The sequence below is a fragment of the Aegilops tauschii genome, chromosome 6 (genome assembly GCF_002575655.3).
Source record: "Aegilops tauschii subsp. strangulata cultivar AL8/78 chromosome 6, Aet v6.0, whole genome shotgun sequence".
In the NCBI taxonomy this organism is placed as follows: domain Eukaryota; kingdom Viridiplantae; phylum Streptophyta; class Magnoliopsida; order Poales; family Poaceae; genus Aegilops; species Aegilops tauschii.
The window spans coordinates 252,786,585-252,930,763 of record NC_053040.3 but is presented as its reverse complement, the minus strand read 5'-3'; positions in this window follow the sequence as shown (position 1 = coordinate 252,930,763).

Genomic DNA, 144,179 nt, shown 5'->3' with positions numbered 1-144,179 from the left:
TAAATCTAGGGTTTCAAAAAAATAAACCGAACGTTTTTTTAAAAAACCGGCACGGCGGCGGCGGCGGCTGCGGTTATACCTCCGGTGAGGTATTTCGGCGGGCTCCGGCGGGTTCGGGAGAGGGCGGCGAGGGCGGCGGGGCTCGGGCGGCGTCGGGGGCGGCGAGGGGCGACGAGGGCGGCGGCGTACGGGGCTTCCCGAGGCGGCGGCGTCGGGCTCCTGCTCCGGCGGGTCCTCTCGGCGGCGGGGCGGCTTCGGGTCGGGGCGGGGGTGAGGAGAGGGGTGGCGGGGAAGTATTTAAGGAGGGGGGTGTTGCCTTGGGGAAGGGGCAAGGGGCGGCGGCGACGAGCGGGACTCGGGGCGGCGGCGGTCTCCGTCTCGGTCTCCAGGAGGGAGACGAGGCGCGGGGCCGGGCTGGGCCGTCGGCTGGGTTTCGGCCCAGTCGGCGCGCTTCGCGATTTTTTTATAAAATAATTTTGCCGAACCTAAAAAAAATCATAGAAAAATAAATAAAAATCCAAAAATGCCAAAACAAAATTTCACAGTCTAATTAAAATAATTAGAACGAGATGAACATTTTCTTGGCCCAAAAATGCAGTTTTGAAAACGTGCAATTTTTCTAATGCAATTAAAATTGCAATTAAAATCTGAATAGAATCAAATATTTGATTTTAATATTTTTCCTCCAATATTTCAATTATTTTGGAGAAGTCATATTTTCTCCTCTCATTTATTTTAATATGAAATATTTTTCGGAGAGAAAAAGAATTAAAACCAAAAATCCTCGTTTCATTATTTGATAAAAAAATCAAATATGAGAACCGGGAAAATCCCCAACTCTCTCCGAGGGTACTTGAGTTGCTTAGGATTTTAGAGGGTTTGCCAAAAAGCAATAAAATATGCTATGCAATGATGATCTAATGTATAACATTCCAAATTGAAAATTTGGGATGTTACAATCTGGGTGATTATAAAGATGCTCTACAGGTGTCTCCGAAGGTGTTTGTTGGGTTGGCATAGATCGAGATTAGGATTTGTCACTCCGTGTATTGGAGAGGTATCTCTGGGCCCTCTCGGTAATGATCATCACCATAAGCCTTGCAAGCAATGTGACTAATGAGTTAGTTACAGGATGACGCATTACGGAACGAGTAAAGAGACTTGCCGGTAACGAGATTGAACTAGGTATGATGATACCGACGATCGAATCTCGGGCAAGTAACATACCAATGACAAAGGGAAACAACATATGTTGTTATGCAGTTTGACCGATAAAGATCTTCGTAGAATATGTAGGAACCAATATGAGCATCCAGGTTCCGCTATTGGTTATTGGCCGGAGATGAGTCTCGGTCATGTCTACATAGTTCTCAAACCCGTAGGGTCCGCACGCTTAACGTTCGATGACGATCAGTATTATAAGTTTATGTGTTTTGATGTACCAAAGGTAGTTTGGAGTCCTGGTTGTGATCATGGATATTACGAGGAGTCTCGAAATGGTCGAGACATGAAGATTGATATACTGGAAGGTTAGGTTTGGACACCGGAATGGTTTCAGAAGAGTTCGGGCATATACCGGAGTACCAGCGAGGTTACCAGAACCCCTCTGGGGTTTAATGGGCCTACATGGCTTTAGTGGGAGAGAGAGGAGGCGGCCAAGAGGTGGGGGCGCGCTCCCCCAAGCCCAATCCGAATTGGGAGGGGGGCTGCCCCCCCTTTCCTTCCTCTCTTCTTCCCCTTCCCCCCCTCCTATTAGGACTAGGAAAGGGGGAACCTACTCCTAGTGGGAGTAGGAATCCCCCCTTTGGGGCGCACCATGAGGGCCGGCCGGCCCCTCCTCCCCTCCTTTATACACGGGGGAGGGGGGCACCCCATAGACACACAAGTTGATTCTTAGCCGTGTGCGGTGCCCCGTCCACATATTTACACCACGGTCATATTGTCGCAGTGCTTAGGTGAAGCCCTGCGTCGGTAACTTCATCATCACCGTCACCACGCTGTCATGCTGACGAAACTCTCCCTCGACCTCAGCTGGATCTAGAGTTCGTGGGACGTCACCGAGCTGAACGTGTGCAGATCGCGGAGGTGCCATGTGTTCGGTACTTGGATCGGTTGGATCGCGAAGACGTTCGACTACATCAACCGCGTTACTAAACGCTTCCGCTTTCGGTCTACGAGGGTATGTGGACACACTCTCCCCGCTCGTTGCTATGCATCTCCTAGATAGATCTTGCGTGATCGTAGGAATTTTTTTGAAATACCGCGTTCCCCAATAGTGGCATCCGAGCCAGGTTTATGCGTAGATGTTATATGCATGAGTAGGACACAAAGAGTTGTGGGCGATAATAGTCATACTGCTTACCAGCATGTCATACTTTGATTCGGCGGTATTGTTGGATGAAGCAGCCCAGACCGACATTACATGACCGCATTCATGAGACTGGTTCTATCGTCGTGCTTCGCACACAGTTGGCTAGTGGGTGTCTCTTTCTCCAACTTTAGTTGAATCAAGTGTGACTACGCCTGGTCCTTGTTGAAGGTTAAAACAACACACTTGCCGAAAAATCGTTGTGGTTTTGATGTGTAGGTAAGAACGGTTCTTGCTAAGCCCGTAGCAGCCACGTAAAACTTGAAACAACAAAGTAGAGGACGTCTAACTTGTTTTTGTAGGGCTTGCTGTGATGTGATATGGTCAAGACATGATGATATATAAATTGTTGTATGAGATGATCATGTTTTGTAACTTTTATCGGCAACTGGCAGGAGCCATATGGTTGTCGCTTTATTGTATGAAATGCAATCGTCATGTAATTGCTTTACTTTATCACTATGCGGTAGCGATAGTCGTAGAAGCAATAGTTGGCGAGACGACAACGATGCTTCGATGGAGATCAAGGTGTCAAGCTGGTGATGATGGTGATCATGACGGTGCTTTGGAGATGGAGATCAAAGGCACAAGATGATTATGGCCATATCATATCACTTATATTGATTGCATGTGATGTTTATCCTTTATGCATCTTATTTTGCTTAGTTCGGCGGTAGCATTATAAGATGATCTCTCACTAAATTTCAAGGTATAAGTGTTCTCACTGAGTATGCACCGTTGATACAGTTCGTCGTGCTGAGACACCACGTGATGATCGGGTGTGATAAGCTCTATGTTCACATACAACGGGTGCAAGCCAGTTTTGCACACGCAGAATACTTGGGTTAAACTTGACGATCCTAGCATATGCAGATATGGCCTCGGAACACTGAGACCGAAAGGTCGAGCGTGAATCATATAGTAGATATGATCAACATAGTGATGTTCACCATTGAAAACTACTCCATCTCACGTGATGATCGGACATGGTTTAGTTGGTATGGATCACGTGATCACTTAGATGATTAGAGAGATGTCTATCTAAGTGAGATTTCCTAAGTAATATGATTAATTGAACTTTAATTTATCATGAACTTAGTACCTGACAGTAGTTTGCATGTCAATGTTGTTGTAGATAAATAAATGGCCCGTGCTGTTGTTCCATTGAATTTTAATGCGTTCCTGGAGAAAAATAAGTTGAAAGATGATAGTAGCAATGATGCGGACTTGGTCCGTGATCTGAGGATTATCCTCATTGCTGCACAGAAGAATTATGTCCTTGATGCACCGCTAGGTGACAGACCTATTGCAGGAGCAGATGCACACGTTATGAACGTTTTACAAAGCTCGGTATGATGACTACTTAATAGTTTAGTGCACCATGCTTTACGGGTTAGAACCGGGACTTCAAAAACGTTTTGAATGCCACGGAGCATATAAGATGTTCTAAGAGTTGAAATTGGTATTTCATACTCATGTCTATGTCAAGAGGTATGATACCTCTGACAGTACTTTGCCTACAAGATGGAGGAGAATAGCTCAACCAGTGAGCATGTGCTCAGATTGTCTGGGTACTACAATTGCTTTAATCAAGTGGGAGTTAATCTTCCACATAAGATAGTAATTGACAAAGTTCTCTAGTCACTATCACCAAGTTACTACAACTTAGTGATAAACTATAATATGCAAGGGATGACGAAAGTAATTCCCAAGCTCTTCGCGATGCTGAAATCGGCAAAGGTAGAAATAAGGAAATAGCATCAAGTGTTGATGGTTAACCAGACCACTAGTTTCAAGATAAAGGGAAAGGGAAAGAAAGGGAAACTTCAAAAGGAATGACAAGAAAGTTGCCACTCCCATGAAGAAGCCCAAAGTAGACCCAAGCCTAAAACTGAGTGCTTCTACTGCAAAGGAAATGGTCACTGGAAGTGGAACTGCCCTAGATACTTGGCGGATAAGAAGGATGGCAAAGTGAACAAAAGTATATTTGATATACATGTTATTGATGTATACTTTACTAGTGTTTATAGCAACCCCTCAGTATTTGATACTGGTTTAGTTGCTAAGAGTAGTAACTCGAAACGGGAGTTGCAAAATAAACAGAGACTAGTTAAGGGCGAGGTGATGATGTGAGTTGGAATTGATTCCAAGGTTGATAAGATCACCATCGCACACTCCCTTTACCTTCGGGATTAGTGTTGAACCTAAAATAAATGTTATTTGGTGTTTGCGTTGAGCATAAATATGATTGGATCATGTTTATTGCAATACAATTATTCATTTAAGTCAAAGAATAATTGTTGTTCTATTTAGATGAATAAAACCTTCTATGGTCATACACTCAATATAAATGGTTTATTGAATCTCGATTGTAGTGATACACATATTCATAATATTGAAACCAAAAGATGCAAAGTTAATAATGATAGTGCAACTTATTTGTGGCACTGCCGTTTAGGTCATATTGGTGTAAAGCGCATGAAGAAACTCCATGCTGATGGGCTTTTGGAATCACTTGATTATGAATCACTTGATGCTTGCGATCCATGCCTCATGGGCAAGATGACTAAGACTCCGTTCTCCGGAACAACGGAGAGAGCAACAGACTTGTTGGAAATAATACATACTGATGTGTGCGGTCCAATAAGTGTTGAGGCTCGCGGCGGGTATCATTTATTTCTGACCTTCACAGATGATTTGAGAAGATATGGGTATATCCACTTGATGAAACAGAAGTCTGAAACATTTGAGAAGTTCAAAATATTTTAGAGTGAAGTGGAAAATCATCGTAACAAGAACATAAAGTTTCTACGATCTGATCGCGGAGACGAATATTTGAGTTACGAGTTTGGTCTTCATTTGAAACAATGTGGAATAGTTTCGCAACTCATGCCACCTGGAACACCACATCGTAATGGTGTGTCCGAACGTCATAACCGTACTTTATTAGATATGGTGCAATCTATGATGTCTCTTACCGAATTACCACTATCGTTTTGGGGTTATGCGTTAGAGACAGCTGCATTCACGTTAAATAGGGCACCAGATAACTCCGTTGAGACAACACCATATGAACTGTGGTTTGGCAAGAAACCTAAGCTATCGTTTCATAAAGTTTGGGGTGGCGATGCTTATGTGAAAAAAATTCAACCTGATAATCTCGAACCCAAATCGGACAAGTGCGACTTCATAGGATACCCAAAATAAAATATTGGGTACACCTTCTATCACAGATCCGAAGGCAAGAAATTCATTGCTAAGAATGGATCCTTTCTAGAGAAGGAGTTTCTCTCGAAAGAAGTGAGTGGGAGGAAAGTAGAACTTGATGAGGTAATTGTACCTGCTCCCGAATTGGAAAGAAGTTCATCATAGAAATCAGTTCTAGTGATGCCTACACCAATTAGTGAGGAAGTTAATGATGATGATCATGAAACTTCAGATCAAGTTACTACCGAACCTCGTAGGTCAGCCAGAGTAAGGTCCGCACCAGAGTGGTACGGTAATCGTGTTCTGGAGGTCATGTTACTTGACCATGACGAACCTATGAACTATGGGAAGTGATGATGAGCCCAGATTCCGCGAAATGGCTTGAGGCCATGAAATCTGAGATGGGATCCATGTATGAGAACAAAGTGTGGACTTTGATTGACTTGCTCGATGATCGGTGAGCCATTGAGAATAAATGGATCTTCTAGAGGAAGACGGACGCTGATGGTAGTGTTACTATCCACAAAGCTCAACTTGTCGTGAAAGGTTTTTGACAAGTTCAAGGTGTTGACTACGATGAGATTTTCTCACTCATACCGATGCTTAAGTCTGTCCGAATCATGTTAGCAATTGCCGCATTTTATGAAATCTGGCAAATGGATACCAAAATTGCACTCCTTAATGGATTTATTAAAGAAGAGTTGTATATGATGCAACCAGAAGGTTTTGTCAATCCTAAAGGTGCTAATAAAATGTGTAATCCCCAGCGATCCATCTATGGACTGGTGCAAGCATCTCGGAGTTGGAATATACGCTTTGATAAGTTGATCAAAGAATATACTTTTATACAGACTTGCGGTGAAGCCTGTATTTACAAGAAAGTGAGTGGGAGTACTACAACCTTTCTGATAAGTATATGTGAATGACATATTGTTGATCGGAAATGATGTAGAATTTTCTGGAATGCATAAAGGAGTGTTTAAAAGGAGTTTTTCAAAGAAAGACCTCGGTGAAGCTGCTTACATATTGGGCATCAAGATCTATAGAGATAGATCAAGACGCTTGATAAGATTTTTCAATGAGTACATACCTTGACAAGATTTTTGAAGTTGTTCAAGATGGAACAGTCAAAGAAGGAGTTCTTGCCTGTATTGCAAGGTGTAAATTTGGGTAAGACTCAAAACACGAGCACGGCAGAAAATACAAAGAGAATGAAAGTCATTCCCTATGCCTCAGCCATAGGTTCTATAAAGTATGCTATGATGTGTACCAAACCTTTTGTGTAACTTGCCATGAGTTTGGCAAGGGGGTACGATATTGATGCACGAGTGGATCACTTGACAACGGTCAAAATTATCCTTAGAATACTAAGGATATATTTCTCGGTTATGGAGGTGATAAAGAGTTCGTCGTAAAGTGTTACGCCGATGCAAGCTTTTACACCGATCCGGATGACTCTGAGTCTCAATCCGGATACATATTTAAAGTGGGAGCAATTAGCTAGAGTAGCTCCATGCAGAGCATTGTAGACATAGAAAATTTGCAAAATACATATGGCTCTAAATGTGACATACCCATTGACTAAGCTTCTCTCACAAGCAAAACATGATCACACCTTAGTACTCTTTGGGTGTTAATCACATAGCAAAGTGAACTACATTATTGACTCTAGTAAAACCCTTTGGGTATTAGTCACATGGGGATGTGAACTATTACATGGTGATGTGAAATATTGGTGTTAAATCACATGGCGATGTGAACTAGATTATTGACTCTAGTGCAAGTGGGAGACTGAAGGAAATATGCCCTAGAGGCAATAATAAAGTTGTTATTTATATTTCCTTATATCATGATAAATGTTTATTATTCATGCTAGAATTGTATTAACCGGAAACTTAGTACATGTGTGAATACATAGACAAAACAGAGTGTCCTTAGTATGTCTCTACTTGACTAGCTCGTTAATCAAAGATGGTTATGTTTCCTAACCATAGACATGTGTTGTCATTTGATGAATGGGATCACATCATTAGAGAATGATGTGATGGACAAGACCCATCCGTTAGCTTAGCATTATGATCGTTGAGTTTTATTGCTATTGCTTTCTTCATGACTTATACGTGTTCCTCTAACTATGAGATTATGCAACCCGAATACTGGAGGAACACCTTGTGTGCTATCAAATATCACAACGTAACTGGGTGATTATAAAGATGCTCTACTGGTGTCTCCGAAGGTGTTTGTTGGGTTGGTATAAATTAGGATTAGGATTTGTCACTCCGTGTATCGAAGAGGTATCTTTGGGCCCTCTCGGTAATGATCATCACTATAAGCCTTGCAAGCAATGTGACTAATGAGTTGGTTATGGAATGATGCATTACAGAACGAGTAAAGAGACTTGCCGGTAATGAGATTGAACTAAGTATGATGATATCGACAATCGAATCTCGGGCAAGTAACATACCGATGACAAAGGGAAACAACGTATGTTGTTATGCGGTTCGACCGATAAAGATCTTCTTAGAATATGTAGGTACCAATATGAGCATCCAGGTTCCGTTGTTGGTTATTGGCCGGAGATGAGTCTCGGTCATGTCTACATAGTTCTCGAACCCGTAGGGTCCGCACGCTTAACGTACGATGACGAACGATATTATGAGTTTATGAGTTTTGATGTACCGAAGGTAGTTCAGAGTCCCAGATGTGATCATGGACATGACGAGGAGTCTTGAAATGGTCGAGGCATGAAGATTGATATATTGGAAGGTTATGTTTGGACACCGAAATGGCTTCGGATGAGTTCGGGCATATACCGGAGTACCGGGGGGTTACCGGAACCCCCGAGGGCTTAATGGGCCTACGTGGGCTTTAGTGGGAGAGAGAGGAGGCGGCCAAGAGGTGGGGGCACACCCCCCAAGCCCAATCCGAATTGGGAGGGGGGCTGGTGATACGTCTCCAACGTATCTATAATTTTTTATTGTTCCATGCTATTATATTATCTGTTTTGGATGTTTATGGGATTTATTAAACACTTTTATATTATTTTTGGGACTAACCTATTAAACCAGAGCCGAGTGCCAGTTTCTGTTTTTTCCCTTGTTTCAGTGTTTCGCAGAAAAGGAATATCAAACAGAGTCCAAACGGAATGAAACCTTCGGGAGCGTGATTTTTGGAACGAACGTGAACCAGGAGACTTGGAGTTGAAGTCAGGGAAGCTTCGAGGTGGCCACGAGGCAGGGAGGCGCGCTTGCCCCCCTGGGCGCGCCCCCACCCTCGTGGCTCCCCTGACCGACTTCTTTTGCCTATATATATATATATTCATATACCCTAAAAACTTCGGGGAACGGAATAGATCGGGAGTTCCGCCGCCGCAAGCCTCTGTAGCCACCAAAAACCAATCGGGACCCTGTTCCGGCACCCTGCCAGAGGGGGGATCGCTCGCCGGTGGCCATCTTCATCATCCCGGTGCTCTCCATGATGATGAGGGAGTAGTTCACCCTCGGGGTTGAGGGTATGTACCAGTAGCTATGTGTTTGATCTCTCTCTCTCTCTCTCTCTCTCTCTCTCTCTCTCGTGTTCTTGAGGTGATACGATCTTGATGTATCGCGAGCTTTGCTATTATAGTTGGATCTTATGATGTTTCTCCCCCTCTACTCTCTTGTAATGGGTTGAGTTTTCCCTTTGAAGTTATCTTATCGGATCGAGTCTTTAAGGATTTGAGAACACTTGATGTATGTCTTGCATGTGCGTATCTATGGTGACAATGGGATATCACGTGATTCACTTGATGTATGTTTTGGTGATCAACTTGCGGGTTCCGTGACCTCGTGAACTTATGCATAAGGGTTGGCACACGTTTTCGTCTTGACTCTCCAGTAGAAACTTTGGGGCACTCTTTGAAGTTCTTTGTGTTGGTTGAATAGATGAATCTGAGATTGTGTGATGCATATCGTATAATCATACCCACGGATACTTGAGGTGACAATGGAGTATCTACGTGACATTAGGGTTTTGGTTGATTTGTGTCTTAAGGTGTTATTCTAGTACGAACTCTATGATAGATTGAACGGAAAGAATAGCTTCGTGTTATTTTACTACGGACACTTGAATATATCAATCAGAAAGGATAACATTGAGGTGGTTTCGTACCCTACCATAATCTCTTCGTTCGTTCTCCGCTATTAGTGACTTTGGAGTGACTCTTTGTTGCATGTTGAGGGATAGTTATATGATCCAATTATGTTATTATTGTTGAGAGAACTTGCACTAGTGAAAGTATGAACCCTAGGCCTTGTTTCCTAGCATTGCAATAGCATTTACGCTCACTTTTATCATTAGTTACCTTTCTCTTTTTATATTTTCAGATTACAAAAACCTTTATCTACCATCCATATTGCACTTGTATCACCATCTCTTCGCCGAACTAGTCCACATATACAATTTACCATTGTATTGGGTGTGTTGGGGACACAAGAGACTCTTTGTTATTTGGTTGCAGGGTTGTTTGAGAGAGACCATCTTCATCCTACGCCTCCCACGGATTGATAAACCTTAGGTCATCCACTTGAGGGAAATTTGCTACTGTCCTACAAACCTCTGCACTTGGAGGCCCAACAACGTCTACAAGAAGAAGGTTGTGTAGTAGACATCAAGCTCTTTTCTGGCGCCGTTGCCGGGGAGGTTAGTGCTTGAAGGTATATCTTTAGATCTTGCAATTGAATCTTTTTGTTTCTTGTTTTATCACTAGTTTAGTTTATAAAAGAAAACTACACAAAAAATGGAATTGAGTTTGTCTCATACGCTTCATATTTTTAATATCTTTCGTGAGAATGATGGAAAGGAAAATTGTGCTCAAGTGCTAGGAGAAGAAATCTATAAAATGTTTGGCACTAGATCTTTGAATGATGAGCATGATTGCAATGTTGTTAGTATGAACTCTTTGAATATCCATAGTACTAATGATGATTGCACTAGTCATGATGAAAATGTCTCTTATAAGCATGTCAATTTTTGTGGAATGCATAGAGTTTGCAAGTACACACCAAATAGGGAAGATAGATTTTGCAAGAGGCATAAGTATTTAGAAACTAAATGGTTACAAGAAAGGCTAGATGTTAGTGCTGAAAATTTAAAATATCTTCACCATAGTTGTGAACTTTGCAACGAACATGGTCATTTAAATCTCCGATGCAAATTGTTTCATGATAGAATTGTGTCCAAAAATTGTGATGATTTGATTTCCCTTGCACATCATAATGAACTTAGTTTGCTTTTGGGTTATGAAGAAATGAAACGTGCAACTGAGGGTATTCCAAAATTTAACCTTGATAAATTCCTTGATATTGATCTAGAGGAAATTTATATGTATTGTGCGGTGAATTGCATTGAAAATCGCTATATTGCCAATTACATAAAGAAAAGAAAGCAAATAGAAGATGAAGAGAATACTAATGAAAGGGAAGAGACTTCCCAATATCCTCCTATTATTTCTTATGATCAATCAGGTAACGAGGAGGAGCCTTCTATTCAACCAATGTCATTAATAAGGAGCTCAAAAAAGAGGGTTAAACCCACACACGATGTGAAGAAGAAAAAGAAAAGACGGAGAAGCAAAGGTAGAAAGGTATACCTCCCAAATGATGTTGCTCCTACTACTCATTGTGATGATGATAATTGCTATACTATTGGTGCTATCCATACTTTTAATTGATTATGCTTATGATATGAAGAGGCCCAAGCTTGGGGATGCTATGTTTGATGAGAATGACAAGTTTGAGAATATATTTGCTGCAATTAATGTTTGTCCCAAGCTTGGGGATGCTATGTTTTATGAAGATGATATTTTTAGCCTTCCAAGTTTTGATGAGCAAATTTATTATGATGATAGCATGCCTCCTATTTATGATGATTATTGTGATGAAACTTATGCTAGAAAAAGTGATTATATTTATAAAACTTGTCATGATTATGATTACCCTTTTTCTGAAAATTACTCTTTTAATGTGGAAACAATTTATAGTATTCGAGTCTCTTATGATACTCCCACTATTCCGAATGAGAAGAAATTTGATTATGTGGAGAGTAATAAAATTTCTATGCTTGTGGATCATGAAAAGAATGCTTTAGGTGCTGGTTATATTGTTGAATTCACTCATGATGCTACTGAAAATTATTATAAGGGAGGAACATATGCTTGTAGGAATTGCAATAATATCAACTTTCCTCTCTATGTGTTTAAAGTTTTAAAGTTATGCTTGTTTTGCCTTCCTATGCTAGTTGATTATTGTTCCCATAAGTTTTTGCTCAGAAAATCCCTATGCATAGGAAGTGGGTAAGACTTAAATGTGCTAGTCATATTCTTCATGATGCTCTCTTTATGTTTCAACTCTTATCTTTTAGGTGAGCATCATTGAAATCATCATGCCTAGCTAGGGGCGTTAAACGATAGTGCTTGTTGGGAGACAACCCAATATTTACCCCCACTGTTTTTGTGTGTTAAAATGATTAAGCTACTGTAGTAATCATGTTTTATAGCTTTTGTTTCAATAAAGTGCCAAGTAGAACCTTTGGGAAGACTTGGGTGGAAGTTAATGTGATCTTGCTGTAAAAAACAGAAACTTTGCGCTCACGAGTTTAGCTGTCATTTTTTTTACAGAAGAGTGATTTTAAGTTGATTCTTTTTGCAGATGATTAATAGAAAAATTCCTCAGGCCCACAATTTATTTCAGAATTTTTGGAGTTCCAGAACTATACGTTTGATACAGATTACTACAGACTGTTCTGTTTTTGACAGATTCTGTTTTTCGTGTGTTGTTTGCTTATTTTGATGAATCCATGGCTAGTATCGGAGGTTATGAACCATAGAGAAGTTGGAATACAGTAGGTTTAACACCAATATAAATAAAGAATGAGTTCATTACAGTACCTTATGATGGTGATTTGCTTTGTTATACTAACGGAGCTTATGAGTTTTCTGTTGAGTTTTGTGTTGTGAAGTTTTCAAGTTTTGGGTAAAGATTCGATGGACTATGGAATAAGGAGTGGCAAGAGCCTAAGCTTGGGGATGCCCAAGGCACCCCAAGGTAATATTCAAGGACAACCAAGATCCTAAGCTTGGGGATGCCCCGGATGGCATCCCCTCTTTCATCTTCGTTCATCGGTAACTTTACTTGGAGCTATATTTTTATTCACCACATGATATGTGTTTTGCTTGGGGTGTCATTTTATTTTGTTAATATTTGCTTGCTGTAATTTAGAATAATGTTTTACATCTCTATTTTCAATAAAAATATCAAGGATAGCCTTTACCATGCTTATTTTGCAAGTATACATGTTGCTGTTTCAAAACAGAAAGTTTACCGCTGTTGCGAAAATTCCCTAGAAAGGTCAGAATGTGGTAAAATGTTGAAACCATTTGCATAATAATCTCTGATAAATTTACTACATTGGTAATTTTATTTCATAATTTTTGGAGCTAGGGAAGTATGGATCTTTCTGCATTCTTTACAGACTGTCCTGTTTAGGCAGATTGCTGTTATGTTTGCATTGTTTGCATATGTTTGCTTCTTTAATGATTCTATTTGAGGATAGGACTATTAAATATGCAGAGGCATTTAGTATGCAATGTTGAATAATAATTTTAGTGATTTGCTACAGTAGAGTATGATAAGGTTTTTGCATTGGTTTATACTAACTTATCTCACGAGTCCTTGTTGAGTCTTGTGTGGATGAAGCTTTTGAGATTTAGGGAGACCGTGATATGAGAGGAATTAAGGAGACATAAAAGCTCAAGCTTGGGGATGCCCAAGGCATCCCAAGATAATATTTCAAGAAGTCTCAAGCGTCTAAGCTTGGGGTTGCCCCGGTTGGCATCCCACCTTCTTCGACAACTATCGGTTAGTATCGGTTGATCCTAAGTTTTTGCTTCTTCACATGATGTTTGCTATTCTTAGATGTCATTTTATTTTCTTTTGTTTTGCTTGCTGTTTGAATAAAATACCAAGATCTGAAATTCTTAAATGTTAAGAGAGTCTTCACATAGTTGCATAATTATTCGACTACTCATTGATCTTCACTTATATCTTTTGGAGTAGTTTGTCATTTGCTCTAGTGCTTCACTTATATCCTTTTAGAGCACGGTGGTGGTTTTATCTTGAAGAAATGGATGAACTCTCATGATTCACTTATATTATTTTGAGAGTCTTAAACAGCATGGTAATTTGCTTGGGTTATAAAACTAGTCCTAATATGATGGGCATCCAAGAGGGATATAATAAAAACTTTCATATAAAGTGCATTGAATATTATGAGAAGTATGATTCCTTATGATTGTTTTGAGATATGAAGATGGTGATATTAGAGTCATGCTAGTTGAGTAGTTGTGAATTTGAGAGATACTTGTGTTAAAGTTTGTGATTCCCGTAGCATGCACATATGGTGAACCGTTATGTGATGAAGTCGGAGCATGATTTATTTATTGATTGTCTTCCTTATGAGTGGCGGTCGGGGACGAGCGATAGTCTTTTCCTACCAATCTATCCCCCTAGGAGCATGCGCATAGTACTTTGTTTCGATAACTAATAGATTTTTGCAACAAGTATGTGAGTTCTTTATGACTAATGTTGAGTCCATGGATTATACGCACTCTCACCGTTCCACCATTGCTAGCCTCTCTAATACCGTGCAACTTTCACCGGTATCATACACCCACCATTTACCTTCCTCACAATAGCCACCATACCTACCTATTATGGCATTTCCATAGCCATTCCGAGATATATTGCCATGCAGCTTACCACCGTTCCGTTTACTATGACACGCTTATCATTGTCATATTGCTTTGCATGATCATGTAGTTGACATCGTATTTGTGGCAAAGCCACCATTCATAATTCTTTCATACATGTCACTCTTGATTCATTGCACATCCTAGTACAACGCCGGAGGCATTCATATAGAGTCATATCTTGTTCTAAGTATCGAGTTGTAATTCTTGAGTTGTAAGTAAATACAAGTGTGATGGTCATCATTATTAGAGCATTGTCCCAGTGAGGAAAGGATGATGGAGACTATGATTCCCCCACAAGTCGGGATGAGACTCCGGACGAAAATAATAATAATAATAATAAAAGAGGCCCAAAAAAAGGAGGCCATAAAAAAGAGAAGGCCCAAAAAAACAAAAACAAAATGAGAGAAAAAGAGAGAAGGGCAATGCTACTATCCTTTTACCACACTTGTGCTTCAAAGTAGCACCGTGATCTTCATGATAGAAAGTCTCCTATGTTGTCACTTTCATATACTAGTGGGAATCTTTCATTATAGAACTTGGCTTGTATATTCCAATGATGGGCTTCCTCAAAATGCCCTAGGTCTTCGTGAGCAAGCGAGTTGGATGCACACCCACTTAGTTTCTTTTGTTGAGCTTTCATACACTTATAGCTCTAGTGCATCCGTTGCATGGCAATCCCTACTCACTCGCATTGATATCTAACGATGGGCATCTCCATAGCCCGTTGATACGCCTAGTTGATGTGAGACTATCTTCTCCTTTTTGTCTTCTCCACAACCACCATTCTATTCCACCTATAGTGCTATGTCCATGGCTCACGCTCATGTATTGCATGAAAGTTGAAAAAGTTTGAGAACATCAAAAGTACGAAACAATTGCTTGGCTTGTCATCGGGGTTGTGCATGATTTTAATATTTTGTGTGATGAAGATAGAGCATAGCCAGACTATTTTTGTAGGGATAGCTTGCTTTGGCCATGTTATTTTGAGAAGACATGATTGCTTTGTTAGTATGCTTGAAGTATTATTGTTTTCATGTCAATATTAAACTTTTGTCTTGAATCATATGGATCTGAATATTCTTGCACAATAAAGAAGATTACATTGATAAATATGTTAGGTAGCATTCCACATCAAAAATTCTATTTTTATCATTTACCTACTCGAGGACGAGAAGGAATTAAGCTTCGGGATGCTTGATACGTCTCCAACGTATCTATAATTTTTGATTGTTCCATGCTATTATATTATCTGTTTTGGATGTTTATGGGCATTATTAAACACTTTTATATTATTTTTGGGACTAACCTATTAACCCAGAGCCCAGTGTCAGTTTCTGTTTTCCCCTTGTTTCAGTGTTTCGCACAAAAGGAATATCAAACAGAGTCCAAACGGAATGAAACCTTCGGGAGCGTGATTTTTGGAACGAACGTGATCCAGGAGACTTGGAGTTGAAGTCAGGGAAGCTTCGAGGTGGCCACGAGGCAGGGAGGCGCACCTGCCCCCTGGGCACGCCCCCCACCCTCGTGGTCCCCTCGTGGCTCCCCTGACCGACTTTTTTCGCCTATATATATCCATATACCCTAAAAACTTCGGGGAACAAAATAGATCGGGAGTTCCGTCGCCGCAAGCCTCTGTAGCCACCAAAAACCAATCGGGGCCCTGTTCCGGCACCCTGCCGCAGGGGGGATCCCTCACCGGTGGCCAGCTTCATCATCCCGGCGCTCTCCATGACGAGGAGGGAGTAGTTCACCCTCGGTGCCGAGGGTATGTACCAGTAGCTATGTGTTTGATCTCTCTCTCTCTCTCGTGTTCTTGAGGTGATACGATCTTGATGTATCGCGAGCTTTGCTATTATAGTTGGATCTTATGATGTTTCTCCCCCTCTACTCTCTTGTAATGGATTGAGTTTTCCCTTTGAAGTTATCTTATCGGATCGAGTCTTTAAGGATTTGAGAACACTTGATGTATGTCTTGCATGTGCGTATCTGTGGTGATAATGGGATATCACGTGATTCACTTGATGTATGTTTTGGTGATCAACTTGCGGGTTCCGTGACCTCGTGAACTTATGCATAGTGGTTGGCACACATTTTCGTCTTGACTCTCCGGTAGAAACTTTGGGGTACTCTTTGAAGTTCTTTGTGTTGGTTGAATAGATGAATCTGAGATTGTGTGAGGCATATCGTATAATCATACCCACAGATACTTGAGGTGACAATGGAGTATCTAGGTGACATTAGGGATTTGGTTGATTTGTGTCTTAAGGTGTTATTCTATTATGAACTCTATGATAGATTGAACGGAAAGAATAGCTTCGTGTTATTTTACTACGGACTCTTGAATAGATCGATCAGAAAGGATAACTTTGAGGTGGTTTCGTACCCTACCATAATCTCTTCGTTCGTTCTCCGCTATTAGTGACTTTGGAGTGACTCTTTGTTGCATGTTGAGGGATAGTTATATGATCCAATTATGTTATTATTGTTGAGAGAACTTGCACTAGTGAAAGTATGAAACCTAGGCCTTGTTTCCTAGCATTGCAATACCGTTTACGCTCACTTTTATCATTAGTTACCTTTCTGTTTTTATATTTTCAGATTACAAAAACCTTTATCTACCATCCATATTGCACTTGTATCACCATCTCTTCGCCGAACTAGTGCACCTATACAATTTACCATTAATTGGGTGTGTTGGGGACACAAGAGATCTTTGTTATTTGGTTGCAGGGTTGTTTGAGAGAGACCATCTTCATCCTACGCCTCCCACGGATTGATAAACCTTAGGTCATCCACTTGAGGGATATTTGCTACTGTCCTACAAACCTCTGCACTTGGAGGCCCAACAACGTCTACAAGAAGAAGGTTCTGTAGTAGACATCAGCCGGCCCCCCTTTCCTTCCTCTCCTCTTCCCCTTCCTTCCCCCTCCTATTAGGACTAGGAAAGAGGGGAAACCTACTCCTAGTGGGAGTAGGAATCCCCCTTGGGGGCGAACCATGAGGGCCGGCCGACCCCCTCCTCCCCTCCTTTATATACGGGGGAGGGGGCACCCCATTGACACACAAGTTGATTCTTAGCCGTGTGCGGTGCCCCCCTCCACATATTTCCACCTCGGTCATATTGTTGCGGTGCTTAGGTGAAGCCCATTGTCGGTAACTTCATCATCACCGTCACTATGCCGTCGTGCTGACGAAACTCTCCCTCGACCTCAGCTGGATCTAGAGTTCGTGGGACGTCACTGAGCTAAACGTGTGCAGATCGCGGACGTGGCGTGCGTTCGGTAATTGGATCGGTTGGATCGTGAAGACGTTCGACTACATCAACCGCGTTACTAAACGCTTCCGCCTTCGGTCTACGAGGGTACGTGGACACACTCTCCCCGGTCGTTGCTATGCATCTCCTAGACAGACCTTGCGTGATCGTAGGATTTTTTTTGAAATACTGCGTTCCCCAACAGTGAGGTGGGTTACTCCTCCGAGGCGATGTGTAGGATATTTGGTTTCCCCCTATGTGCCAACTCACCGTTTGTCCTACAATTGCCTCTTCATCTCTCAAATATGCACATTGTGGCATTCAATGAGCAAGCTGACTTGACCCATGCCGCCGCCTCTGAGAATGCTTCCAAATCCATGTTGGCAGAATATTTCAAGGCCAACTAGGACCACCCGTGGGCTAGGCATATATTGTACAAGGATTTCCCTGGAAGCTTTACATGGCAGAAGGGACCGAAGTATTGGAAGCTGCGGGAGGAGCGTTATCAAATAGGTTGAATCGTGTCTGCCAATCCTGCTGAGGGGGAGCAATACTATCTGCGTGTGTTGCTAAACCATGTTGGGCAAGACATCCTTCGAGGACCTGATCACCGTGGACGGAAGGCTATGTGGGAGCTTTCGAGAGGCTACTGAGATGTTGGGACTCATCGAGGCAGACAACATGCTCGACGATTGTCTTACTGAGGCAGAGCAGTGGGCAATGTCGTGTTCGCTTAGGAGGCTCTTCGCTACAATCTTGGTGCATTGTGAGCCAGGCGACGTGTGTGGTTTATGGGATAGGCACTTGGAGCCTATGTCTGATGACTATCATCGATCACACACGTGCCGGAATGAGGTGGAGCAGATGGGTGTTGCTTGACATTAGGGGTATGTTGCAGTCCATGGGCAAAGACATAGTTGATTTCGATCTTCCGAGCATCGACGACACGTTCGACCCAACCGGGGGCGAGGCTAGAGAGGTGATCGTGGAATCCACCGTCGAGTTTGACGTGAACGACACTAAATTGGCATCATCGCGGAAGTTCAAGCAGAGGGTTGCGTACGATGAGATACTAGCGGTAGGTGACCACGATGATGGGGGTGTATTCTTTGTTGATGGGCCTGGGGGGGGGGGGGGGGGGTAAAGGGAAGACCTTCTTATACAGGGCGCTCGCCATGGTTTGGAGCGAGGGAAATATCGCTATCGCTACTGCAACGTCGGGCGTCGCCGCTTCTATCATGCGTGGAGGCAAGACTGCCCACCTGAGGTTCAAGATCCCGTTGAGCTGTGAAGATGGTGCCTCATGCTGCCTCACCAAGCAGTGTGGGACCGCCAAGCTACTAAGGATGGCCTCATTGATACTATGGGATGAGGCCACCATGACTAAGCCACAGGCGGTCGAGGCACTGGACAACAACATGCACGACATCATGGGAAGACGGGACCGACCCTTTGGAGGAAAGACAATAGTTTTTGGCGAAGACTTCAGGCACGTGCTTCCGGTCGTCAGGAGGGGGTCCCAGGGTCAGATAGTCGATGCAACCCTTCAAAGTTCTCATCTTTGGAAGGGTATGTGCCAGCTAAGGCTCGTCACCAACATGAGGGCTCATAATGACACATGGTTTGCAGATTACTTTCTAAGGGTTAGCAATGGCACCGTGGAAGCTGACAATCAAGGCAACATATGACTCCGTGATGATACTTGTGTGCCTTATACAGGTGAAGTGGACAACCTGGAGAAGTTGATTGACCATGTATTTCCTAGTCTAGATGACAACATGTTTGATCCGAATTACATGACTTCTCGCGCAATCCTCTTCACCACGAATGACAACGTCGACAAGATAATCATACGCATGATAGAGCGTTTTCAGGGAGAAGAAGTGATCTACCATATGGCTACTACGCTCCCGAGTTCCTGAACGGATTGAATCCCAACGGTCTACCTCCGCATGCACTCAAGCTGAAGCTGAACTTCCCTGTCATACTTCTGAGGAACATTGATCCGGCTAACAGGCTGTGTAACGGACCAGGCTTGTGGTCTGTGGTTTCGAGAGGAACGCCATTGACGCAGAAATCATGATTGGACAACACGCGGGTAGGAGGGTCTTTCCTTCCTCGAAAACCCCTATGCCCGTCTGACAACGACATGTGTGACGCCCCCGATTCGATCGTACACTAATCATACACACAAATGTGTACGATCAAGATTAGGGACTCACAGGAAGATATCACAACACAACTCTAGACACAAATTAAAGAAACACAAGCTTTATATTACAAGCCAGGGGCCTCGAGGGCTCGAATATATAAGCTCAAATACAAACGAGTCAGCGGAAGCAACAATATCTGAGTGCAGACATAAGTTAAACAAGATTGCCTTAAGAAGGCTAGCACAAAAGCAACAACTACCGAAGAGGCAAGGGCTCCTACCTAGGAGCCTCCTAACTACTCCTGGTCGTCAGCGGCCTCCGTGCAGTAGTAGGCTCCGTTGGGGTAGTGGTAGTCGTCGGCGGTAGCATCTGGCTCCTGGGCTTCCACCATCTGGTCGCATCATCCGAGAAGAATGGAAAGAGGTGGAATAAGAGGAGCAAAGCAACCATGAGTACTCATCCAAATTACTCGCAAGCAAGGATCTACACTACATATGCAATGGTATCAAAGGAAAGGGGCTGTATATGTGGATTATACAGCAGAATGCCAGAATAGAGGGGAAAACCTAGCCTATGGAAGACTAGCATCTTCTTGTAGCCACCATCTTGCAGCATTTAGAAGAGTACAAAATAGCATTTTATAATTAGCAAGCATGTTGTAGCATTAACGCCCAGAGATCCTTTCTCGACTCTGTGAGAAAGCAATCCCGGGCCATCATATCCATTCCACATCTCAGTATCCAGTTCTAGTTGTAAAGATCGGAATACAACTCCAAGTCGTCCTGTTACCGTGGACACGGATATTCAAATAGATTAACTTCCCTGCAGGGGTGCACCACATTACCCCACACACTCGATCGCTTTGGCCAGACACACTTTCATGGGTCATGCCCGACCTAGGAAGATCAACACGACGCAGTCCTACCTAGGCTCAACAGAGAGGCCAGGACGCAAGTCTAAATCCGAAGCGTGCATGTGTCTTGGGCCCATCACCCTTTGCACTCCTACACGTTGCGAGGTTGGCCGGTGAGCACACATGGCAGCCTCCATTACAAAGGAGGGTGCTTTACGTGGTCCAACCCTGTGTGCGCCGCTCAGTCGCTGACGTCTGGAAAGCTCCGGCTAAAACTACAACATCGAGTGCCCATAATTGTTCCCACGGGGTGGTTAGTGCGTATAGGCCAGTGGACAACTCAGATCAAATACCCAATATCGTTAGTGGCTTGGGAGCGCTCGGTAACAAGCAGAGACACACGGTCATGTGACCCGTCGCTCCGTCTCATGAATTTACGGCAAGGGCTCGGAATGCCCAGCCGTGCCACGTAGAAATCTTGTGGGCACCCTCCAGGTCAACCCGACTACACATCAACTCACGGGTACCCCTCACGGCCGACCCGACTTCAGTAACATGGTTCTGTGGTAAAGTCAAAGTAACCGTGTATCGAAAATAGCAAGGGGAAACCCAAGGAATCACCCTCGATGGATTCCCACTCAATGTAACCGCCAAGGTGGACTTAGAGGAATCACCCTTGATGGTCACTCGAGGGATTGGACGACAGGGTCGTTATCGGGAGTGATGAAGGAGGAATCACCCTCGAAGACCACGACCGATTAGCTACACTACAGAGTTAGAAGTGCTATATGAGGTATCACCGTTAGCACTCGATAGTACCTCCGTAGAGTCGTACAACTAAGGGGGGTGTTACGTGATGTGTCAGGCTCTGGACGTCAATCACATTGAGCGAGTCATCGAACATAAAGCGAGGGTAACTGGGACAAGGTGAGGGGTCACTGGTGGATCACTAACCAACCTATGCCAAGCAGTTTAGGATAAGCAGGTAAGGTACAAGAGCAGGTTACAAAAGCAGGCTATGCATCCGATTAGGAGCAATCAAGTACAGTCGCTAAATCAAATGCAAACGAGAGAATGGAATGGGCGATATAGGAATGATCAAGGGGGTTTGCTTTCCTGGAAGCTCTACGATCTCGGGGTCTATCAGCGAGGAAGGAGGGGGAGAAACAATAAATAACAGGCATACAAAGAAACAGAAAGCATGGCATGATCGTAAGCAGTGCTAGGGGTGTTCTAACGCGGTACTAGACATTGCAGACGGAGAGGGAAAACATCCGGGAAAATATTCCCGGTGTTAGGCATTTTCCGGACAGATGAAAGAGAGGGGATGGTTCCAAGTTCGCTATGCTAGAGGCATGTGACAAGAATGTGGATAGCATATTCGGATTCGTCATATTTTTCTGAGCAACTTTCATATATAAAATATTTTCATCTGACTTACGGATTATTTTACATGATTTTTCAAAGTTTAAATGATTTTCTAAAAATTTACAGGATCTATTTTAATTCGAAAATATACTAAGTGTAATTGCTATGGGTACACATAGAGTGTACCCAGTGATGTGTAATTGTGGATAATAGTGGGGCCCCACTGTCGAGTCAGCGGCTGACTGGGTCAGCCCTATCCAAAACAACAGTGCCCGGGGCCCCACTTGTAATTGATAGGGGGTTTAAGGCGGGAATAATTTAACCGGGGTTAACTAGTGGGGGGTCGACCCATGTGTCAGTAGCACATTAGGTTAGCTAGTTAGGCTGTAGTTAGTTAGACCGAGGTTAATTAAGGGGTGGGTCCTGCGGGGCAGTGTCTCTGGGCGGGATTAGCTTAGTGCCAATGACGCCAGCTCAGCGGCGCTGGAGGGCTGCCGCCGCCAAGCCAGAATGCGGCGGAGGGGCCCGAGCCACGCCGAAAAATCACCTACAGGGCTTCATTTGGAGTGTGAGGCGGCGCGTTCGAACACCCGCTCAATGCCGCGCCCGATGGCAGTGGTGGCCTGATCGGAGGCGGCCTGTAGCGACGACAGTGACCACCAAGGCGGACGCCGGTGTCGGTGTCAAAACCGGCCGATCTCGGGTAGGGGGTCCCGAACTGTGCGTTTGAGGATCGAAGGTAACAGGAGACAAAGGGGACATGATGTTTACCCAGGTTCGGACCCTCTTAATGGAGGTAAAACCCTACTTCCTGCTTGATTGACTTTGATGAGTATAGGGGTTACAAGAGTTGATCTACCTCGAGATCGTAGTGGCTAACCCTAGATGTCTAGCCTATATGAATTCTGATTGCCTCTCCAGACTAAACCCTCCAGTTTATATAGACACTGAAGGGGCCTAGGGCTGTACAGAGTTAGTTTACAGAAGAAGGAAACTATACATCTGGCACCAATCTTGCCATCCACGCAAAGGAGAGTCCCATCCGCACATGGGGAAAGGCCTTCTACCTTGTATCTTCACGACCCATCAGTCCGGCCCATAACACACGGGCCGGACACCCGAGGACCCCTTAATCCAGGACTCCCTCAGTAGCCCCCGAACTTGCCTTCAATGATGAGTAGTATCCAGATTATGTATTCGGCTTGGCAAGGCGGGTTCTTCATTATACTTCGGACCAATGACAGTCTGGCCGTGACCTCAGTGTTTCTGCCTTTATGCTTCCTCCCTGTTGTCACTTTGATTTCCGCATGCTGAGTGAATACGAACAGTCCATGCTTTTCACAAATAATCCCCTCACCATGCTCGGATGGCATCTATATAAGGAGATGTAGATCCCCTAATGCCATCTCACATCACGCAAAAGGAAAACTGCCAAGTTTAGCCACGAACAAAGCCTTCCATCATGGCCAGTGCCCTAGGCTCCTTTTCGCGCCCCCATGGACCTCAAGAGGGTGATTGGCAGAGTTACTCCGTGCCTCATCTTCAGTTGAGCCAACTCCAGACGCATGGTTACCTTCCCCTCGCGGATCTAGTCTCCGTTCGAGCGGGATTGGCCTTAATCGGTAACGACGTGATGGCTGAGAACTTCCCCAATCCCAATAAGGAGGAGAGGGTGTGCTTCGTCCCATTCCTGTTGCGGGGCCTAGGATTTCCAATCCATCCCTTTCTCAGGGGGTTGTTGGAATTTTACGGCATCCAACTGCACAACCTTACCCTAGGTTCGATTCTGCACATCTCAGGCTTCGTCGCCCTCTGTGAGCTATTCTTAGGCATCGAGGCCCATTTTGAACTATGGAGAAAGTTCTTTTGCCTCGTTCCCCGCCATCGAGGAGGTTCCATATTTGTAGGGGGCGGTGCCGAAGTATGGCGTATAGCTGGATCCAGATACCTCATAGGAACTCCCAAAGAGGTATACCCGCAGTGGTCTTCGGAATGGTTCTATATGGACGACGTTCCGTTGCCGGACCCAGTTTGGCGCGGCCTCCCTGAATTTTCCAGTGCTCCTTTAAAGAAGTGCCTCAACTGGCGTCCCTGAAGTCCCAAGGAAGAGGACAGCGCGGAGATAAAGAGGTTGGTTAGCAAGGTCAGGTTGTTAGCCCATACCGAGCTCTCGATAGTTGAGGTCATGGCTATTGCAATAAAGAGGTGTGTCTAGCCTCTCCAATCCAGAGTAACTCCCTTATGGTGTTACAACAGAGAAGACAACGCGTCCCATTACAGACGGAAGGGTCCGAATACCCCAGCCAAACTGGCCACAATCTTGGCCGATCTGTATAAGGGGGAGCAAGAAGATTTTCTCCAGTTAAACTACCGGGAGGGCTATTCCATGTACAACCCTATTGAATGGGTAAGATTTTGATCGTCTGTGTTATCTTATTGCCGTCACAGACACTAATCAAATTTGCCCTTTATTGCCACAAATAGTCGTGGAGGAAGATGACCAAGGACGTCCACTGTCATGCTCCCCAGCCAGATGATCATAACCATGATAAAGACCCTGGCTTTTGCAAGGATCCGGACATATATATAGAGTTCGATGACGGGGTATTTTATCAGGCGAGTTTTGACGGCTCAGAAGTGGCTATCACCGCCGACTACCCCCGCCTCTATCCCTTCTGCATCATGAGTATTTGGAGGGCTCTTGAAAGGAAACCCTTATTTGTACTTTTGCTATTTATACTGATCCGGATTTTAATAGGATCGGTGCTCAGGGGACCGTACCTCCTCCGGGGCAGCCCCCACATTAGGTAGTCATTCAAAGCGAAGGGGACCGGGAGCGCTGCAGAAACCTCACCACCTTCTAAGAGGTACGTCCGCTTTAATACATGCCTGGGTATGAGTTCGGATTGTTCAATGTCTCCTTTATTCTTGATGTCAGGAGAAACACACGGTAGACGGTGGGCAAACGCCCTGTTTGCCGAATGTCGGCCAATGCGGCGCCGAACTCGCCAGTTAGGACGGGAGCCGATGCGACGCCCGTTCCACCGCCTCATGAGGATTCAGACGATGTATCTATCACTAATTCCAAAGTGTAGAGCGTGATGAATCACCGTCGATTGAAAGAGGGCATGCGCGCTCCGGCCTTTTCTGAGCAGGAATTTACCGCACTCAGTTTGGTGGTTGCGTACATCTGAGCGGCTTGAGACGGACTCGCTGGAGTCATTCAGCTGTTCTCAAAGGACATACAGGTAAAAGTTTATGCAATTTAAATAGTCATATACCAGTAGCCCCTGAGACATGAAGCGGTAAAGCAAAACCGATTTAAGGATCGTTACTATATGCAAGTTCTGAAAGAAAAGAACACCGCACTAGCCCAGGAGCTGGAAACAAACCAGACGCGACTGAATGCTATCACCGCCGAACTGGCGGAAATGAAAAAGAACGTAATGAGCACATATGGGGAGAAAAATCACGAAGAGGAAAAAACAAGCAATCCGAAGAGATAGAGAGCTTAAGGGCTCAGTTATCGGCTGTGTAGAAAGAAAATGAAAAACTGAAGGGCGACATGTTCGGTATGTCTTTCCTTTTTATGTGCAAAACCACCCTAGGTGCTTATGTTTAGTCCATAGTTCGGAATATCATGACTCTGTTGCCGCAGGCCTGTTGACTGGGTGACCGGAGGAAGAAGTATCTAGATTCCAAGGCAACGTGCTGAAGGAACTGTCCATGGTACATGCTCGGGCCCGGAGAGCCATGAAAAGTATGGTGAAGGTTTTATGGCCATCCGATACCCCTCCAGAAAGTATGGAGGGCCTGGCAGACCTGTTCAAAGGTGCCCGGCGCCGGTTCAAGCTATGGAAGACATCCGCCTGCCGTGAAGGCGCGCGAGAAGCCTGGGCCATGGTGAAGACACGTTTCACCAAACTGGATCCAAATCATATGGCCCGAGTGGGACCACAGGGACCAGATGGGAAAGAAATTCCAGTGAATTTGGTGTATGACCAAGTAATGGTAGCTGCGAAGTACTCGCAGGAAAACTGTAGATTAGACAGTCTTATAGATGGAATAGATAAGGAATAGGTTTATGATTATAATGTATTAATCAACCTGTACCTTTATCTGAACATGTAAAAAGTTTGTCATCGCAGGCTTTTGGCTTTAACCTCCGAACCCGGAAAATGATGGAGTGTTTCTGGATACTACTCGAAGTGAAAAGAATCATTCACTATGTCCGGAAACCATGAAACCCAATCATTGTGCTCGAATAGACAAAAGATTTTAGTTCAGGATGTATGTTACATTAAATATGTAAGAAACGTCTGCCAAGGAAAATAGTTCCGTTAAGGGTTCCTTGGGTTGGCATGCTGTGATTATGCGTGCCGGGGCGTTGGTCCACAATGCGGAAAGAGTGTCCCGCTGTGTGAGAGTAGTTACAATAGTGTAACAATCTATCATTTTGATTGCCGACCAATTATTCTCTTAAGAACGCTAGCTTTCGGCTTCACCCGTCTGAGGTACAAGTCCGGATGACCTGGTTGTAGCAATCGCAGAGGTGCTCCCTTTACGCCCTAGCCGAACAATCGGGAACGTAGGGCGTAAGCACAGGAGCAAGGCAACCCAGCTTGGCAAAAACTTAAGTCATAGAGGTGCATATAATGGCAAAAAAGATGTATATGAGCGAACGACACATATATTGTGAGCTCCAGGCTCGGAATAATAATAAGCTTCGGTGAAAGAAGCCCCCAGTTTATGGTGGGGTGTATACATTTAAGGATGTGTATCCCTCCAGTGTTCGGCTTATCCGAACACGTGTTGGAAATCGTACAAAAACGAGAAAACAAGAAATGAAGAGGAGAAAAAGGAACGAAAAAGAAGTATGGCCGAACTTATGCGTAGAATCTTCGGAGCCGAGCAGCGTTCCATGGATTTGGCTCGAGGCGATTATCCAATGCATTACGAAGGCGGTAGGCTCCTCCTGTGAGAACTTCATCTATAATGAAGGGACCCTCCCACTTTGGTTTGAGCTTGTCCTTCTTCTTCTCTGGGAGGCGTAAAACGAGTTCATCGACATTATAAGTTTTGGCCCGCACTTCTCTGCTTTGGTATCTCCGAGCCTGTTGTTGATAGAATGCGGAACGGGCATTCGCAACATCACGCTCCTCCACTAGGCCATCTAGGTCGTCCTGCCGATCAAGCTCGGGTTCTATCTCTTCATAAATACGCACGAGAGGTGAGTCATGAATAATGTCACAGGGCAAGACAACCTCTATGTCGTAAACCATGAAGAAGGGGGTGTATCCGGTCGTGCGATTCGGCGTGGTCTGCAGTCCCCAGAGTACGGAATCAAGTTCCTCGACCTAGTGTTTATCTCACTCCCGTAGGGATCACACTAGTCTAGGTTTAATGCCGCTCATCATCGGGCCATTAGCCCGTTTGACCTGACCGTTTGTTTGAGGGTGGTATACGAAGGCATAATTGAACTTAATGCCCAGGTTAGCACACCAGTTTTTCACCTCACCGGCTATAAAGTTAGAGCCATTGTAAGTAATGATGCTGTGTGGGACACCATAACGATGTACAAACACTACAAAAAAAGACACATCCGTGACATTTTGGGCCGAACGAATTTTTTTCTGTCATACTTATGACACTTCTATGACGATAATTGTGAAAAAACCCGGTATCATCATAGATGTGGTGGGCTCCTACTTCTATGACAAAAAATCATGACAGAAAATGGCTTTTCGTCCTGGGCGGGCCAGAGACGCAGCTGCATGACATTCTTTGGGCCGTCCATGACGGAAAAAACCGTGGTAGAAGCGAGGGCGAGGAAAATATCGGGGTGTTCCCGGTTACGGTGGGTGGTCGGGGCCAAGCGATGCGCGTTTCTCTCGTACACGCACGCGCGTGGGTGCGAGGCGTTGGGCTCTAACTGAACCCGAGCGAGGCGTTGGGCTCTAACTGAACCCGAGTGATTGCACTACAGGCTACGCGTTACTGAACCCGACCGATCGATCGATGGTTGTTAACTGAACACGATCGAGCGATTCCTTCGCTACTGCTGCTAACTGAAGCCGATCGATGCTACCTTTGGATGAACAGTGAGTGTTGCTGGGGGGTTTGGATGAACAGTTCCCGGTGGGGGTGGATGAACAAGACCCCGTGGTGTTGCCTCTGGATGAACAGGACCCCGATCGATCGAGCCGGTTGGGGCTGGATGAACAGGACCCCATGGAGGGCTGGATGAACAAGACCACCCCGTGGAGGGCTGGATGAACAGTAGATGGTGGAGGGCTGGATGAACAGTAGCCCGTGGAGGGGTGGTTGAACAGGAGCCCGTGGAGAGGGCTGGTTGAATAGTAGCCGGTGGAGTAGCGCGCGGTGGAGGCTGGATGAATAGGAGCCCGTGGATGAACAGTCGCAGGTGGAGGCTGGAGGAGGTCGACGGTGGATGAACAGTAGCCCGTGGAGGCTGGAGGGGGTCGACGGTGGAGATAAACAGTATCCCGTGGAGTCCCGTTTTGCGGTACGCCACACCCCTCCCGATGAACAGGACCCCCGTTTCGACCGTAGCGCTCTCACACAAGTCCGTTTCCTCTGTTTTGCGGTACGCCACACCCCTCCCGATCAACAGGACCCCGTCTCGACCGTAGGAGGTTTGTTTCCTCCATTTTGCGGTACGCCAGACCCCTCCCGATGAACAGGATCCTGTTTCGAAAGTGGCCGGTCGAACACAAGGCCGTTTCCTCCGTTCTGCGGTACGCCAGGCCTCGTTTCCATCGGCTCTTCCGTCCAAGCCCTCCCGATGAACACGATGACGCATTCCGTTCCGACCCAGCCGGTTGGCTCCCCATGAACACGACAACGACGCTGTTTCTCCGTTCCGAGCCAGCCATGTACACTAGCCCTGGCCGTACGTATGCGCGAGTAGGCGTTCGAGACCCCGCCCATATGTAACTACGTGGCCATATTTTCTTTCTTACACACTGGCCGCTGTACGTACGTGTACATGCTACGTGCGCGCCTCTACTACGACACGTGCGCGCCTCTACACCGACCAGTATGTACATACGCGTTCGCGACCAGAATGACAATGCTACGTACGCTTCGATCAGGTGGGTCCCGACAGTCAGGCACTTCCTTGCGTGTGAAGATGTAGCTGGTGGGTCCCAGCAGTCAGGGGGGCGAATCTTTTTTTCCCGAACGCACTTCCTTGCGTGTGAAGATGTAGCTGGTGGGTCCCAGCAGTCAGGGGGAAAGTTTTTTTCATGAAATGCGGTGGCCCGTCCGGTGGGTCCCCGCTGTCAGGTGGAGGAATAATTATTTTGCGCGTAATAAGGAGGCAGTTCCTTGCTGCGGCCGTGGACCCAGCTGTCAGCCTCTCCGCGTACAGTCCACGTCCGATGGAAGCCGTTCCTTGACCACGTTGACCACGCCGCGCCGAGAACACCAAGGCGGTGGACGATGGCGAGGCCAAGGAAGGGGACGACGCGGAGTCGGGGAAGACGCGGCAGTGGATGCCCACGCGTAGAGGAGTATGAGGGCTCACTGGTTCGCTGTGGTGTGAGGCTGCCGTCGCCGCAGAATAACAGGGGGTGTGGGTGAGTAGAGGGATGGCCTGGCCAGCGGTGGGAGTAGTAGGGGGCGGTGAGGCCTCCGCGGCATCGCAGCCGGCCACGTGAGGCAGGAGCACGAGGCATGACCGGCGCTGGTTTGGGCGGCTGGAGCAAGAAGACCAGAGGTTGAAGAAGCACTACGGCCGTTGGATGGACATCGTACGGTCACTGGAGCTAGAATTGTGCATATTGACTAAGTCGATAAAGCCCTCCATCCCCGTCAACTTAGTAGGCCCACAAGTCAGCCTGCCACTATACTGGGTCCCAGCTAGCAGGGGGAGTATTCATTTTTTTGTGCGTAATAAGGAGGCACTTCCTTGCGTGCGAAGATATAGCTGGTGGGTCCGAGCTGTCAGCGGCGGTAACTTTTTTTCGAAAAATACAGAGGCCCTTTCGGTGGGTCCCAGATGTCAGGTGGAGGAATCATTATTTTGCGCGTAATAAGGAGGCATTTCCTTGCGTGCGGCCGTGGACCCAGCTGTCAGCCTCTCCATGTACAGTCCACTTCAGATGCATGTCGGTCATTGACCACGTTAACCAGACCGCGCCAAGAGCACCAGGGCGGTGGATGATGTCGAGGCCCAGGAAGGGACAACATGGAGCCAGGGAAGACTCGACAGTTGTTTCCCACACGGAGGGGAGTACGACTGTACGAGGGTTTACTGGTTCGTCTGCCGTCGCCGGAGAATAACAGCGGGTGTGGGTGAGTAGAGGGATGGCTGGGCCAGCGAAGGGAGTATGGTGGGCCGGTGAGGCCTACGGGGCAGCACAACCGGCCGCGGGGAGGAGGGAGCAGGCAGTCCCGCCGGTGCTTGTTTGAGTGGCTGGAGTACGAAGAGCAGAGATTGAAGAAGCACGACGGCCATTGGATGGACATCCAATAGTCACTGCTTGTGCGTCAACCTTTTTTTAGGAAAGCCTCAAATCTGTGGAAAACAGCATACAGCCCATCTGCCATTATTTCTAATAATTTATAGCCCATTTGCTAATTCTTCAGGTTTTTTTTGGAGCCCGTATTCTTTTTGTTAGCATTATAGCCCATATTATGGCCACGGTTAAAAAATTATACGAAATTTTGCATATTTCGGTGCGGTCCGAACTGTTTTTAATCCCGAAATTTTGAGTGACATTCAAACTGATTTAAAAAATAAATGTATATCAATATAAAATCCAACAAATTGTCCACGCATAAAAATCAATGCAATTTAAAATCTCGAAATGAAAAAAAGAAATTTGAAACTAATTGCCGGTTTGATGTGTTTTAAAAATGTACAACCCATTTCTCATTATTGATAGGCCATTTTCTCTGCCAGCCGAATGAAGCTCTCCTCGTCTTGAAAGATTTGTAGCCCAACAGGCCTGACAAAGTGAGTTACTTGGCAAATCACAAAAAAACTGGGCTGTGGCCGTGGACCCAGCTGCGGCCATGGACCCAGCTGTCAGCCTCTCCATGTACAATACTCTTCCGATGGAAGTCGGTCGTTGACCACATTGACCACGCTGCGCCGAGAGCACCAAGGCGGTGGATGACGGCGAGGCCTAGGAAGGGGACGACGCGGAGCCGGAGAAGACGCGGCAGTGGATGCCCACGCGGAGAGGAGTACAAGGGTTCACTGGTTCGGCTGCGGTGTGAGGCTGCCGTAGCCGCAGAATAACAGGGGATGTGGGTAGTGGAGGGATGGCCTGGCCAGTGGTGGGAGTAGTATGGGGGCGGTGAGGCCTCCGCGGTAGCACAGCCGGCCACGGGAGGCAGGAGCAGGTGGCACGACCGGCGCTGCTATTGGCGGCTGGAGCAAGAAGACCAGAGGTTGAAGAAGCACTATGGCCGTTGGATGGACATCGTATGGTCACTGGCGCTAGAATCATTCATATTGACTAAGTTGACAAAGCCCTCCGTCCCCATCAACTTAGTAGGCCCACAAGTCAGCCACCCACTATGGTGGGTCCCAGCTAGCACGGGGTATTCATTTTTTTGCGTATAAGGAGGCACTTCCTTGCGTGCAAAGATATAGCTGGTGGGTCCGACCTGTCAGCGGGGGGAACGTTTTTTTCACGAAATACAGAAGCCCTTTCCGTGGGTCCTAGCTGTCAGGTGGAGGAATCATTATTTTGCGCGTAATAAGGAGGCATTTCCTTGCTTGCGGCCGTGGACCCTGCTGTCAGCCTCTCCATGTACAGTCCACTTCCGATGGATGTTGTTCATTGACCACGTTAACCAGACCACGCCAAGAGCACTAGGGCGGTGGACGACGGCGAGGCCTAGGAAGGGAACGACACGGAGCTAGGGAAGACTCGACAGTTGTTTCCCACGCGGAGGAGTACGAGGATTTACTGGTTCGTCTGCCGTCCCCAGAGAATAACAGCAGGTGTGGCTGAGTAGAGGGATGGCTAGGCCAGCGATGGGAGTACGGTGGGGCGGTGAGGCCTGCGCGGCAGCATAGCCGGCCGTGGGAGGAGGGAGCAGGCAGTCCCGCCGACGCTTGTTTGAGCGGCTGGAGCAGGAAGAGCAGAGATTGAAGAAGCACGACAGCCGTTGGATGGACATCCAATAGTCACTGCTCTTGTGTGCATTATTTCTAATAATGTACATTCCCATTTGCTAATTCTTAAGAATTTTTTTGGAGCCCATCTTCTTTTTGTTAGCATTACACCCCATATTGTGGCCACGGTTAAAAAGTATACAAAATTTTGCATATTTCGATGCGGTCAACTGTTTTTAATCCCGAAATATCGATTCACATTCAAACTATTTTGAAAAATAATTTATATAAATATAAAATCCAAATAATTGTCCACGCATAAAAATCAATGGAATTTAAAATCTTGTAACGAAAAAATTGAAACTAATTCCCGGTTTGATGTGTTTTAAAAACGTACAACCCATTTCTGGGCAAACCGAATGAAACTCTCCTCATCTTGAAAGATTTGCAGCCCAGCAGGGCTGATAAAGCAAGTAGGCCTCGTTTGGGTATTTGTTTTAAAAAATAGAACTGGGCTAGCCATTTTCAGCAAGAAAAAAACACAACTGGGCTCGTGCAGTGGTAAACATAAATAGAACCCTGGCTAGACGGGCCACAGCCCCCGCACAACCCCGTTGTTACCCTGATCCGTTGCTAAAACTAGTATAAATAACGACTGCTTGTTCCTCAAAACAAATTGCGCGACCTGCTGGGTCCCTAGTGTCAGCCGCTCGTAGTGTAATTCTCTCGTTTATTGACTACGTTGACAATGTCGTGAGCCCCAGATGTCCAACCATTAGGATGAACCATATTTTTGGGCTTGTAATATAGAGGCACTTGCTTGCATACTGCCATGACGCTGGTGGGTCCCTACTGTTATCCTCTCCACGTACAGTCATCTCCTTGTTCCTCTCGGTTGTTGACGACGTTGACAATGCAAGAGGGCGGCGCACCGCGCACGGCGAGCGAACCAAGGCCGCAAGGCGGAGGGCGACGGCGAGGCCTCGGACGGAACGAATAGGAGCCGTGGAAGATGCGCCGGTCTAGTCGCAGGCGGAGGGGAGTATGAGGGTTGATTGGTTCCGGTGCGGGTGCGTGTTGGGGCTGACGTCGCCGGAGAATAACAGGACGTGTGGGGGAATAGAGGGAGGGACTGGCCAATGTTGGAGGGTACATACGGCAGGGCGGCAGAGGTGCAACAAGCCATGGGAGGCGGGAGCAGGCGGAGCCGACGGGGTGGTTTGGTTGGCTGGCTGGAGGAAGAAGACAAGTGATAGAAGATACACGACAGATGTTGGATGTCAATCCAACGGCTGGTAGGCAGAATCGTTTGTTGACTGGCTAGTAAGTCGACACCACCTTGGATAGGCTATTTCCTCGCGGGTCCGAAATGTCAGAATCCAAATCTGTCACGGTCATGCAACCTTTCCTATGAAAATTTACAGCCCATTTGATGTGCTAGTTCGAAATAAGTTTGTGGGTGCTGGTGGGGGCTAATCACTTGGCTTCTGTAAAGCACAGTGAGCTCAAGCAGCCGGCGAGAGTGATGTTATTTCCCTTGGTTGGGATTTGTTAGTTGTTACAATATTTCACTCTAAATTAAACGACTGGCAAGCCATTTGCCTTGCTTCAAAGAAAATATGACAGTCACAGCCGATTTGAAAAGGGCAAGAACATCTAACTCCAGCTTACAAACTATACAAAAGCACGAGGGTTAATTGTTCATCAGGTTTACAAAAAAACCCAGGTTGAAAAGGGCAACAACATCTAACTCCAGCACTGTTTTCGGCAGTCACAGTCAAATGGATCGGTCAGGTCCATAGAATGAACATCCTGGGTCGTAAAATTTACTGGATTATGACCACAATATATTGTAAATAGAAGCCCGGCACGTTCAGAAGCTCTTTTGCCCACCTGAAACTCCTTTTTTTGCTCTTCCACATACCCATCCGTCAAAACCATGCTGCTGATAAACTTAAGCCTGATGGACAATAGTAACCTTGCATTCAGCAGGAAGAATGTGACAAATCTAGTGTTTGCACGGTTGGCTACATATCGTTCTAGCGTTATTGTCTTCAATCGAATCTCATGAGAAGTGAGAAAATCCCGATGCTTACGAATCCACCGATTGGTTATAGCTTTCTTACCCCGTCCCGTTGCCTAAATAGACATGAAGATTGAAAACAGTTAAGGTCTAAAAAAAGAGCGTCGAAAGAGCAACAGCTGAACGGTTAATTCTAGTACACTATATGCGGGCTTCCAATGTGCGTGAAATTATCACCTTTATATACAACTTCTCCAGACATGGAAAACATTGCAGCAAGCCAATAATCTTGTTCAGATCAAAACTATTCATTTGGATATATAAGATCTTGACAGAATCCAGCACCATTGATAGGCCATCCATGGAGAAACTCTTCATTGAGCATAGAACATAATATTAGTACAAAATGTGTACTCCAAGATGACATATAACTTATGCGCAGAAATTTAAAATGCAGCTTATGGTTACAAGTGTAGATGATAATATAAAGTACCTGAAGAACTGTGGAGCCGAACACCATATTGAAATGAGCACAGAGATCATGTATTACACCCAGGGTCTCCAGTTTAGGCGCAGAGAGGACGGTTATTTGCAACGGTGAATGACTAGAATCAAGGATCAACCTTTGAAGTGAAGGGGCATCTTGGATGATGAGCTGCCTTCCATCAAAATAAATTCCAATTCTTACAGGGTTAGGCGACTTTATTTGGATACAACCGATTCTAACTGTGAAAACAAGTACCAAGCACTCCAGGGCAGGGCAACTGGAGTGGATGATGCTGTGCAATGAGGCCTCCGATATACGAACCCGCACAAGTGGAAGTTTCTTGAGAAATGGGAGTCGAAGGTTTAGTACCAGATTGTCTGGTAGGTCGCACAGCACAAAGGTGGCGGTGTGGAGAGAGGAGGAAAACCGCGAGATGGACATCGGTGCTGAGGGCATAGGTAGATGGTGTTCAGTATCTGGTAGGTGATTTCCAGGGGAATAGTAGAACGCAAGCAGCTGTAGTGCTGTAAATTTAGGGGATTTCAGCCAGGCGTCCACCATGCAGGGCATGGTATGCTTGCTCAAGTAGCATGACGGGATGCAGAGGCTTTGAACGGAGCCCTGGTGGGAGGAGATGATGGCTCTGGGGATTTCAAAATCATTGAAGAGAGATAGCCGACGACAGTCGAGATTAAGGGGCATGGCGCGCCATAGAGGGCGCCACTGAATTGAGAGGACTTGGGTGCGGCAGCAATCCTTGGTGGGGAGAAGCGAGATGATCTCCCCAAGGACGACGTCCGGGAGATCGCCGATGAGGTCCACCCGAGATTCTACGAGTTCCTCGGATCCGGTGGGGGCGGGGTCGCCGCTTCTCCCCGCACTGCCGAGTGCGGGATCTACAATAGGCATCGCCGCTGGCGGGAGCCTCATCTTCTTGGCGCTGGGTCAGCCGACTCCATTTTCCACGAGGGCGTCGCATCGCGCTCACGGATTTGAGCAGAGTAACGAATGACGAGCCTAGTTGTAGTGCGAGTGAAGAAGAAGGGGAGCTGGGGTTTTTCTGTAGTAATGAGAAAGAAGGGGAGCTGGGGTTTTCTGTAGGAGTGAGATGAGGAATTTGGGGGTACGAGTGGATCGAGCTGACGTGAGGTGGGTGGGAGTGAGGAGGAAGAAGAACACCCAGGTTTTTTGGGGGGCGGTGTCGCCTCTCATTCAGTAAATATATGGACTTCTGGCTCCTCCTAGGTCATCGAAACGTCTCCCTCTACTAAATGCCGTTATACTTTTGTTCACCGACATGTGGGCCATGCAGCGCGCGGGCCCAAATGCCATCCACCAAATTTGAAGGCAGTATGCAGGCAGAGAGTCACCCCAGTCGTAGCGCGGCAGTAATGAGCCATCGTGTCACAAAACCCCACCTCCCCGCAGTCTAAGTTTGACGGACGAAGCAACCATCATTTCACTCTTCGCTGAATCCCCTTCTCCCTCACCGTCTTCAAGAAAAGCAACACTCGCATCTTCCACTGTTCTTCTCTCCCAACGAAGGGAAGGTAAGCGGATCCGTGATGTTGGTATATTTTCATTCAGAGAAAAAAAAAGAACTTTTGCAAAGCAGTAACCGATCCTCACTCCCTTTTTTGTTTCAATGTCATTGCAATTGTGTTTTCCTTTCAGTGGTCTCCTAGTATTCGTCAGTTTCATGATGGACCAAGGAGAACCAGGCAAAGATCTGTCGATATTGGAGCAGACGCAGGAGGCTGATCCCCATGAGACAAAGAGCTCCAAGAAGATTGAGGCAGCCACCAAGCCGACCCCAGATACGCTCACGGCCACTACTGAGATGGTCCATGCCCCGTGTGAGGTTACAACCCCCGTGGCACTGCAGGAGCAGTTTTCCCCCTTCGAGGATGTGTCCCCCCGCTGAGCTGCCCAAGGTGATTTTCTTCTTTGCCCATCTCGATTGTGGTTTTTCATCTAAGTATGTGGTGATGAATAATGCAAAATTTTATTAGCTTCGATGCCATGCTATACATAGTGGTTTAAATAACTTGTGTTTCTTATACTGGAAAGTAATTCAGAATTTGTTTCTGTTTCAATTAGAGCCTTGATGCAGACAAGGATTGCGTGGTTGTACATGTCACTCGCTATGAGGCGGATGACCTGAATATACGCACTGGGAAAACAGAGTTTTTAGGCTGTTGGATCCTGGAAGCCATTTGCGCTTATACCAATGAAGAGTTGTATTCCAGCCTCACTGTTGTCAGGCGTGTTGTCCTGGGTGTACTGAAGCACAAGAAGTTCAAAGCTACTCCTTCATTTGTGAGGCATACTGTTCTTGTCAAGCTTACGCAGGAAGATGACGTGGCATGCCTCCACAGACAAGTTTATGAGTGGCAAGGCCACAAGGTTGTCTTCATGAAGGTTCACAGGATTGAGCTGCTACCGGACGTCCTCGACGATGTTCATGGCAAGGTCCGTCTTGTGTCCAGCCCAAATTAGATCGAGGCATGAAATAGTTGCCCCAGCTAGTGTTTAATAGTAGTTTGGATTGTGTCTAATTATCCGATCCTTGCCTGTTATCGAGCCCTCTGGGGCTAGTACTCTGTTTGAATCCGTCTATGGGAACTGCTGCTACTTTTGTGTGCCCGTGAATCATGTGAGAACAATCATAATTGTTGCCGAAACAGATGCGTCCTCACTATTTTTTTCATGAATATGGCATGGTAAGACATAAGTTGTCACGGTTTATCATACGAGCAGTGTGTGTTTTGATGAAATAGAGTACTCGTTCCAGAACTGTGTGTCGACGTATACATAAGTACTTGTAAACACTGTTGGTGCTACCCCACTTGTAAGTAGTTGTGCAAAACACGGCACATTGGCTCAGCTCGCGTCAACACTAGGCTATCGACCAGCTACCAATCAACAATCTCCTGTCTGACATATAAGCAACTATGTATCTTGTTACAGTGGTTCATGCAGTTAACTGAGGCCACAATGTAAATTCCAAACGTTCACACGGTAGTCCAGCGTTCATGTGGAACACTCACATTAAACTCGGCTTCATAAAAAACTTGAAAAGCATAAGTTAAGCAATTTATACATCTCAATGATTCATAGAACATAACAAACATATACTAGTTCACAGCAAAAGACAAAGTTGTGAGAAGGTTTACAAATCAGGAAAAAACAAGCAAGGCTTCTCTGAGCAAAGGGCCTCCCGGCAGGCTTAAATTTCCTGGAGTTCACTCTAGTTTTTTCTTGTTGCCACCATCCAGGGTTAGGTTCTCTCATTCCAGAATAACCAATTATAATTGTGTTCTCAACTGGAATGCTGGACAGAACCATGTAGTGTACTGACCAGCTGAAAGTCTTGTGCATTCCACTAAATTTAAGTACCACTATTTGCAGAAATAAGCAGACCACAATACCTCTTGTCCGCGCACCTGTCCAAAACACCGCCGTGCAGCAGTGCCAGCAAGTCCTCAGTCCATGGATGAACTGGAAGAAAGTGCAATCTGGATTAGGATGCAGTTGTTTTCGCTCGTCCCTACACTGCAATCAGGAACCAAAACGTACGAATCAACTTCTTTTATATTGCGTTGGTCATTCTACCTAGTAACTACCAATGTAGGAATACCTAGAAGACGGGTGGTTAGACGATGACAACGAGGGATAGCCATCTCATTTTGGGCAGTTCTACTAAAACTGAGGTGTGTGCTTTTGATTGCGTGGATAGAAACGATACGGAGACAGACATCCCGAAACGATATGGAGACAGACATCCCTGTTTGCGCAAATACGAAATACGGTTATTTAAACAGTGACAGATATTTGCAGTGGCGTATGATTAACACCAGCATCTATTGTGTTATAATTGGCACTAGATTGGCAGTATGAAAGTGTCCTTAAGTAAGTAGCATCACATCACATCAACACTGCCACTAGATTAACATGCAGAACAATAGCATTAGTATTACTGTCATGTGAGTAGCACATGGTCAGTAAATGTGCAAACAAATTTGTGCAGTTCCACTGGGATGAAGCAATGTTAGCGGTGTGAGATTTAAGTGTAACTGCAAAAACACAATTCATGGGAAATAAAGCAAGACGGAAGCACTTCATAAAATGGTGGTGGCATTGCTTCAATTTATCGATGGCACTAGCCATTACTTATAGTGACATTAGGTGGCATTGCTTAATGCTTCATGTGATTTTACATTAACGGTAGCGATATGGGCGTAGGGACAGCAGGGGCATAAAGTGGTGAGGCAGATGTGGTTGCTAAGAGCGGCAAACACTCAAGTAGCATGTCTGCATTTGTCCCATTTTTTATCTCCTCGGCGACATTTTCCTATGTGAGCATAGGAAATCTAGACCTGCTCATTCTCATTTGCGTTGTCCCCCAACACCCGTCACTTTATTTCCTTTTTCAACCAAGAGATAGGTCCACTTCCCCCACCCTTCACCATCCACCATGCATTCTTCGTCTTTTCAACCAAGAGACTGGTTGGGTAACCAGTATCTACTACTTTCCCCCGTTTCCTCATAGAACCAAGTCCTAGATTCATGCTACAGCTTTCCCAATTTCTTCCCTGTTTGAACCAACTCTTAGAGTCGACTGTATGAACTAGCTTTACCTCTAATAATAGTAAAAGTCTAGGTGGCTTTGGAACAGCGGACGGAAGTAGAAAAAGATCCACACGAAGCCAAGTGGGGAGCTGGGGCAGTAGAGCAAGGCAGGTTTCAAAGGAATATATACCTGAGGGTCGTCGGCATGTGGCAAAGATGGCTTTGGGAGGCCGTATGTTGGCCACAATACCGCAGGGAGGAAGAAGGGGACGGAGGCCCTCCCGAGCCGGTGCTCTCTCGGAGAGAACGGCACGGCCACCGATCAGGACACGCGGGCAGCCGTTGGTCTCCTCCCTCGCCGCCGACGACAGCTTGAACGATGCACCTACACCCCTGCCCTGGTCGAGGTTGTCCGGCCGGATTTGTGACCAGTTGTGAGCTGAGAGATAGTGTGGCCACCTATGTCTTGCTTAGATCTGGAGAGCATGAGAGAGTGAACGAGAGGAACCCTAGTAAAGCAAGCGCTAAGGCTCCTGCTTATATATATAGTGGAGTGATTTTGTTGTACCAGCTTTAAAAAAATGCGCTCCTACGTCTACCCGCGAGTGGGTGTGAGAGAACTAGTGCGTGCGTGCACCGCTTCTCTTCATGAGAGTACAATATACTATGCCCAAAGAACGTTCTCCACAAGAGTAATAGTATCACTGTGCGACGTGTGAGCTAAAATAAAATGTGCGCGACGTCTTTTGTTTTTTAGAAGTTCTGAGGGTAGGGTGTGAAGAGCACATATGTGTGTGACGTCTACCTGTAGATAGACGGTGGGTGCTAGAGGACTCGGTAGAGTCGTGACTCATGAAGGTACGTGTACGTGAGAGAGAGGGGGCACGTATCAATGCAATGCATGTGTCCGTAAATCATTATCCGACAAACGTTCGCCACAAGCCTTTTCCTAAAAACGCCGTAAGAACCGTTAGATCGGCATCCGACAGTGTCCGTTTTGCCATGTCATTGAACAGAACAACCACTCCTCCTACACACAAATCTTCCACGTGAGTGTTAGCAACTACCGTATGCTCCCTCCGTTCCAAAATGCAGTGCATATAGCTTTATTTAAAATTTGAACCTCACAAACTTTTACCGAATTTTCGTGTACCAAATTGCACATGTAGAATACCCTGCATATATCATTTCATTCATCTTCGAGAGGTAACTATAAAGATGGGGGAGGAGTCTACAAAGAAATACCATCCTATCACCTGCAGCAATTTCAACCATCCTTTGGTGTGGAGGAATATCATAGGAACTCTATATGATATGATTTTTACAAGATTTTTTCCTTTAGAGCCAATTGGTTCATAGGAATAGATTCATATACTCCACATTTCAAAGGAAATAAACATGATATCATTTCTATAGCTTTAGAGCCACCTGGTTCATATGAATGAATTCCTATACTCCCATAATTTCAGAGGAAAATAAACATTAGCGTATATTCAATAGAAAAGTTCCTATGATATGAACCAAATTACATCTCTTTTCTAATCCCTCCTCATAGGAATTGAGATACATGTCATCTCTAGATTCAATAGAAAAGTTCCTATGGTGTGAACCAAATGACATCTCTTTTCCAATCCCTATTCATAGGAATTGAGATACTTCGGTGCCCATCTTTTGCTATATGAAGTCTTTCGCCCTGGAAAAAATAAGGAGGAAGCTTTCGGGACGAAGTGCCGCCGTCTCGAGGCGGAACCTGGCGAAACCAATCTAGGGCTCCGGCGGAGCTGTTCTGCCGGGGAAACATCCCTCCAGGAGGGGGAAATCATCACCATCGTCATCACGATCCTCTCATCGGGAGGGGGTCAATCTCCATCAACATCTTCACCAGCACCATCTCATCTCAAACCCTAGTTCATCTCTTGTATCCAATCTTTGTCTCAACACCTCAGATTGGTACCTATGGGTTGCTAGTAGTGTTGATTACTACTTGTAGTTGATGCTATTTGGTTTATTTAGTGGAAGATCATATGTTCGGATCCTTTATGCATATTAATACCCCTCTGATTATGAACATGAATATGATTTGTGAGTGGTTACGTTTGTTCCTGAGGACATGGGAGAAGTCTTGCTATAAGTAGTCATGTGAATTTGGTATTCGTTCGATATTTTGATGAGATGTATGTTGTCTTTCCTCTAGTGGTGTTATGTGAACGTCGACTACATGACACTTCACCATTATTTGATCCTAGGGGAAGGCATTGGGAAGTAATAAGTAGATGATGGGTTGCTAGAGTGACAAAAGCTTAAACCCTAGTTTATTCGTTGCTTCGTAAAGGGCTGATTTGGATCCATATGTTTCATGCTATGGTTAGGTTTACCTTAATTCTTCTTTCGTAGTTGCGGATGCTTGTGAAAGGGGTTAATCATAAGTGGGATGCTTGTCCAAGGAAGGGCAGTAACCAAGCACGGGTCCACCCACATATCAAATTATCAAAGTAACGAACGTGAATCATATGAGCATGATGAAAACTAGCTTGACAATAATTCCCATGTGTCCTCGGGAGCGTTTTCCTTTATATAAGAGTTTGTCCAGGCTTGTCCTTTGCTACAAAAAGGATTGGGCCACCTTGCTGCACCTTGTTTACTTTTGTTACTTGTTACCCGTTACAAATTACCTTATCACAAAACTATCTGTTACCGATAATTACAGTGCTTGCAGAAAATACCTTACTGAAAACCGCTTGTCATTTCCTTCTGCTCCTCGCTGGGTTCGACACTCTTACTTATCGAAAGGACTATGATGGATCCCCTATACTTGTGGGTCATCAAGACTGTTTTCTAGCGCCGTTGCCGGGGAGTGAAGCGCCTTTGGTAAGGAAAAATTTATATAGTGTGTTGAAATTTACTATTACTTGTTACTATGGAAAGTAATCCTTTGAGGGGCTTGTTCGGGGTATCTTCACCCCGACCAGTAGAGCAAAGAGTTGCTCGTCAACCTACTGAACCTACTGAAATTTTTTACTTTGAAATTCCTTCGGGTATGATAGAGAAACTACTAGCTAATCCTTTTACAGGAGATGGAACATTGCATCCCGATTTGCACCTAATCTATGTGGATGAAATTTGTGGATTATTTAAGCTTGTAGGTATGCCCGAGGATGTTATCAAGAAGAAGGTCTTCCCTTTATCTTTGAAGGGAAAGGCATTGACATGGTTTAGGCTATGTGATGATATTGGATCATGGAACTACAACCGATTGTAATTGGAATTTCATCAGAAGTTTTATCCTATGCATCTGGTTCATCATGATCGTAATTATATATATAATTTCTGGCCTCGCGAAGGAGAAAGTATCGCTCAAGCTTGGGGGAGGCTTAAGTCAATGTTATATTCATGCCCCAATCATGAGCTCTCAAGAGAAATTATTATTAAAAAAATTATGCTCGGCTTTCTCTCAATAATCGCTCCATGCTCGATACTTCTTGTACTGGTTCTTTTATGATGAAGACTATTGAATTCAGATGGGATTTTTGGAAAGAATTAAATGCAACTCTGAAGATTGGGAACTCGACGAAGGTAAGGAGTCAGGTATAACACCTAAGTTTGATTGTGTTAAATCTTTTATGGATACCGATGTTTTCCATGAATTTAGCTCTAAATATGGACTTGACTCTGAGGTAGTAGCTTCTTTCTGTGAATCCTTTGCTACTCATGTTGATATCCCCAGGGAGAAGTGGTTTAAATATCATCCTCCCATTGAAGTAAATGTAGTTGAACCTATTAAAGTTGAAGAAAAGACTATCACTTATAATGTTGATCCTATTGTTCCTACCGCTTATATTGAGAAACCACCTTTCCCTGCTAGAATAAAGGATCATGCTAAAGCTTCAACTGTGGTTCGTAAGAGTAATACTAGAACATCTACACCCCCTGAGCAAATTAAAGTTGAACCTACTATTGCTATGGTTAAAGATCTCTTGGTCGACAATATTGATGGGCATGTTATTTACTTCTGTGATGAAGCTGCTAGAATTGCTAGACCCGATACTAAAAATAAACATAGACCTGTTGTAGGCATGCCTGTTATTTCTGTTAAAATAGGAGATCATTGTTATCATGGCTTATGTGATATGGGTGCTAGTGCGAGTGCAATACCTCATTCTTTATACGAAGAAATTATGCATGATATTGCACCTGCTGAGTTAGAAGGTATTGATGTTACAATTAAGCTTGCCAATAGAGATACTATTTCACCAGTTGGGATTGTTAGATATGTTGAAGTCTTGTGTGGGTAAGTTAAATATCCTACTGATTTTCTTGTTCTTGGTTCCCCACAAGATGACTTTTGTCCCATTATATTTGGTAGACCCTTCTTGAATACTGTTAATGCTAAGATTGCAAAAAGGATGTTGTTACTATTGGTTTAGGGGATATGTCTCATGATTTTAATTTTGCTAAATTTCATAGACAACCCCATGATAAAGAACTGCCTAGTAAAGATGAAATTATTGGTCTTCCTTCTATGGCCGTGCCTCCTAATGATCCTTTAGAACAATATTTGCTAGACCATGAAAATGATATGTTTATGAATGAACGAATGGAAATAGATGAAGTATTCTTTAAACAGGGACCTATTTTGAAACACAACTTTCCTGTTGAAATTCTAGGGAATCCTCCTCCACCCAAGGGCGATCCCATGTTTGAGCTTAAACCATTACCGGATACTCTTAAATATGCTTATCTTGATGAAAATAAGATATATCCTGTTATTATTAGTGCTAACCTTTCAGAGAAGGAAGAAGAAAATTATTGAAAACTCTAAAGAAGCACCGTGCTGCTATTGGATATACTCTTCATGATCTTAAGGGCATTAGTCCCACTCTATGCCGGCACAAAATAAAATTGGAAAAAGACGCTAAACCGGTTGTTGATCACCAACAACGGTTAAATCCTAAGATGAAAGAAGTGGTAAGAAAAGAAATACTAAAGCTTCTGGAGGCAGGTATAATTTATCCTGTTGCTGATAGTCAGTGGGTAAGTCATGTCCATTGTGTCCCTAAGAAGGGAGGTATTACTGTTGTTCCTAATGATAAAGATGAATTGATCCCACAAAGAATTGTTACAGGTTATAGAATGGTAATTGATTTTCGCAAACTAAATAAAGCTACTAAAAATGATCATTACCATTTACCTTTTATTGATCAAATGCTAGAAACATTATCTAAACATACACATTTTTTCTTTCTAGACGGTTATTCTGGTTTCTCTCAAATACCTGTGTCAAAAGAGGATCAAGAAAAGACCACTTTTACTTGGCCTTTTGGTACCTTTGCTTATAGACGTATGCCTTTTGGTTTATGTAATGCACCTGCTACCTTTCAAAGATGTATGACTGCTATATTCTCTGACTTTTGTGAAAAGATTGTTGAGGTTTTCATGGATGATTTCTCCGTATATGGAACTTCTTTTGATGATAGCTTAAGCAACCTTGATCGAGTTTTGCAGAGATGTGAAGAAACTAATGTTGTCTTGAATTGGGAGAAGTACCACTTTATGGTTAATGAAGGTATTGTCTTGGGGTATAAAATTTCTGAAAGAGGTATTGAAGTTGATAAAGCTAAAGTTGATGCTATTGAAAAGATGTTGTGTCCTAAGGACATTAAAGGTATAGGAAGTTTCCTTGGTCATGCCGGTTTTTATAGGAGGTTCATCAAAGACTTCTCAAAAATTTCTAGGCCTCTGACTAATCTCTTACAAAAAGATGTTCCTTTTGTCTTTGATGATGATTGTGTAGAAGCATTTGAAATACTTAAGAAAGCCTTGATTTCTGCACCTATTGTTCAACCACTTGATTGGAATTTACCCTTTGAAATTATGTGTGATGCTAGTGATTATGCTATAGGTGCTGTTCTAGGACAAAGAGTTGATAAGAAATTAAATGTTATCCAATATGCTAGTAAAACTCTAGACAGTGCCCAGAGAAATTATGCTACTACTGAAAAAGAATTTTTAACAGTTGTATTTGCTTGTGATAAGTTCAGACCTTACATTGTTGATTCTAAAGTAACTGTTCACACCGATCATGCTGCTATTAAATATCTTATGGAAAAGAAAGATGCTAAACCTAGACTTATTAGATGGGTTCTCCTACTACAAGAATTTGATTTACATATTATTAATAGAAAGGGAGCTGAGAACCCCATTGCAGACAACTTGTCTAGGTTAGAGAATGTTCTTGATGACCCACTACCTATTGATGATAGCTTTCCTGATGAACAATTAGCTATCATTAATGCTTCTCGTACTGCTCCATGGTATGCTGATTATGCTAATTACATTGTTGCTAAATTTATACCACCTAGTTTCACATACCAGCAAAAGAAAAACTTTTTCTATGATTTAAGACATTACTTCTGGGATGACCCACACCTTTATAAAGAAGGAGTAGATGGTGTTATTAGACATTGTGTACCTGAGCATGAACAGGAACAAATCCTATGCAAGTGTCACTCAGAGGCTTATGGAGGACACCACGCTGGAGATAGAACTGCACATGAGGTATTGCAATCCGGTTTTTATTGGCCTACTCTTTTCAAGGACGCCTGTAAGTTTGTCTTGTCTTGTGATGAATGTCAAAGAATTGGTAATATTAGTAGACGTCAAGAAATGCCTATGAACTATTCACTTGTTATTGAACCATTTGATGTTTGGGGCTTTGATTATATGGGGCCGTTTCCTTCCTCTAATGGGTATACACATATCTTAGTTGATGTTGATTACGTTACTAAGTGGGTAGAAGCTATTCCAACTAGTAGTGCTGATCATAACACCTCTATTAAGATGCTTAAAGAAGGTATTTTTCCGAGGTTTGGAGTCCCTAGATACTTAATGACTGATGGTGGTTCACATTTTATTCATGGTGCTTTTCATAAAATGCTTGCTAAGTATGATGTTAATCATAGAATTGAATCTCCATACCATCCACAATCTAGTGGTCAAGTAGAACTAAGTAATAGGGAAATTAAATTAATCTGGCAAAAGACTGTTAATAGATCTAGAAAGAATTGGTCCAAAAAACTTGATGATGCATTATGGGCCTATAGAACAGCATATAAAAATCCTATGGGTATGTCTCCATATAAAATGGTTTATGGAAAAGCATGTCACTTACCCCTCGAACTAGAACATAAGGCATATTAGGCCATTAAAGAGCTCAATTATGATTTCAAACTTGCCGGTGAGAAGAGACTATTTGACATTAGCTCACCTGATGAATGGAGAACCCAGGCCTATGAGAATGCCAAACTGTTTAAAGAAAAAGTTAAAAGATGGCATGACAAAAGGATACAAAAGCGTGAGTTTAATGTAGGTGATTATGTTTTGCTATACAACTCTCGTTTAAGATTTTTTGCAGGAAAACTCCTCTCTAAATGGGAAGATCCTTACGTTATCGAGGAGGTCTATCGTTCCGGTGCCATAAAAATTAACAACTTCGAAGGCACAAATCCGAAGGTGGTGAACGGTCAAAGAATCAAACATTATATCTCAGGTAATCCAATAAATGTTGAAACTAATGTTATTGAAACCGTAACCCCGGAGGAATACATAAGGGACACTTTCCAGAACGTTTCAAACTCCGAAAAGGAATAGGTATGTGGTACGGTAAGTAAACCGACTCCAAAACACTTCTAATAGCAATTTTTCTCCGTTTTGGAATATATAAGAAAATAGGAAAATAAGAAGTAGTCTGAAAGGGACACGAGGCATCCACGAAGGTGGAGGGCGTGCCCTACCCCCCCAGGTGCGCCCCTGCCTCGTGGGCACCTCGTGTGCTCTCCGGACTCTGTTTTCTTGCACAATACTTCTTTTGTCCGGTAAAAATTTATTATATAATCTCCCGAAGGTTTTGACCCTCGTATCACGCAAATATCCTCTGTTTTTGTTTCGAGCTGTTTTCCGCCAGAGTTGTCAAGGCCAGGCATCATGTCGTCCCCCTCCTCCAATAATGAGGGCAATGATGCTTGGCTAATGAAGATAGAGCTGAAGAGAGAAGAACCCGGGGAGATCAACAAGGATGTTAGGATCAAGAAGGCCATGGAGGATCAAGCTCCGGCAGTAGAATAGGAAGACATCCTTCAACCTCATTACAATCTTCTTACCCCTACTGAAATTGAAGCTTTCAAGATGATTGAAATAGTTCGGGTGCAGAACGAGTATCTTACTCGTGAAAATATTCTGTTGCAAGAGCATATCACTGCACTCAAGGGCATTATTCGTAAGTTGGAGCACCTCCTACGCTCGATGTTGGATGACAATCCTACGTCATCAACAGCTCCATCATCACCACCTCCGAAGAAAGAGACATAAATACATGGGTATGGGCACTCCCCTTGGCAACTGCCAAGCTTGGGGGAAGTGCCCCAGTATCGTATCACCATCACACTTCTATCTTTACCATTTTTATTAGTTCGATCCTTTTGGTAATATCTTGATCTAGTAGAATAAAGTTTTAGTATGATTTAGTTTTGAGTTTTGCTTTATGATCCTTCTATGTAATCAAGTCCGTGAGCTATATATAATAAAGATTAGTTTTGGGTCAAGGGCTTTGCTATCTTGCTATGATCTCGAGGGAATAAAAGAAAGAATAAAAAGAAACAAAAAGATCATATTGATCTTATGGAGAGTAATGACTTCACATATAAAGAGTATGATGAATAAAAGTTGTTGAGAGTTGACAAACATAGTTTTGGTCATTGTTGCAATTAATAGGAAGTAATAAAGAAAAAGAGGTTTTCACATATAAATATACTATCTTGGACATCTTTTATGATTGTGAGCACTCATTCAAATATGACATGATAAAAAATTGTTGTTGGACAAGGAAGACAACGTAATGGGTTATGTTTTCTTATATCCGAAATAAAGTATATTGTCATGGATCATCCAACATGTTGGGCTTGCCTTTCCTCCTCATGCTAGCCAAATTCCTTGCACCAAGTAGAGATACTACTTGTGCTTCTGAATATCCTTAAACCCAGTTTTGCCATGAGTGTCCACCATACCTACCTATGGATTGAGTATGATCCTTCAAGTAAGTTGTCATTGTTGCATGCAATAAAAATTGCTCTCTAAATATGTATGATCTATTAGTGTGGAGAAAATAAGCTTTATACGATCTTGTGATATGGAAGCAATAAAAGCGACGGACTACATAATAAAGGTCCCTATCACAAGTGGCAATATAAAGTGACGTTCTTTCGCATTAAGATTTTGTGCATCCAACCATAAAAGCACATGACAACTTCTGCTTCCCTCTGCGAAGGGCCTATCTTTTATTTTTGTCTTATGTCTTATGCAAGAGTCGCGGTGATCTTCACCTTTCCTTTTTACACTTTATCCTTTGGCAAGCACATTGTGTTGGAAAGATCCTGATATATATATCCAATTGGATGTAAGTTATCATAAATTATTATTGTTGACATTACCCTTGAGGTAAAAGGTTGGGAGGCAACACTATAAGCCCCTATCTTTCTCTGTGTCCGATTAAACTCCATACCCATAAGTATTGCGTGAGTGTTAGCAATTGTGAAAGACTAAATGATAGTTGAGTATGTGGACTTGCTGAAAAGCTCTTATATGAATCTTGCCAATGTTATGATAAATTGCAATTGCTTCAATGACCGAGATCATAGTTTGTTAGTTTTCAATGAAGTTTCTGATTCATACTTGACATTGTGAATAGATTGTTACTTTAGCATAAGAAATCATATGACAATATATATATATATATATATATATATATATACATATATATATATATATGTTGTTATAAGAATGATCATGATGCCCTCATGTCCGTATTTTATTTTATCGACACCTCTATCTCTAAACATGTGGACATATTTTTCGTTATCGGCTTCCGCTTGAGGACAAGCGAGGTCTGAGCTTGGGGGAGTTGATACGTCCATTTTGCATCATGCTTTTATATCGATATTTATTGCATTATGGGTTGTTATTACACATTATGTCACAATACTTATGCCTATTCTCTCTTATTTTACAGGGTTTACATGAAGAGGGAGAATGCCGGCAGCTGGAATTCCAGGCTGGTAAAGGGCAAATATTAGAGACCTATTCTACACAACTCCAAAAGTCCTGAAATTCCATGAAAGGCAATTTTGGAATATATTAAAAATATTGGGTGAAGAAAGCACCAGAGGGGGGGGCCACACCCTGTCCAAGAGGGTATGGGGCGCGCCCTACCCCCTGGGCGCGCCCCCTGCCTCTTGGGCCCCTGGCAAGCCTCCGGTGCCCATCTTTTGCTATATGAAGTCTTTCTCCCTGGAAAAAATACGGAGGACGCTTTCGGGACGAAGCGCCGCCATCTCGAGGCGGAACCAGGCGAAACCAATGTAGGGCTCCGGCGGAGCTGTTCTGTCGGGGAAACATCCCTCCGGGAGGGGGAAATCATCACCATCGTCATCACCATCGATCCTCTGAATGGGAGGCGGTCAATCTCCATCAACATCTTCACCAGCACCATCTCATCTCAAACCCTAGTTCATCTCTTGTATCCAGTCTTTGTCTCAAAACCCCAGATTGTAACCTATGGGTTGCTAGTAGTGTTGATTACTACTTGTAGTTGATGCTAGTTGGTTTATTTGGTGGAAGATCATATGTTCAGATCCTTTATGCATATTAATACCCCTCTAATTATGAATATGAATATGGTTTCTGAGTAGTTACATTTGTTCCTGAGGACATGGGAGAAGTCTTGCTATAAGTAGTCATGTGAATTTGGTATTCGTTTGATATTTTGATGAGATGTATGTTGTCTTTCCTCTAGTGGTGTTATGTCAACGTCGACTACATGACACTTCACCATTATTTGATCCTAGGGGAAGGCATTGGGAAGTAATAAGTAGATGATGGGTTGCTAGAGTGACAGAAGCTTAAACCCTAGTTTATGCGTTGCTTCGTAAGGGGCTGATTTGGATCCATATGTTTCATGCTATGGTTAGGTTTACCTTAATTCTTCTTTCGTAGTTGCGGATGCTTGTGAGAGGGGTTAATCATAAGTGGGATGCTTTTCCAACGAAGGGCAGTACCCAAGCACCGGTCCACCCACATATCAAATTATCAAAGTAACGAACGTGAATCATATGAGCATGATGAAAACTAGCTTGATGATAATTCACATGTGTCCTCGGGAGCGTTTTCCTTTATATAAGAGTTTGTCCAGGCTTGCCCTTTGCTATAAAAAGGATTGGGCCACCTTGTTGCACCTTGTTTACTTTTGTTACTTGTTACCCGTTACAAATTACCTTATCACAAAACTATTTGTTACCGATAATTTCAGTGCTTGCAGAGAATACCTTATTGAAAACCGCTTGTCGTTTCCTTTTGCACCTCGTTGGGTTTGACACTCTTACTTATCGAAAGGACTCTGATAGATCCCCTATACTTGTGTGTCATTAGAGACATCTGCCGGATACATATTTTCGGAGTGTTCGAGGCTGATGCGAAGGTGATGTTTAGCGATTGTCGGGGCTGCCTTTGGCTTAACGGCCAAGCGGACGCCCACGGTGAAACCGCCAAGCTGGAGGACCTTTCCTGGAGCTAGGGCCCTTCTAGAGGTGATGCTTTCATTAATGACAAGGCGATCCATCGATCCTTCCTTCGATGACACGAAGGAACTCTCAATGAAAGCACCAATGTCGGTGTCAAAACTGGCCGACCTCGGGTAGGGGGTCCCGAACTGTGCGTTTGAGGATCGAAGGTAACAGGAGACAAAGGGGACACGATGTTTACCCAGGTCCAGGCCCTCTTAATGGAGGTAAAACCTACTTCCTGCTTGATTGAATTTGATGAGTATAGGGGTTACAAGAGTTGATCTACCTCGAGATCGTAGTGGCTAACCCTAGATGTCTAGCATATATGAATTCTGATTGCCTCTACAGACTAAACCCTCCGGTTTATATACACACCGGAGGGGCCTAGGGTTGTACAGAGTCGGTTTACAGAAGAAGGAAACTATACATCTAGACACCAATCTTGTCATCCACGCAAAGGAGAGTCCCATCCGGACACGGGGAAAGGCCTTCTACCTTGTATCTTCACGGCCCATCAGTCCGGCCCATAACACACGGGCTGGAGACCCGAGGACCCCTTAATCCAGGACTCCCTCAGCCGGAGTCCGGGCTGACGGTTAGGGCGATGCGGGGCATAGGGAGGCTGGCAAAGGGGCTCAACGGGGCCATGGGGGAGCTAGGAGCACGCGGGGGTCGCCGGTGTTGTAGCGCCCAAGATGCGATTATATCCCAATCACATGATGAATTCATGATTGGGGCAGAACCGCATTTCAAGCGCCTAGCAAGGTGGATATCATTACAACATACCATGTACCGAATAGATGAGAATACAAGATAAAGGCTTACACTCGCCACAAGCTACAACATCAATACAATAGTTCATCAATACATAGCAATCATCATACAGAAGAGCAGGATCCGACTACGGATGAAATAAAACGAAAAAGAAGAACGACATCCACCCTGCTAATCCCAGGCTCCACGACCCGGAACCTATCCCTTGATCGAAGAAGAAGAAGCAGAAGAACTCCAAACCAATCAAGCATCGCTCTCACGTCATGACATCGCATTACCTGTACCTGCAACTGTTGTTGTAGTAATCTGTGAGCCACGAGGACTCAGCAATCCCATTACCATGGGTATCAAGACTAGCAAAGCTTAATGGGTATGGAATGGATAAGTGGTGAGGTTGCAGCAGCACTAAGCATTGTATGGTGGCTAACTTACGAGTACAAGAATAAGATGAGAAACCACACAAACGGTTGCAAACTAGTAATGATCAATAAGTGATTCTGAACTACTTATGTTCAAACATAACCCCACCGTGTTCTCTTCTCGACCTTATCTGAAAAGAGATGGGCATGGTTACACACGCGGTTGGTGTATTTTAATTCGAATATGGTGTCAAGTTCTCTACAACCGGATATTAAAAACTCCCATCTGCCAGATAACCGCGAGCACGACTCTCGAAAGTTTAAACCCTGCAGGGGTGTCCCAACTTAGCCCATGACAAGCTCACGATCCGCGGAGACAATCCTCCATAGCAGGACATCCGATCAAACTCGGGATCCCGGTGCACAAGACATTTCGACAATGGTAAAACAAAACCAGCAAGACTACCCGGTGCGTCGATACCCCGATAGGAGCCGCGCGTATCTCGTTCTCAGGATAACACCATCTATGCAAAGTGGACGATATCGAAAATACCATCGAGTTGCCCCGAGGTGGCACCGCCGACTGCTAGGTAGGTGGACCAACACTCATGTGGAGCACTGGCCCGGGGGGTTGACTAAGAGACGTCAGGGGCGGCAGGTCCCTATGCAAGTTTTAGTTGTTATTAGGCAAATGGTAAAACCAATGTTGGGCCTTGCTGGAAGAGTTTTATTCAAAGCGAACTGTCAAGAGGGGCCTATAAACCCTCACCATGTTAGGGACGCAAAATAAAGGAACATAACACCGGTATGACGGAAACTAAGGCGGCAAGAGTGGAACAAAACATTGAGCAAAAGGCCAAGCCTTCCACCCTTTGCCAAGTACATAGATGCATTAATTAGATAAGAGATATTGTGATATCCCATAATATCCATATCCCAACATGGAACAACCTGCAACTAGCAACGCTATAAGAGGGGCTGAGCAAAGCAGTAACATAGCCAAACAACGGTTTGCTAGGATGGTGAAAAAGGTTAGAGGCTGTCATGGCAATTTGGGAGGCTTGATAAACAAGTGGTGGGTAGCGCGACATAGCGATAGCATCGAGATAACTAGCAAAACAAAGATAGTAGTAGTATCCAGGGTAATGGTCATCTTGCCTGAAATCTCGCTAGGAAGAAGACCGGATCCATGAAGAAGATGGACGGGCGTAGCCGAACGAATCCTCACAATCGCAATGTTACCGGAGCTATCGAGAAGAAGCACAACCGAAAAGAAGCAAAAAACATGGTAAACAACCATCACATGAGCATGGCATGATGCACAATCAAGTATGATGCATGTCCAGTTTAATGAGCCATGGCATGGCAAAGTGCAACACACAATACTACAAGTTATGTGGAGCTCAATATGCAAAGAGTTGCATATCGACGAAACACCACATTTGAATATTTAGTTCACTGTCTATGCTACCCATCAATATTAAATGTTGCTTAACATGGCAAGAGGTGGAGCAAAATAAAACTACCTATCTAGGCAAGTTTAAATGAGGCCGGAAACAACAAACAACAATTCCGGTAAATCCCCACATGCATATTTCGAATTTGCTACTGTTCTGTCCAAAACCATATTTTATTGTTGTTAAACAGGAAAATAAAGTGCACCATGTTAATCTATGCATTTTTCCACCCCATTTACATATAAACATTTAATTCGGAGCTACGGTTAATTGGTTATTAAATAAATCATTTTAGCATGGCATTTGAGCAAAGTTAATCAAACAGCATTTTAAACGTTGTAACATAGATGAAAGTGGCATGTTATGAAACTAGATGAAATTCTAATCATTTTACATATTTAAATCATTTTAATCCAATGCACGGTTATGGAGTTATTATATGCATGATCTAGAGGGACTTTTCTACAAAACTGTAAATCCTGGGATAATTAGCAAATCGTCCAGAAATGAAAAAAACGTCCACGGGCTGAAACTTGAACTGGCCCAACAGGAACAGGTGCTGGGGGCAGCTCACCATGGGCTGAGGTCCAGTTGGTGGAGGCAGGCTGAGCGAGGCCGCTAGGCAAGGGCGCGGTCAACGCGCTCGGGAGCGATGTCCCGCATCGCTGCAGGCGCGCGAGGTCGCAGCGAGCAGGGGAAGTAGAGGATGCAGCGGCACGGCGGAACTTGGGGGCGGCGGCGCTTGGCGCGATGTAGGGCTCCGGTGGCGCGGTCAACGGGCAGGAGAGACCGGATCTACCAGGTGGGGGAAGAGGTCCACGCGGTGAGGCTGTTCAGAGGCTCAGGTGGCCGGAGGAAGCGGGTCCGAGCGGCGAGATCCTGGACAGACTCCGTCCATGGCGTTGGATGCCATAACGAGAAAAGGACAGAGAGAGCGGGAGCTTAGCGAGGGAAGAGAAGAAAGGGAGCAAGGGAAAATTGTTGGAACCGAGGATCGACGGATGATCAGACAAGAACACGAGGAGACATTTGCCCGGCGACAAACGCCCGCGGCGACGGATGCCCCGCCGGTGACGAACGCAATTTTCTCTCTTGTATTCCACTCGGCTCAGTCATATAAGCAGTACACGGTATGGTTATATAGGCGGAGCAGGCACGCACGCCGCGCTCCACTCCTGTCACGCACGCCCACTACGCACGCCCACACGCCCCCCCCCCCCGCCCACTGCGCATGCATGATCTGCATGCCCGCGCGCATAGTGCGCAACACTACACGCACTAACGGCCAGCTCCAAAAGATTGACTGGATCCCTGCTACTTCCACTCAACTGGACGCGGCCACAGACCGGCCTCCGGCTTCAGCCTAGACACCCATACGCGACACACACGCACCCACCTACGTGCCATGCACACACAAATGGCTTATTGCCAACACTCTCCCCCTAAGCCAGGACCTCACCATCGTCGGAGTTGTTGCAGCTTCCGTCGTTGTCGTCGTCACGAGCGTGACCCAGCCCGCGGACCCGACCTGGCGCAACAACGTTGGTCGCACCGTGCTCCATCACGACTCCGGCGACACACACCGAGATCCTCCTCCACCGGCGACACACGCCTGACGTCCCTCGGAGCCCCGCACGTCCCGCGCGTACCCGACGCGCCCAACCGCCCCAGTGCGTCCCGCACGTCCCGCGCGCACCTGACGCGCCCGACGAGCCCGACCACACCAGTGCGTCCCGCACGTCCTGCGCGCATCTGACGCGCCCGACGAGCCCGACTGCACCAGCCACTCACCGCGCGCCGCCTTCGCGTCCGCCATGGCAGCCGCCAGTGACAGACGTCGGAAGGATGTAGCCGAACACGAGCACGGACTCGAGCACAACGGCGACATACGCCTCCTCCGAATGTCAACCGCATGCTCGTACGCGCGCCCGCGGTCCCGATGCGCCCGACGCATCTAGTGCGCACCCATAACACGCACCGGTTGCGTCCGGCTCGCCGCCGCGGCTTATTGCCCTGCACCGCCGCGGCCTCCATGTCGCCATGCAGTGCCTCCACGCCGCCACGCCGTGCTGCGCCACCGCGCCACCACGCAGCGCCTCGGCGGCGTCCGCGGTCGCCGCACGTACGACGTCACCGCCCGCGGCCTCCGCCACGTGCCATGACAGCCACAGCGCCGCCCACCTCCATGGGCCCACACACGGCCCGGAGCTCCGTCGTGCAGCTGCTGGCGAGCGCCGCCATCGCCGCCATGCCTCCCGCATGGCAAGCACGGCCAAGACACCAAGATCATGATACCAATTGTTGGAACCGAGGATCGACGGACGATCAGATAAGAACACGAGGAGACATTTGCCCGGCGACAAACGCCCGCGGCGACGGATGCCCCGCCGGCGACGAACGCCTTTTTCTCTCTTGTATTCCACTCGGCTCAGTCATATAAGCAGTACACGGTATGGTTATATAGGCGGAGCAGGCACGCACGCCGCGCTCCACTCCTGTCAAGCACGCCCACTACGCACGCCCACACGCCCCCCACTGCGCATGCATGATCTGCATGGCCGCGCGCATAGTGCGCAACACTACACGCACTAACGGCCAGCTCCAAAAGATTGACTGGATCCCCGCTACTCCCGCTCAACTGGACGCGGCCACAGACCGGCCTCCGGCTTCAGCCTAGACACCCATACGCGACATACACGCACCGACCTACGTGCCATGCACACACAAATGGCTTATTGCCAACACTCTCCCCCTAAGCCATGACCTCTCCATCGTCGGAGTTGTTGCAGCTTCCGTCGTTGTCGTCGTCACGAGCGTGACCCAGCCCGCGGACCCGACCTGGCGCCACGACGCCGGTCGCACCGTGCTCCATCATGACTCCGGCGACACACGCCGAGCTCCTCCTCCGCTGGCGACACATGCCTGACGCCCTCGGCGCCCCGCACGTCCCGCGCGCACCCGACGCGCCCGACCGCCCCAGTGCGTCCCGCACGTCCCGCGCGCACCTGACGCGCCCGACGAGCCCGACCACACCAGTGTGTCCCGCACTTCCCGCACACATCTGACGCGCCCGATGAGCCTGACCGCAGCAGCCACTCACCACGCGCCGCCTCCGCCTCCGCCATGGCAGCCGCCAGCGACAAACGTCGGAAAGATGTAGCCGAAATCGAGCACGGACTCGAGCACAACGGCGACAAACGCCTCCTCCCAACGTCAACCGCATGCTCGTACGCGCGCCCGCGGTCCCGACGCGCCCGACGCGTCAAGTGCGCGCCCATAACACGCACCGGTCGCGTCCGGCTCGCCGCGGCCGCCATGCAGTGCCTCCACGCCGCCACGCCGTGCTGCGCCGCCGTGCCACCACGCAGTGCCTCGGCGGCCTCCGCGATCGCCGCACGTACGACATCACCTCCCGCCGCCTCCGCCACGCGCCATGACAGCCACAGCGCCGCGCACCTCCATGGGCCGACACACGGCCCGGAGCTCCGTCGTGCAGCTGCCGGCGAGCGCCGCCATCGCTGCCACGCCTCCGGCACGGCAAGCACGCCCAAGACACCAAGCTCATGATACCAATTGTTGGAACCGAGGATCAACGGACGATCAGACAAGAACACGAGGAGACATTTGCCCAGCGACAAACGCCCGCGGCGACGGATGCCCCGCCGGCGACGAACGCCTTTTTCTCTCTTGTATTCCACTCGGCTCAGTCATATAAGCAGTACACGGTATGGTTATATAGGCGGAGCAGGCACGCACGCCGCGCTCCACTCCTGTCAAGCACGCCCACTACGCACGCCCACACGCCCCCCACTGCGCATGCATGATCTGCATGGCCGCGCGCATAGTGCGCAACACTACACGCACTAACGGCCAGCTCCAAAAGATTGACTGGATCCCCGCTACTCCCGCTCAACTGGACGCGGCCACAGACCGGCCTCCGGCTTCAGCCTAGACACCCATACGCGACATACACGCACCGACCTACGTGCCATGCACACACAAATGGCTTATTGCCAACACTCTCCCCCTAAGCCATGACCTCTCCATCGTCGGAGTTGTTGCAGCTTCCGTCATTGTCATCGTCACGAGCGTGACCCAGCCCGCGGACCCGACCTGGCGCAACGACGCTGGTCGCACCGTGCTCCATCATGACTCCGGCGACACACGCCGAGCTCCTCCTCCGCCGGCGACACATGCCTGACGCCCTCGCCGCCCCGCACGTCCCGCGCGCACCCGACCGCCCCAGTGCGTCCCGCACGTCCCGCGCGCACCTGACGCGCCCGACGAGCCCGACCACACCAGTGCGTCCCGCACGTCCCGCGCGCATTTGACGCGCCCGACGAGCCCGACCGCACCAGCCACTCACCAAGCGCCGCCTCCGCGTCCGCCATGGCAGCCACCAGCGACAAACGTCGGAAGGATGTAGCCGAACTCGAGCACGGACTCGAGCACAACGGCGACATATGCCTCCTCCCAACGTCAACCGCATGCTCGTACGCGCGCCCGCGGTCCCGACGCGCCCGACGCGTCCAGTGCGCGCCCATAACACGCACCGGTCGCGTCCGGCTCGCCGCGGGGGCTTATTGCCCTGCACCGCCGCGGCCTCCATGCCGCCATGCAGTGCCTCCACGCCGCCACGCCGTGCTGCGCCGCCGCGCCACCACGCAGCGCCTCGGCGGCCTCCGCGATCGCCGCACGTACAACATCACCTCCCGCCGCCTCCGCCACGCGCCATGACAGCCACAGCGCCGCCCACCTCCATGGGCGGACACACGGCCCGGAGCTCCGTCGTGCAGCTGCCGGCGAGCGCCGCCATCGCTGCCACGCCTCCGGCACGGCAAGCACGCCCAAGACACCAAGCTCATGATACCAATTGTTGGAACCGAGGATCAACGGACGATCAGACAAGAATACGAGGAGACATTTGCCCAGCGACAAACACCCGCGGCGACGGATGCCCCGCCGGCGACGAACGCCTTTTTCTCTCTTGTATTCCACTCGGCTCAGTCATATAAGCAGTACACGGTATGGTTATATAGGTGGAGCAGGCACGCACGCCGCGCTCCCCTCCTGTCACGCCCGCCCACTACGCACGCCCGCACGCCCCCCACTACGCATGCATGATCTGCATGGTCGCGCGCATAGTGCGCAACACTACACGCACTAACGGCCAGATCCAAAAGATTGACTGGATCCCCGCTACTCCCGCTCAACTGGACGCGGCCACAGACCGGCCTCCGGCTTCAGCCTAGACAACCATACGCGACACACACGCACCCACCTACGTGGCATGCACACACAAATGGCTTATTGCCAACAAAAAAGAGAAGGCAAGGGAGAGGCTTGGCTCACTGGCTTGGGACTCTTGCCGGCGGTGGGCACGCGCGGTGAAGCTGCTGGTCCTGTGGTGCTGCGATGAAGACGGAGGGCGACGAGAACGAGTGGAGGCACGCACGGGACAAGCTCGGGAGGGCGCCATGGGTCTTGGTGCATGCTCGAGCAGCGAACTCCTCTTGCTGGGACGCAAGCGTAGAAGATGGAGCTCGGGCTCCTGGTCGCTGCTCGGGAGGCGCGAAGCGGAGGAGGCCGGTGCGTCGCGGGCTGTGCGGGGACGAGGAGGCGTCGGGGTGCGCTGCTGGAGAAGGAGCACGGGCGGCGGGAACGGCGCGGGAATGGAGGCAGGGCACGGACTCGGCCGGTCTTGGTGGCGTACGGCGCGACGACGATGAGGAACGCCGGCGAGCTTGCTTCAGGACGAGGCGGCTGCCATGCCTTTTCTTGGAGAAACAGAAAAGAAGAGACTCGAGGTGAGGTGCTGTAGTGAGAGAGAGAGAGAGATCCGGAGCGCGGAGGAGAAGGAGAGGACTGCCCCTTCGGTGCAGGTCACCTGCCTTTGTGCCTATGACATGTGGGCCCAACAGGTGGCTTGTCCATATATGAGTGACCCAAAGGCAGGTGCCTTTATGGCACTGAAGCTGCGTCCAGAAGGAGAGGGGCACGGGTGAGGGACGACCACGGTGGAGCTGGTCGCCGGCATGCGAGGTCGGACGACGGCCTGGGTCTGCGAGCAGAGGAGAAACTCAGGCAGAGAGGTGGCTGGGGATCGAGCCTCCTGCTCGATCTGGAGGCGGGCACGACAATGGATCGAAGAGAGGAGGCGGAGGCTTTTGGGATCGGGGAAGATGGAGGCTGGTTGGTTGGGGATAGATCTGGAAGGATCCCGATGGAGATGGTGAGTGGGTGGCGGCGACGCGATGGAAAAGGATGGATGGGACATGAGACTAGGCTAGTAGCGTTGATCGGTTATATATATAGCAGGTGGATAGGCTCAGGGTCGCTTGGTCTCTTTGATCGTAATCGAACGGTCCAAGATAAATAGGTTAGGAGAGTTCAACAAAGAACCGAAGATATTTTAAGGATGTTTGGGGATGATCCGAATCCAACGGTGATGATTAAGCGGGTCGGGTTTGAGGAAGTTTTCGAACGCGCGGGAAGGGTCGATGCACTGTGCAGAGAGACTCCGGTTTAGGCAAAAGAGAAAATGAAGAACAAGAGAGAGACGCGGCAACTACGAAGGTATGCAAGTTTTTGGAAACAATGACGGCAACAGAGTGCCGATGCAATGTGATATGATGAATGCAACAAACAAATGAAACACACGGCAACAACGAAAAACATGGAAGGCTACTGGAGCGTCGGTCTCGGGTTGTCACATGTGCGGCCAGAGGAGCAGGGGGTGCGAGCCCGACGGTAATGGCGGGTGGTGGAGCTCGACACAGCGACGGGGCGGCTATGGGGCACGGGCGAGCTAACGACGAGGAGGAGGAGGAGCGCATGCTTAGCAGGGAGCCAGTCGTGGAGGGCAGCAGGCTCAAGGGAGGCTCGGGGCGGCGGATCCCAGCGATGGTGACGACGGAGCAGAGGAGGAAGCCGAGCTCGTGGCGGCGTCGTGGGGGCCCCCGGGTCCTCGTGGCTCGGTGTAGAGGAAGAGGAAGATGCGGCGGGGCTCGTGGACAACCTGGCAGTGCTCGGGGGGGGGGGGGGGGGTGGCCGCCGCAATGGCGACGAGCGGCGACGGAGGCGCTCGGATGAGGGGTGGGAGACGAGGCAGAAGGGGGAAACGAACGAGGTAGGGATTAGGGTTTCGCCAGTGGCCTCAGGGGAGATTATACGCGCGCGCGAGGGCGGTGGATGATGAGGACATCAATACCATTGTTACACCCACAACCCCTGCTGCTATATATACTGGACCGATTACTAGAGCTCGCGCACGCCAATTAAACTACCAGGTACTTTCATTTCTTGGTAATGATTCTAATGTTCATGAGAATAGGATGCTGCCTAAATTGGATACATTTGTTTTGCTTACAAATGAAGGGCCTAGCTTGGAGAAGGATGAACATTGGAGCAAGAACAAGCATGGAGTTGATGGCATGCGCAAGGGAGACAAGAACAGAGTTTCAAGTGATGATTTCTGGACTTTGAAGCCACCATAATGAGTGCATGAAGCCTTGGACGAAATATACAAGATGCCACTTCATAATTTTCGTCCAGAGGCTATTCTAGGTGCTGCGTCACCTTATTTTTGGGCCAGGCCCATGTAATTTCGAAATACTTCAATATAGGCTGTTTTTAGAGTCCGTATGTGTGGGGAAACAAGAGTTAGGGTGGGTTCCGGACCCCTCCTCCAAGGGCCACGAAATTCCCCCCTCTTCCTCCATATATACAGCCCCTAGGGCATCGTTTAGACTTTGGGTTTTGTTTAGATTAAAAGTTTGCCATAGCTGCAACTTTGCGTACTTCATTTGTGTTCAGTGACCAGACAAAGGCGTCACAGAACCCCACCTTCATTAATAAAGCTTTCCTCTTTTATTCGCAATATCCAGATTGCAATCTCAGTTTCTTGTTTGTTCTTCGTTTGCTCGCAGGAAATAGACCCTCGTGGTCAGGTTGATCGTGCTCCGGCGTGGTCAATAACCCCTCGGAAGTTGGTTTAGCGATTGCTAAGGCACGACGTCTTCGCACGTTCATAGTCGGATCGTCAAAGTCGACTCCCATAGAAAACGATTGCTATCTCATCGAAATATCGGGACACCTTTGCCTCTATCAAGTGGTATCAGATTTCCAGGTTGCTCGGTGAGATTTTACAGTTTTTCGTAGTTTAGTTCGAGTCTGTTCTTCATACCTATAGTCAACGAAAAAGCCAAAAAACAATTAGGGTTAGTTCATCCTATCCGAACGAATCTGAGCCTTTGCATAATATTTTCTGTATTTGCTTTGTTGAATTTGCGGTTGCATCGTCGTATCAAGTTGCTGGTCTTAGCGTCTAGTCCTTTAGAGTTTCGAGTTCTGTTCACAGGTTGTCATGTTGCCACTGCCATATGTCACCACCGCATGATCATCATCATCATCGCTGCTGCCATATACCACCACCGCACCAACTTCATTACCGCTGCCATATACCACCGCCACATCTTCACCGCCAATCCGAGTCCATATACGCCACCACATATCCGCCGCCATCACGCCAGTCCGAGTTCCACCAGATTCATCTCCGCCACCAGTCCTATTTCGAGTCTAGTATTTTGTTACTCTGTTTTGGATTTCCAGATCACGCCACACTCCGAGTCGTGACACAGAAGGACTCCCAAACTTCCGTGTTACCGCAGTAGAAAAATAGTTCCAGTTAAAAAAAAACTAAGTCTGGAAAATTTTGGCTAGGCAGTTTTTAGGCCATTTGTAGACTTTTTCGAAAAAAATTGTTGTGGAGCAAAAAAAAAGAGAAAAAAGTGCAAAAAAAGGAAAAAAAAGAGAAAAAAATTCAGAGTGTGCTCCTCCCTTGTTTACGTGCAGCGCCGTGATTTTGTTAGTGTTCTAGGCTCGCGTCTCTAGCACGGTCTATCCTAGGACCAGCACAGTTTCGTTGTTGAGCGTTTATTCAACTTTGCATCTCTGAATTGATTATTGCTGACCCTTTTTGCTACCATATTATAATCCTTCCCATCTTCACATACATCTACATCATGCGTTTGACTCTCCCTGGTAATCGCTCTATCCAAGCTTTGAGAGTTTTGACTACATCGGTTGCCGATCACCGCCTGCTGCTGGGTAAGAATTGGTAAGAATTTGAGATTTGCTTGACGGATTTGTGACACCCACCACCACCACCACTAGTTAGTAGTCTATAGGATCATATTCTTGTGTGTTTCTATTGCTGCTAACCATGCCAGGATCACAAGCCGACGAGATTGACTGGGAGAACTTAACGAACAAGGAGCTTCATGATAAGTTTCAGCAAATGATGACTGAACAGGTGCAAGATGTGCTGAACAATTTTGAAGAGGCCATGGAGAAGATCACTGGCCTTGAGAAGACGTTCGAAACAAAGCTCGATAACAGATTTAATGAACTGCTTGCGTGTCTTCCACCACCGGCTGCACCTGCCGCACCTCTGCAACAACAACAACAACAACAACAACAACAACAACAACAACAACAACAACAACAACGACGACGACTACCTCCACGTCGGGAAACAGCCCTCCGCCGAGCGAGCCGTGTCCCTCTTCAGCCTGGCCAAACTGCTGGTGCTGCTATTGATACTTCTGTGGCCCCTGCTGCTGATGTGGAGGAGGATGATTAGGCGGGAGATTACGAGGATGAGGTTGATCAAAATCAGAACTACGTGCAACCACCAGCACCACAACCACCAGGTCGTCCACATGCAAATAATGGCAATGTTAGGGCTCCCCCTCAGGTACGAGATCATGACCATCTCCCTAAACTGAAATTGAATATTCCACCATTTGAGGGTAGATATGTTCCTGATATATATCTTACTTGGGAGTTAGAAACTAAACAACGATTTACATGTTTACAATATCCTGAGGAGAGACGTGTTCCTGCTGCTGTTTGTGCTTTCACTATCTTTGCATGTGTTTGGTGGTCTGAACATTGTAGATTATATCCTGTTCCAGCTACTTGGGCTGCTTTGAAAACTGCTATGCGTACTCGTTGGGTTCCAACATATTATCAACGTGAATTACTTCAAAAATTGCAGCGCTTAAGACAAGGAAAAAATTCTGTAGAAGAATATTATCAGGAATTACAAACTGGCTTGATTAGATGTGGTATTGTTGAGGAGAATGAAGCTATGCTTGCACGTTTTATGGGTGGATTAAATAGAGAGATTCAGACCATTCTAGAGTATAAGGATTATAATAATATCACTCGTTTATTCCATCTTGCTTGTAAAGCTGAACATGAAGTGCAGGATCGACAGGCATTGGCACGAACTAACTTTTCTGCAGGTCGACCTTCATCATGGACACCACGTGCATCATCTACTTCCACTGCACCATCACCTCCTTCAGGTGCCACCTCCAACCGTGATACAAGATAGCAGGCACAACCACCACTATCTGCCAAGAGCACACCTGCCGGCCCTGCACAGAGCTCTTCTTCTTCCATGGCGTCAACAGGGCACACAAGTGATATTATTTGTCGTCGTTGTAAGGGAAGAGGACATTTTGCGAGAGAATGCAAATCTCAGCGTGTGATGATTGCTACTGAGGATGGTGGGTATGAGTCCGCTAGTGACTATGATGAGGAGACTTTGACTCTTATTACACATGAAGAACACGGTGGAGATGATTCTGATCATGAGACGCAATACATGGCTGCTGAAGATGCTGACAGATATGAATGTTTAGTTGCTCAACGTGTTTTGAGTGTGCAGGTTACACAAGCTGAGCAAAATCAGAGGCATAATTTGTTCCATACAAAGGGAGTTGTGAAGGAATGTTCTATTCGCGTCATCATAGATGGAGGGAGCTGCAACAACTTGGCTAGCATGGAGATGGTGGAGAAGCTATCTCTCACCACAAGACCACATCCACATCCTTACTACATCCAATGGTTCAACAACAGCGGCAAGGTTAAGGTAACAAGTACTATTCGGGTGCATTTTAGTATCTCTACATATGCTGATTATGTTGATTGTGATGTGGTACCTATGCAAGCATGTTCCTTATTACTTGGTAGACCATGGCAATTTGATAAAAATTCTGTACACCATGGTAGAAACAATAAGTATATTCTTGTTCATAAGGATACAAATATTACTTTGCTTCCTATGACTCCTGATTCCATTTTGAAAGATGATATTCATAGAGCTAATAAAGCAAAACAGGAGAAAATAAGAGTGAAAATCAGATTGTGGCAAAAGAATTTGAGCAACAAATGAAGCCTAATAATAAACCATCTAGTGTTGCTTCTGAAATTAAATTGAAAAGTGCATGTTTACTTGCTACCAAATCTGATATTGATGAGCTAGTTTTTAGCAAATCTGTTTGCTATGCTTTTGTGTGTAAAGAGGCGTTATTTTCATTCGAGGACGTGCCTTCCTCTTTGCCCCCTGCTGTCACTAACATTTTGCAGGAGTTCGCTGACGTCTTCCCACAAGACGTGCCACCGGGATTACCACCTATTCGAGGGATTGAGCATCAAATTGACTTAATTCCCGGTGCATCGCTACCCAACCATGCACCATACCGTACCTATCCAGAAGAGACGAAGGAGATTATGCGTCAAGTACAGGAGCTGCTCGACAAAGGTTATATTCGCGAATCCCTTAGTCCTTGTGTTGTTCCTATTATTCTAGTGCCGAAAAAGGATGGTACGTCGCGTATGTGTGTTGATTGTAGAGGCATTAATAATATTACTATTCGTTATCGTCATCCTATTCCTAGGCTAGATGATATGCTTGATGAATTGAGTGGCTCTACAATATTCTCCAAAGTTGATTTGCGTAGTGGATACCATCAAATTCGTATGAAATTGGGAGATGAATGGAAAACAGCTTTTAAAACTAAGTTTGGTTTACATGAGTGGTTAGTCATGCCTTTTGGGTTAACTAATGCACCTAGTACTTTCATGAGACTAATGAACGAAGTTTTACGTGCTTTCATTGGACGATTTGTGGTAGTCTATTTTGATGATATACTGATTTATAGCAAATCTTTGGAAGAACATTTGGAACTTTTACGTGCTGTTTTTATTGCTCTATGGGATGCACGTTTGTTTGGTAACCTTGGGAAGTGCACCTTTTGCACCGACCGAGTATGTTTTCTTGGCTATGTTGTTACTCCACAGGGAATTGAAGGTTATAAAGCCAAGATTGAAGCTATTGAGAGTTGGCCGCAGCCCAAAACGGTCACACAAGTGAGGAGTTTTCTTGGACTGGCTGGTTTCTATAGGCGTTTTGTGTGAGATTTTAGCACCATTGCTGCACCTCTCAATGAGCTTACAAAGAAGGATGTGCTGTTTGTTTGGGGTACCGCACAGGAAGAAGCCTTCACGATATTGAAAGATAAGTTGACACATGCTCCTTTACTCCAACTTCCTGATTTTAATAAGACTTTTGAGCTTGAATGTGATGCTAGTGGAATTGGATTAGGAGGTGTGATATTACAAGATGGCAAACCTGTTGCATACTTTTCTGAAAAATTGAGTGGGCCTAGTCTGAACTATTCTACTTATGATAAAGAATTATATGCTCTTGTTCGGACCTTAGAAACATGGCAACATTATTCATGGCCCAAAGTTATACATTCTGATCGTAAATCTTTGAAACACATTAAAAGTCAAGCTAAACTGAACCGTAGACATGCTAAATGGGTTGAATTCATTGAGACTTTCCCTTATGTCATTAAACACAAGAAGGGTAAAGAAAATGTTATTGCTGATGCATTGTCTCATTGTTATACTATGCTTTCACAACTTCACTTTAGAATATTTGGTTTGGAGACCATCAAAGATCAATATGTGCATGATGCTGAATTTAAAGATGTATTGCAGAATTGTAAAGAAGGTAGAACATGGAACAAGTTCGTCGTTAACGATGGATTTGTGTTTCATGCTAACAAGCTATGCATTCCAGCTAGCTCCGCTCGTCTTTTGTTGTTGCAGGAGGCGCATGGAGGAGGACTAATGGGACACTTTGGCGTGAAGAAGATGGAGGATATACTTGCTACACATTTCTTTTGGCCAAAGATGAGACGGGATGTTGAGCGTTTTGTTGCTCGCTGCACTACATGTCAAAAAGCTAAGTCACGACTCAATCCTCATGGTTTATATATGCCTTTGCCTGTACCTAGTGTTCCTTGGGAGGATATATCTACGGACTTTGTTTTAGGTTTACCTCGAACAAAGAAGGAGAGGGATAGCATATTTGTTGTCGTGGATAGGTTCTCGAAAATGGCACACTTTATACCATGTCATAAAAGCGATGATGCTGTTAATGTTGCTGATTTGTTCTTTCGTGAAATTATTCGCTTGCATGGTGTGCCAAATAATATTGTTTCAGATCGTGATACTAAATTTCTTAGCCACTTTTGGATATGTTTATGGGCTAAGTTGGGGACTAAACTGCTTTTTAGTACTACTTGTCACCCCCAAACTGATGGTCAAACTGAAGTAGTCGATAGAACATTGTCTACTATGCTTAGGGCTGTTTTGAAGAATAATAAGAAAATGTGGGAAGAATGCTTGCCTCTTATTGAATTTGCTTATAATCGTTCGTTGCATTCTACTACTAAGATGTGCCCTTTTGATATTGTGTATGGTTTTCTACCTCGTGCACCCATTGATTTGTTGCCTCTTCCATCTCCGGAGAAGGTTAATTTTGATGCTAAACAACGTGCTGAATTGATCTTTAAAATGCATGAGTTAACTAAGGAAAACATTGAGCGTATGAATGCTAAATATAAACTTGCTGGAGATAAGGGTAGAAAACATGTTGTCTTTGCACCGGGAGATCTTGTTTGGTTACATTTGCATAAGGATAGGTTTCCTAATTTGCGCAAATCAAAGCTAATGCCACGTGGTGATGGTCCTTTTAAGGTGTTAGAGAAAATAAATGATAATGCATATAAACTTGAGCTACCTGCAGATTTTGGGGTTAGTCCCACTTTTAACATTGCAGATTTGAGGCCTTATTTGGGTGAGTTGGGTGAGGAAGATGAGCTTCCGTCGAGGACGACTTCATTTCAAGAAGGGGAGGATGATGAGGACATCAATACCGTTGTTACACCCACAACCCCTGCAGCTATACATACTGGACCGATTACTAGAGCTCGCGCAAGCCAATTAAAATACCAGGTACTTTTTTTTCTTGGTAATGATTCTAATGTTCATGAGAATATGAAGCTGCCTATATTGGATACATTTGTTTTGCTTACAAATGAAGGGCCTAGCTTGGAGAAGGATGAACATTGGAGCAAGAACCAGCATGGAGTTGATGGCATGCGCAAGGGAGACAAGAACAGAGTTTCAAGTGATGATTTCCGGACTTTGAAGACACCATAATGAGTGCATGAAGCCTTGGACGAAATATACAAGATGCCAGTTCATAATATTCGTCCAGAGGCTATTATAGGTGCTGTGTCACCTTATTTTTGGGCCAGGCCCATGTAATTTCGAAATACTTCAATATAGGCTGTTTTTAGAGTCCGTATGTGTGGGGAAACAAGAGTTAGGGTGGGTTTCGGACCCCTCCTCCAAGGGCCATGAAATCCCCCCCCACTTCCTCCATATATATAGCCCCTAGGGCATCGTTTAGACTTTGGGTTTTGTATAGATTAAAAGTTCGCCATGGCTGCAACTTCGCGTACTTCGTTTGTGTTCAGCGACCAGACAAAGGCGTCACAGAACCCCACCTTCATTAATAAATCTTTCATCTTTTATTCGCAATATCCAGATTGCAATCTCAGTTTCTTGCTTGTTCTTCGTTTGCTCGCAGGAAATAGACCCTCGTGGTCAGGTTGATCGTGCTCCGGCGTGGTCAATAACCCCTCGGAAGTTGGTTTAGCGATTGCTAAGGCGCGACGTCTTCGGACGTTCTTAGTCGGATCGTCAAAGTCGACTACCACAGAAAAATTGCTATCTCATCGAAACATCGGGGCACCTTTGCCTTTATAAGTGGATGGACGACACATGGAGATCCGAGGAGTGGACGCTCGGGCGAGCTCCACCGCGACACCGTGAAAAGGAGGTTAGGGAAGACCAGGAGGTGGGCTGGGCCGTGCAGTGGGCCAAGGTCCAGGGAATTAAGGGGGGGGGGCTTTTTCCTTTTTGTCATTTTTGACTTTTCTTCTTTTTAAAATTTTCTGTTTTCTATTACTTTTCAAGACCTTTTAGCTTTATAAAATACAACACTTGCACCTAAAATAACATTATAAACTAGGTTACTGCCAAAATTAGTTTGGCTCCAAAATAAAATAGCTTCGTAATTTTGTAATTAAAAAAAGCAATTACATTATTGTTTAGGCACTGTTTTAATTACTCTAGGGAACTTAAACACTTTGCAAAAATGGTGGTTCACCACCAATATTAACAAATGATTATTTGCCACATGATGAGCATTTTATTTTTCATGTTTGAGAAATTTTGAATTTCACTTGTTATTTGAATTTGAATTTGAAGTAGTTTGAAACAAGTGAGGTTTAGCAAAATTTTTGATCATGATGACCAGGCATCATTAATAGGGGTTTACTGTAGCTTAACTACCGGGGTGTCACAAATCTCCTCCACTACAAGAAATCTCGTACCGAGATTTAAGAGGTGGAGTAAGGGGGAAAGTTCTGGATAGGAAATTCTAACTGATCCTTTTGTTCGTGGTTGCTCTTCTCAAAGAGGTTGATCCCTTCCGTTGATGTCTCCATTCCTCTGCTTCAGGTTACTATGATGAAGTTGTCATCCTTTCTTTGGGAACTCCAACGTACTTACGAAAGGATGCACTACAAAAAAAATACACTTCCATGATGATACGTGTTTGTCACAGTAGGTCACGTTTTCTGTCATGCATGTACATCCAAAACGATTTTATGACAGAATCAAGACAGTCATACTTGTGCTGTCGTAGAAGTGTTCCATGACATTACCAAAATTATCATCACGGAAGTGTCCACTTCCATGACGATGAATTGCGTGTCATAGAAGTGCTTTCTTCAAGGGTGAATGACACATGGCATCCACCGTAACGGGTCGCCGTTAAGCTATCGGGTTCCGGTTTGGATCCGATAACCCGTTAACAGCCCCGACCAATGGGGATTTTCCACGTGTAAAATTCTCATTCACCGGATAATGCACGTGTCAGCTCATCGTTGGGACAGATGTCATCCCTAGAATGGACGGAAGACAGCTATGATATGTCGACACGTGGCACAGCCCAACAATGGCCCATTTAAGGTAAAAAGGCCGGCCCGGCTAAAGGCCCACCATATTTTTCCAGACACTAGTGGGCTGGCCCGTTAACAGCCTGCCATGTTTTGGGTCAAATTGAGGCCCATATCAGATCAGGCCCGTTCACAGCCTGCCGTGTTTTTGGCCAAATTATGGCCCATATCGGATCAGGCACGTTCACAGGACACTGTTCTTTTGGGCCCATTCTAATCTAGGTTTGTATTTCAGCTTGTTAAATGCCCGTTTACCAGTTCGACCCGATAATAGTTTCGGCATGTTAGCGGCCCGTGGTGCATCTGGGACGTTGTCGGCCCGGTTTAACTTTAGGCCATTTATCGGCCCATGCAGAAACTGGGCTATTTCTTGTCTGAAGTAACTTTAGGCCTCTTAACGGCCCGTAGTCTTCGTGGATAAATTTCAGCCCAACTGGCCTATCAGCTTGTTAATGGCCCGTGTAACAGTTGGGCCTAGTTACAATTCACATTGAATCTGGCCTGCTTATAGCCCATATGATAATGGCCCGTGACACTTTTGGGCGTACGGCCCACGTGGATACCGGCCTGCTTAAAGCCCATAATTTTATTGGGCCAAACAAGGCCCGAGATATATTTTTTCCTGTTAACAGCTCGTCCTATTTGGGCCAAACATGGGCCTTAGGCAGTTTCGACATGTATTGGCCCGTGAATTTTTTGGCTCAACGCTAGCCCAATCTAGTTGTTAGCCTATTAAAAGCCCATGGTATTCTCTGGCCTACTTGGCCAGAACTTTACTCGGCCTGTTAAAGGCAGAAAACTACTATACATTTAGACCTGCTAATGGCCCAAGATGATTATAGGCCCATGTTTTGGCCCATATGAGTAACGGGCCAGCCTGAAGACCGACAACACTGAGATCCATTGAACCTTCCGGCCTAAATTACAGCATACCGACCAAGAATAAACCTAGACTATACAATAAAGAAATTACGGCATATTACATCCACTGGGAATCAAAGTTCGCCACCGATGATAATAAAGCGCAACATGACCGCATATTACATACACTGGGCATCAAAGGTCGCCACCAGTGCATATAAACGCGCCAACAAAAGAATATACAAAACTGAGAGCACTTCAGAAGGCATTAGGACTGGCCAGGATGGGCACCGTAAGCAGCCGAACAAGCTGATGAGACCTCAGTTGTGTCAATAATAGATGCTCCATCCCTAGCTTTATAGCACCATAGCGCGCAAGGCAGTCCTCTGAGATCTTCATTGCATCACTGACATCAAGTCGGAGCTGAGCTGAAGCAATCCTTTCCGCTTTAAGTTGAGACTGAAGAAGTCGAACTGATTGAGGCAACGACTGCACAGAGGTTGTCTCACAGCTACTGGTGAGTAGCTTCAACTCACTGTCTTCATCAAGACAGGACCTTGGCGTCATCTCGCTCTCTTGAAGATGGTTTGGCTCACTATCTTCCCTAAAGTTCTGCCTGTCATAAGAGATACGACTCTGGAAAAGAAACAAGGAGACACGTAACAGGTTTCACAATTATATAAGCAAATAAATGGATTTGTTCTGCATAAGGAACATGTTTTTACAACTACAATTTAAAACTGGTAGTTGTTCCAAACATCCAATCAGATGTAAACAACAAAGTAAACAACAGTGGAGGAAATGATGCCTATCCAAATCTATACTAGAACAAAGTTTGAAGGCTTGAGAAGGATGAACTTACATTACATGTTAACACGGGCTGGACAAAGTCCTTCTCCATGTCGATGGAAGGATAATTCAACAAATTCCCTGAAGAAACTTCTTTATAAGTGTTGCCATTATTCTACATTTTGCAAAGAGTAAATATAGATCAAAGAATATTGGAAGAAACAGAGGATAATGAAGCTTAGGTGCAGACTGATGATACATAATCAAATAGCAATTAATTAAGTACAGTGTAACAAGGCAAAAGGTACTAACAGGAGGAATGCAAACATCAACGTGTGCAGCAGCATTGGCTTTATTCAACATTTTGGTAAGAGTAAATGTAGATATGATAATTTGGAGAAACGGGAGGGGAGGGCAGATAAGATGTAGAGTAATGCTAGACAATCAACTATCTCACGATGCAAGTACAGTAATACCAGCACCATCCGTTATTACTTGTCGCTCAAATGGATGTATCTAGCACTATTAAGTTCTAAATACATCCAATTGATCAACAATTAATTCGATACAGAGGGATTACATGACAACATGTACCTACATGAGCAATCCAAAACTTCATAACCATTGTGTTAATTCTACATTTATCCAATAATAAATATAGATATTATAATTTCGTGCAAAGGGAGGATAAAGAAGCGAACATTTACAGTGATGCTACATAATCAAACAACAATGAGTGTAAGTATGCTGACAATGAGCAAGAGGTACTGACAAGAGCAATGCAGTGCCCAGTATTGTTGTGAGATCCTATGATCCTTTGAGCAAGGAGATTCATTTGAAATTAGTTTTCATACAAGAGAGAAGGTAAGACACATGCAGAAATTTAGGAGTTCAAATTTTGAATTGATATCATAGACAGCACCTGACGCTGGGCTCTCAGCAGTTCTAATAGGGGTTTGGCCAGTGGAGTAGGGGTAAAGTGTGGTACAGTTGGGCCTGTGTTTTCTGTGGCTGCTGATCTATCTGATTTAACATGTATCACTACCTTTTCCAAATACCTAGTTTGTCCTCCTTAAGGATCTGCAATCACCCTCTTCCTTTTGGACATCTGTTACGAAAGAACAACATTTGACTGGAAAAACATAGTATGATGACACATGGAATAGGTACAGAAAATGGATAGGTATGGCATATACTCATATATGACGCTTAAACTAAGCAGATGGTGGTGTAACAAAGTAGAAGTAATGCAAGAGGTCATATGCGAAATATGTGCGGCCAATACAACCTTGCCAAGGTAGAGCAAGCACCTTGATGGCTGAATAAGATAGGCCATCCTCCACCATGCCAAGTTTGTTAGCCAGTGGATTGTTCCGCAATATTCCTCTCATGCTCCCATTCTCATATTCATTCTCATCATGTTCAATACGTAACATGCATGAAAACATAAAACAAGTGAGATTATCTTTGTAATGCAGAAGTGATTCTAATCCAATACTGCCTCCCTGTAAACCCTTTTGTGCTATCTCTGCAATTCTTCTGAGAGATGCCATGCATGTTGTAATTTGGTGTGTGCAATAATATACCGTGGTCTACTACTCAAAATATGAGAGCTCCAGAAGTGATGATACTTCGCAGATGACAACTTCAACATATAGTAAAGAAGAACAAGTCGACCTGACCCGACAGATTCAAAATATACTAAGGGAGAACAACTTGACCTGACCAGTGGACAGCAAATGTGAGAAGAGAAGAGGATCATGTCAAAGAAGAGCAGAGGAGCAAGCACATTGAAGATATTACAAGTCTTTCTATACAATGTCTGTTGCCCACCCATGAACCAGAGCGCACAGAGAAATACTATTCCTTCTGGTCTCTCCATATGTGGCTCACATGCATTTCAAAACTAAACTAGGAACATTTAGCTGACCAATTAAACATGTCTCAGTTTTACTAATATCAACATAGTATTGGATTTGAATTTGTACAACTAAGCTTGTTTAGCTCAATGAGTGGAGCAGTGCTATTACGACACGAATCACGTAGGCTGATCGTGGTCATCATAAAATGGGGAAACCGTAAGCATGATGAGTATAGTATTGACCGTGGCAGTGGGATGGCAGATCTGAAGCTGCAAACCATGCAAAGGGTAGTTAGGAACTGATATTTGCTTTGAAATAACAACTAAGATTTGGTATGGACAAGAAAGTACATTCAACAAGTGACAAAGAAATGCAATTCTGTTGTCTCTCTATATGTCGCAACATGCATTTGGAAACTCAAGTGGGACCTTTAGCTAACCAATTAAATGTGTCTGTTAACTAATATCAGTATCATATCACAATCATATTTGAACAACTAAGCTTTGGAATTATGAGTGTTATGTTGTTTAGCTTGAAGGGTGGAGTACTGCTAGTACGACAGAAAGCACCTACGCAGATCATAGTAGAGTAGATAAAAGGGGAAAACCCTAAGCATCAAGAGTAAAATCAGGAAAGTGGAACTAGCTGGACCAGTGGGTGGTGCACATGCTTTTCGAAATGAATATAGGAACATTAGGTGACCAATTAAACATTCTCTGTTTTAGTAATATGAGCATCATATCTGATTCATATTTCAACAACTAAGCTTTGGAATTATGAGTGGCATGTTGTTTCGCTTGATGGGTTGAGGTCTTGAGCAGTAGTGCTAGCATGACATGAAGCACCTATGATGATGGTAGTGAATATAAAGGGGGGAAACCATAAGCTTTGCGAGTATAGTGACCGTGCCATGGCAGATCTGAAGGCGCAAACCGGACAAAGCTACTTTGCAACCAATGTTTGCTTTCAACTAGCCACTACGATTTGGTACGGACAAGAAAAGTATAGTAAACAAGTTACGATCTATTTTCCAGGTGAGATCAGTAACTTAAGCAGATATGAAAGAGTACCACCTCTCTTGCGATGCCGTGTAGGCTCCTTTTGATACGTTGAGGGTGTTGTGGGTGCGATGGCTATCGGTGGCGCGGAAGAAGACTTTAGACGGCAGACGGCCGGGTCGGGGGATAAGTCCTATTGCCGTGGACGAGGCAGTCGTAGGAGTGGCAACGTCAAGGTGGACGATGGCACCGATGAAGCGAGAGGACGCGATGAAAGGATCCTAGTCCGGCGCCATGCATGAGAGACGTCCATCTCTTGCAGTGGATGACGGTGTACGGGTAGCGGCTCTAACAAGGTGGAGGATGGGGTGGCGGACGGAGGAGGCTGGCTGCAGTGGGGAGGTTGTTGTGGCGCCGACGGTGTATGAACGGGGAAATGGTGGGGAGGGGGGATCTCAAACTTTGGAACGCGCTTGTCTGAAATGTGGGAAAGTTATGAACTTATCCCCGTTTTAAAATTTTGGACATCATGTCGGTTGGGGACAGGACGGTAATCTCGCATCTCCCCAATATTTGCCGGTAGCGATTTCGGGCGTGGAGAGGGTGTTTTGCCGTCCACGGTTGGCGCTCATGGTGTATGAACAGGGCTGACAGGTAGGGCAGTTGTGTCACGTCTGAGGGAAGTTACACATCTGCCGCTATTTAAAATATTTGCCTAGATCGATTTGAGACAAGGAGAGTTTGTTTTGCCGCCCACTGTGTATGAATGGGGAAACGGAGGAAGAGACACATGTCTTTCAGACAAGCTTGAATCAAATGTGATTTGCCGCCCATGTTTGGCGCCCATCGTGTCTGAATGGGCTCAGAGGCGGCCGTGTCACGTCTGATTGAAGTTACTAGTCTATCCCTATCAACAACAGTGTAAATCCGGTCGATTAGGATGTCAAGTGTCAGGGGTAGACAGTAATTTCCATCTCGCAAACACTTGCTTCGGGCAGCCCACAAATGATAGTGGGTGTTTAGCCGCTCGTTCAAAATTTGGTAGAATTAGCATTCACGTTTACCCTGGGCCCTGGCAACTAAATTCAAATCCAATTTGTATTCGATTACGAATATCCATACACAATTCTACGTTTTGTTATTTATTTCTTCAAAACCACGGCAAAGATTTATTCCACCTTTATATATGATTATGATTTAAAAATGCCGCGATCTTCGAATTCCATAGGTTGGATACACTTTGAGTCAAACAGTTATTTCATCCACTACAATATGCTCACTGTCGGTGTACAAAAGAAGGGGCACACCTTTGTACCCCTTTACCTGTGCATGGACAATCGGAGCCGCGCCCACGGCCGCACCAAGCAGAGCAGGGGAGGTGAACCGAGGTGAAACCGAAGCCCAAGACAGCCAGAGCAACGCCAAGGCCGAGACCACAAAGAGCAGAGGGATGAAGCAGGTTCCCCCGGCAAGACCCTTGCCGGGGCAGCCTCCACGGCCCCGGCAAGGCCCTTGCCGGGGCACCTCGTCCAACACCAGCAGAGCGCACCACCCTTGAGCTCACGGTCCCCAACACCATCAACCACGTTGGGCCAGGGCTCGGGAGGCACCTCCATAGTGGCATGCAGATCTTTGTGAAGACAAGGAATATTCAAGATCAGATGAGAATTAAAAGACAACGATCCTCGGCAAGATCCTTGCCGAGGAGAGCCACAAGACCCCCGGCAAGATCCTTGTCAGGGACAACAGCACGCCACGACAAGGCCCTTGCCGGGCCGCCCGGCAAGGCCCTCAGCAAGGACGCCAGCAGGGCCACTTCCAGGCCCGCATCAGCCAAGTCTCCACCGCCGTTCGCATGCAGCTGCCAGCCCAACCAGCTGGGCAGGCACCTGCGTGGCAACATGCAGCTTCCAGGCCAACTCGGCAAGCGCCTGCGTGGCGGCATGCAGATCTTTGTGAAGACCTTACCACCGCGCCACCTCAGCTACCTGCCTGCCTACATGGCGCCGCATGCATCGCTGGCCAGGGCGCGTGTCGTAGCAAGGAGGAGCGGTGACGGACGGGACGGGCCTCGTTCCCGTCCCCAATAAAGCAAGGGGACACCTAAGCGATGCATTAAATGCGTCTTGTCCTGTAATATGGGCGATATGCTCGTAGCACTGTACGCCTTTCCACCTCCTATGTGCCATTGTTGCAGCCCCTTTCGACTATAAAAGGAGGCCCATGGCGAACTGGAGAAGGATTCGGCTCTTTGGAACGACTCAGCCACCGTAGCTAGTTGGAGGGGTCAAGAGCACTCAATACATCCACCAAAGCAGGACTAGGGTTTTACGCATCCTCGCGGCCCGAACCTGGGTTAACGATCCTTGTGCTGATTACTAATCCTGCTCTTCTTGCAACCCTGCGCCCCGGCAACCGTAGTAGGGATTCTTGTGATCCCATAGGTGTTGTTTCCCACCGACATCTTTGGCGCGCCAGGTAGGGGGCGCAATTGTGAGAAACTGGTCTAGTAGTTAGCCTAGCATTTCTTCATCGCCATGGCTCCCAAGAAGAAGACGGCCACGGGGATCGGCTCGTCGGGGGCCGAACGGCCCGTGCCAGTACGGGCGAGCAGCGGCCCGGTCGCGGACAGAACCCGAGCCGCGGTCCGCGAGCACCAGCATCGCCCTGGCAGTCAGAGCCTGGCGAGCGGCGCCGTTTGCGCGCCAGGCGATGGGCTGCACATCACCAAGTCTAAAGATGGGGCTGGGCCCCCCCGCAGGCGGCGCGGGGCCCTCCAGGAGTGTCGTTGTGCCACCCACGGGCGGCGCAGCAACCTCCAAGAGGCCCACGCCGGTGACCACTGCGCGCTCTTCCCATGGTGTGCGCGATGAGCAGTGTCACCACACCGGTGACCCTGGGCACCGCCGTTGGAAGAGCCCTGTGCGTCATCCGCGGGACGAAGGAGTTCAGCATGCCCACCGAAGTGCTGGCGAAAATGGCGCGCAGCCGCTGGGTCGTGATGGGGCTCCTTCTAACGTGGTTAGAAGTCGAAGCGCGCCACGGTCCACGCAGCTGTCGCCGCCACCCACGCCAGCAGAAGCTTTGGCACGCGCGCAGCTGCTCCTCGACTTCCCTCCTGCTGCGGAGAAGCTCGACGAGTGGAGGGCCACCATCCGGAGCCTCGTCGCTGTCGCCAACAAAGACGATCCGCGACCGGCGGGACCCTCGGGCCGACGCTCCACCGAGCCATCACATGCCAGCACTGGGAGGACCGGGGGTGGTGCGGTCACGGTGCACTCTCCTCCTCCTCGCCAGCCGCCACGGGCGTCGGACCGTCATGATGACACTTGTGATAACATCTCTATAGCGTCGTCCGACCCGCGGACCCACCGCGACCAGCGCCAAGTTCTTCAAGAATGAGCTCACGAAGATGCTCGAACCACTATTGAGCGCCGGCGTGATACACGCCACCAGTCGGACAAGCGGGCGGGGCCTGCTATGGACCACCCAGCACCGGGGGGCTCCGGCGGCCTACCTTACGAGGTGGGCTGCCCGACCTTTACCCGCGAGCTGCGGCAGTTCCAGTGGCCGTCCCACCGCACGTTCAAGCCCGACGTTGGCGAGAAGTACACTGGCAAGACCCATCCGTCCAAGTTCCTCAGCATCTACACCATCGCGATGCAGGCTGCCGGAGCTCGCGGCGACAAGGTGCTTGCCAATTATTTCCCGCTGGCACTGAAGCCCAATGTTATGTGTTGGTTGATGCACTTGCCGGCGGATTCCATTTCTTCTTGGCCGGATCTGTGCCATGAGTTCGTTGGCGCCTTCACAGCAGGCCACCAAGCTCATGGCCAGCCCAGTGATCTGCATATCATTCCCCAGAAGGAAGGGGAAACCCTGCGCAAGTACATCCAGAGGTTCAGCCGGGTGTAGTACAACATCCCCGACGTTCATCCCGCCGCTGTGATCAGCGTGTTCCATCAGAACGTGTGCAACCGCAAGATGCGCGAAGAGCTGGCGATGACCAAGGTTAAGGATGTGGACGAACTCTATGTTCTGGCCAATAGATGCGCCTGTGCTGAAGAGGCAAGGAAGTACCCCGGCGAAGATGCCGATGCGGAAACCGACTCTACCGACGAAGACGCCGCCGCCCCGACGAAGAAGGGTCGGCGTCGCAACAGGAAACACAAGGGCAAGGCCGTACTTTCCGTTGAAGGATCTGACGACATCGGCGCTGCCAAGAAGGTCAAGGAAGACAGCCCCGGCAAGGAGATTGCCGGGTGCGCCGCCTGCCGGGCCTTTGCAGCTGCCGATAGGCCAGGGGGCTCCGGCAAGATGTACTGCAAGATCCACCGCACCAAGGGCCACGACCTCCACAACTGCCGGCAAGTCGAGCTGCTTGCTGAAAAGCAAAAGGCTGAGTATGAGAGGCGGGACAAGGAGAAAGGTCAGGACGGTGCCGAGGGATCCGGCAAGAAGCGTGGCGGCCAAGGAGGCCGCCCCGGCAAGGACAACTAGCAAGAGAGGCCCGCCCGGGCCCGTGACAAGAACCAAGAAGACGATGATCACGATGAGGACGACGAGTCCGGTGAGCAAGAGTTCCAGAAGGCTACAAAGGCCATGTGCGTCGATGGTGGCGCCTTGCTGCATACTTCTCACCACCAGCTCAAGCAGTGGGTGCGTGAGATTACAGCAGCAGAGTTGTCGTTCGGAGGGGAAGGTCACACTGCCTGTGACGTTTGGAGGAGAGTTGAACTACAAGACGGAGAGGATCGTCTTCGACGTGGCCGAGATCCCCTTGCCTTACAACGGGATCCTCGGCCGCCCAACACTAGCCAAGTTCATGGCAACGTCACACTACGCCTACAACATGCTAAAGATGCCCGGGCCATTGACCATCATCTTCGTCCCTTCCGACAAGAAGGACGCGCTGATTTGCTCCGACCAACTCTACCGGGAAGCAGTTGCAGCAGCTGCCGTCAAGGCACTTGCTCCTGCCGCCGAAGGCCCGAGAGGGAAGAAGAAGCCCGGCAAGACCTCTCGCACCCACTCCGGCAAGTGCACCTCCTCGGAGTGTTGTGCTACCGTCGAGGACGTGCCAGAGAGCTCTACCGGCATGAGCAAGAAATCCAGAGCTGAGCCACCGCAGACCAAGAAGGTGTCCGTCAGGCAGGATGGCTCGGGAGGGGCCTTCACCATAGGCTCCACCCTCAACAGCAAATAGGAAGGCGCGCTCGTCACCTTCCTGCGGGCGAATGTCGACGTTTTTGCGTGGCAAGCATCCGACATCCCCGGTGTTCCCAGGGAGGTGATTGAGCACCACCTAGCTGTCTGTCCTCATGCGCGGCCCGTCAAGCAGAAGGTCAGAAAGCAGGTAGGAATTCATCACAGAGGAGATCAGGAAGTTGGAAGCGGCGGGTTTGGTGAGAGGAGTGCTCCACCCGACGTGGTTGGCAAATCCGGTAGTGGTCCGCAAGGCAAATGGGAAGTGGAGGCTGTGTATTGACTACACATGTATCAATAAGGCTTGTCCTAAGGACCCCTTCCCGTTGCCGTGCATCGACCAGATTGTTGACTCCACGGCCGGGTGCGATCTGCTGTCATTCCTCGACGCCTACTCGGGCTACCACCAAATCTTCATGACAAGAGAGGATGAAGAGAAGACAACATTCATCACCCCATGTGGTACGTATTGTTTTTTACGGATGCCTTTCGGATTGAAGAGTGCTGGATCGACGTTTGCAAGAGCAGTCCAAATTGGTTTTGAACCCTGGCTCCATAGAAATATGGAAGCATACATGGATGACATAGTGGTCAAAACCAAGGACGGGGCAACTCTTGTGCAAGATCTGGAAGAGTCATTTGCCAACCTGCGCAAGATCAACCTTAAGCTGAACCCTGAGAAGTGTGTCTTCGGCGTTCCGTCCGGCAAAGCTTCTCGGATTCTTTGTGTCGCAGCGCGGGATCGAGGCAAACCCAGATAAAATCAAGGCTATTAAGCAGATTGAGGTGCCCAAAGCAGATCAAAGATGTGCGTCGGCTCACCGGCTGCGTCGCCGCCATGAGCCGATTCATCTCCAAGTCCGCCGAGCGTGCCCTTCCCTTTTTCAAAATCTTGAAGAAGGCAGGCCCAATGGAGTGGACCCCAGAAGCCGAGGCGGCATTGCAGGATCTGAAGAAATACCTTTCCTCCACGCCAATACTGGTTGCGCCTAAACCACAAGAGTTGTTGCTACTGTATCTGGCGGCGACGAATCAAGTGGTCAGCGCCGCACTGGTGGCGCAGAGGGAGGTCGACGAGGAGGCAGTGGCGACGGCAGAACCAGCGGATGGCAAGCCAAAGATTCCCCCGGCAGGGCCTGATGCCGGCAAGGCGAGGCCCCCGGCAGAGTTTGATACCACCAAGGCAGTACCCGCGAAGTAAAGTGAGGTGGTGCAGAAGAAGAAGATGATGCAGCACCCGGCTTACTTTGTCAACTCCCTCTTGTGGGGGGCTAGGTCGAGGTACTCCGATGTGCAGAAATTGCTCTTCGGCCTCCTTATGGCCTCGAGTAAGCTGCGTCATTACTTCGAAGCCCATGAGATCACTGTCATCACCTGCCTCCCGTTGCAACGGATACTGCATAACCCAGATGCGACCGAAAGGATTGTGGAATGGGCCCTGGAGTTGTCAAGTTTTGGGTTAAAGTTTGAAAGTACCTCGACAATCTAGAGCAGGGTCTTGGCGGAGTTCATTGCAGAATGGACCTCAACGCCCAACGAAGAAATCCAGGAGACCATTCTTCCTAGCAAGGAAGCAGACCACGACTGGATCATGTACTTTGATGGGGCTTTCTCGCTGCAAGGCGCCGGTGCGGGTGTGCTGCTTGTTGCACCCACCGGAGAGCACCTCAAGTATGTGATCCAGATGCACTTTCCCAGGGAGATGTCTACAAACAACACTGCTGAGTACGAGGGGCTGCTTGCTGGTCTCAGGATTGCGGCAGACCTCGGGGTGAAGAAGCTCATCGTCAGGGGTGACTCGCAGCTTGTCGCCAGGCAAGTCAACAAGGATTACCAGAGCCCATTGATGGAGGCCTACGTAGATGAAGTGAGGAAGCTGGAGGAGCGCTTTGACGGTTTCCAAGTGGAGCACGTTCCCCGAGCAGAGAACGACATCGCCAATTACCTGTCGAAGCATGTTGCATTCAAGCTACCTGTGGAACCAGGTACCTTTTTGCTCCAGTTAACTCAGCCATCCGTCGAAACATCAATGGGGCAGAACAAGCGGAGGAAATCAGGTCCCGGCAAGTACTTTCCCGTCGAGCCCCCTGGGGCTGCCGGCAAGGATGTTGCCGTGCACACTGAGCCTGCCAAAGAGCAACTTGCTCCGGCAGGGCGTCAAGCCCTGCCCGTGGAGACAACCGCTCCCATGGCAGAAGAGATGCCTTTGGTCCTTGCCGTCGAGCCCCAGGATCCGGCATGGGCGCAGCATACCGTCCGATTCCTCCAAACAGGGGAGCTTCCTGTGGAGTAGGAAGAAGCGGAAAAAGTAGCCATTCGGTCTGCCCTGTACCAGTTCGTCGATGACATCCTGTACATGAGAAGGCCGAATGGTGTGAAATTGAAGTGCATCCCCGGGAGGAAGGACTGGAGCTGTTGGCGGAGATACATGGAGGCGTATGTGGCTCCCACATAGGGTCGAGGGCCCTTGCCGGCAAGGCGTTCCGGCAAGGTTTCTTCTGGCCCACCGCCCTCCAGGATGCGACGACACTAGTAACCAAGTGTGAAGCGTGTCAGTTCCACTCAAAGAAGCTTCATCAACCAGCTCAAGCCCTTTAAACAATCCCTCTCTCCTGGCCATTCTTGGTCTGGGGGCTCGATATACTGGGCCCCTTCCCCCGTGCTGTCGGGGGCTTTGAGTACTTGTACGTTGCAATCGACAAGTTCACAAAGTGGCCGGAAGTGGAAGCGGTGAGAAAGGTGACATCACAGTCAGCCGTCAAGTTCTTCAAGTGACTGGTCTGCCGCTTTGGTGTGCCAAGCAGAATTATCACCGACAACGGCGCGCAGTTCACGAGCCACACCTTCAAGCAGTACGTTCAAGACCTCGGCAGCAAGGTCTGTTTATCTTCTGTGGCACCCCCCGGAGCAACGGCCAAGCAGAGAGGGTGAATGTTGAAGTGTTGCGAGGCCTAAGAACGAAGACCTTTGACAGGCTGCACAAGAGCGGAAGGCACTAGATTGATGAGTTGCCGGCAGTTCTTTGGTCGATCAGGACGACGCCAAATCGAGCCACCGGTCAGACACCCTTTGCCCTAGTATATGGGGCGGAGGCAGTTCTCCCCACAGAACTCATATACGGGTCACCTCGAGTGCTCGCTTATGATGAGCTTGAGCAAGAACAGTTGCGGCAAGATGACACAACGCTCCTTAAGGAAGATCGTCTTCGGGCGGCTGTGAGAGCAGCACGCTACCAGCAAGCCTTGCGGCGCTACCATAGCTGCAAGGTTCATGCCCGAAGCTTTGAGGAAGGCGACCTTGTTCTTCGGTGCGTTCAGTCGGCCAAGAATACCAACAAGTTGACGCCGAAGTGGGTAGGCCCTTATCGGGTAATACGAGTCACCAGGCCCGGCGCAGTCCGCCTGGAGACCGAAGATGCTGTCCCAGTGAGCAATCGAAACATCGAGCATCTTCGCAAGTTTTACCCATAAGGCGCGGTTTGTCGGGCCTCTCGGCAAGCCACCTTTTGTACAAGCTTTGCCGGCAAGGCATGTAACCCTCTGTACAAAGCCAGGCGCAGACCCTGAGCATAAATAAACGAAGCGCTGGCAGCCTAAGTTATAGCATGCATGCTAGGTTGAGTCTCTTCCTCGGTTAGGGTTGATAGTGCTTAGCGGCGACTAACCCCTAGCCTAGAGGTCGGGTGTGCGTCTTTTCTGTTTTCTTTGGTTCGCAGGGCACTTTTGCTGAGCCACTTGGGAAAAGGAGAACGAACTGGCGCTCCGACCCCGGCAAGGCAAGGCTGCCGGGGGCTGAAGATGTAAGGATCCAACCACGGCGAGCCAAGGTTGCCGGGGGCTGCGGGTTCAGATAAGTTTTTCATCCCCCTGCTATACGTTTCCGTATGGAACTGGGACATGTGAAGCCTCGTTCATATTTTAAAAACCACCGTACTCCCTTTTCCCTGTACCCGAGAGTTACTTCTTGGGTCGGAATTTGGTAGTAGTTGCGGTTGCGAAGAGATGAACGAGGAGCCTAACTCTACTTCGCCCCTGCCTCCACCAAAAATCGCGAGAACGTTCGGCTGAAGAAGAGAAACGGCAAGGCCTGTTGCCGGGCGATAACGTTTATTATGAAATTAACAAGGATTCATCCTTGGCATGGGCCTCGCTCATGCACGAAGAACCCGGCAAGCACCCTTTTTCATTAAAAATGTCCCATACAGGTACAGTTCGTACGGAAAGAAAAACATTTACAAGGGGGATTACAAGCTTTAAATCTAACAAGGCCCGAAGTCTTACAGACTAAAAAAGAGATGAGATGCCCGTGATCCCTTTCTTGTCCCTCTCCTCAGGGGCTAGGTCAAGGAGGCGAAAGGGCAAAAGGGGCGCCTAGGCGAACTACGATCAGCAGAAAGCACCAAGAGAACACCTCGGTGGCTGCCCACGGATGGGCCGGTGATGACGGTGCCAGGAAAGGAGCTGGAAGACGAGGCGGCAGGTCGCCGAACACGCGACGAAGGCGTCATTGTCCACGTACTCCGAGTTGACGGCCTTGCCGCCCGCCCTCTTCCTCTTCAGCAGCCCCGAGACGCCAGCCGCCCAAGGAGACGGCCCCGAGAAGTTCAAGGAGCTGGCCCCTGCCCCAGCAAAACTCCGCCGGAGGAGCGGCCATGTGCAGATGCTGCTGCTGCCGCACCCGCCCAGGCGCGAGGCGTCCGACGCCTCGTCGGACTTGTCCCCGTCATCTGCCCCGCTCTCCTCCTCGTCACTTTCGCTCGAGGAAGAGCTTCCATCGTCGGAATCCCCATCGGAGGAGCTCTCCACGCAGCACTTCAGGCGAGTTCCAAGATCTCCGAAGACCTTGACGGAGAGCAGGCCGTCCTCCATTAATTTGAAGTAGAGGACGAGCCCTGCCGTCAGGCTGTGGATGTGAGCGAACGTCTTCCATCCACGGCGGAGGTACATGACCCGAGGAGCCGGGAAGTCGACGTCGACCACCGTGCCCCCACTCCCACAGCCCCTCATGTGCAATCTGAGGGTCTGGGCGGGTCATGCTCCCTCTCCCGAGCAAACAGGGCGGGAAGACGAAGACGGCAACGCGGAGGCCGGCGCAGCCTGATAAAGAACTCGCGAGGCTGGTCTCCAACGTGGCCCTCCATCGGGAAAGGCATCATTGGCGGGGGCGAGGCCGGTGCGCCGCCCCGTCCTCCTCTTCCCCGGGCACCATGACCTCTGCCACGACCTCGCCCACGGCCTCGCCCCCTCCCCCTTCCCCTCGCGGACAGCTCCGCCACCGCGGGCTCAGGAGGAGGAGGGACGCGCTGTCGAGTGGCGACCCTCGCCGCCACCGTCGAGGGACCGGGGTTCCCCTTCTCCATGGCAGATGAGAGGAAGAAGCAGAAGCAGGAGGAGATAGAAGATAGAAGAGTGCGGAGTGCCATTCCCCCCTTCCCTCTCCTTATAAAGGGGCGAGGTCGGGGCTCGGCCGCCCCGCTCAGCCAATCCAGCCATCGGGGGCGCAGGGAATCGGGACAGGCCCGCTGCCCCAACCAGCGACGGCCCGGTTTCCCGCCTCCACAGCTCGCCACCTGCATGAAGGACACGTGGCGAGCGTGCAGGGTCGAAAGGACGGGTGAGGCGACCGTTCCCCGCCCCGTGATCGGGGGGGGGGGGGGGGGGCGTGGGCGCCTTAAAGACTGCGACCCGAGTCCATCCAGTAAATGAGCCGCGCCTCCACGCCTCCCTATTTTTACGGGGAAGGCGCGAGCCGCCTCTTTACCATGATGTGACGCATGCATGTGGGAACCCCCCCACGCATGCCGCCCATGTCACGCGCACCCCTCCACGTCACCCATTCAACGCAGGTCATGGGGAAGCGCAGCAGACAGAAAGTTTTACCGCGGTAAAAACCGCCCCGCCTGCCCGTGCACCGTTTTGGGCCTGGCCCAACAACGTGTCGCGCTTATGTGTGGCCCAGGCCCGGGGCCTCCTGTCGGTGTACAAAAGAAGGGGCGCACCTTTGTACCCCTTTACCTATGCACGGACTGTCGGAGCCGCGCCCACGGCCACATCAAGCAGGGCAGGGGAGATGAACCGACGTGAAACCGAAGCCCAAGACAGCCAGAGCAACGCCAAGGACGAGACCACAAAGAGCAGAGGGACGAAGCAAGTTCCCCCGGCAAGACCCTTGCCGGAGCAGCCTCCGCGGCCCCGGCAAGGCCCTTGCCGGGCAGCTCTTCCAACACCAGCAGAGCACACCACCCTTGAGCCCACGGTCCCCAACACCATCAACCACGTTGGGCTAGGGCTCGGGAGGCACCTCCATAGTGGCATGCAGATCTTTGTGAAGACAAGGAATATTCAAGATCAGATGAGGATTAAAAGACAACGATCCTCGGCAGGATCCTTGCCGAGGAGAGCCACAAGACCCCCGGCAAGATCCTTGCCGGGGACGACAGCACGCCATGGCAAGGCCCTTGCCGGGCCACCCAGCAAGGCCCCCACCAAGGACGCCAGCAGGGCCACTTCCAGGCCCGCATCAGCCAAGTCTCCACCGCTGTTCGCATGCAGCTGCCAGCCCAACCAGCTGGGCAGGCACCTGCGTGGCAAGATGCAGCTTCCAGGCCAACTCGGCAAGCGCCTACGTGGCGGCATGCAGATCTTCGTGAAGACCTTGCCACCGCGCCACCTCAGCTGCCTGCCTGCCTACATGGCGCCGCATGCATCGCTGGCCAGGGCGCGTGTCGAAGCAAGGAGGAGTGGTGACGGACGGGACGGGCCTCGTTCCCGTCCCTAATAAAGCAAGGGGACACCTAAGCGATGCATCAAATGCGTCTTGTCCTGTAATACGAGCGATAAGCTCGTAGCACTATACGCCTTTCAACCTCCTGTGTGCCACCGTGGCAGCCCCTTTCGACTATAAAAGGAGGCCCATGGCGGACTGGAAAAGGATTCGGCTCTTTGGAACGACTCAGCCACCGTAGCTAGTTGGAGGGCTCAAGAACACTCAATACATCCACCAAAGAAGGACTAGGGTTTTACGCATCCTCGCGGCCCGAACCTGGGTAAACGATCCTTGTGCTGATTACTAATCCTGCTCTTCTTGCAACCCTGTGCCCCGGCAACCGTAGTAGGGATTCTTGTGATCCCATAGGTGTCGTTTCCCACCGGCATTCATACAAAAAACAGTTCACCTTATGTCAATCATACAAGTACTGAGGATTACCTCGCCTAAAAATTTCGGATCATTACAACATAGGGGGTCTTACAACATAATCCATTCAGAGACATGACACAACATGCAAGTATAATAATCTAATGACAATTTCAACTGGTATCTAAAGAAGAATTGGGATTACCTTGGGCTTCAGATAGCAGAAGCAGCAGGACCTCCTCCTCTTCAAATGCAACAGTCTTACTTCCTCCAATTCTTGGGTTGCTTGCATAATGTGTGCAGCTAATTGCATAATTTCCAGCCTCAAGATCAAGATTACCTCATTCATGGCAGCCACACCATCTCTTTCTGCCTCTAGTAGAGCCTCAAGAACTATAATATCTGTGCTCAGACTGCTCTCCGGCGGTGTTGCCTCTGAAATGCTACCATCTGGTAACATGGATGGCGCACTGCTTCCACAAATAGATTCTGGGGTTGTACATTGTGTCCTAGTGTGAACGGCATCCTGAAAGGTTTCTGCTGGACATAAGTAAGAGATAGTTATCGCATGATCCAGGCAGTAAGCTTACATGGTAAACGACATACGAATTATTGCCGAGCATGGCAAGCTATATTTAAATGGTTCGAAGTAGCATCAGCCGAAGATAAATTAAAGTGGTAAGATGAAACTAGGGATGTAAGTGGCAAATAAACGACATCCACCAGTCCCATCTAGTTAGTTTTTTTCTAGCTCCCTAGTTCATTTTCCTCAAAAAAAACTCTTTTGAACTATCATACCCCTAGTGGACTTTAATCGGGATTAAACAGGACCCAGTTGACATCCCTAGTTGAAAGGGAGTGTACCACTGCTATATTTAAGTTGCCAAGGCATGTAAGCAGTTGAAATAATCTGAGAAATCACTTAATAGTGTGGCCTCATATAAACTACGAAGATAGTCTTGTGATGAAGTTCATAGGAAAGTTACGGACTCAAATGAACTAGGCATGCATATATTTACGATAGTACAACAGGCACTGCTGACATATTGGCCAACTCATGTATAGCCTAACAAGTAACAAACAAGCATTCGAATCAAGCAAGACAACAAAGCAGACAACTGAACTATTTGTAATTCTGTAGGATTACAGGTTGAGGGCCCAAGCCAAGAAAGCAGCCCACACGCATTACATTTCACATGTACTAAAACACACTGGCTTACCATATGTTGTTGTGAAGCCTCGCTGCTGTTGCAATGTTCTTTGAAGATATCGTCAGCATCCCGTGGTTGCAAATCTAGTTGTTGTAGTTTATTCTACACCCTCTATTTAGGTAAAATTAATTTTAATTGCATGCACTGGTTCGAATTGATCATCAATGGTTCATCTTAACTAATGAAAGAAGGGTGTGTGCTTACACGATGTGCTTCACTCTATTTTTATGCTTGTTCGAGGTGCCAGCCCCAAAAGAACAAATATTTTGCTTGATGGGGTTGGCAGCTCCATAATTAATAGAAGCATCAATTTAGTCGTGCAACTTGGGAAGATCAAGAACGCACAAAAAAGTAATGAACAGAGGCTCGTAGCAGTGATGTAATAGCTAGCATCAGAAAATGTAGGGTAAAACGAACAAAAAGCAGCAGAACCACATGCTAGTTTGCTGATGTGTAATTAAGCATAGGGAACATGAAGCACTCTGATGGAACCAACAAGTGGCATCAAAACAACACCATTATCATAAATATAGCATGCAAGAAAGTGAACGTAGGCGCCGGCCGTTGGATAATAGTTCCCGATTCTCAGCGGCGTATGGGTATCGTTGTCATACTTGATAGATAAGGATCGTCAATGGTGCTCGTGTTGCGGTTGAGTTTGGGCCGGCTGTCGCCGTTGCTGAAGCGGCTCCGGTGCTTCGGTTGCGGCGCCTGTCGACATATAAGAAAGCTCATCTGTGGTAAGTGAACAGTTCCACGATAATGAAGAGAAAAACCGAAGGAGTACAAATTGAAATAGCCTGATGAGGTTGTGGCGTCAGTAAAGCAGGGCCGATGGAGTTGAATATGGCGTCCGTGGAGCGGCTCCAGTGTAGTGGACGAAGGCGTCGGCGAAGCACATTCGGCGCGGTGTGCAGCGCTTTCGGTGAGGCGGATGTGTTGCGGCAGACGAGGGCTTGTATGAAGGGCCAGCGATGGGGCGGACGAGGGAGTGAGTGAAGGGCCTACACTATGGTGGACGAGGGCGCCAGTGAAGCAGATCCAGTGCGGTGGACCATGACGGCGGTCAAGGAGATTTGGAGCGGTGGACAAGCCAGTCGCTGAAGCGGCTCCGGTGAAGTGGTGAGTTGGCAGTTGGGGTTTACAAGGTGCGGAAGGTAGATCCGGCGGGGTGTGAGGTCCACCGCTACGGCGGAGGACTAGATTCGGTGGCTTGGCGTGGTTGGGGGGTCGGGGAGGAGAAGGGGAGGGGCTCTGGGAAAGAATGTTGGGGGCAAAGAGGGGGAAACAATGGAGTTACCAGAGCATCCCTTTTCCGTTCATGTGGCAGGGGTAAAACAGGAATATCGCAGGGCTAAACTTTCGGGCGCGAGATATTTTGATGTGAGCGGGAAGTTTGAAAGCTTTTGGCGCCTGAAATTAAGTGTTCTGCTCTTGTACGGCCGACTATGATATCATGGCCGAGAATTTATTTGTTTTGCATGCACAAAAAGTGCAAGTTTCGAAAATCAATGTCTCCAACTCGAAACTTAGATTGTCCATTCAATTCCAATATGGATCATTGAGCTAGTGCAAGAAAATACCATCATACGGTCCAATTCAAATGAAATTCCAAATGTGTTTATCCTAAATATGATGACAAAAGCAAAAATGTGTATGTGTATGAATAAAGTGGATGATTATAAAGTTTGAACATGCCCGTATGTGTATATCTCTAGGTTTGATATATGTATTTGAAATCACAAAATCCCGGCTTAAAAAATGTACCTCCGTTTAAATGAATTATAAAAGCTAATGATGGAGTCGAATTCCAAAATTCCAATCTTAGGTTTGTAATTCTGGTATTTCAAGGTATATCACGCATGTTCAAAAGTATCGTTATCTCATAGTCCAAACTATGAAACAAATTGATCAACCAGGATGGCACACACTATTGACCATATATATCTCAATTATGCTAAAGTCCCTCAAATATAGACACCTCACTCTTTATCTGAAGCCACACCCCCGCGCCCCCACACACAAGTTGTTCTCTCCCACGGACACGAACATACGAGCACATTAACACCCCCTCTCTTCTAAAGTCCGGACCCCAATATAGGTCTCTATCACTTTGTCTCTCGGGCATGCACACATCTCTTCCCCCACTCTCTAGGTCTCCCGGCATCTCTCTTTCCCAAGCACACACACTATATAGAGTGTATCTTTCCCATACACACAAAACGTTGCCCCCAAACGTCTATCTCCCTAGTTATGTGCTTCTCGCACACTCACCTCACACACCACCCGCACTACAAACAAACACACTTTGTCTCCTTGTGCACCACTATCCTCTTTCTATCTCTCCCACATGCGGACCCACCCCAGCTCCTTCCCTATATACATATATGTCATGACTCTTTCCATAGCTCCCTAATGTATCATCGTTCTCAATCTCGCACATTGTTCTCTACACCATCTATTCTAGATCTCTCATGAAGTCCCTATCACACACACGATGACTAGCTTCCCTTGCATCTCCATACATAGGCCACTTTCGAACAACATCAACATTGTCTCCCTTTCTATACGCCACTTCTGCATACAAACGACCCCTCTCTCCCCCTCTCTTCCTCTCTCTCCCTCGCTAGCTCTCTCTCACACCCCTCTCCCACACACACTCGATGTCTCTTCCAAATAGTCTGCTCCCCGCGCGTACCCATGCTATCACTACTAGAAAAATGCTTATACATAGAAGTTTACCAGTAGCGTTTGTTTGTGTCCCCACGCTACTGGTAACTACCAGTAGCGATGGGTACAAAACGCGCTACTGGTATGGTTTAACAGCAGCGTTGGTTTCTTTTGGGCATGCTACTGGTAAGTGTGTCACACCACATCACCAGATCAAAAAATATTAGCAGCGTGGGATGTAAAACCGACGCTACTAGTAAGTACATAGTTGTAACGCTGGTGGGACAACCGCGCTACCGCTAAGCGCGTCACTCCAATCCCACCGCCACCCCCACTCCTCCTCTTCGATCGTTGCCGTCCCAGTGTCCGACCAAACCCAATCATGCGCGCGATCAAGCAGGGCTCCCCCTTGGGCACGTTGGCCACGGGCGCCGGCACGGCAAAGCGCGCCGTGTGGAGGTTCTCGACGGCCTGCTCCGGCATCCCAGCGATACGGTTATGTATGGCGCCCTGGATGTCCAGGAGGCCCGGTGTCGAGGGAGTCATCGTGGACGCCGGCGTGGAGAGGTGGAGGGACTGGAGCGAGGCGAGGAGGACCGGAAGAGGAGGGAGGAGGAGACGTGCCGCTGCAGCCTATGATGAAGGCGCCGCGGATCCGGCCGTGGCCGGAGCGTCGGGTGCTAGCGCACGCGCTGGCGTTCCGCGCGGCGAACACGCTGCTGGTGTGCACCTACTTCAACCCCAACGAGCATTAGCAGTGCCTCGAGGTCGCCCACCGCGTCGCCTTCGGGTAAGCTCGCCGCCGCTCTCTCCCGGCTCATGCCCCATTCCGCGGGTGCTGGCTAGTCCAGCAGGATCGGGACGACCCTGTCCCCATTCAGCACCGCGAGACAGTCCCGTTCCGCAATGGGACGCCCTGTCCTCTCGCTCATCTTGAAGTTTCGATGCTAGATTGCTGCCGCGTTGGATGATTTTGGCTGCTGCTTTTGCAGGTACGGCCACCTCACCTGGGAGTGGAAGCGGGGCCTTTGAAGTTACCTCCACCCGCTGATCTTCACTGCCCTTTATAAGTTTCTGGCATTGCTTCACCTCGATACCCCCCGGTTCATGGTAATTACCAGTAGCGATACATTCTTCTTATGTCTATTTCTGTAGAATTTGCATCCCAGTTAGGCTCGTAAGGTTTATAAGCACATACCTAGAATTCTGTACTATGCAATTCATTATTACCAAACATGGAAATATAAGGAACTGGTGGAAGTTCAAAGTTCAAGCAGAGTCTTAAAACAATTTGACTGGAAGTTATCTATTGCGTAGAAGATAGTCCTGGAGGCATAAGCATTCCTGCAAGAAGAGAAAAAAGAACTTAACATGCTAATAGCTGAAAATCACGGCTAGAAATCCTCTATGTGATGCATATACGTGTGCTATTAAATTCAATCTTCAGTCTTCCTGTCGTCCGGGTTTTGCACAGTTCCGCTGGCGTCCAGTTTGTGTAAAGTGACTACATAAGTGACAATATTAATTCGTATTGATTATACATCAACATTGTTCTAAATTCACCTTTTTGTTCCTGGGGTCCATTTGGGTAAGTTTCCATTCGCTGAAGTAGTAGATGGGGTCATGATGATGCCTTTGCTGGTCACCGCTGTCAGCTTGGTGTTCTCCAGTCTTCTTATGCCTGCATTTCTTTGACTGTATATAAGAGGCGTCCTTGCTGCAGGTTCAATACTTTTTCTAGTTTCAACAACAAGAAGACAACTATTCACTGCTCTCAACAAGAACCACACAAGCGGATCATATAACATAACCTGTTTGAGGGAAGGTATGTCGTCCTTTGGTTTCTACTGTAGCTAGTTCTCTTGCTATCAAAGGTTGTATTCATAATTTCTCCTTCGACTGGAAAATACTACATGATGAATGATTTAATGTATTACGAATTCTTCTAGGTAGTACCAACAAAGAGCAGACCAAATGATTTCTTCAAGAAAGAGGAAAAGCCAATTAACTTCAGAATTCATTTGTCAAGTCTGTGAACTGGCAGGTATATATGTTCATGCTTCAGTTTGTATAGTCACTATGCTCTACCAACAGTAGATTCATGGACTTTGTTATCTTTGAAAACGTGAAAGATATCAAGGTATTGAAGTGACTACTTAGAAAAATGGATAGATAGAAAATTACCAAAAGAATTATGCCTCTAACTCCTTATGTGCTTCGTAGGTGCTGTTTCTTTTTAGGGCTTCCAACACAACATAATTGCTTCTAATCTTTTGCGTTATCTTCTGTCATGGAAGTAGCTATGTGCTGCTTCAGTGTGTAGTTCAGTTGTGCATTATGGCTTAAATAAGAATCTCGGAAAAAAATTGTAGCACATTGGCATCGACATGTACTACATTGTTTTTCCATGTCATTCTTCTGAAGAATTTGAAGTTTCCGAATCTCCGTTGGTAATGCTGCAGGCTTGTGGTGGCGACGCTGACGGTCGTCGAGAGGTTCGTGGACTGGATGGTGTCGTGGCTGCCGATGGATTCCTTCGTCCGCTGGTGCTGAGGCACAAGGACGACATCAATCTGAGGCCTGCTGGAGCTGAGGGTCAGGCGAGGGACATGACGACGTCACAACTCAAGGCGGCGACCACCGTCGGTCAGGTGTGGCTCGCGAGGCTGCCCGGTGTGTTTCGTCACAGCTGCAAGCCACGTGATCAGGCCGGGCAGGCTTCGCACATTGACTAGGCACAGAACACTATGTGATAGGAATTATACATGAGTTGCCGCTAGCTACAATGAGAAATTGTGTGATGGTAGATACGACAATTGTGTGATAAAATGGAATTGGTTCATTTTATTTTTTTTAATTCCTAATAAGTTACTAGTAGCGTGGGGAGGAAACTTGGCGCTACTAGTATATAGTATACTAGTAGCGTTGGTAGTTTACCCACGCTACTACTATTTCATTACTGGTAGCGCGTGTATGTAATAGCAGTAGCGCGGGTGGAACACGCTACTAGTAACTTTTTTAGCTGTAGCGCGCGGTAAAAAACGCGCTACTGCTAAAAGTTAGCTGTAGCTTCGGAGCAGGAGCGCGGGTGCATGCGCTACTAGTATGCAAAAAACCTACGCTACTGGTAAGGTTTTTCCTAGTAGTGTATCCCGCTACTACACATGCCTTTGTCTCTCTTTGATACACATGTCACACCATTCCCTATACTAGGTTTACATCATTAGTGGTCTCTCTTCTCCACATACACACACTCCCTCTCACACACACGCACGCACAAACACACAGACACGCACAAACATCCATCTATCTGGATCCTTCTTTTAATACACACATCCTTGCATATCCTCTCCAGCTCTAGGTATGTATATATCCCCCCTCTCTCTAGCCCAGATGCACACCAAAATGCTCCATCTCTCTAACTCACCCATCTCTCCCCATGTCCGCATGTGTATCTCACTCACTCACTCTCTGATTATGTCTATGTGTCTCCACGTTACACAACACAAAGCCCCATGCACATGTCTCTCTCTATCCTCCACACACAGAGACACAAAGAATCTCTTATCATTGCCTCAATCTATACACATATCACACGCCGTCTCTCTCTCGCACACACGCTCAACAAAGGTTTTCCCGTGAATAACTTACCATCTATTCATCAACAGTCGTGGCAGTATGGCGAACACGAGATGTGAAAAAGAATAAATCTACACGTGCGTAGACCACCTAGTATGACTACTAGGACTAGAGCAAGCCGAAAGCGCGCCGCCGTCACCCCCTCCTTATCGGCGACGGGAAAACCTTTGTTTTACACAGTCGAGAAGTCATTGTGCTAAGGCCCCACATGCTGAGCCGTTGAATAGAATGTAGATCCAAGTTTACGGAAACAAGTTTCGATAATACGTTTGTATCTCCATACTTATATTTATTCTCTTATAAAAAAACTGAGTTGGTGACGATGGTACGCCTTCCATCTTGCAATATAGACCGTCTGATCTATATCTGATGGATAGAAATTAAACTAAAAGATACCCGCACCTCTCTCCACATTTGTAGACAAGGTCTTCCCTCGTTCATCCTTATCTCCAACAACCTCATTGTTGAGCAATTAAAAAAGGAAGCCTCTGGAACAAACTCGCATGGTGGTCGCTGCCGGTGTCGTCCATCCCCATGCCTCCGCTCAGTCCGACCACCAATCACCACCACGCCCCACTCCTCCTCACCTTATCTCTCCTCTTTCTCGAGATATCATTAGTTTTTACACATGGGATTACTCCCGCATGGGTCAATCACAACAGGTGTTTTATAAAAAAATGCATCTTTCATCTTGCTAGTACTCCTACAGAAGACTTAGTTGGTGATGACACCACAAAAAAAAGACACATCCGTGACATTTTGGGCCGAACGAATTTTTTTCCTGTCATACTTATGACACTTCTATGACGATAATAGTGATAAAACCCAGTATCATCATAGATGTGGTGGGCTCCTACTTCTATGACAAAAAATCATGACAGAAAATGGGCTTTTCGTCCTGGGCGGGCCGAAGACGCAGCTGCATGACATTCTTTGGGCTGTCCATGACGGAAAAAAACATGGTAGAAGCGAGGGCGAGGAAAATATCGGGGTGTTCCCGGTTATGGTGGGTGGTCGGGGTCGAGCGATGCGCGTTTCTCTCGTACACGCACGCGCGTGGGTGTGAGGCGTTGGGCTCTAACTGAACCCGAGCGATTGCACTGCAAGCTACGCGTTACTGAGCCCGAGCGATCGATCGATGGCTGTTAACTGAACCCGATCGAGCGATTCCTTCGCTACTGCTGCTAACTGAAGCCGATCGATGCTGCCCCTGGATGAACAGTGAGCGTTGCTGGGGGGGTTTGGATGAACAGTTCCCGGTGGGGGTGGATGAATAGGACCCCGTGGTGTTGCCTCTGGATGAACAGGACCCTGATCGATCGAGCCGGTTGGGGCTGGCTGAACATGACCCCGTGGAGGGATGGATGAACTGGACCACCCCGTGAAGGGCTGGATGAACAGTAGACGGTGGGGGGCTAGATGAACAATAGCCCATGGAGGGGTTGGTGAACAGGAGCCCGTGGAGAGGGCTGGTTGAACAGTAGCCGGTGGAGTAGCGTGCGGTGGGGGCTGGATGAACAGGAGCCCGTGGATGAACAGTCGCAGGTGGAGGCTGGAGGAGGTCGACGGTGGATGAACAGTAGCCCGTGAAGGCTGGAGGGAGTCGACGGTGGAGATGAATAGTATACCGTGGAGTCCCGTTTTGCGGTACGCCACACCCCTCCCGATGAACAGGACCCCCGTTTCGACTGTAGCGCTCCAACACAAGTCCGTTTCCTCCATTTTGCGGTACGCCACACCCCTCCCGATCAACAGGACCCCCGTTTCGACCATAGGAGGTCCGTTTCCTCCGTTTTGCGGTACGCCAGACCCCTCCCGATGAACAAGATCCCGTTTCGACCATGACCGGTCGAACATAAGGTTGTTTCCTCCGTTATGTGGTATGCTAGGCCTCGTTTCCATCAGCTATTCCGTCCAAGCCGGTTAGCTCCCACGCGCTCCGTTGCCTCCCGATGAACACGACACATTCCGTTGCCTCCCCATGAACACGACGACGACGCAGTTTCTCTGTTCCGACCCAGCCATGTACACGAGCCCTGGCCATACGTACGCGCGAGTAGGCGTTCGAGACCCCGCCCGTATGTACATACGTGGCCGTATTTACTTTCTTGCACCCTGGCCGCTGTACGTACGTGTACATGCTACGTGCGCGCCTCTACTACGACACGTGCGCGCCTCTAGATCGACCAGTATGTACGTACACGTTCGCGACCAAAATGACAATGCTACGTACGCTTCGACCAGGTGGGTCCCGACTATCAGGCACTTCCTTGCGTACGAAGATGTAGCTGGTGGGTCCCATCAGTCAGGGGGGCGAATCGTTTTTTTGCCCGGATGAACTTCCTTGCGTGCGAAGATGTAGCTGGTAGGTCCCAGCAGTCAGGGGGAAAAGTTTTTTTCACGAAATACGGTGGCCCGTCCGGTGGGTCCCTGCTGTCAGGTGGAGGAATCATTATTTTGCGCGTAATAAGGAGGCACTTCCTTGCTGCGGCCGTGGACCCAGCTGTCAGCCTCTCCACGTACAGTCCACGTCCGATGGAAGCCGTTCCTTGACCATGTTGACCACGCCGCGCCAAGAGCACCAGGGCGGTGGACGACGGTGCGGCCTAGGAAGGGGGGACGACGCGGAGCCGGGGAAGACACGACAGTGGATGCCCACGCGTAGAGGAGTATGAGGGTTCACTAGTTCGCTGCGGTGTGAGGCTGTCGTCGCTGCAGAACAACAGGGGGTGTGGGTCAGTAGAGGGATGGCCTGGCCAGCGGTGGGAGTAGTAGGGGGCGGTGAGGCCTCCGCGACATCGCAGCCAGCCACGGGAGGTAGGAGCACGAGGCACGACCGACGCTGGTTTGGGCGGTTCGAGCAAGAAGACCAGAGGTTGAAGAAGCACTACGGCCGTTGGATGGACATCGTACGGTCACTGGAGCTAGAATCGTGCATATTGACTAAGTTGACAAAGCCCTCCGTCCCCGTCAACTTAGTAGGCCCACATGTCAGCCTGCCACTATACTGGGTCCCAGCTAGTAGGGGGAGTATTCATTTTTTTGTGCGTAATAAGGAGGCACTTCCTTGCGTGCGAAGATATAGCTGGTGGGTCCGAGCTGTTAGCGGCGGTAACGTTTTTTTCGCGAAATACAGAGTCCCTTTCGGTGGGTCCCAGATGTCAGGTGGAGGAATCATTATTTTGCGCGTAATACGGAGGCATTTCCTTCCATGCGGCCATGGACCCAGCTGTCAGCCTCTCCACGTACAGTCCACTTCAGATGCATGTCGGTCATTGACCACGTTGACCAGGCCGTGCCGAGAGCACCAAGGCGGTGGACGACGGCGAGGCCTAGGAGGGGAACGACACGGAGCCAGGGAAGACTCGGCAGTTGTTTCCCACGCGGAGGGGAGTACGACTGTACGAGGGTTTACTGGTTTGTCTGCCGTCGCCGGAGAATAACAGCAGGTGTGGGTGAGTAGAGGGATGGCTAGGCCAGCGATGGGAGTACGGTGGGGCGGTGAGGCCTGCGCGGCAGCACAGCCGGCCGCAGGGAGGAGGGAGCAGGCAGCTCCGCCGGCGCTTATTTGAGCGGCTGGAGCAAGAAGAGCAGAGATTGAAGAAGCACGACGGCCGTTGGATGGACATCCAACAGTCACTACTTGTGTGTCAACCTTTTTTTAGGAAAGCCTCAAATCTGTGGAAAACAGCATACAACCCATTTGCCATTATTTCTAATAATTTACAACACATTTGCTAATTCTTAAGGTTTTTTTCGGAGCCCATATTCTTTTTGTTAGCATTACGGCCCACATTGTGGCCACGGTTAAAAAATTATACGAAATTTTGCATATTTCGGTGCGGTCCGAACTGTTTTTAATCCCAGAATTTTGAGTCACATTCAAAATGATTTTAAAAATAAATGTATATCACTATAAAATCCAACAAATTGTCCACGCATAAAAATCAATGCAATTTAAAATCTCGAAATGAAAAAAAAGAAATTTGAAACTAATTGCCGGTTTGATGTGTTTTAAAAATGTACAACCCATTTCTCATTACTGATAGGCCATTTTCTCGGGCAGCCAAATGAAGCTCTCCTCGTCTTGAAAGATTTGCAGCCCAACATGCCTGACACAGCGACTTACTTGGCAAATCACAAAAAAACTGGGTTGTGGCCGTGGACCCAGCTGTCAGCCTCTCCACGTACAGTACTCTTCCGATGGAAGTCAGTCGTTGACCACATTGACCACGCCGTGCCGAGAGCTCCAAGGCGGTGGACGATGGCGTGGCCTAGGAAGGGGACGACGCGGAGCCGGGGAAGATGCGGCAGTGGATGCCCGCGCGGAGAGGAGTACGAGGGTCACTGGTTCGGCTGCGGTGTGAGGCTGTCGTCGCCACAGAATAACAGGGGGTGTGGGTGAGTGGAGGGATGGCCTGGCCAGTAGTGGGAGTAGTATGGGGGCGGTGAGGCCTCCTCGGCAGCACAGCCGGCCACAGGATGCAGGAGCAGGCGGCACGACCGGCGCTGCTTTGGCTGGCTGGAGCAAGAAGACCAGAGGTTGAAGAAGCACTATGGCCGTTGGATGGACATCGTACGGTCACTGGAGCTAGAATCGTTCATATTGACTAAGTTGACAAAGCCCTCCGTCCCCATCAACTTAGTAGGCCCACAAGTCAGCCACCCACTATGGTGGGTCCCAACTAGCAGGGGGTATTCATTTTTTTGTGCGTAATAAGGAGGCACTTCTTTGCGTGCGAAGATATAGCTGGTGGGTCAGACCTGTCAGCGGGGGGAACGTTTTTTTGCGAAATACAGAAGCCCTTCCCGTGGGTCCTAGATGTTAGGTGGATGAATCATTATTTTGCGTGTAATAAGGAGGCATTTCGTTGCGTGCGGCCGTGGACCCAGCTGTCAGCCTCTCCACGTATAGTCCACTTCCGATGGATGTCGTTCATTGACCACGTTGACCAGGCCGCGCCGAGAGCACCAGGGCGATGGACGACGGCGAGGCCTAGGAAGGGAATGACACGGAGCCAGGGAATACTCGGCAGTTGTTTCCCACGCGGAGGAGTACGAGGGTTTACTGGTTCGTCTGCCGTCCCCGGAGAATAACAACAGGTGTGGGTGAGTAGAGGGATGGCTAGGCCAGCGATGGGAGTACGGTTGGGCAGTGAGGCCTGCGCGGCAGCATAGTCGGCCGCGGGAGGAGGGAGTAGGCAGTCCCGCCGGCGCTTGTTTGAGCGGCTGGAGCAGGAAGAGTAGAGATTGAAGAAGCACGACAGCCATTGGATGGACATCCAATTGTCACTGCTCTCATGTGTATTATTTCTAAGAATGTACAGCCCATTTGCTAATTCTTAAGAATTGTTTTGGAGCCCATCTTCTTTTTGTTAGCATTACACCCCATATTGTGGCCACGGTTAAAAAGTATACGAATTTTTGCATATTTCAGTGCGGTCTACTGTTTTTAATCCCCAAATATCGATTCACATTCAAACTATTTTGAAGGATAATTTATATAATATAAAATCCAAATAATTGTCCACGCATAAAAATCAATGGAATTTAAAATCTTGTAATGAAAAAAATTGAAACTAATTCCCGGTTTGATGTGTTTTAAAAATGTACATCCCATTTCTGGGCAAACCGGATGAAACTCTCCTCGTCTTGAAAGATTTGCAGCCCAGCAGGGCTGATAAAGCAAGTAGGCCTCGTTTGGGTATTTCTTAAAAAATAGAACTGGACTAGCCATTTTCAGCAAGAAAAAAACACAACTGGGCTCATGATGTGGTAAACATAAATAAAACCCTCGCTAGACGGGCCACAGCCCCCGCACAGCCCCATTGTTACCCTGATCCGTCTGTAAAACTAGTATAAATAACAACTGCTTGTTCCTTAAAAAACTGCGGGACCTACTGGGTCCCTGGTGTCAGCCACTCGTAGTGTAATTCTCTCGTTTATTGACTACGTTGACAATGGCGTGAGCTCCAGATGTCCAACCATTAGGAGGAACCATATTTTGGGCTTGTAATATAGAGGCACTTGCTTGCGTACTGCCATGACGCTGGTGGGTCCCTACTGTCATCCTCTCCACGTACAGTCATCTCCTTGGTCCTCTCGGTTGTTGACGACGTTGACAACGCAAGAGGGCGGCGCACCGCGCACGGCGAGCGAACCAAGGCCGCAAGGCGGAGGACGAGGGCGAGGCCTCGGACGGAACGAACAGGAGCCGTGGAAGATGCGTCGGTCCAGTCGCAGGCGGAGGGGAGTACGAGGGTTGACTGGTTCGGGTGCGGGTGCTGGTGCGTGTTGGGGCTAACGTCGCCGAAGAATAACAGGACGCATGGGGGAATAGAGGGAGGTACTGGCCAACATTGGAGGGTACGTACGGTAGCGCGGCGGAGGCGCAGGCAGCCATGGGAGGCGGGAGCAGGCGGAGCCGACGGGGTGGTTTGGTTTGGGTGGCTGGAGGAAGAAGAAGACAAGAGATAGAAGATACACGACAGATGTTGGATGTCTATCCAATGGCTGGTAGGCATAATCGTTTGTTGACTGGCTAGTAAGTCGACACCACCTTGGATAGGCTATTTCCTCGCGGGTCCCAAATGTCAGAATCCAAATCTGTCACGATCATGCAGCCTTTCCTATGAAAATTTACAACCCATTTGATGTGCTAGTTTGAAATAAGTTTGTGGGTGCTGGTGGGGGCTAATCACTTGGCTTCTGTAATGCACAGTGAGCTCAAGCAGCCGGTGAGAGTGATGTTATTTCCCTTGGTTGGGATTTGTTAGTTGTTATAATATTTCACTCTAAATTAAACGACTGGCAAGCCATTTGCCTTGCTTCAAAGAAAATATGACAGTCACAGCCGAGTTGAAAAGGGCAAGAACATCTAACTCCAGCTTACAAACTATACAAAAGCACGAGGGTTAATTGTTCATCAGGTTTACAAAAAAACTCAGGTTGAAAAGGGCAACAACATCTAACTCCAGCACTATTTTCGGCAGTCACAGTCAAATGGATCAGTCAGGTCCATAGAATGAACATCCTGGGTCATAAAATTTACTGGATTATGACCACAATATGTTGTAAATAGAAGCCCGGCACGTTCAGAAGCTCTTTTGCCCACCTGATACTCCTTTTCTTGCTCTTCCACATACCCATCCGTCAAAACCATGCTGCTGATAAACTTAAGCCTGATGGACAATAGTGACCTCGCATTCAGCAGGAAGAATGTGACAAATCTAGTGTTTGCACGGTTGGCTACATATCGTTCTAGCGTTATTGCCTTCAATCGAATCTCATGAGAAGTGAGAAAATCCCGATGCTTACGAATCCACTGATTGGTTATAACTTTCTTACCCCATCCTATTGCCTAAATAGACATGAAGATTGAAAACAGTTAAGGTTTAAAAAAAGAGTGTGGAAAGAGCAACAGCTGAACGGTTAATTCTAGTACACTATATGCGGGCTTCCAATGTGCGTGAAATTATCACCTTTATATACAACTTCTCCAGACATGGAAAGCATTGCAGCAAGCCAATAATCTTGTTCAGATCAAAACTATTCATTTGGATATATAAGATCTTGACAGAATCCAGCACCATTGATAGGCCATCCATGGAGAAACTCTTCATTGAGCATAGAACATAATATTAGTACAAAATGTGTACTCCAAGATGACATATAACTTATGCGCAGAAATTTAAAATGCAGCTTATGGTTACAAGTGTAGATGATAATGTAAAGTATCCGAAGAACTGTGGAGCCAAACACCATATTGAAATGAGCACATAGATCATGTATTACACCCAAGGTCTCCAGTTTAGGCGCAGAGAGGACGGTTATTTGCAACGGTGAATAACTAGAATCAAGGATCAACCTTTGAAGTGAAGGGGCATCTTGGATGATGAGCTGCCTTCCGTCAAAACAAATTCCAATTCTTACAAGGTTAGGCGACTTTATTTGGAGACAACTGATTCTAACTGTGAAAACAAGCACCAAGCACTCCAGGGCAGGGCAACTCGAGTGGATGATGTTGTGCAATGAGGCCTCGATATACGAACCCGCACTAGTGAAAGTTTCTTTAGAAATGGGAGTCGAAGGTTTAGTACCAGATTGTCTGGTAGGTCGCACAGCGCAAAGGTGGCGGTGTGGAGAGAGGAGGAAAACCGCGAGATGGACATCGGTGCTGAGGGCACAGGTAGATGTCGTTCGGTATCTGGTAGGTGATTTCCAGGGGAATAGTAGAACTCAAGCAGCTGGAGTTATGTGAATTCAGGGGATTTCGGCTAGGCGTCCACCGTGCAGGGCATGGTATGCTTCCTCAGGTAGCATGACGGGATGGAGAGGCTTTGAACGGAGCCCTGGTGGGAGGAGATGATGGCTCTAGGGATTTCAAAATCACTGAAGAGAGATAGCTGATGACAGTCGAGATTAAGGGGCACGGCGCGCCATAGAGGGTGCCACCGAATTGAGAGGACTTGGGTGCGGCAGCAATCCTTGGTGGGGAGAAGCGAGATGATCTCCCCAAGGACGGCGTCCGGGAGATCGCTGATGCGGTCCTCCGGAGATTCTACGGGTTCCTGGGATCCGGTGGGGGCGGGGTCGCCGCTTCTCCCCGCGCTTCCGGGTGCGGGATCTACAACAGGCATCGCCGCTGGGGGAGCCTCATCTTCTTGGCGCTGGGGTCAGCCGACTCCATTTTCCTCGAGGGCGTCGCGTCGCGCTCACGGATTTGAGCAGAGTAACAAATGACGAGCCTAGTTGTAGTGCGAGTGAAGAAGAAGGGGAGCTGGGGTTTTTCTGTAGTAGTGAGGAAGAAGGGGAGCTGGGGTTTTCTGTAGGAGTGTGGTGAGGAATTTGGGGGTACGAGTGGAGCGAGCTAACGTGAGGTGGGTGGGAGTGAGGAGGAAGAAGAACACCCAGGTTTTTGGGGGGCGGTGTGCTGGGTGTGGGTAGCGCCTCTCATTCAGTAAATATATGGACTTTTGAATTGATTTTACTATTTACTAGGGTGGATGGGCTGTTTTATCTTGGGCCCAGAAAAACAATTACTACTAGTACAGTGGAGACACTCTATAGCTACCCAGAAAAACAATTACTACTAGTACAGTGGATACAATACCGCTTCTGGCTCCTCCTAGGTCATCGAAATGACTCCCTCTACTGAATGCCGTTATACTTTTGTTCACCGACATGCGAGCCATGCAGCGCGCGGGCCCAAATGCCATCCAGCAAATTAGAAGGCACTATGCAGGCGGAGTGTCACCCCGGTCATAGCGCGGCAATAACGAGCCATCGTATCACAAAACCCCACTCTTCGCTGAATCCCCTTCTCCCTCACCGTCTTCTAGAAAGGCAACACTCGCATCTGCCACTGTTCTTCTCTCCCAACGAAGGGAAGGTAAGCGGATCTGTGATGTTGGTATATTTTCGTTCAGAGAAAAAAAAACGTTTCTAAAGCAGTAACCGATCCTTACTCTCTTTTTTGTTTCATTGTCATTGCGATTGTATCTTCCCTTCAGTGGTCTCCTAGTATTCGTTAGTTTCATGATGGACCAAGGAGAACCAGGCAAAGATCTACCGATATTGGAGTAGACGCGGGAGGCTGATCCCTACGAGACAGAGAGCTCCAAGAAGATGGAGGCAGCCACCTAGCCGACCCCAGATACGCTCACGGCCACTATTGAGATGGTCAACGCCCCATTTGAGGTTACAGCCCCCGTGGCACTGCAGGAGCAGTTTTCCCCCTTCGAGGATGTGTGCCCCCCCCCCCCCCCCCCCCGCTGAGCTGCCCAAGGTGATTTTCTTCTTTGCCGATCTCGATTGTGGTTTTTCATCTAAGTACGTGGTGATGAATAATGCAAAAATTTATTAGCTTCGATGACATGCTATACATAGTGGTTTAAATAACTTGTGTTTCTTATACTAGAAAGTAATTCAGAATTTGTTTCTGTTTCAATTAGAGCCCTGATGCAGACAAGGATTGTGTGGTTGTACATGTCACTCGCTATGAGGCGGATGACCTGAATATACACACTGGGAAAACAGAGTTTTTAGGCTGTTGGATCCTGGAAGCCATTTGCGCTTATACCAATGAAGAGTTGTATTCCAGCCTCACTGTTGTCAGGTGTGTTGTCCAGGGTGTACTGAAGCACAAGAAGTTCAAAGCTACTCCTTCGTTTGTGAGGCATACTATTCTTGTCAAGCTTACGCAGGAAGATGACGTGGCATGCCTCCACAAACAAGTTTATGAGTGGCAAGGCCACAAGGTTGTCTTCATGAAGGTTCACAGGATTGAGCTACTGCCAAACGTCCTCGATGATGTTCATGGCAAGGTACGTCTTGTGTCCAGCCCAAATTAGATCGAGGCATGAAATAGTTGCCCCAGCTAGTGTTTAATAGTAGTTTGGATTGTGTCTAATTATCCGAACCTTGCCTGTTATCGAGCCCTCTGGGGCTAGTACTCTGTTTGAATCCGTCTATGGGAACTGCTGCTACTTTTGTGTGCCCGTGACTCATGTGAGAACCATCGTAATTGTTGCCGAAACAGATGCATCCTCACTAGTTTTTTCATGAATATGGCATGGTAAGACATAAGTTGTCACGGTTTATCATACGAGCAGTGTGTGTTTTGATGAAATAGAGTACTCGTTCGAGAACTGTGCACCGACGTATACATAAGTACTTGTAAACACTGTTGGTGCTACTAAGGGAGTCCTGGATTAGGGGGTCCTTGGACAGCCGGACTGTTGGACTATGAAGATACAAGATTGAAGACTTCGTCCCGTGTCCGGATGGGACTCTCCTTGGCGTGGAAGGCAAGCTTGGCAATACGATATGTAGATCTCCTCCCTTGTAACCGACTCTGTGTAACCCTAGCCTCCTCTGGTGTCTATATAAACCGGAGGGTTTAGTCCGTAGGACCAACAACAATCATACCATAGGCTAGCTTCTAGGGTTTAGCCTCTACGATCTCGTGGTAGATCAACTCTTGTAATACTCATATCATCAAGATCAATCAAGCAGGAAGTAGGGTATTACCTCCATCGAGAGGGCCCGAACCTGGGTAAACATCGTGTCCCCCGCCTCCTGTTACCATCCGCCTTAGACGTACAGTTCGGGACCCCCTACCTGAGATCCGCCGGTTTTGACACCGACATTTGGTGCTTTCATTAAGAGTTCCACCGTGCCGTCACCGTAAGGCTTGATGGCTCCTTCGATCATCGGCAACGATCCGATCTAGGGTGAGGGTTTCCTCCCCGGACAGATCTTCGTATTCGGCAGCTTCGCACTGCGGGCCAACTCGCTTGGCCATCTGGAGCAGATCGAGAGCTACGTCCCTGGCCATCAGGTCAGGTTTGGAAACTTGAACTATACTGCCGACATCCGCGGAGACTTGATCTTCGACGGATTCGAGCCCATGTCAGGTGCGCCGCACAATCACGACGAGCATGACTTAACTCTGCCGTCGGACGGTGTTCGGGAGATCACACCTGCAACTACTCCGGCCCTCAATCCGGAACAAATTGCGCCATCTGAGGACGGGTGGATAGACTCCGCCACGGAGGCCGCACTCTTGGTGGTGATAGAGCCAAATACTGACTTCACCTCCTACGAGAGCCGTGTTGCCGAATCGTTGGATTCGTCCCCGGCCACGGGCTCCGAGCCGCTTGCGTCCGTGCCTATCGAATCCGATTGGGCACCGATCATGGAGTTTACCTCCGCGGATATCTTTCAGCACTTGCCTTTGGGTGATGTGCTAAAGTCATTAAGGTCTCTCTCCTTGTCAGGAGAACCTTGGCCGAACTATGTCCGGCTAGAATGGGATGCGGACGACGAAGAAATTCACTCCCCACCCACCACCCACTTAGTAGCCACTGTCGACGATTTAACCGACATGCTCGACTTCGACTCCGAAGACATCAATGGTATAGACGACGACGCAGGAGACGAACAGGAACTACCGCCCACAGGGCGCTGGACAGCCACCTCATCGCACGATATATATATGGTGGATACACCCAAAGAAAACAATGACGAGGAACGGAAGGATGCAGCGAAGGATAGCTCCCTCGAGAAGCAACCAAGGCGAAGGCGTAGGCGCCGCTCCAAATCCCGCCTCGGCAAAAACAGCGATAACAGCACAAGAAAAAATAACACCCCGGTCGACTCCAGAGGAAACGACGACCACATTGACCCAGCGGTAGAGTAGGACAAGCCAGCGGATGGCGAACATAGTACGGAGCCGCTATCCGATAACGGCGACGCTGAACGTCAGGCTAATCAACCTGTCTCCGGAGAGGAGAACAGTCCGGACGACGATGCACACATCATCCCGGAAAGGCACTTGGAACAAGAGAACCTCCGTGGAAGGCTTATTGCCACAGCGAGGAGTCTGAAGAAGCAAAAGCAAAAGCTTAAGGCCACGCAGAAGACGCTCAACAGTAGATGGAACAAAGTGCTCGACAATGAAGAAAAGTATGGTGGCAGTCGCCACACAAAGAGCTATCCAAAGCGCAAGCTGTTGCCTGAGTTCGATGATGAGGCCGTAGAGCCTGCACAGCCGAAGAATAAAACGGCCGATCAGCCGGATCAACCACCTCGTGGGCGCGATAGGGCGGCTAATGATGCCGCACATAAGTCAACACACGATTTACGTGAGGACTTGCGCCAAAAATCCGTTATGACCAGGTCCATCTATGGATCTAGGAAGCGCGCTCCGGCACAAAATCAAAACCAAATACTACAACCATCCGAACGCCATGATACATCCAAATACAGGGGTACCGTACACCCCCTATGTTTCACCGATGAGGTGCTGGATCACGAATTTCTAGAGGGATTCAAACCCATGAACATATAGGCATACGACGGAACGACGAACCCTGGGGTCTGGATTGAGGACTTCATCCTCCACATCCATATGGCTCACGGAGACGATCTCCACGCCATCAAATACTTTCCCCTCAAGCTTAAAGGACCAGCTCGGCACTGGCTGAAGAGCCTCCCTGAAAATTCAGTTGGAAGTTGGGAGGAGCTGGAGGATGCTTTTAGGGCCAACTTTCAAGGGACCTATGTCCGACCTCCGGATGCAGACGATTTAAAGTCATCTAATTCAACAGCCCGGAGAGTCAGCCCGGAAGCTTTGGAACAGATTTCTCACTAAGAAGAACCAAATCATCGATTGCCCGGACACCGAAGCCTTAGCAGCTTTCAAACACAGCGTCCGAGACGAATGGCTCGCCAGACACCTCGGCCAAGAAAAACCGAGGACAATGGCAGCCCTAACAAGCCTCATGACCCGCTTTTGCGCGGGCGAAGATAGTTGGCTGGCCCGTAGCAGCACCAGCGACCCAGACACATCCGAAGTTCGGGATGGCAATGGAAAACCACGACGCAGTAAAAGCAAGCGTCGAAATAACGAAGACAGCCCAGACAACACGGCGGTAAATGCCGGATTTAGGGGCTCTCGACCCGATCAGCGGAAAAAGCCTTTCAAAGGCAACAGAGATGGACCGTCCAGCCTGAACAAGATCCTAGATAAATTATGTCAGATTCATGGCACCTCCAATAAACGTGCAAATCACACCCACAGAGAATGCTGGGTCTTCAAGCAGGCCGGCAAGCTAAACACCGAACACAAGGGGTGGGAGACACGAAGTGAAGACGAGGATGAGCCTCGCCAGCAAAGCACTGGGGGACAGAAAAAATTTCCACCAGAGGTCAAAACAGTGAACATGATTCACGTAACAAAATGAAGGAGCAAACATGCACTCCCAGACACATGCGCCGTAGAGCCTGTCACCCCTATCAACCCTTGGTCGGCCTGCCCGATCACCTTTGATCGCAGGGATCAATTGAGAAGTATCCGGCACGGAGGATTGGCTGCCTTGGTGCTAGACCCAATTATCAACGGATACCATCTCACCCAAGTCCTCATGGACGGCGGCAGTAGTCTTATTCTGATATATCAGGACACAGTCCGCAAATTGGGGATAGACCCGACAAGAATCAGCCAACGCAATACTACCTTTAAAGGAGTAATGCCAGGCCCAGAGGCCCGCTGTACGGGCTCTCTAGTACTAGAGGTTGTATTTGGTTCTCCCAACAACTTCCGAAGTGAAAAACTAACCTTCGACATCGCTCCATTCCGAAGCGGCTATCAAGCACTACTCGGAAGAACAGCTTTCGCTCATTTTAATGCAGTACCGCATTACGCTTCTCTTAAGCTTAAGATGCCCGGTCCCAGCGGCATCATCTCAGTTAGCGGAAATATTGAGCGTTCCTTACGCGCGGAAGAATGTGTGGCGGCTTTAACAGCCGAACACTAAACGGCCTCTCCAACCAGAATAAATGATCGGTCGTCAAGACCGCGGACACGGCTAGATGAGTCCGGCGCAGCACTGGCTGTAACAGCTTAGATAAACCTGATATTGGTTTGATGGTTATACCCCCATAGGCGGTACCAGGGGCTTCCCACATGTAAAAAGGACTAGTTGGGATCGACTTTACTTATCTTGAATTTTAATGGTTTATTGAGAATAACCAATTTTTTGCACGATAACTTTCACCTAAGTTCTTCTCTTTTACAGATGATAATCGTGCTACACCCTTCCAGGATATGGCACAACGGAGACACAGGCACAGACGTGCAGCAGGGACACACTCAAAGGTTTCTTTTTAGATTAACACCCTGTGTAAACCTTTGCTACTGTCTTTTGTTGCCTCAAATCCTCCGGACACTCAGTATAGCCGAGAAGGATGCTGACGTTATTGGCATTTCGCCACGTCAGAATAATGCACGTAACTGGACACTCGGGGTTCATTATCAAAGGCGTTGTTCAGCCCGGTATATGTTATAAAGACCGAATACCTTAGGAAGTGTTTGGCGTCACGAGTTTGGCCTTATATGCATCAGCTCCGAATCATGTCTTTGGTCAAATGTTGGGTTTGCTCGACTCCCGTGTTTTGCTACCTTACGTTCCGCTCTATCGGCTAAGGTGGCACCGGGAGAACTACTGCGATTGTGCCCTGGTTCATCTGGACGAGCACCTCAGTAGAGAAAGCCAAAAACTGACTGTCATGATAAAGCGTGAGACTGGTCAACCACTCGATGACTCATCGGAATCTTCAGGATTCCTCCACATTAACGAACGACCGGTTTTCCCGGTCATGTACGTACGCGCACCGTATTCGGATGGCCGCGGAAATACCAGGGCCTATATAGTAGCCCCACTGTCAAACTCCTATGGTTAAGTGAAAGTGTTAAAGCAATATAGTCCGATTGCCTAGTTCGCCGCGCTACCACCTCCTTAATGGACCAAGACGTTGGATCAAGTGCGAAGACGCGCTTTTGCAAACACCCCCGCATTATATGCGTGGGGGCTGAAGCCGACGACTGCAAACTTTCAGGTTATATACATATATACATAAACGATCGCACATGAGGCATAATAATACTTTTAGGCAAAAGTATAAACATAGCCTTTATAGTTCAAATAACATTGTTGTTGCAATTGGGATACATGTCACTAGAACATGATACTCTTCGAGCACTGAGCCTCTATTAAACGAGCGCCTTCTAGGACTTCTTCAAAATAGTGCTCGGCAGAAACCTGGCCTACGGCCGGATTCTGGGTTGCAATCGTGGTGGCCTCCATCTCCGCCCAGTATGTCTTGACACGGGCAAGAGCCATCCGCGCACCCTCTATGCACGCCGACCTCTTTACAGCGTCAATACGCGGCACAACACCAAGGAATTGTTGCACAAGACCAAAATAACTATTCGGCCTTGATCCCTCCGGCCAGAGACGATCCATGACAGACCCCATGGCAAGCCCGGACAACCGACGGAGCTCGGCCCACTTGGCCATTTGCTCATTCAACAGGAGCGGACGCGCTGGAGCATGGAACTGCGACCAAAACAACTTTTCCACTTCGTGATCTTTTTTATCTTCAAAAAACTTGGTCGCGTCAGCAGCACTCGCTGCCAAATCCAGGTACGCGTCCGCAGAACTCCATAATTGATCCAGAAGGGCATACTTTGGATCCCCGAACTTCGTCCGCAACAAAAAGGGCTTCCCGGCCGTGATATTTCCGGCTTGACGTAGCTCCTCCTTCGCTGCTCTGATTTTCAAGCGGGCTTCCTTGGCTGCTACCATGGCTTTCTCCAGGTCCGCCATCTTCGTTTGGCTTTCCTTTTCAAGAAGCTCATAACGGTCGGCGGCATCTTTCAACTCAATAGCCATCTTGGCTATTTTGTCTTTCCTCTCGCAATGTGCAGCCTGTTCGGCTTTTAACTCTTCGACCGCCTTTAGGGCGGCCGCATCACTCTTCCTGGCTTGCTCCTTGGCTTGGGCAAGTTCCGCCCGAAGGGTCTCCACGGCGACAGCTCCATCTGCAGTCACAACATATTATAGATACTAGCATCATGCTCCTCTTAAAATGTATTGATCATTGGAGAATACATACCATGTGCCTCGTCAAGCCGCTTGTTTACAAGCACGATGTCGGCATCTGCCGCATCAAGTTGCCGCTTCAGTTCGGCAAACTCACCAGTCCGGCTAGCCACCGGGCCCGCAGCCGCCTGCACATGAAAGCAACACGGTTATTACCTGGGACTAAGATCATCTATTTGTCGTCTTTTTGACAGCAACCAGAGTCTCAGGGGCTACTATCTACATAGGGCACACCTAGCGTGTGCGGTACCGTAAAAAAAATATAGTACTTTGCGTACCTCAAAGCCTCTTAGCAGGCTCACAAAAGCTTCATGCAACCCGCTTTCGGCGGATGAAATCCTCTCAACCACTGTACCCATTAGCGTACGATGCGTTTCTGAGATAGTCGCTTGCTCCAGAAGATTCATCAGTGCGTCTGGTTGCGCACCGGACAGTCACGGACTCTTTCTGTGGCTCTCCTTAGGAGCCGAGTACTCCGGACTTTGGGTGGCCGAAGGGTTGCCCTCTGGCCTGGGCGGATCAGGAGAAATCCTTCGTGACGACACCTCAGGGTCGCCCGCCTCATGAGGCGGGAGGCACGGGGAGGCGTTTCACTCTCCATCATCTCCGGAAGAAGATCCCCCGAAGACAAACTCTGTCGAGAAGGGCTATGATCCGAACTACAAGACATACGTCTCGGTCATTGATCTCAGAGTGAGGTAGGTTATATTTACTATAAAGTACTTTTGTTTACTTACAGCTCGGTGGAGGGCTGGTCCCCTTGCGGGTACTGTATGGTAAGGATGCCCTCTGGGGTAGGGCCCCCTGACAAAGGTTTCTTCGCTCGTTTGGAAACCATTGTTTCCAAGTCTTCAGAGGCGGCCCTCTTCCTTCCTTGGGGAGAAGGAATTTTAGGTTCTTCTCCCCGGTTATCCTCCTTCGCGGAGGCACTAAATCCCCCGGTTTGGATGAACAATGAGTGAGGCCCGCTTTCGGCTTCTTTATTCCCCCCTTTATCTTCCCCTGATGGCGCTTGATAAGGCGCGAGCTCAAGCATTCTGGCCAATACTGGATCTGTTGAGCCTTCGGGAAGGGGGGCCGAACACCTGATCATCTTCGCCTTTTTTATCCAGTCCTGGTCAAAGAGCGGCTTTTCAGAATGATGTTGTGATAAATAAAGAGACAGAATGTTCGGCCGAGGAACTACTTACTTGGGTATCTAGACGATTGCAGCTCAGACCCGCATCCTCGGTGGTGTCCGGACACTTTATTTGTGATCCGAAGAATAATTTGTACATCTCTTCGAGCGTCATGCCAAAGAAGTGCTGAATAGCTCGTGGTCCTTCCAGGTTGAACTCCCACATACGGAGAGGTCGACGCTTGCAAGGCAAGACTCGACGAACTAGCATGACTTGCATTACCTTGACAAGGCTGACATCTCTCTCAAGGAGATCTCAGATGCGACTCTGCAATATCGGCACATCATTTACTGGCCCCCAGTCCAGCCCCTTGTTGATCCATGACGCCAGTTGTGGCGGGGAACCCGAGCGGAAGGCAGGGGCGGCTACCCACTTAGTACCACGGGGAGCTGTGATGTAAAACCACTCCCGTTGACATAAGCTGGACACCTCCGGGAAGGAACCCTTTGGCCATGGAACATCGGCGCCTTTGCTCATTATGGCACCTCCGCATTCTGCGTGTCGCCCATTAATCATCTTCGGCTCCACATTAAAAGTCTTGAGCCATAAGCCGAAGTGTGGGGTGACGTGGAGGAAGGCCTCACACACGAAGATGAACGACGAGATGTGAAGGATGGAATCCGGGGCCAGGTCATGGAAATCCAGCCCGTAATAAAACATGAGCCCCCTAACAAACGGATCTAGGCTAAGGCCTAGCCCTCGGAGGAAGTGGGAGACGAATACGACACTCTCGCCGGGTTCAGGAGTGGGAATGACTTTCCCTCGAGCAGGTAGCATGTGCGAGATTTTGGCGGTCAGATACCTGGCTTCTCTTAGCTTCTTGATGTCCTCCTCTGTGACAGAGGAGGGCATCCACCGACCGTGAAGGTTGGATCTGGACATGATTGGAGGTCCGAAGCGCCTTGCCTGAGCCTTGGGTGTTGGAACTCAAGGTGGGGGAAGGGTTCGATTGAGTGCGAGAAGAAAAGGACAGGCCTTGGCCTCTTTATAAAGAGGGTGAATATCAAGCGTCCTCCGCGTGTCTGTTTGGAACTTGCCTAAAATCGAGGAGTCATACCAACGGGCACGATTGGGTTACCCACACCCGTATTGATGAGAATCCCTTAATAAGGGGACACGATCTCATCTTCGACAAGACGTGCCAATAAAACCGCCTCGCGAAACGTGCAGTGGCAGGCTGGGAGAAACGGTTCGGATAATTACCAGGCCGTGGTGTGATGTCGCGTTATGAAAAGTTGTCAGCAGGTTAGATTTGTGGAAATATTATTCTCTCTACGGTGGTATGTGGAATTTGTTTTGCAGAGCCGGACATTATCCTTGTGTTCAAAATCTTCTATGGAGTATTCGGAGGAAGAACCCGCCTTGCAATGCCGAAGACAATCTACGCGCCGGACTCATCGTAATTGAAGCCTGGTTTAGGGGCTACTGAGGGAGTCCTGGATTAGGGGGTCCTCGGACAGCCGGACTATATACTTTAGCCGGACTGTTGGACTATGAAGATACAAGATTGAAGACTTCATCCCATGTCCGGATGGGACTCTCCTTGGCGTGGAAGGCAAGCTTGGCAATACGGATATGTAGATCTCCTCCCTTGTAACCGACTCCGTGTAACCCTAGCCTCCTCCGGTGTCTATATAAACCGGAGGGTTTAGTCCGTAGGACCAACAACAATCATACCATAGGCTAGCTTCTAGGGTTTAGCCTCTACGATCTCGTGGTAGATCAACCCTTGTAATACTCATATCATCAAGATCAATCAAGTAGGAAGTAGGGTATTACCTCCATCGAGAGGGCCCGAACCTGGGTAAACATCGTGTCCCCCGCCTCCTGTTACCATCCGCCTTAGATGCACAGCTCGGGACCCCCTACCCGAGATCCGCCGGTTTTGACACCGACAGCTACCCCACTTGTAAGCAGTTGTGCAAAACACGGCACATTGGCTCAGCTCGCTTCAACACTAGGCTATCGACTAGCTAACAATCAACAATCTGCTGTCTGACATATAAGCAACTATGTGTCTTGTTACAGTGGTTCATGCAGTTAACTGAGGCCACAATGTAAATTCCAAACGTTCACATGCTAGTATAGCGTTCATGCGGAACACTCACATTAAACTTCATAAAAAACTTGAAAATCATAAGTTAAGCAATTTTATACATCTCAATGATTCATAGAACATAACAAACATATACTAGTTCACAGCAAAAGACAAAGTTGTGAGAAGGTTTACAAATCAGGAAAAAACAAGCAAGGCTTCTCTGAGCAAAGGGCCTCCCGGCAGGCTTAAATTTCCTGGAGTTCACTCTGGTTTTTTCTTGTTGCCACCATCCAGGGTTAGGTTCTCTCATTCCAGAATAACCAATTATAATTGTGTTCTCAGCTGGAATGCTGAACTGAACCATGTAGTGTACTGACCAGCTGAAATTCTTGTGCATTCCACTAAATTTAAGCACCGCTATTTGCATAAATAAGCAGACCACAATGCCTCTTGTCCGCGCACCTATCCAAAAAAACCGACGTGCAGCCGTGCCAGCTAGTCCTCTTTTATATTGCAGACATGGATGAACTGGTAGAAAGTGCATTCCGGACTAGGATGTAGTTGTTTTCGCTCGTCCCTACACTGCAATCAGGAAGTAAAATGTACGAATCAACTTCTTTTATATTGCGTTGGTCATTCTACCTAGTAACTACCAATGTAGGAATACCTGGAAGACGGGTGGTTAGACGACGGCAACAAGGGATAGCCATCTCATTTTGCGCAGTTCTACTAAAACTGAGGTGTGTGCTTTTGATTGCGCGGATAGAAACGATACGGAGACAAACATCCCGAAACGATATGGAGACAGACATCCATGTTTGCGCAACTACGAAATACGGTTATTTAAACAGTGACAGATATTTGCAGTAGCGTATGATTAACATGAGCATCTATTGTGTTATAATTGGCACTAGATTGACAATATGAAAGTGTCCTTAAGTAAGTAGCATCACATCACATCAACACTGCCACTAGATTAACATGCAGAACAATAGCATTAGTATTACTGTCATGAGAGTAGCACAAGGTCAGTAAATGTGCAATCAAATTTGTGCAGTTCCACTGGGATGAAGCAATGTTAGCGGTGTGAGATTTAAGTGTAACTGCAAAAACACAATTCATGGGAAATAAAGCAAGACAGAAGCACTTCATAAAATGGTGGTGGCATTGCTTCAATTTATCGACGGCACTAGACCATTACTTATAGTGACATTAGGTGGCATTGCTTAATGCTTCATGTGATTTTACATTAACGGTAGCGATATGGGCGTAGGGACAGCAGGGGCATAAAGTGGTGAGGCAGATGTGGTTGCCGAGAGCGGCAAACACTCAGGCAGCATGTCTGCATTTGTCCCATTTTTTATCTCCTCGGCGACATTTTCCTATGTGAGCACAGGAAATCTAGACCTACTAATTCTCATTTGCGTTGTCCGCCAACACCCGTCACTTTCTTTCCTTTTTCAACCAAGAGATAGGTCCACTTCCCCCCACCCTTCGCCATCCACCATGCTTTCTTCGTCTTTTCAACCAAGAGACCGGTTAGGTAGCCAATATCTACTACTTTCCCCTGTTTCCTCTTAGAACCAAGTCCTAGATTCATGCTACAGCTTTCCCACTTTCTTCCCTATTTGAACCAACTGTTAGAGTCGAATGTATGAACTAGCTTTACCTCTAATAATAGTAAAAGTCTAGGTGGCTTTGGAACAGCGGACGGAAGTAGAAAAAGATCCACACGAAGCCAAGTGGGGAGCTGGGGCAGTAGAGCAAGACATGTTTCGAAGGAATTTATACCCGCGGGTCGTCGGCATGTGGCAAAGATGGCGTCGGGAGGCCGCATCTTGGCCACAATACCGCAGGGAGGAAGAAGGGGTCAGGGGCCCTCCGGAGCCGGCGCTCTCTCGGAGAGAACGGCACGGCCGCCGGTCAGGACGCGCGGGCAGCCGTTGGTCTCCTCCCTCGCCGCCGACGACAGCGTGAACGATGCACCTACACCCCTGCCCCGGTCGAGGTTGTCCGGCCGGATTTGTGACCAGCCGTGAGCTGAGAGAGAGTGTGGCCACCTATTTCTTGCTTAGATCTGGAGAGCATGAGAGAGTGAACGAGAGGAACCCTTGTAAAGCAAGCTCTAAGGCTCCTGCTTATATATATAGTGGAGTGATTTTGTTGTACCAGCTTCAAAAAATGCGCTCCTACGTGTACCCGCGAGTGGGTGTGAGAGAACTAGTGCGTGCGTGCACCGCTTCTCTTAGTGAGAGTACAATATACTATGCCCAAATAACGTTCGCCACAAGAGTAATAGTATAACTGTGTGATGTGTGAGCTAAAATAAAATGTGCGCGACGTCTTTTGTTTTTTAGAAGTTCTAAAGGTAGGGTGTGAAGAGCACATATGTGTGTGACGTCTACCTGCAGATAGACGGTGGGTGCGAGAGGACTCGGGAGGGTGCGTGTGCGTGAGAGAGAGGGGGGCGCGTATCAATGCAATGCATGTGTCCGTAAATCATTATCCGACAAACGTTCGCCACACGCCTTTTCCTGACGAACACCATGAGAACCGTTAGATCGGCATCCGACAATGTTAGTTTTGCCATGTCATTTATCAGAACAGTCACTCCACCTACACACAAATCTTCCACGTGAGTGTTAGCAACTGCCGTATGCTCCCTCCATTCCAAAATGCAGTGCATATCGCTTTATTGAAAATTCAAACCTCGCAAACTTTTACCGAGTTTTCGTGTACCAAATTGCACATGTAGAATACCCTATATATATCATTTCATTCATCTTCGAGAGGTAACTATAAAGATGGGGGGAGGATTCTACAAAGAAAGACCATCGTATCACCTGCAGCAATTTCAACCATCCTTTGGTGTGGAGGAATATCATAGGAACTCTATATGATATGATTTTTATAGGATTTTTTTCCTTTAGATCCAATTGGTTCATAGGAATAGATTCATATACTCCACATTTCAAAGGAAATAAACATGATATCATTTCTATAGCTTTAGAGCCACTTGGTTCATATGAATGGATTCCTATACTCCCATAATTTCAAAGGAAAATAAACATTAGCGTATATTCAATAGAAAATTTCCTATGATATGAACCAAATTACATCTCTTTTCTAATCCCACCTCATAGGAATTGAGATACATGTCATCTCTAGATTCAATAGAAAAGTTCCTATGATGTGAACCAAATGACATCTCTTTTCCAATCCCTACTCATAGGAATTGAGATACTCCATGTCATCTCTTTCCCTACAACTTCCATGTATACATCTTCTATTCTTAAATAGCTAGTACAACCCACTAGTAGCTTTTTTCCAAGACATGCAACTATGGCACAAGAACTATATAGTGTGCGAATAACTTGAAAGATGGTCTCTGGATGAAGCTAATCCGACAGTGCAGAGATGGCAAATCCGAGCACTACTGGCCGTTGGATATCATCAACATTCCACCAGATTTGCCACATGTACAATTTAGAAGACTCCATGGTAGAACTTAAGCATAATGCACAAACCTCAAAACACAAGCACTTCTCCTTTGTTCTAGAATCTTCCGTATCATAATTGATTTTTTTCCTAAATGAATTGCCATTATTTGTTTTTTACTTTATGCTTTACAATGCACAACCCCATGAATCTTAATTTTTTTATAAAACTAATTGATTTTGAATGAGATGAACTATAAGAACTAAACGAACATCTACATCATGCATATATGACTCAAAGCTTTACATGCTATAGTGTGTATTTATTCATAATTTGGTTTCGAAATCTCATGCGTTCAATGCATGTGTACCTTACTAGTTTTGAGTAGAGTAGAAAATTTCACGCGGTCCCGGGTATATCAAAATGCAGGGCCCATGCATCATTGCCTTTCGGTCGAACCTACGTCCACAATTTTTTGTACGTACTATATCTCCACTGGTCCCCGAACCCAAAATGCTGCCTCATTCCCCTAAAACCAAGCGGCCCACACATATTTAAGGCGTCGACTCGAACTCAATCCCTCTCCCGTTTACTACGACGTGGCCCCGCACGCCGTAGTAGTACTCCTACAAACCCTACCGCCGCACGCATCATCGGTTTTCTTCAAGAGGACGAGGGAGAAGCCGATTTGTAGTGGAGGCGCTTTCAAAAAAATGATTTGTAGTGGAGACCCCTACCCTAGGGTGCCCTAGGTAGCTGCCGCATGCATCATTGGTTTTCTCTTTTCTTTATGCTCTTGCGCCCTAGAGTGAAATGATGGTTGCTTCGTCCGTCCAGCTTAATGCGGGAAAGGTGGGGCTTTGTGATTTGACCCCTCATCGCTCATTTTCTACTACTGCGGCGCTACGACCGGGGTGCCTCCAATTCCAACCGCTGCTCCGAACTGTAATTTGGTGCATTGCACGTGGAACAAGACGGTGGATGAGCCACATGTCGGCCAAAGGGGTCATGTTAAGTGTGTCACCATTTCGTGTGCGGACTGATCCTGCTTGAGTCGCTACGCCAACACGACAGGTGTAGCCTACCACTTGGTTTTGCTCCTTGGTGAATCCTGACTATATTCATCTAAAAAGATACGTACTGAACTACCCTCTCCGTCTCGTTTTTCTAGGCGTCTCGGTTTATAGGGCGTGCACGTAGTTCTAGGTCATCCATTTGACTAACTAAACATGAGTTACTATGTCACAAAAAGTATATCAATGGATTATTAAGCGGATGTAGTTTCTAAACATATACTGTTCATCACATATATAGCCAGTTAAATTCTCAACCTAGAACGACGTGCATGCCATGTAAACCGATACGAAGGAAGTGTAGTAGTAAAAATGAGGTGATTATACCGAGCGATCGGCGGGGGAGCATGGCCTGTCATGCGGTCCCACGTGTCATGATGTACCAAGGCAATGCGCGTGTCCCTCTTGAGGCAGAAGCAATACTACGTTGTTTGAGATGATGGCGAACCGAAGTGTGAAATAATGGTTGCTTCGTCCGTCTGGGAAGGTGCCGCATTGTGATTTGACGTCTCATTGCTCATTACTACTACTACTGGGGCGGTACGACTGGGGTGCGCCCCCTGCTGTTCTACACTGTTATTTGGTGCTTGACACGTCGACCCGGTTGCTATATGTCCCACATGTCGGCGATAGGAAGTACAGAATTCATGAAAGCGAGCGTCAACGGAGGAGTACAAGACACGGCTTGGGTTTTTGCTGCTTCGCGCGATCCATCGATACAAACCCGGACTAAAAAAGGCGAGGGCGGGTCTTTTCCCATGCTGCAGGCAGGGGAGTTTGGCATAGTCTGTTCGAGGCAAGGAGGAAGGAAGGGAAACAAGCAAATAAAGGTTGAGCGACTTAGTTTTGGGAAAATCTAATTTTACGGAGTACGTACCCACTAGGGTTTATAGGGCTCATCTAAAAACATTCATTTTTCCATTTTATAAGTCTCAATTCTACTCCTAGTAGTAGTACCATCATATGTTGGATCTTGAGGTGCGTTAGATCACCCAATGCAAGCAGTGTCAAGAGAAAACTCACCAATGCATGTAGAAGTTCATGGAAATTTAGTGGTCATTCATGCATTCATTCTAATTAATGCCCCCGTAAACATAACTTCTTGAGAAAAACGAGCGTACTAATTACTTGTGCAAACAAGGAGTACGGCATTAATTCGACCACTCACCGTCTACCTTGGTTGGAGAGATTTTGAAATTGAGCCATAAACTGGAAGGAGGGAGTAGTAACTTTTGTCTCGGTTACTATTTGTGGCCTTGTATATGCAAAATGTATTTTTTTATAGTGGCCTTGTATAAGTAAATGGAGGGAGTACTAAAGGACATTTATATTCCAAACAATATGATAATCTCTCTAACCAAGGTAGTAGGGACGAGGAGTAAACGGAGAGAGTAGTAAAATTTTCTCCTCGTCCTGCGAGCCACCGCGCGCGTGGGCGAGGGAGCGGGCGTAAGGCGTACAGTACTACTACTAGTAAGAAAGCTTCACCTCATCCTGCGAGCCACCGCGCCCGTGGGCGGGGGAGACGGCATACTAAGCAAGCTTCTCCTCCTTCTGCGAGTTGACAGGACACAACAAAAGTACTCCAGCGTATAGAGCCTTGCCTCTAAGGTAGGCCCCACATGGTTTGCCTCTTTTTTAACATAACGCGTCAAGTAGCAATTTGTTTGTTCACCCATGGTAGACGATCCTCCCTCCACCAAGTGGACAACCAGTACACGGTCAAATTACCACGTGGGCTGCCTTTTCGTACAGAAATGAGCACCACCGTGTACCTGCGTGGGTGTGGTTGGGAAAGAGACGGGAGTACGTGCGCCGTGCGTGCACCTCTTCTCTTCGTGTACGTCCCCCACCTACATGGGTGTGTGTGAGAGATACAAACCTAGACAAATGGCTTGTGCGGAATAACTACTCTTCGTAAGCCATTGTAAGAGTGGACAAAATGGTGAAGGAGGAGATAGGGGAGCGGTGGAGCTGTGCGATTCTTGGCCGGCGTTTGGCCTCGTTTAAATAGGAGATTAAATAGACGGCGGACGGGAGGAGCTCGTTCGGCGTTGCATTTAATGCCGGCCCGGTCATGAACGGACGTGTGTCCAGAGTGGGGTTCTCGGCTTCCACACGGGCGGGTTTCATGGAGGCGTTTGAATGCGGCAAGGAGGCGTGTTCAGCCGGGCGTGCAACGAGTGGCATCCTCGACTCTGACGTACGACACCGCGCTGTTCTTCCACTGACGTGTGGGCTCTTTGGGTACATGGCCTGCATGTTAGTGACCCAACGCAGGCAGCGCACAACAGAGGAACCTTTGGTGGGCCAGGGCGGTCAGAAGCGGGCATTTCATAAACCGATGATTGTTCATTGAGTGTGACGTCATCCTTTTCATGTAGATAAGCCTACTATGTTGATAGCCCGTTCGATACATTGTGATTCATAAAGACCGCTGCAAACACCAATGTTCTGCTTATCACAGATAAGATTGATTAATACCCGTAACAATCCATGTCCTTAACAAAGGGTGCATGCACGTATAGGTTGAGCGTGTGTCTTGCGTCGTGTGCTGTGTGCATGCAGGCGTGCGAGTGTTGCGTGCGTGCAAGGGTACGTTTCAGTGTTGCATGCATGTGTGCATAGGTGTGTGTGTTCGTGAGTGCATGTGTACGTGTCAGTGTTGCACGCCTGCATGCGTGCGTGTGTTCGTTATGTGTACGTGTCAGTGTTGCATGCCTGCATGCGTGCGTGTCTTGCGTGCGTGCATGTGTACATGCGGGGTGAGGCTACACGTCAGTCGACTGACTTTTTCATCTCTGGTCATTAGATTTTCTAGCCGTTGGATACGAAATCAAGGGCCTGCAATTTATCATCAAACTCCACCCCCCCTGAGCCGCCAGCCACCACCAGCCGAACCGCCGGCCCCTGCCACCCGCGGCCGGCCCGCGCCGCCACGCCGCCCCGCCCGCCCCAAAACCACTCCCCACCGCCGGTCCGCCGCTGCACCGTCCATCCCTCTAGGCGCCCCGTGCCGAGCTTTTTCTCCGGCGATCCCCACCCCACCGCCCAATCAACGCGCCCCCACCGCCGGCGACTGCCAACCAGAGGTCTCACGACTTCGAGTACAAACCGACCATTAATTTATTACCATTTCTATCCTTCATATACGCGCTGACGGGTGGGCCCTATGGTAATGTGCGCTACTGAATGTGGACTGTTTGACTGGTCAATTGGTCGTGTCATCAACAAATTAAGGAGCTGTATGGTGAGCCAGTGACCGTATGATCACCCTAAAATATATTTTATTAACACAGTACAAACTCAAACTACCATTTCTTTCTTTCATATACGGGCTGATAGGTGGGCCCCACGGTTACGGGCCCCGATGGTGCAACACTAGTTGCGCCACATGGAACGTTTGACTTGTCAATTGATTGTCAACAAAATACAGAGTTGTACGGGTGAGCCAGTGACCGTATAATCATGACATGTATTTTTTTAACACGGTACAGATGCAAGGGCTCATATATACGCGCAAGCACTCACCGCTATAAGCACACACACGCAGACCCTACCCCTATGAGCACCTTTGAGAGAGGGAGCCAACATATGATCTTGAGATTTTACGAAGTCACCATAGGTGTCTCGTAGTCGAGTGCAATGTCTCCTCCCACTGAACGCACAGCGCCGGAAAATACTGAAATTAACCCAGGATAAATGCGAGCACCGGGACTTTAACCCTCGTGGGCTCGAGAAACCACTGTCCTCCTAACCATCCAACCACATGTTGGTTAGCAGGACAAAATGTATGTGGTGACCGTGATGAGCTTATTCTGAAGTCCAGTGACCATATCGTGCTTTCGCTTCAAATACAACGACCGTAAGTGTCGTCAACAAAATATGGAGCACGCATCAAATGCAAAGTCCATCAGTGTCATCAAGAAAATATGGAGGCGTATCGTGAGCTAGATACCGTATGATCACCACGAGAATGTATACGGTGACCGTAATGAGCATATTCTGAAGTCCAGTGACCGTATAGTGCTTTAGCTTGAAATACAGTGACCGTCACGCGTGAATGTGTCGTGGGCATGCATACTTTTAGAGGGCCGAGAGATAGTTTGTGTGCGTACATGAAAGTGGTGTAGAAAGAGGGGATGTCCGGTGGAGACAAGGAGAGATATGCCCTTCATTTCTCTTTCCCCTGACTAATATTTTAGGAGAATATATAAACATTCACAATGCAGAACAAATATTTTTGGATGCACAATGCAATTAACTTTCATGTATAACATTGTACTATTGTATATGCTTATTTTCTTGGGATAATTAGATTTATGCCCCTAGTTGTGTCCCACTCGTCTGTTTTACCCCTAATTCCCAAAAGTCACTGGTTCTGTCCAAGTCACTTTGCTCCCATTATGCTTTTGCCCTTTGACCGTTTGAGCATCAGTTTGAAAACTTCATAACTAATTCATACTAAATCAGAAAAATGCAAATAAGATACCAAAATGTTCAAAAAAACATCACCTATATGTCAGTGTCATTTGCGTTCATGAAAAAAGTGTTGGAAAGTGCCCATCCGAGTTTTAGCTCTTATGCTACCACCATGAATAGTAAAATCAAAAAAGTTCAAAAAAAATTGGTGGCAAAGAATGACAAATGTTTAAGTGCCTGCCAAGTTTCATCAGGGAATAACATTCGTGGGTGCCGCGGCAAAAAAAACAATCAGCACTCCAAAATAGATTTTTTTTGCCACGACTTCCACGAATGTCGTTCCCTAATGAAACTTGGTAAGCACTTAGAACATTTGTTGTTCTTCGCCACCATATTTTTTTCGAATTTTTTTGAATTTTTTTAGAGTTCACTATTCATGGTGGTACCAAAAGAGCTAAAACTCGGATGTGCACTTTCCAACACTTTTTTCATGAATGCAAATGACACTGACATATAGGTGATGTTTTTCTGAACATTTTGGTATCTTATTTGCATTTTTCTGATTCAATATGAATTAGTTATGAAGTTTTCAAACTGACGGTCAAACGGTCAAAGGGCAAAAGCATAAGAGGAGCAAAGTGACTTGGATAGAACTGGTGTCTTTTGGGAATTAGGGGTAAAACAGATGAGTGGGACACAACTAGGGGCATAAATCTAATTATCCCTATTTTCTTAGTGGCCGATTGCGTGCGTGGTGTGGTGGGCACATCATTTCTAGTTGTGGTGGGTCAACATGAGGACTCATGGGTCGGTTCCATCCCGCGCCACATAGGTTGGATCGAGACGCGTTATACGAAGACCCATGTGGAGGACTCGGCGTACAACACGAAGCTAGCTACCAGAGTCGCGGAGGACTCTATCCCCACTGGTGATAAGCCGACTATATATGATTTGTAACCCTAGGCCCCCAGTATGTTATAGAAGCTTGGGTGCTAGTTTGTCGATAGTATACACACACGCACAATGCCTGGTATTCACGTGTACTTTATACACACCCCTATCACTAATATACAGTACCAGGAGTAGGCTTTTTCCTCAACTGCAAGGGTCCGAACTCGGGTAAAACTTTGCCTCGTATTACCATCCAGCCTAACAGTCAGGGATATCCTACTGAATGATATGATGGAATCATATCTGCCAACTACTAAGAGAGAGGTGTGTCTAGGGGGCAATGTGTGCGAGAGAGGCGTAAAGATAATGTGCGTGTGGGAGACACGTAGGCACATATATGTGTGTATAGAGGGCTAGTAGAGACCGTGCGTGTGTATATATGCATGTGAGAGAAATATTGTTTTCCAACTAAGATTAGTGAAAAGAGTGGTACATAGTAGTCAGAAAGAGAGAGAGATACAGAGAGAGCATGTGCGTGAGACTGCACGACACCCCGAGAGAGATTGTGAGCATGTGTGAAAGAGAAATGCCGACGCATATAAAGTGTGTGCACTTATGCGGTAGATAGAGAGAGATATAGCGCGTTTGTGGGAACGGGCCGAGGCATAGTGCATCTACGTGTAAAAGGCGGTTCTATGCATTAAATTAAAATATAATTGGCATTATTATTTTTGGATGAGATCATGAATTTTGCAAATTGCGTATGGACGAAAATCGGTCTATCAGACACCCATACTCTATTGAATTCTGGCATGTGCATGTGTTTATTTCATATTATCGATCCATAGAGTGAGAGCGGTTTGAAATACGGGCAATGGATGCTTTTGCAATTCATATATAAACATTAATTAGTGCACTCCATGTTGTTAGTGTGAAGCACTTTATACATTTGTCACTTGCATGGATAGGTTCCAAATTGCGAGCTACGAAATAGAATACATGTCGAATTCAACATAAAGGGGGTTTCGAATATTCGAATTCATAGGAAGTGCATTCATCTATTTGAACCCGAGATAATGGCATTTGTAAATCAGATGTAAAAGGGGGCATCAATCTTTGTTGTGCGTTTGAACATGCTATATACATTCATACGCATGTCTAACTTTTTTATTTGCAACCAAGGAGATTATATCTGGAACCATGCATGAACTGAGGTAAGTTGCATATTTTTTAATATATACTTGTGTAAAATGTATATTAAAATGTACCCCCTCCATTCCAAAATAATCGTAGATTTAGCATTTTCAAGAGTAAAGATTTATGAAGTTTGACAAATCCTAAAAGTTCAATTCAAGAGAACCGAAAACGTTAATGCTTCTGCTCCCAAATATTGAACGAAGCGCCAAATAGGCCTCTGGTCACCCGAAACCGCGCGAGACTAATGTTTGGTGGTAGGAAATTACTGTCCTGACTCTGGCCCGTGTAGCCTATCGGCCCGATGTCCAAAGGTCTAAACCAGGGTAGGCTTGTAACTTCACCAAGACGCTAGTCTCAATCGCCTCCGAGAAGCATTCATACGCCGTGGGCGCCTAAACACCCATGCGCTCGGCCGAAATCTATCCCGCCCACATTTGGGACACGTGAGATTACTGTCCTACCCCCAACCCGCAATATGTCTGAAATTTTAGATGGGGGCAAAGTTTGTAACTTTCCCCAAATTTCAAACAAGTGCGTCCCAAACCGAAACATTGTTCCCCCTTAGTTCCCCGCCTCCCTCTGTTTCCCCATTCATACTCCGTGGGCGCCAAAACGCCCTCTCCACCAGCCGCGAAACCCCAGCCTCCTCCGTCCTCCACCCCATAGCGCCCAATCCACCGCCGCCCTCCTCCATCACGCCGAAGTTGGTACCCCGACGTTGTCGTCCAACGCAACCGCAACCGCAACCGCAACGCCCTCAAGGACTTATCAGCTGAAGCCGAGGTAGAGCTGCCTCCACGACGCCGACGCCGACGTGCGCCGTACCAGAAACACTCCGACCACGCCGTCCTGCGCCTGACTGCTGCGGCTCCACTGTCGCAACCGTCCACCGCACCAGAGCTGTTCCCGCTACACCGTCGTTCGCCGCCTCGGATCTGGTCCCCCGCCGCCGACAGACGGCCACCGCACCACACTCAACAACTTGGCCATGGGTTCATCCAAGGCTGCACCGTCCTCCACAACTTCTCGTTTCCAGCGAACCACAAGAAGATCGTTGGAAAAACAGAAGGAGGACACAGCATTGCCAGCAGAAAGAGGTACTCCTCTTCCCTTATTCGTGCAAACCTTACGTCTCTGCTCACACCGTATTCATCCCAAGAAAGAAACTAGTTGAGCGCTTCTTACTGCATCTTCTTCGTGATACTAAATGCACAAGGTTTCCTCCCTTTACTATTTCACCTTTGCTAGAGGTCAGTAGCCCGCCTGGATTTCAATTCAGGGTCAGTCGAACCGCAATTAAAAGAAGCAGCACCCGCTTAGGCGCGCGGAGCACCTAGTCCGCCTGTTCGCCGGGGAAGCGGCGCATCGGTGTCTATCATAGGGGTGTGGGGCGCAGGAGCTGCTTGCGCCCGATCTTGAGGTCGGCGGGGCTTGAATGGATGGCCGGGGGTGGTGCCAAGCACGGCGGTGCGGTGAGGTTGAGGGGAGGGCGCAGGCAGGGGACTGGGCCGGTGGTCGCTGCCGTTTCGAGGAAGATCGTCAACACTGACTGGCTGGAGGTAGATGAAGGCGATCTTCCCGTTCTTTGTACATCGGACGGTGCAAAAAAATGGACTGGCCTATTTGTTTTCAGTCGAATGTTATTTCCCTTGAATCCTGTAGTTTATTTAGTGTGCCATGCATGTTGTAGAGCTATCATATGTCTCTCGTCATTTATTTCTCACTGACCTGCTATCAGCTACGTTTACACTGTACTAATTGTGCACACACTTCACCCATACTCACACTATTGTATTTTTATGCATGGGTATTTCAGACTCTGACGCAGTGTTGATGAATGTTGAAAAGAAAAGACAGAAGTCGCTCCAGTGTAATTCAATGATAAGCACTAAGCGTTTCAGCGCTCTAAATGATGCAGTGTCAGCAGTTGGAGATAGTAAACGTAGCTCTGCAGTTGATGATCTCAATTGCCACACACAACCATCCCAGGTGCTTGCTTTAACTTCGCGCTGTCAAATGTGGTTGCATGTTGCATATGGTGTCTAGCTTGTATTGCTTCCAATTTGGTTAAATTGCATCTGCTTACTTTACACATTATACCTTTGATAATGACATGCCTTCCTATTTTTGATACATACTACATATGTCTATTAACCATGTTCGTACATCAAACTAATTCTCTTTTGTATCCCTCGTCAATCACTTATGATGAGACAGTAACCCGAGTGGGTTACTATGAGACGCCATACTCGTTTAAAGAGTGCAGTGTCATCCTCCCCACATGATTCTCAAGAAATAGCAAGGCTAAATGAAGATAGTCAATGCAGCTCTCTAGTTGATGACCACAATTCCCCCACACCACCATCACAGGTGCTTGCTCTAACTTCGCAGTGTGATATGTGGTTGCATGTTGCATACGGTGTCTAGCTTGTTATGCTTCTAATTAGGGTAAATTGCATATGCTTAGTTTACACATTATACCTGTGAATATGACATGCCTTCCTATTTTTGGTACACACTACATCTATGTGTTAACCTTGTTCTTACAGGAAACTACCTCTCTTCTGTATCCTGCATCAATCACTTACGATGAGTCACCTTTATTCGTTGCATATTGCATATTATTTCTAGTGTGTTGCCATGTATTGCTTCTAATTTAGTCAAATACATTTGTTAGGGCACCCTTTTAATTTGGCAGAGTGATATTGGTTTCATCTTTCATATGGTTTCTAGCTTGCATTGATTCTAACAAGTTCAAGCACCTTGTGCTTAGTTTACACTTTATACATCATACATGTCAATATGTCACGTCGTCCTATTTTTCATACATATTCCATCCTCCTATCATGCGGCTGCCTTACATGAAAGTAGTGTTCGTCAGTATCATGCATCAATGAGTTCTGAAGAGCAAATTTTATTCCTTTTTCTTATGGGTTTGACTTGACAAGGCAAAATCAAGAAAGAGGAAGGAAAAGAGTAAGGAAGGCGATGATGGTGGTCCTCTGCAGCAACGTAAACGGAGCATCTGTACCGATTCTCCTTGTACTGATAGTCCATTACAAGGTCCAAGTCTCCGCTCCCCTACTCCACCATCCAAGGTGCTTGCTCTAACTTGGCAGTGTGATATCTGGTTGCATGTTGCATATGGTGTCTAGCTTGTATTGCACCTAATTAGTGTAAACTGCATCTGCTTAGCTTACACATGATACGTGTGAATATGACACGCTTTCCTGTTTTTGGTACATACTATATCTGTCTATCACACCATGTTCTTACATGAAACTACTCATCTTGTGTATCCTTCATCAGTCACTTATGATGGAACACCTTTAAGTTGGCAGTGTGATATTGGTTTGCGTCTTGAATATGATTTCTAGCATGTATTGCTTCTAGTTTGATGAACGCCACCTATGACGAGACAGTTTTAACTTGGCAGAGTGATATTGATTGCACCTTTCATATGGTGTCTAGTTTGCAGTGCTTCTAATTTGTTGAAGTGCCTTCTGCTTAGTTACCACATCATAGGTGTGAATATGTCAAGCCGTCCATTTTTTCGTACATATTCCATCCTCGCATCATGACTTTGCCTTTCATCATAGTAGTGTTCGTCAGTATCATGCATGAATGAGTTCTAAAGAGCGAATTATATCCCTTTTTCTTGTCGGTTTGACCTCACAATGCAAAATCAATAAAGCTGAAGGAAATTGGCAAGGCATTGGATGATGGTGGTCCTTCCGAGCAACTGAAACGGAGGTTCTCTACAGATTCTACTCCGCCATCCTCCCAACAAGATTCGCAAGACAACGCAAGGCTAGACAGTCAACGTAGCTGTGTAGATGATGAGCACATCTCCCCTACTCCACCATCACGGGTGCTTGCTCTACCTTGGCACTATTATATGTGGTTGCATGTTGCGTATGATTTCTAGCTTGTATTGCTTCTAACTTTGTTGAATTGCATCTGCTTACTTTACACATAATGCCTGTGAATATGACACGTGTTCCTGTTTCTAGAACATACGTGTACATGATGAGCACATCTCCCTTACTCCGCCATCACATGTGCTTGCTCTAACTTGGCACTATTATATGTGGTTGCATGTTGCGTATGATGTCTAGCTTGTATTGCTTCTAACTTTATTGAATTGCATCTGCTTACTTTACACATAATGCCTGTGAATATGACACGTGTTCCTGTTTCAAGAACATACGTGTACATGATGAGCACATCTCCCCTACTCCACCATCACAGGTGCTTGCTCTAACTTGGAACTGTTATATGTGGTTGTGTTTTCCGTATAATGTCTAGTTTGTATTGCTTCTGATTATGTTGAATTGCATCTGCGTAGCTTACAACTTATACCTGCAACAATCACTTACCCATAAGACACATTTAACTTGGGACTGTGATGTAGGTTGCATCTTGCATTGTCTTCTAGCTTGTACTGCTTCTAATTTCTTGAAATGGCACTTACGACGAGACACTTTTTACCTGATAGAGTGATATTGGTTGCATGTTCATATGGTGCCTAGCTTTCATTTCTTCTAATTTTGTTGAAATGCCTTCCTCTTACTGTTTTTTCATACATATTCCATCCTCCTATCATACGTGTGAATATGAAACACTGTCTTTTTTGTATATATCCATCCTCCTATCCTGCACTTGCCTTACATCAAAGTAGTGTTCGTCTGTATCATGCATCAACCAGTTATGCAGAGCTAATATTATTCATCTTCTTTTGGTTTTGACTTCATAAGGCGATATCAGAAAATAGGAAGGAAAAGAGTAAGTTAGGGGATGTTGGTGGTCCTCCGCACTGACGCAAACATAGACTCTCTAGATTTGCCACTGCTACTGCTAATGAAGTTGAAGTCCCAAGTCTACATGATGAGTTGATCTCCCGTACTCCACTATCGCAGGTGCTTGCTCTAAGTTGACAGTGTGATAATTGGTTTCATGTTGCATATGTTGTCTAGCCTGTATTTCTTCTATTTTGATTAAATTGCACCTACTGAGTTCATACGTTATACATGTGCATATGACATGGCGTTATGTGTCTAGAATACACTGCATCTATCTATCATACCATGTTCTTACATCAAAGTACTGCTGTTGTGTATCCCGCATCAGTCACTCATGATTGGACACTTTTAACATGGCAGTTTGATAGTGGTTGCATCTTGCATTGATTTCTACGTTGTACTGTGATACATCTCCAACGTATCTATAATTTTTGATTTTTCCATGCTATTATATATTATGTTTTGGATGTTTAATGGGCTTATTTTGAAGGAAATATGCCCTAGAGGCAATAATAAAGTTATTATTTATTTCCTTATATCATGATAAATGTTTATTATTCATGCTAGAATTGTATTAACCGGAAACATGATACATGTGTGAATACATAGACAAACAGAGTGTCACTAGTATGCCTCTACTTGACTAGCTCGTTGATCAAAGATGGTTATGTTTCCTAGCCATAGACATGAGTTGTCATTTGATTAACGGGATCACATCATTAGGAGAATGATGTGATTGACCTGACCCATTCTGTTAGCTTAGCACTTGATCGTTTAGTATGTTGCTATTGCTTTCTTCATGACTTATACATGTTCCTATGACTATGAGATTATGCAACTCCCGTTTACCGGAGGAACACTTTGTGTGCTACCAAACGTCACAACGTAACTGGATGGTTATAAAGGTACTCTACAGGTGTCTCCGAAGGTACTTGTTGGGTTGGCGTATTTCGAGATTAGGATTTATCACTCCGATTGTCGGAGAGGTATCTCTGGGCCCTCTCGGTAATGCACATCACTATAAGCCTTGCAAGCAATGTGACTAATGAGTTAGTTGCCGGATGATACATTACGGAACGAGTAAAGAGACTTGCCGGTAACGAGATTGAACTAGGTATTGAGATACCGACGATCGAATCTCGGGCAAGTAACATACCGATGACAAAGGGAACAACGTATGTTGTTATGCGGTTTGACCGGTAAAGATCTTTGTAGAATATGTAGGACCCAATATGAGCATCCAGGTTCCGCTATTGGTTATTGACCGGAGACGTGTCTCGGTCATGTCTACATAGTTCTCGAACCCGTAGGGTCCGCACGCTTAACGTTCGGTGATGATTTGTATTATGAGTTTATGTATTTTGATGTACCGAAGGTAGTTCGGAGTCCCGGATGAGATCGGGGACATGACGAGGAGTCTCGAAATGGTCGAGACGTAAAAATCGATATATTTGACGACTATATTCGGACATCGGAAAGGTTCTGAGTGATTCGGGTATTTTTTGGAGTACCGGAGAGTTACGGGAATTCGCCGGGGAGTATATGGGCCTTATTGGGCTTTAGGGGAAAGAGAGAAGAGAGGCTGCGCGCCCCCCAAGGCCTAGTCCGAATTGGACTAGGGGAGGGGCTGCGCCCCCTCCTTCCTTCTCTTCTCTCTTCCCTTTCCTTGACTCCTACTCCTACTACTTGGATGGGGGGGGGGGGGAATCCTACTCCCGGTGGGAGTAGGACTCCTCCAGGGCGCGCCATAGGGGCCGGCCCTCTCCCCCTCCTCCACTCCTTTATATACGTGGCCAGGGGCACCCCATAGACACAACAATGGATCATTGATCTCTTAGCCATGTGCGGTGCCCCCCTCCACCATAATCCACCTCGGTCATATCGTAGCGGTGCTTAGGCGAAGCCCTGCGTCAGTAGCATCATCATCACCGTCATCACGCCGTCGTGCTGACGGAACTCTCCCTCGAAGCTTTGCTGGATCGGTGTAGCGACCCGACCTCAGACGGTCAAGTCTCTGTGTATCTGTGCCATCCCTGGATCAATATGCTAGCACACACAGTATATCAATGTATATATCAAAGTGCAATCACATGTATAAATAATGTAAAACTGATATATACCTCATAATACTCAGCGGAAACAATTAAACGGGGGTGGAGTCCCATCAACGCCATCGGCAAGTTGAGTGTAGACCGTAACCCTGTATCGTAACTCTTACTCGTCGAAGAAAATCCTGCAACATGATACGTTGCAGCCGTGTAGGTCAGTACATTGAATGTACCGGCAAGATCACTGTAAGAAAACAGATGATAAACTATACTATATGCAATATGGCTTTGTGGCTCTGTATCTGAGTTTTGTTTGCGTAAAAGCTGATTTTATTTTCCCTACATCAAAGAAATTCTGGAGTCTATACTACGGAGTTTCCTATCATGACATGGTTCCGCCAACCGATGTCTCATGGCCCAAATCATCATAAGTTGCCCACAATTATGTTATCAGTCCGGTGTTGAGAGTTCCGAGATAGATCCAAGTCCAGAGGCTCAAATTGTCCATAACCGGGGACACGGCTAATCGATTAGGTTTTAACCCTCTGCAGAGGTTTGTACACTTTACCCGCAAGATTCGATCCCTCTTTTTATGTTCTCGCACTTGAGGGTGTTTGAGAACAAGATGACCGAAACATGGTCTTCCAAAGAGTTCCTCTGACCACTGTCCGGTGCTCATCCAATCCTACCGTAGTTCTACATCTGCTAGCACCGTCCCAGCCAGAGTCACAACTAAGGTCAACCAAGCCAGAGCCCATAGTGACTTGCGGTTGCACAGGTAAGCTTCCGGGCATGAAGTACTCTTCTGTCTCTTTGAGTCTGGGTGAAGCTTTCCGCAAGATGTCATGGCGCTTCTCCACGCATCCCGGCCATCCACTGGTTTCTCCAGGGTGCCCGTCAACCGTCCTTCACCCAGTAGTGTGTATTGAATTCTTGTCTCGAGTCTTGAAGTCTTAAGGCCTTGAAGATGCAGTCCTTGCAGATGCCATCATGGAGATGTCGCCATTGACGTAGAGTCCTCCTTCTTCACACCACTCTCGTGCACTCATACCAAACCCCGTCTACTATAGCGTAGCATTAAAATAAATAACGTCCCGGGCTTGGTAACAGGGTGATGGGTTCCTACCTCATGCATACTACTCAACTACAAGAATTCAATATCACTACTGGAGGGACTGTTGCAAAGATGACACTAAATGCAATAAAAACATAGGTATGACAAACATGGTCAAAGTGAACTTGCCTGGTAATATTTGATGAAGATAATAACGCTCTTAGAATAATGACTTGGTAGAACTATTCGTCATTCCGTTGAAAATCTATATAGTCAAACATAGCATTCATATAAGCAAACATACTAGCAAACAATTCTAACACTCATAATGAAACCAACAAATAAATTGCAAAACAACAAGGGACACCGAATAAGAACAAAGGACAACTACACAACAAAACTAATAAAGAAAACTCTAAGACATAACACAAAATAGTTTTGTCCTAAGTAAAACTTAACAACAATTAAAACACTAAACTTATAAATTAACAGAAAATACAAAGTAAAACAACTAATTTAACAGAAGGTATTTTTCATAAAATTTTATTTGCAAAAAGAAACAAATGAAAAGCTTTTATGAAACACTAACTATGACCTAAACAAGTTTTCATACAAAACTAAATAAAATAATTTTTTTTTGAAATAAAAATAAAATTTTCTTGGGTTGACTAACAGAAACAAAACCTAATTTGTCAAAAGTGACAAAAAGAAATAATTTAAAACTAATAAAAACAATAAAGAAAAGACTAAAACAACACTATAACTAAAACAGTACTGTTTTGCTAAAAACTTAATTTAAAATTAAACTAAAAATAAATAAATATATCCTACTGGATAGACAAAACCATAATAAAACAGTAGCAAAAATAATCAATCAAAAATATTTTATAAAACTCAAACTAGAGCCAAAACAGTGTTTGAAGCATATTTGAAATAATTCAAACTTAAACTACTCAAATTTGCAAACTAAGTACGCAAACAAAAACTTCAACAAATTTGTGACACAATGCAAAAAGAATCACTCAAATTGAATCTAAAACATAAAAGTTATAAGCAATCTAAAATTGAAACTATTTCTGTTTTTAAAACAGAAACGAAAATAAACTAAAAAAACAAACGGGCATGTACTACGCGTCGGGTTGCTATTGGGCCTAAGCAATGGGCGATCTGAACTAAACAACGCTCGGTCGCAACTTAACGAAACCGTGACTGTGCGGCTAAAGCAGAAAACCGGAGGAGGCCCGGTTCGATCTGAACCAATCTAAACCATAAATAAAACCGCATAAAAACCGATCTAATACATAAAACCTACCTATTCGTTTGCATCTAATCTAGGCCGTATAATGAAGATCTAACGGCGGGGAGAGTCGTCGGAGCTTACAGCGGTGGTGGTCGCCGGCGATGCGGCTCGGACGTCGTCGGTGGCGGCGCTCCGGTCGTCGGAGAGCTCCGGCGAGGGCACGGGCGGACGAGGCGTTCGACGGCGAGTCCAGCGGTGGTCGAGGCGGCGTCGTAGGTTGACGGAGGAGGTCGGCGGCGAGGTCGAGGTGGCGGTGGCGTTCGGGCGTCGGCGGTGGCAGCGCTCCGGTGGGTTTCGGGCGAGGGCGAGGGCACGGGGAGGTGCGGGCGAGCGAGGGGGGTTCGGTGGTGGGTTCGGACGACGATGAGGTGGTCGTAGTGGAGAGCTAGCAGCAGCAATGGCGGGCGGCGGAGCTCGGGCTCCGGCGAGAAATGGCGGCGAGCGGAGAGGGGTTCGGGGGTCGGGAAGGGGCGGAACGGGGTGAGGGGAGGGGTATTTATAGGGGCGGGGTCGACTTGGAGGAGGGGGAAGATCGGGGAGAGGATCCCGAGGATCGCGGGATTCGGCGGTGGCGGCGGCGCGGTTTGGCGTGGAGAGGAAGAAGAAGCAGCGGGCGAGGGCGATCGGGCAGTGGGGCCCAGCGGTCAGTGGCACAAGGGCGAGAGAGAGGAGCGGGCGACCGAAGGAGAGGGGCTTCGGGCGACGGCGCTGGCTGGGCCGCGGCTCGAGTGGCTGGCTGGCTGGGCCGGCTGGCTCCTGTGCCGCCTGGCCTGGCTAGCGCTAGGTTTTTATTTTTGTTTTTAACAGACAAACAAAAGTAAAAAGAACCAAAATAATAAAAACTATATATAGGCATAATATATATATATAAATGTTCATAAAAACATTTCCTAAAACATGAACTATTTATATAGTTCAAATAAAATCCACAAAAAATCAAATAAAGCAAACAGTGCTACTGTTGCATTAAAATCCAACAAAAATCATTTTTAAAATACCAAAATTATTTCAAAATTATTTTCTCCTAATTTTCCATTGAAGGGAATCATTTTACCCTTATTTCTCTTTATTTATTTTTAGGAGAAAAATAATTTGAATAAAATCCAAATAATTCCAAATTTGAAAGGGAGTTTCAAAATACTTTCAAATGACTTTCAATTTGATTCTTTTTAACTTCCAACTCATATTTCATATAATTGAAGAAGTCATTTTATCTTCTCTCCTGAAAATCATTGAGTTGCATAAAGTTTCCGAATTTGAAATATTTCCAAATGGAATTCAAATCTTTTCAAAACTTTTTTTTTCATTTATTTAAATGGAAGAAGTCATATCATCTTCACTCTAGGGTTTTGTGATGAAATAATTTGAATTCATGGAGATCATAAATGCAAGGGTGAAAGTTTGGGAAAGTCATTTCATTCCCTCTCATTCAACTTTCAAAATTTTCAAATTTCACTCAATTTCACACAATCAGTCACACAACAATCAAACAAACAAGCATAAATATTTATTTAATATAACATTCCAAAATTTAGAATTTTGGGATGTTACAATCGGAGTTTGTGGGACGTCATCGAGCTGAACGTGTGCTGAACTCGGAGGTGCCGTGCGTTCGGTACTTGGATCGATCGGATCGTGAAGATGTACGACTACATCAACCGCGTTGTCATAACGCTTTCGCTTTCGGTCTACGAGGGTACGTGGACACACTCTCCTCTCTCATTGCTATGCATCACCATGATCTTGTGTGTGCGTAGGAAATTTTTTGAAATTACTACGTTCCCCAACATATTTATACACTTTTTATATTATTTTTGGGACTAATCTATTAACCGGAGGCCCAGCCCAAATTGCTGTTTTTTTTGCCTATTTCAGTGTTTCGTAGAAAAGGAATATCAAACGGAGTCCAAACGGAATGAAACCTTCGGGAGATTTATTTTTGGAACAAACGTGATCCAGGGGACTTGGAGTGGACGTCAAGAAATCACCGAGGAGGCCACGAGGCAGGGGGGTGCACCTACCCCCCTGGGCGCGTCCTCCACCCTCGTGGGCCCCTCGTGGCTCCACCGACCTACTTCTTCCTCCTATATATACCTACGTACCCCCAAACCATCGAAAAGCACCACGAAAACCTAATTCCACCGCCGCAACCTTCTGTACCTGTGAGATCCCATCTTGGGGCCTTTTCCGGCGTCCTGCCGGAGGGGGCATTGATCACGGAGGGCTTCTCCATCAACACCATAGCCTCTCCGATGATGTGTGAGTAGTTTACCTCAGACCTTTGGGTCCATAGTTATTCGCTAGATGGCTTCTTCTCTCTCTTTGGATCTCAATACCAAGTTCTCCTCGATTCTCTTGGATATCTATTCGATGTAATCTTCTTTTGCGTTGTGTTTGTCGAGATCCGATGAATTGTGGGTTTATGATCAAGATTATCTATGAACAATATTTGAATCTTCTCTGAATTCTTTTATGTATGATTGGTTATCTTTGCAAGTCTCTTCGAATTATCAGTTTGGTTTGGCCTACTAGATTGATCTTTCATGCAATGGGAGAAGTGCTTAGCTTTGGGTTCAATCTTGCGGTGCTCGATCCCAATGACAGTAGGGGAAACGACACGTATTGTATTGTTTCCATCGAGGATAAAAAGATGGGGTTTATATCATATTGCATGAGTTTATCCCTCTACATCATGTCATGTTGCTTAAAGTGTTACTCTGTTCTTATGAACTTAATACTCTAGATGCATGCTGGATAGCGGTCGATGTGTGGAGTAATAGTAGTAGATGCAGGCAGGAGTCGATCTACTTGTCACGGACATGATGCCTATATACATGATTATACCTAAATATTCTCATAACTATGCTCAATTCTATCAATTGCTCGACAGTAATTTGTTTACCCACCGTAATACTTATGCTATTTTGAGAGAAGCCACTGGTGAAACCTATGGCCCCCGGGTCTATTCTCCATCATATTAATCTTCCGTCAACAAGCTATTTCTATCTTTGTTTACTTTGCAATCTTTACTTTTAATCTTTATCATAAAAATACCAAAAATATTATCTTATCATCTCTATCAGATCTCACTTTTGCAAGTGGCCGTGAAGGGATTGACAACCCCTTTATCGCGTTGGTTGGAAGGTTCTTATTTGTTTGTGTAGGTGCAAGGGACTCGAGTGTGGCCTCCTACTGGATTGATACCTTGGTTCTCAAAAACTGAGGGAAATACTTACGCTACTTTGCTCCATCACCCTTTCCTCTTCAAGGGAAAACCAACGCAGTGCTCAAGAGGTAGCATACTGCTTCTAATTTTTTGAATTGCCACTTATGATAAGACACTTTTAACTTGGCAGAGTAATATTGGTTGCATCTTTCATATGGTGTCTAGCTTGCATTACTTCTATTTTCTTGAAAATCCTTCTACTTAGTTTACACATCGTAGCTATGAATATGTCATGCCGTCCTATTTTTCTTACATATTCCATCCTCATACGGTGGTCTTACATCAAAGTATTGCTTGTCTGTTTCATGCATCAATGAGTTCTGAAGAGCAATTTTATTCTTTTGTGTTGTTGGTACGGCTTGACATGGCAAAGTCAAAAAAGAGAAAGGAAAATAATATAGTAGGGAGTGGTGTTACTTGTCGGGTGAAACGGAAAAGGATATGCTGTCCAGATTCTACTGGTACTTATAGTGCAGTAGAAGGTCCAAGTCCACCGGCTAAATCTACAAACATAGTATCACCTGCTCCACCAGCTGCAGCATCCACTTTAACTGTACCAGCATCTCAACGAGTTACTCGTTCGTTTGCTCCGAAACTGGCCAGCTCCCAAGCTGCCTTCACACCTAACACTACTTCCGAAGCACTGCTGACACAACAGGACTTGGCAAGATCAGATGAACCTCATGAGCATCAACACCAAGACGGTACCTAACCGAGTCAAGTTGCAGTTGCATGCTCCTTTATATGTACTCTCACAGTTTGATGTACACTAACACTTTCCATATTCATTGTTGAACTAGCACCACGACACAAGCGGAAACAGACATCAGGGATAATGCTTGACAGATTAACAAAATCTAATGGAGGAAGAATGGAGATCCATTTTGAGGCAGGTTTAAAAAGGCCACGTGATGCTACAGAGTCAGCCAAGTTAGTATCAGAGGCAGCCGTTGCCGTTAGGTGTCATGCACGTATCCTCCCAACGTGGATCCAGTACAGGAATGAGAAAGACAATACCCAATTTAACACCTTCCTTGACCATTTATCCGTAAGTAATGATATTCATCGCAATTAGTAGTATTGTCTTGCTCTGTCCCATACTTTCTAGCTTCCTCCTTATAAGACTCACATTCTTTTTTCAACAGATGAGGTTCAAGTTGGATCCGAAAGATGATGCAACTAAACAAGCATGCACTCATGTTTTTCAGTCTGCTCTACAACAGTATCGGTACCACCTTAGAAAATCTCACTTTGAAGGCAAGGCTAACAATGAAATCGCCCAAACATCTCCAGTGGAATATATTACAGATGAAGACTGGACAGCCCTCGTTAAACACTGGTCTGATCCAAAGTATCAGGTAGGCTATATGTATTTGATCATACCACATATTGAACTTGTATTTATGCATGTGCCTTACAAGTGTATCTTCTTCTAGGCTAACTGTTTGAAGAACAAGACCAACCGTTCTAAAGTGAAATTCCAACAGACAAGAGGATCTCGTAGCTATATTGCACACTGCGAGGCTCTTGTAAATAGCTGCTACTTCCTTCTTTTTTTTGTGCCATATTATCGTATCTATATTGACTTGTTCCAAATACAGAGGAAAGCCTGTGCGGACCAAAAAGAACCTGAACTGAATGCAGTGCAAATCTTCAAGGAATGCCACACCAGCAAGATGAAGGGCATGAGCACACCAGTTCAAGCCGCTGTTGTAAGTCCTTACTCCTCCTGCCTTTGAACTGATTGGTACTGTGATGTTTATTTAACTACTTGGTTTGCAGCCAATGTCAGTTACTCTATTCACTTTTATACACAGTTGTCTTAACGTATCATTCCACCTTACATGGTTTAAAAGAGATGAAGGATATTCTTTTGGTCTTGATCTGTAATCTAGTTGTTATGTTCACGTGCGCACACAATGATAAAATAGCATGTTTGTTTTATATCTGTTTGCCCATGATATGAATGATGTCATACTATGTTCATCCTACTTTAAACCATGTCTCTTTATCCTTAGATGTCAACGAATGTGAGGAAATAGACAATACAATAGGCATGCTACATGGACATATGTTCCGAAAGTGATTTTATTATGTAGTTGGCACTACAATACATGCTAATGTATTACAGTAGTTCGCCAAAATAAGTTATGTATAAACGTGTAACCTACTTTGTGTGTTTTTCTCTCATTAGTAACTTATCTGGTACACTAATCTACAAGTTCAAACTTTCAGGAAGCTATGGAACAAATGATTGAACAGCCACAACCACCTGAAGGTGACAAGGCTACCACAGGCACAATGTCACCTCTTGCTGCAGTGCGTCAGTATCTCTCCACTAACAGTGCAAAAAGCACATTCCTGCGTAATTCTGGGTTGGTTGTCAAGGTAACCTCATCCAAATCGCCTACTGAACAAAATCTTCCTGCTAGACAGAGTGATATATCTGTGCTCCAGACACAAGTACAATCCCTAATGGACGTCGTTTTGGAAACAAGAATAGTGGTTGACAAATGTCGTCAAGATATGAATGGTTTTGAAACCAGACTATCAGACATTCGCTTCATTGTTCAAGGGCAATGGCGGAAAAAAGGTGAAGATCGTGCTGCTCCATCAGATTCTACAGCCTGAAACATTAGCACTCAGGTCAAACGATCTGTGCTTCTATACATCTGATGGTGCTTTTATCTGCAAGGACTGTAAACTTTATGCCAACAGGCCTTTTGTTGTATGGTTGGAATATATTTTGTTGTGATACAACATTTATGATGCTGCCAAAGGCTGCAATAATTACGACGCTATTTTTGTATAGTGTAGGTTTATCTTAGTAATGTATTCGGCCGAAAGCTTCATTGGAGCCCAACATGCCAACATTCATCGGGCCCATTCCAATTGGGCTAAAAACGATTATGGGACAAAATTTGCATGTAGCCCACTAAAAATATCTGGGCCTAAATCAGCATAAGATTTCATATTTTTCTGGTAGGCCTGTGCCCATAGTGGGTCTTTAACAGGCCTAAACATAATTTGGGCCCTCAGTAACAATAGGCCGTTTACAGGTGTAAATATCTCGAGCCCATAAAAAACATGGGCCTTTAAAAGACCAAAAGTGAGATTGGGCCATGATTGTGCCAAATAACCCACTCGTCTTAGCAGGCCGAAATGGTGGCCCATTTACGATGCGGATCTTTCACAGGCCGAAATTCAGATGGGCCGTAAATGCGCCGACCTAATACACGGGCCTTTAACAGGCCGGAAGTTCGGTCGGGCTAGATGATCGTCATTTTTATATGGGCCGTTAATGGGCCCAATGTGACATTGGGCCACATATGGCCCATGGATTTCGTCCGACGTTAACAGGCCGAAAATCACAACAGGCCGAAAGTGGCCCAAATCTATAGTGGGCCTCTAACAGGCCGAATGTCAGACATGGCTGAATATGACCCAAATCCTTCACGGTCATTTACGGGCCAAAAGTTTCAATGGCCTGTAAATGGGCCCAAATGAAGCAGGACCTTTAACAGGCCAGAAATACATCGGGCCGTAATTCGGCCCATATACTTAGCGGACTGTTAACGGGCCAAAAGTGACCATGGGCCGCGATGATGACAGGTTTAGGACAGGCCGTTGACAGGCCGATTTGACACTAGCCATATGGGCCTTAACTGAGAATGTTGGGCCTTTAGCTGGGCCGGCCCATTATGGTCTGCAAAATCTTGTGGGCCTTTAGCTGGGCTGGCCCATTGTGGTCCGCTAAATCTTGTGGGCCTTTAGCTGGGCCGGCCCATTATGGTCTGCAAAATCTTGTGGGCCTTTAGCTGGGCCGACCCATTATGGTCCGCTAAATCTTGTGGGCCTTTAGTTGGGCCGGCCAATTTAAACTTTATAGGCCACTTTTGGGCCCATCCACGTGTCAACATATCATAGGCCCATCTCGACTGTTGGATGAGTGACACCTGTGCCAATGCGGAGCTGACGCATGGTTCTGGCGGCCAATGAGAATTTTACACGTGGAAAGTCGGCATTGGTCGTGGCTGTTAGCGGGTTATCGGATCAAAAACCGGACCCGATAGCTTAACGGCGTCCCGTTACGATGGATGCCACGTGTCGGTCACCCTTGACGAAAGCACTTCTATGACGCGTGATTTATCGTCATGGAAGTGGACACTTCCGTGATGATAATTTTCGTAATGTCATGGAACACTTCTACGACAGCACATGTATGACTATCTTCGTTCTGTCATAAATTTGTCATGGATGTACATGCATGACAGAAAACGTGACCTACCGTGACAAACACGTATCATCACGGAAGTGTATTTTTTTGTAGTGTGATGGTGTGTCTGCCATCCGTCATTCCTGACCATTAGATCTACATCTAACGACTGTGAGGTAAGTTGTTGCCTTTTCTCAACAACATCCAACTTCTCTACCAATTTGTAGAAAAACCCTTAATTAGTATCTTAAAACCAACTACATCCCTCCCTCACCTCACCAAAATAGCCCAAGGAATATATTTTGATTGAAACATAATACATCTCTAGTGATATATGTATATAAAAATTAGAGTGTTTTCTATCAAGTTTGTGAATAAGTATTATTCTAATTATGATCCGTTGCAACGCACGTGAACATTGCTAGTATTTCCAACCATGCAAGAAATGCTAGTATTTCCATAGTTTCGAGTTCTCCATCAAGATATTAGTCACTCATGGTTGATATTTAGTTTGAATTACGTACACATAGGCACTATGTAACTAGCCGTGCTTATTGGCTTCCAAAGCTTAACTTTCACTCCTACTTACAGTATGTAGAGTATTTAACAAAAAACTACCACTTTCACCCAACCCAAGGAAGAAACTATTGTACAAAAAATAGCAAAAACATACCCAAATTTCTTAATCCGCGCCAAAAAACTACTACCTAGTGCCGATTAGGCTCGTTTAAACCTGTTTATGACAGGGTTGGCCCACACATCCGTGCTGACGAGGCAACTTAAACCAACACATTTTGTTTGACCGTTGACACCAAGGACCCAGATGTGACCTTCTATCCTATTCTTCCTCCTCCAATCATTATTTTTCCTGAACATTACTTCAAACAGTATTGATGCGTGATTGTCGGTGGCGCCGGTGATGAGCGAGTTGGCCGCCGCTCTGCCAGACGGGCCGGACGTCGCGCTGGCCTCCGCACGGGTTGGCTAGCTAGCCCGAGCGTGACTCACGTGCGAGCAAGCCGACGCGCTGACCTTCGCTCGAGCCAGATGGCTGGCCTTAGCACAGCGCGCGCGAGCAAGCCGCCGCACCGCCGTGCCAACCTAGCTAGCAAACCTTGCAGACAAGCAGCTGGATGCGTCCAGTAGGGTGTGTGCTATCTTAGCTAGCTAGCTGCCGCGAGCTCCGGATGGAGCTGGCATCCGGGCTGCCGCAAGATGGGCTCCGCACCACCGGCGGTTTTGACCTCGCCTTCTGCCGACGGCGGTAGCTGCGTCCCATGGCCGAGGATGACTAGGTGGACGGGCCGGAGGTAGGAGGTCACTCGGGGATTTTTGTCCAGACTAACATGTAGGTCCCACAAGTCATAACACCTAACTTGCCGGTCAAATAGAAGGCGTTGACTTAAGGGGCGACATGGATTGAAACGTGCCTATAACGACACTTTGTAGAGTAGTCGTTTTTTGGTAGGGCTAGTTGGTAAGTGGTAGTAGTTTCTTGGCATTATTAGTGGTTTCTTGTAAGGAACAATGTACTAGCGACAAAAGGTGATTCTAGCTTGCGTTGTACTCCAACGAGTACTACTAGTGGTCGCGGGAGTGTATAGCTCGTTTTGTGGATTCGATCCTGGCCGAACACACGGCGGCCTTTTTTTAAATAGTAACCTCGCTGCGAGCCAATATTGTACAGTGGTATTTGACTTTCGAAGTCGAACGGACATGTTGCACCACTATCTAGGTGCACTGGATAGCCCAGCCATGTGAACGCATTTTCCCTCCCATTATCTTGTGGCTCGCGTACTAGAGTAGTACTCCTATATATCAATTCACACCATGCAAAGTTTCTCGCCTGCGTGCTCGCCCTAGCCGCACGTCGCTTCCAGCTTCTTCATCAGCTAGCATATTTAAACTAGCGCCTCCCACTTAAGCCCGAGGAGCCCGAAAAGCCTGGCGCGGCATTGGGAATAGTGCAATATGGCTCTGTACGTAAAGTGCTAGTACTCTACTACTGTGTAGCTTGTGGCGTTGCACGCATGGACTTCACTCCATTATCGGCTCTATAAAAGAAATTCCTCTTGACGTGATTTTTTTTGTTTTCAAACGGAGGCAAAAGCTTTGCCTCATCTCATTCATAAAGAAGGAACTACTAACAAAGTTCGACGAGATCCATTACACCTCCACAAATGGAAGCGAAAAGCCTAGTCTTGCTGTATCAAAGAACTCAAATGTTCTGCCCTCGCAGTAACCATCGCTGATAAACAGGCTGCTAGTGTGTGCATCAGAGGAGCGACTGAGTAGGCCAGCTACACGCTTGAATAGAGCACGGAGAGTACCCACTACGCTGGTGTACTTTCCCTGCATTGATAGTACAACGATGGTTCTAGAGAACAGTAGTACCCTCCACTTGCAACTGTAGCTCCTTGGCCCTGAGATTCAAGAGTTCAAAACTGGTGCACTATAGAAGTACAGTAAATCGCACTACTAGTTGAGAAAGTAGTACTACTACTGCTATAGTACGAGTACGTAGTAAATAATAGCCTCACCATTGCGGGGCACGGGGCACTACCACTATGCGTGCCCGCATAATTTCCTTAGCAAAGGGACGAGGCCCTGCGGTTACTATGCTCTTATCTCCTCCTCGCCAATTCCCCTCCCCCCGAAGAGAAGGCAGTTCATCGCTGCTCCCATAGATTCACCAGGCGGTTCTTCTCCTCGTTGGGGCTGGGATACCTTGGAGACGATCCTCTAGGAGAAATCGCACACCGCTACGACGTCCTCACCGCCGCAAGACTCGGTGCTTCCTGCACCAACTTTTTTAAGACAGTGCTTAAACAGGCTTAGGAAAAGGCCATGCTTGTTGGTCTTCCATGCGTCCTCGAG